The 144,179-nt window shown below is 40.1% G+C and overlaps 1 protein-coding gene across 1 annotated transcript; it reads right to left on the reverse strand.

The window, feature by feature from the left end:
* Positions 1-29,504: 29,504 nt before the first annotated feature.
* On the reverse strand, positions 29,505-99,520 carry IPCEF1 (interaction protein for cytohesin exchange factors 1; the record flags this gene model as incomplete). Its single annotated transcript, XM_080700151.1, has 9 exons — positions 99,487-99,520; positions 98,693-98,862; positions 75,399-75,472; positions 73,551-73,622; positions 66,228-66,286; positions 64,660-64,748; positions 53,601-53,973; positions 36,683-36,873; positions 29,505-29,708 (listed from the first exon to the last, which is right to left on the reverse strand). Exons 2-9 carry the CDS (start codon positions 98,849-98,851, stop codon positions 29,505-29,507), a joined length of 1,221 nt encoding a protein of 406 aa, XP_080556277.1. The 5' UTR covers positions 98,852-98,862; positions 99,487-99,520.
* Positions 99,521-144,179: the final 44,659 nt, after the last annotated feature.

Below are 144,179 nucleotides of genomic sequence, written 5' to 3' on the forward strand. Positions count from 1 at the left end.
AACTTCTCACATAATTAAATAATTCTACCTGAAAATGACGTGATTTTGTTTTTATTTTGTTATGTTATATGAAAAAATGAAGTTTTATAAAGAGAAATTGAAAAATCTATCAAATATAGCAAATAAGTATTTTTAAAAGTGTGAGTCTAAACATTAAATGTTCTTTATCACTTATTACTGAATTTTTATAACGTTAATGAGACATTTTCACTATCCAAAGATAATTTTTGCTAAAAAGAAAAGATGTTATCCAATTTTTTAATTACAATTGAAATCTGGATTATTAATAACAGTTTAAAAGATACCCATAATGTTTCAGTGGCAAAAAAAAATCAAAATATTATTAAGAATCTCTTTGGTTATTCTCTCATAATTAAGTTTAAATATTTCAAACAAATTCCTGCCCATAGACTATTTTTTCTCCCCAGCAATAGAAATGGCAGCAGATTGGTTCCTTCTTTAGTCTGTAGCTTTGAGTCAAACCTAACATGACCAAACATCCCTTCTGTCTATTCATCTCTTTCTTGTATTTCCAGGACTGAGAAAGAGCAGAATTGATCCCTTTTCTTAAAATGTCAGTGTAAAACAAAAACTGAAGTCCTGCTGTTCCCAAATAGATTCAATTTCTGTGACAGGGTAACATTTTAATTTACAGTTGTCCAGATATATGAAGAGCACTTGGGAATGCCAACTGGTAGTAATTTTTTTTAAGTCTAGAATAGTTTATATTTGACAGATTTGTATCCAAGTCAATAAAAATATATTCACAACTCTCAAAACACAGTATGAAATCCACTGATTTAACAATGAACAGAAAGTGCTTCCTGCGTTTCTCTTTAACATCTTTCCCCACATCTCCCTCTCCAAAATACTTTCTTGAGAATCTATATTTCACCTATCTACCACTGCCAGAAAAACAGAAACAAGTGCATGGGTTGTTTGTTGTGGCAATGCACAAAAAGAAATATTTAAAAATATACAACAATTTTTGGGTTGATAGTCTGAGATTTTTTTCTTTAATATGTTAGGGTTTTTTAATTTCTTCTGGTCATTGGCCTCATTAAAATGCCTTTTTGTTAGTGAAAGATAAATATCTTGACTTGTGGTAAAATCTCAGCTATCATTTCCCCCTTGGCACACATTCCAGGTAGGGTAAAATGATCAGATGTAGCTTTCAAGAGAACTAATGTCACATAAGCAGATTAAAATGTTATCTTGTGCATCTATCAGTAAGCACACCCCTGAATTATTTTTACCTTATTCCGATGTGACTGTTTTAAGATTGTTGTATGTAAAAATAATATAAATTTCGTATTGTACTCTTGATGTGCCCGAGTCCGTAAACATTTTAAGCTATATTGTGATTTTTCTTGCATGTGATGTATGATTACATATGATTAATAAAGAGAACTGAATAGTGATCCAATCCAACTTCCTTGATTTTCTTGATCTCACATAATAACTAACTTATTTAAAAGGAATCTTTTTCTGGTAAATAAAGCCATGTAGTCAAAGAGCCCCCAAATTTTACTAACACAATTTTAATACTGAATAAGTGCTTCAAAGTGAATGAAAGAGGTAGAAACTTTGTCTTCATGAATTAGTTACAGATTTGGAACCAAAGTATTACTAACCCTTGACAACACTAACTTTTTAAGCTAAAATTTCCAACCAAATCATGAAGAGAGAAAGAAGAAAAAATTCTCTGCTGTGAATTACACAGTTGCAAGTATAGACAGTAAAATTTACTCTTAATCAAATTTTCAAGAAATAAATGTGCTATTGATAGATTCGACACTGAAATTCTTTGCAAGAAACAAGGAGTTCAATGGATAAAAATTATTCTTTAGAGGTTAGGTATAACTTTTTGAATGTGAGAGAGTCTAAACATGAAAACAGTATATGACAGGAAAGAAGCACTTCAGACAGGCGTGGTGGCGCACGCTTATAATCCCAGAGCTTGGGAGGCTGAGACAGGAGGATCGCAGGTTCAAGCCAACCTCAGCAGCTTAGGGAATCCCTCAGCAACTTAGTGAGACCCTGTTTCCAAATGAATATAAAATAGGTCTGAAGGAGGTAGAAGGCCCCTGGGTCCCATCCCCAGTACAAAATAAAAAGAAAAAAGAAAAAAGGAAAAAAAAAGAAGTACTTTAAACACTGGATAACTTCATACTGACTGTTTAAGAGTTACCTGTGTCCCAGTATGTGAAAATTTCTGCAGAGCATTACCAGTTTTTTTGGTTTTGGGTTTTTTTTTTTTTTTGTGTGGGTTTGGGGGTGGAACCCAGAGGCATTTGACCTCCGAGATACACCCCTTGCCCAATTTTTTATTCTTTATTTTGAAACAAGATCTCACTGAGTTGCAGAGGGCCTCACTAAGTAGCTGAGGTTGTCCGCGAACCGCAATCCTCCGGTGTCAGCCTCCCAAATGCTGGGATTACAAGCGTGTGCCACCACGCCTGGCTCTACCAGATGTATTTTAATGCACACTTTTGTTATTCTTCTGCTACTGCTTACGACCTTTGAATGGTGTCCACAACCTAATGATTAAAGTCCAATCCCTTTCCATGATATTTCCAGGCCTCCATACTTTCAGTGAATATACCCCAGTTTATCTATCATTTTATTTTTGATAGACCTTTGGGTTGTTTCCAACCTCAGTCATAAATAATTCCAGTATGTACATATCTTCTGGTGCACATTTATATGCATTTCTCTTGGAAATATACATATATATGTATGCATGTATCTTAGGCCAGAATGGTTCAGTTAAATAATGTCCAGTGGTTTCCCAAAGTGACTACCCGTTTACCTTCTCCCCAACAATGTGTGAAAAAGTGCCATTGTTACCCATCCTGGTCAAAAAAAAAAAAATGACATGGCCATTAATTCCTCAGCTTTCAGGGACAAAGTGGAATCATTCAATTTGTACTTCTGAACCATCACTAAAGGGCAGCTCTCATGCTGGACTCCAGTTACCTAAGTTCTCAAATACCTACTCACAATGTCCAGTTATATTCATACCCCAGTGCGAAGAGCAAATTACTCTTTCCAGAGCCCCAAAACAAAGAAGTTATCTCTGCTCAGGACTGAGCAGAGAGATCTCCCCAGGTGATAAACACAATCAGTGCAATGCTCCTTTTTGATGCAGAGCTCAATCCAAGCGGTGGTTTGTAGAGCCACAAGAATGGGAGTCTCCCTGAGCTGGTGTGTGTCTGCAGGGAATATATACAATTCTTTGAGAATGTCAAGAGGATGACAGAAGAGACACTAGCTCTAGCTCAGAAGCTGCACCTGAATAACCCAGGCATCCCACCCCAGTTCCCCCACTCCCTCAAATCCTCAGGCTACGACAGGAAAGGCACTCAGCTTTGAAAGTGCTGGAGATACAGACATTCAAAAGCCACACTGTTATGACAAAACATATTGCAAACAGCAGCCTATTAAAATATATTTGGCCATAACTCAGGCTCTTCCTCCTTGGGCTTCTGATTCAGATAGCAGAACATCTGGCAAAAGTATAGACAATGCTTATTCAGAAACCAAATAGCTGAGCAGCTTACTTAAAATTCACATGCATTTTTAAGATAGAAAGCAAACACTGCTTTGAGAAGTGCAAATGAAAATAGCTAACAGTCATCAAAAATAGGTGATAGAAACTGCCTATTTAAATTAGAGCTCCTGTTAAGAAAAGACAATCTCACACATCTTCTTTATTTTCTATTCATGGGGCGGGACCTGAGCCCATGCTGATGGCCAACCAAATCTTGAAACTTATCTCTAGTTAAATCTATAACACACATCTTGACAAAGTTTGTTCTCACTGGATTTTTAATTTACTGCATAGAATTAATTAGAGACATCTTTTGCAAAAACAAAACAGGTTAGAATAACAAGATGTACATGGGAATAGATGTCTTCCCTTAATGAAGTCTGTATACCCATGCTCAAGAATACTGCTACACTTAATCTCTGTCTAGACCCACGGACAACCTTGACTCTTTTATTAGTTCCATCACCCTAATGACAGTATCCATGGCCAGTATATAAAAGACTTGAACTACCTACAATGCCCACCTTCTCTAAGTTTACAAACCCATCTCTCAGCCTTGACAGGGAGACATGAGTCTTCAAGAAATGACGACTGTGGCCATAGGCACCATTCAGAAGTCTCGGAGCATAGCCCAGTGCTCACAGCAGTGCCAAAGCTTCTGGCTTCTCATTAAAGCTAAATTTGTGCTTTCTTTTTTTTATTTCAGTGTTTACTACTGTTTTAAATATAATCATGTAAAAACAAACATTTCAAAAGTACAAAATATTAAAAAGTTAATCAATTGCTATTCTTTCCATGCAAACAATCATTTGCTGACATAAGCAATGCTGATGTTGCCGCTACAAATATATACAAAATGATATTATATTAGAGTTTTCTGAAAACAAAATCAAACCCAGTATGCTTAAATTTCAAGATAGGGAAAACAAAGAATTTTATAATAAATATTTTCTAAAGAAGCATCATTGGAAAACATGAAATCTTGCTGGCCTTTTCTTTCTATCGTTGAGAATTTCCACTACTTGGATCCATTATTGTTTCAGTGTTTAAGACTTGTGAAGGTACAAATGCTTGTCATCAACTCCAGCACAGAAGAAATGGAAGATACAATCTATAAACCAAAATGGACAGAAACAAAAAGCACTAATCCAGTTGCTCACAATTTAAATTTCCCGGTGATATTATTTCTTAGCAAGAAAAAATTTACTTAAATCAGACTAAACCCAAAGCAGTTGAGGGAGCAAGCACACAGACTCCAGGGGCATGTTCTCTGCCTTGGAGATAAAACCCACAGGCACTCACATGGGGCCTGGAACATTGATATACAAGTCAGTCTCAGGAGATGAGTCAGTTTTCTTCTCCAAGTAATTAGCAATTACCAGCACTTATTCAGTGAATGGGAGTCAAGCAAAGAGACAGACACTGACAGTCTGTCATTAAGGCACAAAAGATCTACAGCGTTTATCCTCCCATGAGGAAGTCAGACTCTCAGAACTCCACAACTCTCGGGCTCACACGCTTCCCAGACCTATGATTTATTTCATCACCAACCTTAAAAATAATACAAAGTTCAGCCATTTATAGTCAAAGAGCTGCTTGCAGATGTGCCTCCTGAGACTCCTTTGCAGCTCTAGAAGGCACCAGAGAAGACTGGAACACTGAGGTGCAGGTCTACCCTCAGAGGATGCCAGGCTAGAACCCTATGACTCTTTTCTGCTCCTGCAAAAGAGCACCCCTTCTTCAAACTTCCTTTTTTATCACACCCTAACTGCCCCCAGAAGCTTTTTTTCTAGGGTTATATCAATTGAATATTTACTCACCAATTTGTAGCCACAACTAGATGCTTATGGAAGGAATGACCTATGCATGGCCCTAGCTCTTCAGCACTAGGCTTACAGTAATATAGCCAAAGCCAGTCATTAGTTTATTTATTTGAAGATTTTCTGTTTTTCTTATGTGAGCACTCAGTGCTATAAATTTTCCTCTTAATACTGCCTTCAAAGTGTCCCAGAGGTTTTGATATGTTGTATCTTTATTTTCATTTGTTTCTAGAAATTTCTTGATTTCACCTCTTACATCTTCTATGACCCTTTCTTCATTCAGAAGTGTGGTGTTCAGTCTCCACATGTTTATGTTGTTTCTCTGGGTCTTCTTATAGTTGATTTCTAGTTTCATTCCATTATGGTCTGAAATGACACAGGAAAGTATGTCACATTTTTTAAATTTGCTAGTGCTCATTTTGTGTCCCAGGATGTGATCTATTTCGGAGAAGGTTCCGTGAGCAGCTGAGAAAAATGTAAACTCCACTGTAGTTGGGTGAAATATTCTATATGTGTCCAATAGGTCCATTTGGTTAATGGTGTTCTTTAGTTCTGATGCATCTTTACTGACCCTTTGTCTGGAAGATCGGTCTAGTGTTGTGAGAGGTGTGTTGACATCTCCCAGTATTATTGTGTTGGGATTATATGTGACTTCATGTCACAAAGAGTTTGATTTCTGAAAGTAGCTGCACCTATGTTTGAGGCATAGATGTTGATTATTGTTATTTCCTCTTGCTGGATTATTCCTTTTACCAGTAAAATGTGACCTTCTTTGTCTCTTCTAATAAGTTTGGGTTTGAAGTCTAACTTGTCTGATATCATAGTTGCTACTTCTGCTTGTCTTCGAGTTCCATTAGCATGAATTACCCTGCTCCAGCCCTTTACCTTGAGTTTGTTCCTATCTTTACTTGTAAGGTGTGTTTCTTGTAAGCAGCAGATGGATGGATTCTGGTTTTTAATCCATTTTGCCACTTTATGTCTTTTTATTGAGGAATTGAGGCTGTTTACATTCAGTATGATTATAGAGAGATAATTTTAATTCCCAACATGTTAAGATTTTATTTCTGTTTGAGATACTGTTTATTCGTCTTTGCTTAGTTGTCTGCTGGATGGGAAATCTTGTTTCTTTGGTTCCGGCATGTATTAGCTATTTAAAAATGCTCAAAATCACTGGCAATCAGAGAGATGCAAATCAAAACTACCCTGAGATTTCACCTAACTCCAACTAGAATGGCAGTCATTCAAAATACAAACAGCAATAGATGCTGGCGAGGATGTGGAGAAGTGGGAACTCTAAGACATTGTTGGTGGGATTGCAAATTAGTGCAACCACTTTGGAAAACAGTATGGAGAATCCTCAGAAGAATGGGAACAAATCTACCATTTGATCCAGCAATACCACTTCTGGGTATCTACCCAAAAGAAAAGAAACCAAACTACCAAACTAATGCATGTGTATCTATGTTCATAGCTACACAATTCACCATAGCCAAACTATGGAACCAGCCAAGATGTCCATCAACAGATGAATGGATTACAAAACTGTGGAATATGTACACAATGGAATTTTACTCAGCCATAAAAAAACTCATTTACATCATTTTCAGGGAGATGGATGGAACTGGAGGACATTATGCTAAGTGAGATTAGTGAGTCACAAAAAATAAGAAATCAGATGCTTTCCCTAATATGTGAGAGGTAGGGAGAATTGGGTCATAGGAGGAACTCTAGATGAAAAAGAAAATCCTATGGAGGAGCAAACAAGATAACCTAAAGGATGAGAAAGGAGGGGGGAAGAGGAAAATCTCTAAAACACATAATGTACTTAAACATATCAAAGTCAACCACTAAGCCAAGCAGGGGAGGGAGGGAAGGGGAGGGAATGGGGTGGGAATTGGGTAGGGGTTAAATCAGTGATGTGTGCATGTCTGTACACACAAGTCTTTTACCCAATATGATGTATGAATATAATTCACCAATAAAAATTTTAAAAAAAGAAAATCTAAAAAAAAGAGAGACTATATATATTCCTTTGTACACTACATGGGTGGCATGTATTGATATTGTAAGTCATCAGCTTATCTTAGTCTTTACCAACTGGTAAGCATAAATGTGGTGATATTGGAAATTTTCTCCAGTATTAATTTCCAAAATGTAAAAAAGCAGCCAGAGCCTGGGTGCTACACAGGCACTCAAGAAGGAGGGGCGACAATGATTACACTGCAGAGCTCTCCTCTTTCTCTGCACTACAGAGATCGCCTCTTTCTCTGCACTACAGAGCTCTCCTCTTTCTCTGCTCCTTGTTCTAATGATTAACCTATAGTTAGGATATAAAGGAAATTAAGGCCTTTAGCCCTAAAATATAAGACTTTAGCCCTAAAAAATATGTAGAGGCAATCAGTGTCTCTGTTTACCTTCTGTCCTTTGTGACCCTGCCTGGGTAAACTCTTTGAGCTGCTTCAAGGCACCCATAGTTGATGAACAACCAATACAGCCCAATACAATAGAGGCAGAAACAAGGTAGATTATTGACCCTTGCACTTAGTAAGTGCACTGTCCAGAAGCACAGAGACACCACCTCTCTAAGAAATAAGTCACTAGCCCATTGCCTTGATAACACTGGCAAAAACATACCAATACAAAATCTATTTAAAGGCTGAAGATGGAGAAGAAGAGTTCCATTTCAGGCTTTCCAGCATGCCTGAACACTCCTTTTCTCTTATCTCCTTTTTCTATTTTCTACTGATTTTGTAATAAAAACTTTTTAAAGATGCACCAAGCTGTCTATTAGTTTTAATTTCCCAAGCCAACAGTGCCATTACAACTGTAACTAACATAAACATCCTGGGAGTTGCTTACCTCTAAATTTTAATGTTATCTGCCCCAGGACCCTCGAGTCCAAAAGTCCAGTCCTTTCCATTAATTTGCTTCTTTATTATTGCCTCTTGGAGGCCTTGATGGGGGTGAAGATGGCCGGATGCCAGGCACCCCTGTTGTTTGATATTTGCCTGAAGTATAACATAGCTTTCTGAGACCATGAGCCTCAGTTGCTCAGTAAGATTTTTTTAAAAATAAATAAACATATACAAAAACCGGTTGTATTTCTATGTACTTGCAATGGGCATAGAGTTACCAAAGTTAAAAAAGAATACAATGCCATTTGCAGTCACACAGAAAATGAAATGTTTAGATAAGCTAACAAATGTGCATAGGACTTATATGCAAAAAATTACAAAATACTGATGAAAAAATAAAAATATATCTAAATAAATAAGAAGTTATACCTAGTTCATAGGCTAGACAACAATAAAGAATTGACAATAAAGATGTCAATTCTCTCCAAATTAATCTCTAGGTTTTTATACAATTCTTACCAAAATCCCAGCAAGATCTTTTTACAGAGACAAGATGATTCTAAAATTTACATAAAAGGGCAAGGAACTAAAATAGCTAAGACATTTTGTAAAGGAAGAGGAAGCAATCTGCCCTATTTCAATACTTATTTATACAGCTACAGTAATCAGAGACTGTGTGGTACTGACGAAGAGATAGAGAGAGATCAAATGAACAGAGTAGAGAACCAGAAATAGACCCTCATGATATGCCCAACTTATTTCTGACAAAGGTTCAAAAGTGACTGAGTAGAGGGAAGAGAGAATTTTCAGTGAGTGATGCCAGAGAAATTGGACATCCATAGGTAAAGAAACAAAACTGTATTTGTAAGGTTTATAAATATCACATCTTATACCAAAAGTGGAACAGTTTTCTTAGTAAAGTATCATTAGACTACTTTGCTTTCTTAGTAAAGTAGCCTAATATAAATAGTGCAGTAGTAGTACAGACATCTCTGCTAGACACTGCTTTCTTACTGAGATACTTGCTTAAGTTAGATAACTGAGTAAAGAAAGTGAGAGAGAAAAGCTCATATAATCTACTTTGATCAACAAATTGAAATGGCAGGTAAACACTTTGATGCCAACCAAAGTTTTTGAGGCATGTAATGATGCATTTTGTAAATAATGCAAAAAACCTTAGTGTCTATGATTTCTTGTAGAATTGCAAATGAATGATATTGATATTTGATTATAGATTAGATGATACATTAAAGTGCTGGTTTAGGGAAAAGTATTGAGCAAGAAGAAATAAAATATCATCTTCAGTATACTATGCTTCCTGGAGACCTTTGTGCAACATAGAACAAAAAGTATTACCTACATGGAAGAGATAATCAGAGAGGGGAACGATTACATTGAGTTAGGATACACTGAAAGAGAACCAGACACAGAGGCTTTAGTTAGAGTATTGAGGAGGGTTCACAGAAGGTTTGTTGAGAAGTGGGATGGGGTAGAGAAAGAAAGTTAATTATCAAAGCAATCTGGATGAAGTTAACTTTGATATAATCTTCATAGATGCTCTGAAATACATGTGTCACCATGGAGCTGGCCCTATCTTAAGACAAGGGAAACAGAATCTGGCACCTGTGCAAATCAGTTACGTGTCACTGACTGCTGAAGGAGAGATGGAGTAAGGAAACAGAAAGTCAGTCTCTCCAGAGAGACACCTGCTCAGCAGCCACAGGACAAGCTCTAGACAGGGGCAGTGGTGAGCTGTTAGTGCCACTGAGGTCTGGTTGATTTTCCTGGATGATGGAGCTTCTCTTAGCTCATATTCTCTTCCTTTATCATATTGAGTTTCCTTTAGAGTCACAATACCTTGGTAAACTTCCAAGAGGGATGTTAAGGTGATAAACTGGTGTATACCTTTGCTGTGTGATTGGTCCCAAGGCATTGAAAGACACATCATTTTCCTCCTCTTCCACACATTTTGCATCCTTCTTGGCTCTCACTTCTGCTATCTCATGCATCCTTGAGTGATCTCAGCTCCTGGTTATCATACATTTATCAGACTAGTGGCTGAATTTTATTTTTAAATGGGCATGTTATAACCGAATCTGAGAGTACCAAGAGATGCCCAGTTAATCCTCTGGGTACAAATATATTCTTCCCTTTTCCACTAGGTGGCAGTAATCCTATCTCCTTGATAGTATTCAATAATATTAATAATTTCTGCCAGTATGGTAAATCCTTTAGATGCCTGCTTGTCTCCTAGTTTGAGGATCTCAAAGTAACTAAATGGCAGACATAACTTTACGTTTATTGAAATTCTTATGGTATTCACTGGTAGAAACAAGACCTCTGGATTCATAGAGTCTAAAGTCATAGAGATGGAAGCACAGCTCCCTCAAGTGGGTAATATGGAGGAATGGTGGGCTGGGCCAGTTCTATTTGCATCTCTTGGTTCCCTGGCCTTACATACAGAATTACATATTCATCCTGGTGGTGAAAGTTGCCATAAAAAGGCGACTGGTTCACCAAGTACTGTGTGCATGTATGTCCCTACCCTCTGAACTTCATTACAATGTGTGATTACAATGCACCAATAAGTGTGTGTGTGTGTGTATACACACACACACACACACACACACACACACATAATTTTTGGTGGTATTGGGGTTCTTAGAAACCCCTTTATCTTGGTGTGTCTCATGTTTTTGAATACATACAAGTATAGACTATGATCATGGCCGCCTAAAAGGATAAGCATTCCCTGGGAAAGCCCTGAACACCAGATTTTAGTTTAATACTGGATTGGGACAACTTAAGGAGACACTCCCAGTCTCGACTTCCTATCTAGAATACAGGAGAAAGAGTGGATAACGGCAAAATTAAAAGCAAGATGACGAGGCACCAGTCACGCAAGAAAAGCGATTTTTGGAAGATCATTCTAGAAGGGATTAGAGAAAAAACACTACAGCCGTGCATGTTGGGGACTCTTAACATCATACCTTGTAAGAAAAATGACCCGGGCATGGTGGAGGGAGCCAAGCAGTGCCAGATGAGGAGCCAAGCCTAGCACCCCCGGAGACTCAGCGCTCCTGGCCACCGTGCCCCACTCTGCTGCACCAGGGCCACAGTATACCCTGAACAGCAGATCCTGCTCTTTGCGGAGAGGCTGTGGGCCTCTGCTCTTGGAAGGGAGATAAAATTCATTGCTGCTGAGTGTTCAATCACACAACCTCTTCCAAAAAAAAAAAAAATTATATATATTGGAAAGTGGCCAAGATGGAAGTGGCAGCAGCCAGGACTCAGGAGATGTAGACAAACTCTATCCAATTTACCTGGAATGTTTGGAAAAAAAATCCCCCCAAAGAAAGACTGCCCCTGCCGCACATGCTTAAGAACTCTGGACATCGTGTAAGGAAGGAGATCAGCAGAGAGCCAGGAGGAAGGTGGCAGCAAGGTGGCGCAGCAGTGCCAGCAGAGTGGTGGAGCAGTGGCATGGTGGCGCTGGTGGAGCGGCAGCACAGCGGCCCCGGCACTGGTGCCGGCAGCAGAAGTGGAGAATATTATTTTGGAGAGGCAGAGATCTGATTCAACCACTTTGAGCTCCTGGAGAAATTGCTCCAAAGGTAGAATTTGGATGGGTAGACAGATCCATTCCAGTTCACCTTGAGCTTTTGAAGAAATCTCCCCAAAATTAGATTGACTGCTTCTGCCACACAAGCTTGAGAAGTCTGAACAACATGCTAAATGGCAAAAGGTTTTGGGGGGTATCAGACGGAGCCCAGCATAGCCAGGATGGGCCTACACACTGCGTGGTCTGGGAGTCATCAGCCCTCATGGGCACCGCGCTCCTCAGCACAGAGTGGGAGGCCAGGGTGCATGTGGAACAGCAGAGCTTGCTTTCCAAAGTGAAGCTGTGGAACTTTGCCTTTGGAGGGAAGACAAACTTTATTGCCACTAGGTATTTTGGGGTCCCAGCTTTTGCAAAAGACATGTACTGCTTTATCATATTTTTTAAAAATGGAAGAACACCAGGCGTGGTGGTACATGCTTGTAATCCTCATGCTTGGGAGGCAGAGACAGGAGGATCGTGCTGGTTCGAGGCCAGACTCACTAGCTTAATAGGCCCTGTTTCCAAATAAAAGTAGATTTATAAAAGAGAGATAGGCCTACAGGAGTGTAGCCCAGAGGTAGAAGGATTTCCAGGAACCCCAGTAGCACCAAAAAAAAAGAAAAGAAAAAAGAAAGAGAAAAAGAAAAGAAAAAAAGGGAACATCTGTAGATGACCTGCTCATAGTGACAGAGACCAGAGCCTGATGCAGAGCAAGGACTCTGAGCCCAGGATAGGAGCCTGCCGGGCAGCTAGGCCGGTTCCAGGGCCAGCGAGGCCAGGATTGGAGCCCTCTGTGAGGCAAGGCCAGTGATGGGGCCTCCATCTGAGGCTGGGATCAAAGCCTGCTGAGGGGTAAGGCCGATGCCAGGCCCAGTGAGGTGGGGATCAGAGCCGGCCTTGAAACAAGGCCGGTACTTGGGCCTCCGAGGCCAGGATAAGAGCCTACCAAGGGGTTAGGCTAGTGCCGGGACCAGCGAGGTCAGGATTGAACCCTGCCGTGAGGCAAGGCTGGTGCTTGGGCCTTGGAGGCCATGATGGAGCCTGTGGAGGGGTTAGGCCAGTGCCGGGACCAGGGAGGCCAGGATCAGACCCTGCTGTGAGGCAAGGCCGGTGCTGGGGCCTCCAAGGCCAGGATCGGAGCCTGCTAAGGGTTTAGGCCAGTTCTGGAGACAGCAAGGTCAGGAATGGGCCCGCCATGAGGCAAGGCCAGTGCTGGGGCCTCCAAGGCTGGGATCGGAGCCTTCAGAGAGGTTAGCTGGTGCCGGGACCATTGAGGCCAGGATCGGAGCCTGCTGTGAAGCAAGACTGGTGCTGGGGCCACTGAGACTGGGATCAGAGCCTGCCGAGGGGTGAGGCCGGTGCTGGGGCCAGCGAGGCCAGGATTGGAGACTGCCATGAGGCAGGGCTGGTGATGGGGCCTTGGAGGCCGGGATTGGAGCCTGCCGAGAGGTTAGGCCAGTGCCGGGACCAACAAGGCTGGGATCAGAGCCTGCCATGAGGTAAGGCCAGTGCTGGGGCCACTGAGACCAAGATTGGAGCCTGCTGAGGAGTGAGGCCGGTGCCGGGGCCAGCGAGGCCGGGATCTGATCTTGCTGTGAGGCAAGGCCAGTGCTGGAGCCTCTGAGGCCGAGATCGGAGCCTAGCAAGGGGTTAGGCTGGTGCCGGGTCCAGGGAGGCTGGGATCAGAGCCTGCTGTGAGGCAAGGCCAGTGCTGGTGCCTCTGAGGCTGGGATCGGAGTCTGCCGAGGGGTTAGGCTGGTGCCGGGGCCAGGGAGGCCGGGATCAGAGTCTGCTGGGTTGCCAGGCTAGTGCCGGGGCCTTCAAGAGTGGGATCGGAACTTACAATGCTACATATACAGAGAAATATCAGAGAAAATTAAAAAAAAAAAACAGATGTTTCTCTAATATGAAAAACTAGGATAGGAGGAGATCTATTTGAAGAAAGGGCCCTATGGAGGAGCAATTAAGGTGACCAATCAGAGGGGATGGGATGGGGGAAGATGGAATCTCTTTAAAACTCATGATGTATGTAACCAAATATATCAAAGTTAATCACCAAATCAAGCATGGGATCGAGGGAGGGGGAGGGAATGGGATGGGGATTGGATAAGGGCTAATTGGATGATGTGTGCTTGTATATCTCCACTATGACTACAATGCATATATATATATATATATATATATATATATATATATATATAGAGAGAGAGAGAGAGAGAGAGAGAGAGAGAGAGAGAAAGAGAGAGAAAGAGAGAGAGAGACATAAAAAAGTAGACTATGTATTTTGTGTCTGGTAATTTGTATTTCCTTTATAGATATTACATATGTATATTTTGCTTCCTTCTTAAAATTAATAAATGCATTATCACAGTTCCTCCATAATATAAAATACCATTCAAACTTTTGACATCTCTGAACCTATTTGTATGTAAATATGTTGCAGCTAACTGAATAAAAAAGAAAAGGGTTTAACTATGTTAAAAATTAATTAATTAATTAATTAATTTAATGTAGCCAGACATGGTGGCACATGCTTGTAATCCCAAAATTCAGAAGGCCAAGACAGGAGGATCATGGTTCGCAAACAGCCTCAGCTACTTAGTGAAGCCCTTTATAACTCAGTGAGACCCTGTTTCAAATAACAAAGAATAAAAATAGGGCTGGTTATGTATCTCAGAAAATGTCCCTGGGTTCCATTTCCAGTACCAAAAAAATAAAATAAAATGTATGCTGTATTTCTGAAGAATGGTGCTCATCTTCACAAGATGTCTTCGACCACCAGCAGGTGCTTCAGCTACACTTTCAAGAGATTTTTCCAAGGCTCTTTCAGGCCAAAGATGTCAGAATGGTACAGATGTAATAGTGGTATGGTTTGAGAATATGTTATAGTTTGGGGAAAACTGTACCCAAGGACCCCTATTAGGGTTCCAGACACAATTTCCCTCAAAACACAAATAAAACCCCAAAACAGAAAAACCGCAGGTTCTTGTCCTGAGCTAAGGATAAATACACATTAGTCCGGACTCTTGCTGAAAATTTAAAGAAGTTTATTTAAAAGGCAGAAATACCAGAAAGGTGGGGGGGGGGGGGGCTGGAACAAATTCACTAAAAATCCCTGCATGCCAAGTGTTCTTAATCTGACCAAGTCTGCTGCAGGTCCTTTGATATGTAGATATCCTGCCCTATCTCTAACCCAGGTATTCCGTTCTGTCTCCAACCCAGCCAGATCCTCCCCTTCTGGGGCAGGGGGCAGCTGGGTCCCAGGCACAGACCCCCATACCTTTTGTTACACTCCAAAAGGTGTTAAGCTGCTTCTCTGGAATCTGGGCTTTCCTCACATCCTTGAGGAACCTTGCCACTCTTTAGAAATGTAAAAAGGCCCTTTTTTCTGAGGAACTTTGCCTCTCTTTAGAAATGTAAAAAGGCCCTTTTCCTGGAAGCTCCTGGCTTTCTTTACTACCAAAGATATATTTTTTAAATTGGAAATCTTTTCCTAATACTAGTACATTAATACATTTTGAAGCTTCTTCCCAATACTGGTACAATAGGACGACTAGATCCCCTGGCCACATGCCCACTGCCTTATTCCCATGGTCATTCCGTGGGCTGCTTGTCTAGGATAGTATTAATTGGAATCCCACTGACAGACATTCTGTGATCCCACTGAGGCACTGTATAATGGAAAGGCTAACCAACATGTGGAAAGCATGCCGGTTATAATCAGGGCAAAGTATTGCCTTTTCTCAGATGGGAAATAATTAATTTGCTAACAAGTAGCAGGCTGATCTTCCCAAAACATGATACCTTACTGGGACTCTGCACTGATTTTTGTTCCAAGCTGGCAAGACATTCCATAGAAGCAGTAGCTTTCATTATTAGTGAGTGCATGCAAGTTTGGCCATGGCTAGCCTCCACCTCTGCCACTGTGGTTTTCCTATTTATGAACCCACTGCGCAAACCCTGGGGTGATCACTGGTAGAGGTAAAGCATTAACTAGCTGACTCATTCCATCTGCTTGATTACACAGAGCTTCTTTTGAAATGAATGCTCTCTGGTGGGTATTAACACCCAGTGCTAAGATCAGATCTGCACAGATGGCACCCACTCTCACAGGTGCCTCCATGGACTCCCCTCAAACCCCTCTGTCCTTGATGTTCCCTGGGTTTCTCCCCATGCCAAGTGGTGAAAAGATGTAGTACCTGGAGCTCTTCCCCCTGGAAGGTTTTTTCACTCAACACCGGCTTTCAGAGTCACCCACGTCACAAGTGAGTCTATCAAGGAATCCAGGTCTATTTGGGGGTTGGACTCACATTTGAAGCTAACTCATCAATAAATTAAGTTTAAGTATTATCTTCCCCTGTCTATGATGAGGAATTCACCATGAGGTCAAACATGGCAGCTGAGCTGGAGGTGACTGTGCAATGGGGTTGAAACGGGGGTTTCTTGAGAGAAAACCCGACGAGTTCTTGTCTACGGTGAGCGAAGAATGACACCCGCAGACCACAGGAAGGGGAGTAAAAGGTTTATTGGAAGCAGCAGGGAATGAGGCAAGGGTGGCTGAACACCCCCAAAGGGGCTGGAACTCTGGGTCCAGCAGCTGCCTTCAGGACAATACTTGAGAGTAGCCCAAGCCGAATTGCCTTCAGGTGCAGGCTGCTTTCTTCCGGAGTCCATGCGATCTGCCAGAAGGGAATAGAGAAAAGTGGCCGAACACCCCATAGGGGCGATCAGAACTCCAGGGTCCAGTAGCTGCCTTCAGAGTCACTACCCGAGTGTCACCCAAGCCAAGTGCCCATCAGTTGCAAACTACTTTCTCCCAGAGTCCACGCGATCTGCCAGAAAAGAGGTACAGGTCACCTGGCCAGCCATGATGTCCAGCAGAGGCCTTCAGGTCACTACTCGAGAGTCGCCCGAGCCACGTGCCCTCAGATGCACTCTGCCTTCTCTCAGGGCCAACACGACTTGCGAGAGAGAGAACAGCTCCCCAAAAGGGGAGGGGGTCCCGAGCAGGAAAGTCCCCACTTTTGCCATCCGACTGGCCAATGCCTGACTGCTTGCAAGTCCGTTTTTGGTTAGGGTGACTTTTGGGATTCCAAGGAGAATTTGCATAGGGTATTTGCAAGTCCTTCGAAGGGTCTCCTTTCAGGAATGCCAGACTTGCTGGGTGGGTTTGTTGATTAGGAAACTCAGGATGGCTTTGTGAAGCTCTGGCCTTCTTATCTCTGAGCCTTTGGAATTTCAGGCATTTGTCGCCCCTCAGGAAACTCAGGAAATTAACTTTTTTCTACCAAGGCCTTTTCCCTATCTGCCTATTTCCTTTCTATCTCCTCAGGGTAAATGACATAGGTGTCTAGGTTACCTGTTCATGCCATTTTCTTGTGCCTTCTGCAACTGACTAAGCCCATTATTGACCATAGTGTCTCTACTGTATAATGAATTGCTTCTGTGTCACCCTGAACTTATGTCTAAAGTACTCAGTTCTTGATGGTTAGTTCTGACTAGACAGCTGATTTCATCTGATTAGATACTTAGTGTCCACCAGAGCTAAATAGCATCCTTGGAGCTTGTTATAGTCTGGATATAAAATGTCCCTGGGGAAAACTCATGTATTCACAGTTAGAAAGTGTTCAGGGGTGAAATAATTGAATTAGGGCTCTAAGCTCAGAGTGAGAAAATACACTGAAGGATTCATCGTTTGAATGGACTTACTGTGTGGTAAAGTAGGCAGGGAGGGTGTGGTGGGAACTTCCACATGGTCTAGATCCCTCTTTGCTGGATTGGTACACATAGCAAGATAATTAATATAGCCCTGGGGCAAGACTATAAATGTGTATTATCACTCATCTCATATAAATGTGAAATGCCTCTCATCCTCTTTTTTTGGGGGGAGGGGGGGTACTGGGGATGGAACCCAGGGGCATTCAACCTCTAAGCTACACCCCCAGTCCTATTTTAAGTCTTTTTTTTTTTTTTTAACTGGGTCTCACTGAATTGAGAAGGACTTCACTAAGTAGCTGGGGCTACCCATGAACTGCGATCCTCCAGTCTCCACTTCCCTAATGCTGGGATTAAAGCATACACCACCATGCCCAGCCCTCTCATCCTCCTTTATGGTGTTATTGAAAAAGCGCACTCAGCCAAAGCTGTATACTTCAGGCTGGTATTTGCTCTAGTAAAAACGCCACATCCAATACAGCAGGTACAATCAAAGCTATAACTTGGTTGAATTTGCAAGAATTCATGTGCCATGACCCACATGAGGTTTTCAAAGGCCAGACTGGTCAAATGAATTGGTATGGGTAGGTGCCACTACTCCTGCACCCTTAAAGGGTTTGAGAGTGTGAGGGAGACGTTAATTTCTGCTGTTCATCTTAGGCGCAATATTGATTTTATTTACCATTTTTTCTAAAGGTAGTTGCTTCAGGTTTTCTAATTTATTCTCTTTCAGTACAAAAGCTATTACTGGTAAAAGAAGCAATGAGAGAGTCCTTCCAGCTGGTACGTATGGTTATTCCAAGTATACATTTAGACACCAGTGAGGACACAGGCCACTGATCCCTTCACCTCTATATTCTACTCCCCCAACACAGAGCACATGCATGATATTTTCATGTTATTCCCAAAAATCAAGAATAGTTCTGACCCTGAATCCAACTTCCTTTAAAATAATATGTAGTCCATTCCCCATTTTGTGGTTATCCAAGGAAATGGCTATAGGTTCCTTTAGGAAGGATGAGGGGAATTGCCTGTATCTCATCTCATGGTGTTGCCAAAATCCTCCTCATGGAAATGGCCTCCTCTTGTGGCTCAGATATAGAAACTGAACAAGAAATTCACAGTTCCTTTGAGGCAGCTGACATCAGCCTTCTGCATATCCATGCTTGATCCCTTTTGAGTATATAATTGGTGTATATGTATGTACATATTTAAGTTTTGAGTATGTAATTTATATATAAATTCATATATGTATGTATATGTATTTAATATATATCAGTATATGTTGTATATAATTTACATATATAATTTTACATATATGCAATTTATATACATACATAAATTATATATCCATATGTAATATAACATATATACATATATACATATATTTTTGTGTATATATATATATACATATATATGTGTATATATATATATTTGTGTTGTACTGGGGATTTAACCCAGGGTAATCCTAAAAAAGTGGAAGCCATGTGGGGTGCTTAACAGGTGCTTTCTAACAGGGCATCCTACCTCCACGATACACCCCCAAGCCTTATTTTTTATATTATATTTATTTTTGAAATAAGGTCTCACTACCTGCTGAGGCTGTCCTCAAACCTATGGTTCTCCTGTCTCAGCTTCCTGAATACTGGGATTACAAGCCTACACTACCATGCTCAGTTTAAAATACATATTTTAATGCCCTCCTATGCATCTTTTCTCTAGGAATACCATGTTTTATTGGGAGTCTTCCAAGATTCAAATGGTCCATGACCTTGCCCCAGGCTATCATTCTAACCTCGTAGTTACATCGTCTTAATTTCCTTGCTGTGACTGGCAGGTGCCCCATATGGCCTCTATTCTTCTAGGACAGCTTCATCCCCGTTGCTGCCAGAGTGATCTTTTCTTTCACAGCATTCCTGCTGACAGTTCCGATCCCCCAGAAGACAGCCCCATAAGCTTTTCAGTAAAAATAGTAGATTCCTCTCCTGCTTGTTCCTCAGTGTCTTGTAAATAACCTCCTCCTGGTAGCTTTGCCAAGGCACATAATCACCTGATGGGTTTCCTGGTCTTAATTACTTCTCTGAGCCTTCAGTACCTTCCTCTACCATCTGGCCTGGCATTCTGAAATCTCTACTTCACTGAATATGGGCTACCACTTTTTCCAGCTTTCCAAGAAGAGCCATCTCAGCAGTGTATTAGACTTTTCTTCTAGGATTCTTGGCAGGACATCGATTCTGTGACATAGAAGAGGTATGGCATACTGAGCCTATATGGATAACCTCTTCCTTGTCTGGCTTGAAAGTCTACCCTTGATGTGCCTAAAGCAGCCCTTCAGGACCTACTCCCAGGCTGTGTGTTCTGGTTCCTGCCAGTTCATCAGCCAGGTTCTGCAGCTGATGTATAAATGTTTTTCTCCTCTAGCCAACCCAGCCCTTCTCCTGCCTGGATATGCTGAGATTGGCCTTATCAACAGGTTAGGTGGCCAAGAAGGTAAGCTGGGAGAGAGCCTGACAGGGACAGCATTATCTCACAAGATGGCTGCCCCATGGTGGGAAGCCTTTGAGAAGTTTCTAGGCATAGGGGCTTGGAGACCTGTCTTCACCCATGAGGAGGATGTGCAGGCCACTTGCGGGCTCAAATGTTTCAACGAAATGGGCATCTGAGTTTCTTGAGTGTATTTCCTCACACACTCCCCTCCCACGCTGCAACCTCAGTCCTTCCTTGTCAGGATCTGGACTTTGGCATGGGAGACATGCTGAGGCTGAGCATTTCATCACCTCTGAAGTCTGGGCACTCTTCCAATTCAGTCCTGCAACTGATTTCCAGCCCCTTCTTCCTTCTGACTACAGAGAATCTGTGTCTCCTTAAATGTTGTCAAAGAACCTCACTCCACAAATCTCACCCCATATTTTGCTTTAAAGTGAGGATGGGTTTGAGTCTGTTACTGGTGTGTGTGTGTGTGTGTGTGTGTGTGTGTGTGTGTGTGTGTATTACTAGGAATTTAACCCGGGGCATTCTACCTCTGGACAACACTTATAGCCCTATTTTACTTTTTTTTTTTGAAACAGGGTTTTTCTAAGTTGCTGGGTGTGCTGAGCAGATTCAGATGATGGGAAAAACCCAGAACATGGGCTAGGAAGCACACAGGTTATAAGACTATGGCCTATTTCATTGTACACTGTGGAAAATGTTCACAAGATGAGCATGTCACCTGCATCTTTCTGGAAGGAAAGGGCTTAACTATAATGCTCTCTTTCTGCCCTGTCCTACAGTCCAGGTGAACAGCAGGGGATAGCCTGCTTTCCTGGGCACACACTTTCTTGAGCTACGTAACACCTCCTGTTGCTGGGTCTGCACCCAGCTACCAGAAGAGGCAGCTGAAGGCCTCCCATGATGAATCACCCCCACACTGTAGACAACTGGATTACTTTGTCAACTTAGAACCACAGTAGCCCAAAATAGGATGAGTAATGCCATGCCCTGTAATAGAGGATTTGTTGCACTGAAATTTTAATGCCTTCCCCCTTTGTTGGCATATGTTATAAAGATGGGTAAATGAGTGGGGCTGGTTAATAGGGGAATTTGTAGAGCTTGTAAGCACAGCACCTTTTTTGCATATAATAGTGAACCTGTCTGTGACCAAATTGCTGAATGGTTGCCCCAAGGACTATGGTAGCTCTGTATGTTCCAGGGGCCCTATAGATGTAGAGCTACATGTGGAAGCCTTAACCCAATGTTTTGGGGAAATTTTAAATACATCCCAATGGGTTCTTTCTGTCTTTGGGCACAATGTAGTGCTCTCAAGGTCAAGTTTTGCACTGCCAATCTCTAGGTGGTGGAATGTGGGGAGAAGCAGGAAAGGCTGGTGGTGATTTCAGGACCCTGTCTCCACAGACATGCACACCTCCCACACAGTTGTAGATGTATGCACATCTGGTGTATTCACATTGCATGTAATTATATGAAATGGCTAAGTGTGTCATACATGTGCATATCACACTGACATCAACATGTGCCGTTTTGTGTGGAACTCTATAAAAGGGCCGGATGTGCTAAATCAAGTTGCTGTTTGTTCTCCTCCAGATGGTAGTTCTGCATGTTTTCTCTGTCCAGGGAATCTCACCACCTGTAACCACAGCTGACCAGCCCCTAACACTGACAAATGACTTTGAGCTTGCCATTAAAATTTGAAATCCTGCCGGGCGTGGTGGCGCACACTTGTAATCTCCGCGTTTGGGAGGCAGAGACAGGAGGATCACGCAGGTTCGAAGCCAGCCACGCTGGCTTAAGAGACCCTGTTTCCAAAAATAAAATAGGTCTGGGAGTGTAGCCCGGAGGTAGAAGGGCTTCCAGGAACCCCAGTACCACCAAAAAAAAAAAATTTTGAAATCCTGAAATTTTTATGAAATATTGATGGTTCATAGGGTCTAAGAAAAAACACATGGAGACTTGTGGTGAGTAGCATACTATCCAGGTCCTAATCACTGGAAACTGCGTGTGTCTTACAAGGGGAATTCCAGGCAAAAGAGATTTAAGACCGGGAATCAACCAGCCTTAAAGTAGAGAGATTGTGCTGATTATCCAGGTGGCCCCTAGTGATCACTGGGGTCCCCGAAGGGGTCAATCTGAGGAAGATGTGACAAGAGAAGGAACACGCAGAGGAACAGGACTTTGCTGACTTGGAAGATGAAGAAGGGGGCCAAGAGGCGAGCAGTGTGGTGGCCTTTAGGAGCTAGACGGAGTAAGGGAATGGATTCTGCCCTAGACTCTCCACAAAAGATGCAATGCTGTCAAGACATTAAGGTAACAAGTGTGTGTGTGTGTGTGTGTGTGTGTGTGTGTGTGTGTGTGTGTGTGTTATTGGGGGTTGAACCCAGGGATATTTTACCTCTGAGTTATACCCCCAGCCTTTTTTTGGACATAGAGTATCACTAAGTTGCTAAGGGCCTGGATTTATTGCTGAAGCTGGCCTCAAATCTGTGATCCTCCTGCCTCCGCCTCCTGTACTGGGATTACAGGAGCAGACCACCATGCCCAATTGGTAACAAACTTTTAACTACTGATTTGTGATCATTTGTTAGAGCATAAATAGGAAACTAATACAAGGTTGTTCTAGAAATCAGAAGCATCCTGTATCTAAGGCCTTTTTCTTATCACCTTGTCCTAAAAACATTTTTACTGCTTCTATGTAAGACTCTACAAGTCTTTGGTGGTGATAGAATGGATAAAAAGGGGTGTGGGGCTCAGTGTGGAAGGTGAAGAATAGGAGAGAAGGTATAAAATAGGAAAAGTCGCTGTTGGTGTAGACAGCCAGTAGATAGGTGTGAATTGAGTCCTAACCCAGGCTCTGGTCAGCAGGTCTAAGGAAAAACAAAATGTTTTGATATTTCAATAATTTTGTTCCCTTTTCACACAAATATAACGTGTATTATAAAGAACTTTGATACCACCCCAGTACTAACTTCTAAAATCTGCAGTTTTAAAAAATTCTCAGGAACAAAATGTGAGTGCCCAGTAATGATATAATATAATATAATGAGCAAGTCAAATCTTGTGGACTAATATGTATTTTTTAAAAAATCTAAACATCAATAAATATGAAGTAAATCTGAAAAACGAGAAACATCAGAGAAGCCTGCAACAGTTATTGTTGAAATAGATTCCCCAACAGAATTAGATCTTTGTAGTCAAAGAGAAAATCACGGGGAATCTATTATTCTCCGTGACTGCCACCAGAGGGCACTATAACCTTACAGAGGCTCAAAGTGCGGCCACACACACTTGCCTGAGAAAGGGTTTGGGTTTGTGTTTTAATTTTTGTCCTTTGAGAAAGCAACAGAGCAGAGCAGAAAAATAAACACAAGCAGTATATTTTGGTTTCTTCCATATAATTTTACTAGATATATTTTCTTTTGTTTTTTTATTTTTATCTTACAAGTCATCCTGAAAAACATAAAATGGGAAATGATCCATGCCTCCTCTTCCAGTTTAGCCCAAAGGGGTTGATGACAAGGAATAAAAGCACGATGAAATTTAAGATATCTCCACATTCACATCTTGTTCTAAACACCATGCAATGCTAAAAGTCATATCCCCGTCATGCAAAGATATTAACATATGTGGTGATTTAAGATCCCGGTTTTTATTACAGGGTGTTAAATGGGACATGCTTCCCTTTGAACTAAAGGCAAAGAAATATAAAGACAGAGCAATTAAGTTTCCTTACAGGAAGAGAATTGTAAAAACTTATTTTTAAAATATAGAATGCATTTTTCCCACGTGTTTCTGTGGTTAAAAGAATAAAGATGTCCATAAGAGGCAAGGAAATTACTTTGTGTCTCACAACACAGAAAAGCATGTGTCTGCTCACATCTCATTCGCTGGGATGGGAGGCTTTCTGGGGAGAGTGGAATTATCCCCCACCTCCTGCCTATTTTAGATGGTTTGCAAAAATCTAATTGAAGGGTCTTCACTTGTAATTGGGTGTGACAAAACTTTAGGCACAGATCGCCTCCTGTTTCTAAGATCCAATTCCTTTTGTGAAATACGTATATGAAAACATCGGAAGGTTAATACACTGGAAATCCTCCACCACCTATCAATTTCTACTAGACTGAAAAAGAGAAACATCCCAAAACTTGATTTGGAAATGGCAGCTTTTCAATATAAAGTGACACTGGAAGTTATTCTCTGTACCTAAATTGCTCACTAAATCATCTGTGTGACTTTATCAAAATATTGTCTTTCCTTCTTACAAAGAGGTATGTGTCCATGAACTTAGATATGGCTTGAACTGAGATAGCACCTCTCCTCAAAAGACTTAAAAAAAACTTTTGCTCTTTTAATCTGTCTCAACTTTGTGACATTGCTCATCATTTGAAGTCACACTGAGGAAAATCTTATAATTGCTGGAGAAGAAATAGAGAGAGGAAGGTCAGAAAACTAACCACTAATCACTAAACTGGGTCTCTGACTTCTGACATGACACATCCTAAAAAACTAAAACAAACACTCCGCTTCTCTGAATATCCCTCTTTCATCTAAGGGACCCGCAGCACTAATGAATACTATCATTTACAGGAAGAAAGAAAGAAAGAAAGAAAGAAAGAAAGAAAGAAAGAAAGAAAGAAAGAAAGAAAGAAAGAAGCAAGCACAGAGTGTTTAAGTCAAGCCTGCTTCTCAGAGAGCTCAGCGGCAAATGGCACAGGACCTTTGCAAAGAGACTATGCCAAAGGCCAGAGGCCCTCGGGGCTCCGGTGGATGGTTTAGCAAAGGACTACCGTGGCAGGGGCTGTGTGCCCAGCCCAGATCAACAGAGCAGAGATCCAAGTTAGACTTCTACACTGGCTCTCCCCCAATAGCAATTTTGCAAGACAGCAAGCAAACCCAGGCTTCTTATCCAGAGTCCCCAGACTCAAGCTGGAGTTCTGGCTCCCACAGTCTGGGTTGGGGCCAGGCACTTCACTGTGCCAATAACCCACAATCGTCCCACTCAGAGCAAGGGGACAGTACGAGGGAGGGGAGGACCGAGGTGGGGATGGAGGGCCAGGAACACACCCATTGGCCAACTACAAAGTGCTTGTAAATCTAAGGCATGAGTGTGCACTGACATTTGACTCCTTAAGCCTCCTGGAGCTTGTAAAAACTGTATACTTTAGGAATATTTCTACGACTTGGATTCTGTCCTGAGCTTTGAGCTATTAGACCAAAACTAAGAGTTCTTAAAAGCAACAGATATCCTTCAAATGTCAGAAGGATGTGGGCTGCATTGTGTACTTGTAATGTATGAACCAGTGAGAGCCTCATATCAGGCTCCAGTCTGGGACTAAAGGTCAAGAAGACAGAGGCCAAACCCTCCTCTACCCACAGCCCCAAAGCAAATCCTCCCCCAACCCCCATCCTAATCCTTAACAAGGGCCACCATTTTGGAAGGACTTCTACACAGACATCTTTTACTTCCTTCCTGACCAGCCATCCACAGTTCTGAGTTCTTCCAGAGCCAAAAATCCCATGGCTGTAGGAGTGGGTAAAGGAGCCTCATGTTGGACCCCACTAACTACTGCAAATCCATCTAAGAGCTGAATATTCTCCAGGAGTGGGAGAAAGAAACTGGGAGTAAACCAGTTTTCCCAATATCTTTTGGACCAGAAAAATGACCTTAGGTCAAGGCAGAACTTACCAGGCGTCCTCTGTACTAAATGTCATGAGAAGTGTCACCAACTCTTGTCACTCTCTTCTGACCTGCCCCCACCTGTCTTGTAGTGGCCATTGCTGCTATGAAGAACTCATAGAAGCAGCTCCCTACTTCTTTACTTCCAATTCAAAGTAGTATAAAGCACAGGCATTTTTTTTTCTTTTTACAAAGGAGGGAACAGTAATAAGCTGGGGCGGGGGAGGGGATGGCGGTCTGGAAAACCATGTGATTCTATCTAACTTTCATTTGGAGATGTTCTGCAAAGTGAGTTTTGAGTACTAAAGTGGAAACTCCAAGACCCACTTTCTTCAAGTGACTTTCAAAAATAACTCTAAGGCTTGGACAAGTAACCACATGGACTGATTTTTACCCTTAAATTTGAATAGTACTGTTAGCTCTTGGTTGAGGTTCTTGATAGTTTCCTCTGCTGCACAGAAGCTCTTCAGTTTAATGCAATCCCACATATGGGAGAAGATTTTTGCCATCTACTCCTCTGATAGAGGACTAATATCTAGAATATACAGAAAACTCATGAAACTCAGTACTAAGAAAACAAATAACCCAATGAAAAAATGGGCAAGGGAACTACATAGACACTTCATGAAAGAAGAAATCCAAATGGCCAATAAGTACATGAAAAAATGCTCAACATCATTAGCAATCAGAGAGATGCAAATCAAAACTACCCTGAGATTTCACCTAACTCCAACTACAATGGCAATCATTCAAAACACAAACAACAACAAATGTTGGCGCGGATGTGGAGAAGTGGGAACTCTAATACATTGTTGGTGGGATTGCAAATTAGTGAGATCACTTTGGAAAAACGGAGGCTTCTCAGAAGAATAGGAACACACTTACCATATGATCCAGCAATACTACTTCTGGGTATCTGCCCAAAAGAATGGAAACAAAACTAAACTTATGCTTCTGTATCTATATTCATAGCTGCACATTTCACCATTGCCAAACTATGGAACCAGCCAAAATGTCCATCAACAGATCAATGGATTACAAAACTATAAGATATGTACACAATGAAATTTTACTCAGCCATCAGGAAAAACACAATTACATCATTTACAGGGAAATGGTTGGAACTGGAGAATACTATGCTAAGTGAGATTAGCCAGTTACAAAAAATAAGAAATTGGATGTTCTTCCTAATATGAGAAAGCTAAGGATAAAATGGGTCATAGGAGGAACTCTAGACAAAGAAGGGGATAGTGTAGATGAGTAAATAAGGCAACCTGAGGGGATAGTAGCGGGGAAGAGGGAAATTCTCTAATGTTCATTAGAGATGTACATTAACAAACATATGAAAGTCAATCACTAAGACAAACATGAGAAGGAGAGAGAGGGAGGGAATGGGGCATGAATTGGGTAAGGGCCAGTTGGGTGATGTGTGCATGTATGCCTCCACCATCTTTTACTCCATTAAGATGTATGACTACAATGCACCAATAAAAAGTTAAAAAATACTTAAATTTGAATGATACTAAAGGAGTTAACATTAAAAACTCAGTTCAATGGGTATTAATAAAAGGTCAAAATATAACATTTAAATGTATCCACCAGCCCCTATCAAAACTGTTTGGAGCTATTTGATTTAGAAAAAAAAACTGTTTGGAAGTCTATAGGTTTTTGTTGCAAAACAAATAAAAAGAGGTAGAAAGATATTGCATGCCCTACTATTATTTTCTCCATTAGTATTTTTCCTTCCTGCAGCACTCCTTTTACATTGTATATCCCAAACCATCAACCTTCTAATAACTGCTAACCACAGAACCAATGAAAACTTCTAAAGATGCCGAAGCACTGGGCTCTAGAACCAGAGTATCATCCTACCTGATGACTCGTGTGCTTACTTAGGATCATCTTTATGCTTCATTTAGTATTGGAGTACAGAAATATTTGCTAGGCCAAACTGATATACATGATTTCTGATATTAAATAAGCTTTTAGCACTGTAACTTGATTCCTGCTTTTTGCTTCTGTTCTCTTAATTCTAGGGGTTTTGCTTATCTACAGTATGAAGTCTTCTTAGTAAAACCTGGGGAAATATTCAACAACGATTTCCATTTAGTTTGCAAACACAATTCGAGTGGTTTTTTTCCATTGAAATGTCAAGCCATAATCTGATGCTATAAAATGAAATGTGTCATGTCAACAACTTGCTAGCAGCAGGTAGGACCCAAATGGGTTCTTAGTGGGTTGTGGTTATTATCATGGTGAGAAATCTTCATTGCACTTAGTGAAAAATTCGTATTGTTTCTCTGTTGAGTTCTCTTTACAACAAACCTCACATTTCTATTACTCTTTAGTCTAATGTTGTCATGAGTTAGGTCTCATTTGGCCTAGGGTTGATGGGCATAAATGGCATAAAGATTAAAGTTTATTAACTAGAAGGCATAACCCAAGATGAAAGTTAAGAGAATGACCTACAACAAATACAGGAATTTAAGAGCTATAGAAAGATAGAAGAGAGAGTACAGAAAATGAAAAAAATATATATATTAGTACATGCCACCATATTTGTCAAACAAGATTTCCTGAGCATTCCTCATACATTATAGTGCAACATGACTCCAATAAATCAATAGTATTCATATTTTTCTCAAGCAAAAACTATATACTTTCAGAATATATACTGAACAAAACATATAATAGTATATCATCTTTTAAAACACTAGTAATTTGAACTTCTATAAATATATTTAAATAAGAAACATATTATAGCTATTCACAGAGCACACAATATGACACATAAACATACAAAAATAAAACAATCATGTCTAATTCTTTTGTTGCTCTTGATTTTTTTTCTGAGTAAAGATACTGAAACAATTCCAATACCATAGTCATCTTATCCATACTGATGCCAGGAAAACTGGATAGAAATTCACACTGTGCATGGTGCCAGGACCAAAGAAAAAGCATCAGAGCTTTCCCTACTGGGCTTATTAGTATCTCCTACAGTGGACTGGGAAAGCTAAGGTTATGGTTAGCAGTCTCCAACTGTAACAAGGAAAGTTTTCCTTTCTGTTGTAAGGAAAAGGAATATTAACCAGATTCTCCAACCCGAGTACAGTGTGAAAATATCAAGCTGTCCTTGGAAGGAGTGGGCGGTAGAGCTCACCTCTTGGGCTCTCCACATGTCACTCTTATTTCTCTCCAGGTGGAAAAGCACCGCCATTCTGTACCAGAGGCAAGAAATATTTGTACTGCAATACAAGATCTGTTGTATTCCAGTTACTGCTATAGAAAACTTTCTTTCACTCAAAAACAAAATTAAAAAGGCTTTGAAGAATTCTGCTACTCGTGATGGTGGAATATGTGCACACTTCTTTTGGATAAAACAACGTTTCTGTGAATAACTGTCCCTAGTAAAAATGGTCCTTTTGTGCACGGCATGTTGAACTTCTCTTAAGTGATAGAAGATATGCTTCTTACATCTTATCACCTGCCTACCATCACCACAAGCTCCCAGTAGGTACACACACACACCACACACACACACACACACACACACACACACACACACACACACACATCTGCTCTGTTGGATTTCATCCTTCCAATCCTGATGACTGTGATGCTTTGAAACAAGGAGCCCAGCTGCACCTGGTAACTGTCTTCACCCCAGCTGCATTTTTATGGGGAAGTAGGGAACTTCAGTTTTCCTTTTAAGGACAAACTTAAGCTCTTGCGACATCCATAGAGTTGTTTGCAGTAAATTATAAGAGGAGAGAATCCTGGCCTTATCTCAAATAGAATTTTCAAGACAAGCAGGAGAAGGGGGTTTCTTGAGTTCCTGGGGGCTGCCTTCAGGGGCAGGCGGGGCCTGCTGCTGCTGATAGATGTCCTGGATCAGGAGGGTGTTCATGACCTTCCACTCCCTGTATTTCCTGGCTGTCAGCTTCGGATCGTCCAACAACTGGTTAATCATGGCCAAATCATGTTCTTTGCACTACCAGAGGGGAAAAGAGGGAGACATGTCATAAGTATCTTCATTTTACTAAACCATCTTCCTCCGCCCTTTTACAGATATATGTGTATATTCATGATAAAATCGTCAAAGTGTTTTTACACATTAACATTCTAATACCTACAGAAATCTGGTAGAATGTTTGGTTACACATGCTAGCCACATAGAAGCTTAGCATACCACCAAGAGCTGGTGGGGGGACCAGATAGAAGGTCAAAGTCCCCTACCATGTTTGATTTGTCCATTACTCCACATCCCAGAGATGATTCTGGTTTTGGTGTATTAATTTGTACCCCCTGAAGCTTCCAGTTATGTTCAGACGCATCTCAGTGGCCATCCAAAATTCCCCAAGTAAAACTGGGACATAGCACTTTACCTAAGGCACAAGGTAACACAAATTATATCTTTATGAATATTTTAGTTACTAAACTATCTTAATTGACTATTAATAAATAATATTTAATTAATTTACATAGAATAAATACACAGGCTACTTTTCATTCACAGAAGAGACTCCTAACCTCCCATCAAAATAGTATATATTCCAATAATACTAATACAGTAAAAATTCTACTGGTATCATTTCACCCTGTCCAACCAGTGATTCACTTTTTTTTTTAATGCCTGGCTTGGATAAGTGTTTTCTGTAGTCATAGAATGAAATAAAAATAAGAAGTATCATCCTCTACACTAAAATAAATTACTCAGCTCTGACGATCTTGTCTTACTTTTTTTCCCTCCGCCTTCACGACCATAGCTCCAATTTTAGATGTGGAGTCAACTGTATCCCAATTTCCCTGCCACCATCACCTCTAAAGTGCGGTCCTGGCCACCAATCTCCACCTTTAGTCCAGACTCCATGAGACAGGGCAGGGACTGCACCGACATGCTGAGTCCTCTTAGTGGACTCCAGGTCACTCAGTCCTCCACCTCCTTCTTCCTCCCTAGTCTGAGAGTACTGATGGTGCATTTTCTCATCCACACAGGCTAGTTCACGACTAGGAAGAACCCTAATTTCCAGAGTTGCTTTTGCTTGGAACACATCCTAGTCCTCCTTTACCCAAATATTCTGTAACTCACAAATCAATACTCACTTCAGGCCTCACATTCCTTAAGACACTTTTTTTTTTGCTTTTTGCTTTTTGCTTTTTGCTTTTCTTTCTTTCTTTCTTTCTTCCTTTCTTTTTTTTTTTTTTTTTTTTTTGCAGTACTGGGATAGAACCCAGGGGCATTGTACCTCTGAGCTACTATCCCAGCCCTATTTTTTTCCTTGTCTTTTTATTTTTGAAACAGGGTCTCAGTGATTTGCGAAGGGCCTTGCTAAATAGCTGAGGCTGTCCGCGAACTGCAATCCTCCCATCTCAGCCTCCAGTGCACCACCACGTCTGCCTCTAGGACACTTTATTGCCCCTCAAAAAAAAAAAAGACATGGATTGTGAAGCATCCCACTCTGTTTGCCCTCCTGCCCTTCAATGCTTAGTGTGCTCTTTGACCCCACCATGGAATATTTAGATGCTTATGGACCTGGCAGACCGTCTGGTCTAAAGCTTAAAGAAGGTGAAAGGAAAGATATTTCCTTCATCCCTGTACTCCTGGCACCTAACACAACACTAGGTGCAATGTAGATGCTCAGGGCCTGCCCACGACTGAACCAACCTCCCTGCCAACCTCCCAGGCAGAGTACGTGCAGCTGACACTTCCTGATCACGTTTGCTGCCCCCCTTCAAATTCAAGAGCACTGCCAGGAAGTGGACTGTCACCACTACGAAGTAACCACACTCCCACTGCCCTGTCCCTCCCCCTCTTCAAAGTGACTAGTTCAAAACTTCCATCTCATCTCAAATTTCCTCTGCCTCCTCACGGCTAATGAATTTGCCCTCCATTGCTTGAGGAAATTGGGAACAATCTAAGGAGTCCCCCAAGTTCCGATCACCAGCCACCTAAATCCGCACAAATAAAGGCTGCCTCACCTCCTGTTCATACAGAATATCTGTGCTTCTAGTACAGACCAGTCCCTACTCTTGGGGACGACTGCCCTGCCCTCCTGCTCGAGAAACCCCAGTCATTTTCCCCATGTCTGTGATGCAAGTTTCCCATCTCCACGTGGCCATTCTCACTGGCCGACACACACACTGAGTTCTCTCATCTCAAAAGTCCTCTGGGACCCCAATCTCTCCCCAGCCCCTGTTTCTCCTCTCCTCCTTATCTCCAGGCCCCTGTGCCCATGCTTTCAAAGTCTTTCTCCCACCAGAATTTTGGCTGCATCATGAACCAGTGACCTCCATACTGTGAAGTCCCAAACACTACACCAAGAAAGTAACTGGCGGGGCATGGTGGCGCACACTTGTAATCCCAGAATTCAGGAGGCTGAGACTGGAGGATCGCGGTTTGCCGACAGCCTCAGCTACTTAGTGAGGCCCTTTGCAACTCAGTGAGACCCTGTTTCAAAATAAAAAATAAAAAATAGGGCAGGGGGTGTAGCTTAGTGGTCGAATGCCCCTGGGTTCCATCCCCAGACCCGCAAAAAAAAAAAAAAGTAACCGAAGAAAGATAATAAGGAAGTGCCCCGGGACCCCTGAAGAGGAGAGGAGGGGTAAGCAGGCAACTAGAGAAGTGTTTGCAGGAAGGCAGGAGTGAGGCATGGTGGTGCATGCTTGTAATCCCAGGACTTGGAAAGCTAAGACAGGAATCGCAGGTTCAAAGCCAGCCTCAGCAATTTAGAGAGGGGTTCTGCAACATAATAAGATCCAGTGTTTCAAAATAAAAAACAAAATAGGGCTGTGGGTGTAGCTCAGAAAAAGAATGCCTCTGAGTTCACTCCTCAGTACCACAAGAAATAATGAAGGGAAGAAAGAAAGGAAGGAAGGAAGAAGAATGGAAGAAAAAAGGCAGAAAGACAGGCAGGACTAAACGAGTTCTATTTCTTCTCTCTTGAGTCTTCAATATCTGTACTTAAAAAATTCTTTTCAAAATATATGTCAGTAAGTAAGCAAGCATTCATCCTCTGATATCCCTACCATGCTATTAATATAAAGTTATTTATGGAATTCCATTTGGGTCTAAAAAATTTTTAGACATCAGTGTTAGAGGGAGATCTTAATATTTTATTGAAAATCTAGGTAGGATCCTTGATGATGAACAAAACTTTGGAAAACTCATCTTAAAAGGCAAAATATTAGATAACCACCACTAAATTTGATCAAAGTTTTAGGAAAACATATATTTTTTTAATTTTTGCAATAAGGCTAAGACTTTTCATATGGTTTCTGGTTCTAAACAATTCAAGTTTCTGATCATTTGGGTTAAATCTATGTTAGAGCTTTTCTACATCAAAGACTATAGACAAGAGTATAAAAAAAGGAAATTAAGAAAAAAAGAAAAAAAAACCTCCCAAGCTTTTGAGACCAGGCATGCTGGGGATTGGCCCTACTTCTTCTGGCTGGCGTGGGAGGCTAGCAAAGGCTTTGAACCACTTTGACAGCATCAGTCTTCCTTTCTAGCAGGCAGACATGGTTTGAAGAGTCTCCAAAAATACAGAGAAAGTAAATATGTTGCATTTTCCATTTTTACCTAAATATTCATGAAATAAGTAAAATAGAAATATTCACTGAGCACATGGTTTGACTCATGCCTTAGACACTGGAAATGTGTCACACCAAAGCAGTTATAGAAAAGATGGGGTTCGTTTCTCTTTAATATAGGCCAGAGCAACTTTGAGAAAGTTTCAGACCTATTAATTATTCCTTTGATAATTCATTTTAAATTAAAGACAGCCTTAGCCAATGAACTTCGAGGTGTCAATAAGTCCAAAAGCTCTACATTTCATGTATTCCATGAATATCATAACTTCCTCAGCTTTCAAGAATTTCCTCAAAAAACCCATTCATTTCAACACAATTCCAGCATGTGGGTTTTTCTTTGTTTATGGATTGCGCCTATCACTAACACTGTCTGTTATTGTTCATCAGTTCCCTTGTTTCAGCAGGAAACTCCACTGTCTTTGCTTCTTCATACGCCAGCTTTGAATTTTTTTAGATAAGTAATGTTATTGCAATGTAACATGTAGAAGAAAGTACATCCCTAGAAAGGTTTGTTCTTTGGAACTGTCACAACAGCAGCACATCTGTGTAGCCAACAGCAAGATCATAAAGGATCCTCCCCAGCACCTCAGAGCCTCTCCATTGGCGACCCTTGCTTTTCTCGGTGGCAAACACTACACTGACTGCCTTGAAACAGCAAAAGAGAATTGTGACTGCTTTGCAACATCAACAAACATATGTGCACCAAGTTATCTCTCTCTATTGCATATGTTGATGTGATTTGTTTGTGTTTGTTGCTCTTTTTCAACAAAGCCAATGTCCACAACCTGGCTCCCACCTCCTGAGGTTGACAGAACCACGTGGCATGGGTTACATTTCATCAGCCCCCAGCACTAACATGATGACACTTTTGTAAGACCTAAGAGATCTGTGGAAAAGACCAGACTGCCCTCCGCGATGTACAGAAAGCAGTTCAGCTAGGTGCAGGAGAGAAGCCTTCCCTTCTCTGATTTCTGGGGTTCACTTCTTTGTGTAATCATTCTCTCCCAGAGTATGGGAAACCTGATTCCCGGCTTCTGTAACCGGAACACCTGAGAGGTGATGTGATGTCACCCTGCCCTTGGGTTGTAACTCAACTTGCTCCTACACGCTGGCTGCCTTGCTCACTCTGCGAGAAGTCAGCTTTGCAGCTATGAGGCCTTTGAAGAGGCCCAAATTGCGGGGAACTGAGGCCCCAGCCTCAGTAAAAGAGCAACTGAGACCCACAAGAGCTGAGACCCGCAAGAAACTGACTCCTTCCAGTGATCACTGTGAGGACTTACAGTCAGATTCTTCCTAGGGGAGAGACAACCCCACCCCAGCACCCAGCGGGTCACAGGCTCATGGCCAGGCTTATTCACAGCTGCAGAAGCAAATAGATAAGCCCTGCCTGGATCCTGAATACACCAAAATTCTGAAATAATAAATGTTTACTGTTGAAGTTGCTAAATTTGGAGGTGAGAGATACCTGGCAATATAGTGGGAGAAAAGAAACAGTTGCCAAATTCATTCATTACGTGGCCACCGTGGAGGGCAAGCAAGAGGTCATGGAGAACCACGCGGGCCAGTAAAACCTTTGATTCTCTGGTCAGAGCATGTTCCTGTGAAGGCCTAATCGCTTCAGCCTGTTGCTCTCTGAAGAGTCTGAGGCCACAGTCTTTCTCCCGCGAATGGCCAGGCTCTCCTTAGCCTCCATTTCCTACTTCTCCCAACATGGGCAGTTGCATGTCTTCCCACGGTAGACATTCAACTTCTAGAAAGGTTCTTCCTCTCTAATTCAACAACGAATTGTCAGCACCTCTGTGATGTCAGCCCTAAAGATCTAGGCAGCCAGGCACTATCCTCCTCTGAACGACCGAAGCCACCTAAGCTTGCACCCAGCACAATAGGTAGCACATCACATTTTAACTACATGTCTTCCTTTCCTCTCGGTTTCCAGTCTCAGGGTTTTCCTCTCAATGGTCACAGTGACCTAGAATAGATAGTGTCTGGTACACAGCAAAATTCGGAAAATAGCCATTCAATTAAAAAATGTATTCCCTTCTATCCAGCTCTGACAGACAAATAAGACAATAAAATCCCAACATATGGCAGCATATTATATTGAGTCACCCAAAGTATCGATCAATTTTGTACACACTGCCAAATGAGCAATAAACATTAGAGAATTTCTCTCCATCTGGAGTTTCTTTGTATAATGAAAATACACATTTCTTTTTCTTTTCCAGACTCAGTTGTGCAGCCATTCAGGGCTGCTGGAGGTTTCTACTGACTAACTGGGGCGTCTGACTAATAGAAGCCACTTAGCCATCTCTTTAGAGGCTTGTCTTTTTGATTTCTGACATTTCTTCTTAGAAAAAGATTCAAATTCTTAATGCAAAAGGATATATACAAAACGGAGCTAAATTGGAGGAACTATCAAGGTCTTTCCAAATCTATAAATCTTCTGCTAATTTAAGACTCTTTTACAAAGTGCCCTGGCGCCCTCCTGTTCATATTATAATCTAACTGTAAAGGCAGAGGCTTTAATAATAAAGAGCCATTTCAGTGATTGGAGGCCTTGAAAATAGCTTCAGTCCTCTCTGCACCCTGTCCCTCGCTCCCATCGTGAAAACATCTGCGGTCTATTACCACAGACTGTGCACTGCCTCCGCCAGCTCTCACGGTGCTACTCCCAGGCTGCATTGCATACAACTGATGGTCTTTACCTGAAATTTAGATTTTTTTTTCTCCTGGAGTTAATAAAGAATGGAACCCTAGAACAAATCAGGAAGAAACCTGAGATCATTTTTTTCTTTTTTGTGGGTCTGGGGATGGAACCCAGGGGCATTCCTCCAAGCTACAGCCTCTGCCCTATTTTTTATTCTTTGTTTTGAAACAGGGTCTCACTGAGTTGCAGAAGGCCTCACTAAGTAGCTGAGGCTGTCCGCGAACCGGAATCCTCAGGTTTCAGCCTCCCGAAGGCTGGGATTACAAGGGTGCGCCACCACGCCGGGCTTGAAACCTGAGATCTTAATGATATTCCTGTTTATTTTCTCCAACTGATGATCTCTGTTTCTAATCAACATCATAGGCACTATGCTAGGCACAAGGGTTACAAAAAATAATTATATATGATGCTTTCTATGTAGGCGCTTAAATTTTAATTTTTATATTGGAGTGAATGTAAAATCAAAGCCTATTGTGAAAAAATTGTCATGGTGTTACTGTGTGGAATGTCCTAATGATGTACGATGTCAAGAGTCATCTTATCCTATAAAGATTATATTTATTTTTATTGCCCTTCCCTCCACCCACACACACTGTTACTAGTGTGACTGCAGAATCTCCATCTTTGCCTCCGCTCCAGAGTTCAACTGCAGTCTGAAGTCCTCTTACCTTTAATGTGCTATTCAAAGTTCGAATCTTGTGAAGTTTCTCATTAATGGATGGATTTTTGCACCGCTTCACAAATGACTTTCTCAACTCCTTTTTGGTGGAAGGTCTTCGGTCTCCAAGAGGAGATAGACTAGCTTGCTCTAATGATTTGTAGAGCTTCTCCATTTCATCATCTTCAGGAGCTTTTGTTTCTTCCAATAAAAAAAAAAGCAATAACAACAAATCCAGTTAAAACCACAGGGAAAATACTAAAGACTGTATCCCTGAAGCCCCGCCTTGCCGATGTCTTCATCCCAGACTTCTCACCTCCAGAACTGTGAGGTAATGACATTGCTTGTTGTCTAAACCCAATTTGTGATCCTTTGTTCCTGGAAGGCCATGCTGTCTTTGAAGTACTGAGGAAGAAACTTCTAGGCCTCCCCTTGGCTTGTGGCCACCAATTCAAATTCATACGGAATTTTCCCTACATGCACAACTCTGTGTCCAAACTTCCCTCTTAATTAGGATAGCTGCCATATTGGATGAGGAGGCCACATTAGTGCGATAATTTTATAACAGTATGACCCCTCAAAATTCACATCGTTCTCACATGCAAAGTATACGTATTCCACTCCAACATCAATTCTAAGATACAAATATCACCTAAATATCATGAAAGTCAGGTATTGTGAGACTCAGGGGATGATTCGTCCTGAAGAATGACAGCTAATGTATAGAGGGCTCTTTCTGTGGTGCTGAAAATTGTTCTCAAATGAAGTTGCGGTGATAGTTGCACAACTCTGTAACTATGCCAAAAAACACTGAACTTTACACTCTTATGTGTGAATTTTGTGGTATGTGTAATATATCTCAATATAGCTGTAAAAAAAAGTAGGAATTTATGAGATTGTCATGATACTTGATGATACACTCACAGCAGAAATTCTAAGCATAGCAATGGTCCTGGGTAATCTGGAGACAAATGAACGCATTACGAGAATTAAAGGAAGGACATCTTACATGTAGAGGAGATATTAGGATTGAGAGTTTGGAGTTTGGAGACACACAAGGACACAGTATCACATGTCCTTTTATGCTGATAGATAGCCAGGTAGGACTCTACTTTGAACAAAGCCTAATTATGCAGATTTTAATACCATAGCATTTTAATATACATACATAAAATTCTAGTAGCAAGCCAAATGAGTACATTCTGAAGATAAATAATTTTTAAACTTCTGTGTTTACCAAGCAACTCATTCATGATACTAAAGATGGTGATAGAAAAATATATATATTTACTAAAACATCTAGATGTAATTATGGCAAGGTAATAATCATTGCAGTAAGATCATTTGTTTGATTAACAGATAGTAAGTCAGGAAAGAGGAAAATAATTTTAGAATCTTGGAATGACATGATAGAAGGTATATTTTTGTGATTTTATTTAATATATTTTAATATATTTGCATGAAAACATATCATCTTTATGATTAGAATAACAGATGCTATATTTCTCCTCCTTCCCACTTTCTTTCCCCAACTTAAATTTTGGGTCATTTACCATTAGTAAAACTTAGTATTACTTAGTAATAATTAGTGTGTTGTGTGTGTTACCTGGTCCTCCAAGAAATAATTGAATTTTTACATTAACAAAGGTAAAGTGAATCTGTTTGTATCACTGAAAGTTAACACAGAATTCACCAAAAATTCATATGTAATGTTGAAAAGACAAATACTTTTTATTTTAATTTATCCGGAAACAAGATAATACTAAGAAACAAGTATGTTCAGATAAGCTTAAAACTGTCAGGGAAATGAGAAGGAAAATGACAGGCAAATTTACATTTCAGTTCTTGTCCACACAGGAAAACTGAAGCTTAAAGACTATATGCCTGACCTCCAGTAACCTGATTCCAGAATTCCCCACAAACATGAGAAAAATAGGATAACCCACGATGATGTTAAGAGTCAAGGAAATATCCTGATTGATTCTGTGTGTGTCATAGTCTGAGAGATACACAACCTTATTACTGAAACTCAGGAGAGAGACCTGTGATCCAACCAAGTCCATGACCATGGGCTTTCAATTGTTTTTACTATTGCTAATTCTAGTGATTAGGTCTTTAGAGGACCATAAAATGAACATCTAATAACAGTTGAAGCAGGTGATAAAATAGAATCATAGGGTAAAAAAAGGACCCAAAATGTTCAAGTGCCCATGTATAGCAAACAGCTGGCACCTGACCCCAAAGCAAAGTTGAGATCCCTTCCCATTGCTACACTAGGACTAGCCTGACCAGCTAACTTCTCTGGCTTCCTTTGTGCCAGGAGAAGATTTCTCTGTAAAATAGCATTTCTTCAACTCTCTGTTCCATTTTTAGGTAAGACATTTTTATATGTTGTAATTTCATACTAGAAAGCACTAGATTATTTTTCTTAACCACAAAGAGCAAGAAAAAAATGATTGGCAGAAAAGACTACTTGTAAGTCTCCCTTTGGAAAAAGGAGCCAAGTTAATTATTTCCACCTCCCTTATCTCCTGAAGCAAATGAAATGAATTTTGTCCGACAGTCAATTGTATCCAATGCAATATTTATCCTTCCTCTCAAGTGCATATTTTAGTCTCCCCACATAAAATAACAGGGCCTGGATTTCCACTGCCACCTAATGCACTTCAGGGTCTAGCTCATCTCTCCTCACAAGTGCTTGGTTAGTCAAAGAAGATAAGAACTACTATTATTTTATGGACGAGAAAAGTGAAGGCTCTTGAAAAACATTATTTTTCCCAGATGCAAAAAGAAGACAGAGTTGAGAACAACAGCTCCGTTCTCCACTGTGCAGTCTCATGTGCTGCTAGACAAATGTCTTTCCAAACTTTCAGACAACCTCCTGGTGAACCTGTTCAAACGCAGACTGTGCTTCAGTCCATGTGCATGCGATGTCACTGAGAGTCTAGATTTTTCACAGGTTCCTAGGTAATATTAGAACTTCTGGGCCAATATACTATACTTTCAGTAACATGGTTAGACGATTAATAATTTTTTATGCAACATCAGCATATCTCATTGGAAAAGAACAGGACTAAAGTTACAACTAGCAAGTTGAAATGTATCCACAAAGCAGCATGTACTTTCTTTGTGCCATATCCTAATTATAGCATATAATTTTAACATCCAATATATATAATATATATGTATATATGTATATATATTGCTCAAAGAGACAAAATACCTGCTTGAGAACCTCAGCACCTCATAGGTTGAGTAGGTAGGAATCTGAGATAAATGTTGGTGACCCTTTGCATCTGTTAGGCAAGCACTCAGAATGTCTCAAGAGGTCAGACTAGTAAACTTTATCCAGACTTGGCAGTTATCTATATACCTACTTGAGGTTTTTTTAAAACAAGATCCTTTTTGATGATATTAACAAATAAGACAAAACAACATTTTTAACTAATGGTTAGAAATTCATTACTTTCCAAGATTATGTCAAGCCAACGCGCCCTTCTCATCCGCCTACGTCCGCCTATTGTCTGCTTCTGACAGGACAGAGCTGCTCCTGCAGGCCCAGAATTTGGCTGTCGAAAACACTGTATGTAGATTATCTCTTGAAATGCTGTATTTTTTACTTTGCCTCCCCCACTGTCTTATTTTTGGTCTTTTTTGTGCTTTCTAGAATGTGGCTGTTTATTTTCTATTTAGAACATAAAAACTGGTTTCAGAAGACAGGAGAGGAATCCACTGCCAGATTTCAGATCAGGATTTGAAAGGAAACTTTGAAGGGGTTGGAGAGTCTAAATGATGTCCTCAAACAAGAAACGTTTGCAAAACAGTTCCAGGTAGGAAAAAAGTGGTCCCTGCTTCATGAGGAATGTTTAAAGTATTTAGAACCAAACATCCGTGGAAGGCACTTGTTCTCCAACAGGATATTAGTGTGGAGTCATGTGGACATTCTGTTTACCCTGTGAGACTTTAAAATGTTATTTAGTATAGCACCTGATGCCAACCAATCGGAGGAATTTCACAGTCTTTCTCTACGTAGAGATTTGAACAACTGCAACATGGCAAGACATAAAATCATAGTGACAGTCACATTACACAACTGAGAACAAATCCAGATCACTCACTTTATCAATAAAGGTGTTACCATATACAACATGAGTACAGTATACTTTTGAGGGAGGAATCTCCTGCTATTTGCTATAGCAGGTGGAGATAGTTTTTACTTTGTGATAGGCACTGTGTTGATTGTTATATCATTATTGCAACAACCCTAAATAAAGTATCACCAACACTGATAGAAAGGAGAGGGTACCATCTTTGACCAAAGTCACACAGAGACACACTCAGGTTTGATCTCAAACCTAGTTCTGTCCTATATATGCTATAGTAAAGACATCTGATGCAGTTTTTTTTGCTTAAATAAAACTCAATGAGGACTATATATTTTAAGCCAAGCAATCTGTAGTCACCAAGAAGAGAGCTAGCTGAGCTGAACAGACCATCACTCCGATTCCTACTCGCACTACTCTGCCTCCAAAGGAACTATGCCCCCTCATAGCCTCTGCTAATGAGGTGAACAGATTTTGTGCCTAAACTCTGTTCCATCAAGGCTACGGGTACTGGACCCCAGAACTGGACCTTCATAAGCTAGCTAGTGACCCAGGGCATGGACCACACCATCAGATCTGAACTGGACAGCTGAAAGAATGAACTAGTTAAAAGCAAAAGAGTCATGAGTACATCCAGAGCCCGCAGTGGTGCCAAGCATGCAATAAGGGCATGAACACCTAGAAAGCAGAATGGCAAGGGGGTGGGGGCGCTAGTTGGGAACAAGGAGATTAAAGGAGCTGGCAGGTGAGCAGATTCTCCAGGAGAAAAGTCAGACCAATGATAAGAAATCAGAGAGAGTGCCCCAGCAGAAATTTTATATTTCCACTTCTGCTCTTGTGAATCTTAGAAAAGAGCAGTTTCACTTTGATACCATTCATATTTCTCTGTTTGCTTTTCCTTCTCTGCAAAGTCACGAGCCCACCTCCTCTTGTGTGTTTAACCTTTCCTTTAATAAAGATAACTCAGTACCTATCTACCGTATTATTGCTTCCATTGGAAACCTAACCCAGTGGGTGATCTTTGATGTTCTGTTTAGTTATTATCACACCCCGTGGCAGTAATTTTCTAAAATAATCTTAGGTGGAATCCACTGTGCAACGATCTGACAGGTAACTTCCTTCTTAAAGCAAATATCCCATTTGTGCTTAAAATTTAATGCTTCCAAGTCTATGAGCTCCCAGGAAAAAGTAAAATATTGAAAGGAGACATTAGTTTCTATATTAACTGACATATCAAGAAAACAAAAAACACTAACATAAACACAAAAACAACAGTTGATTGGGTTTTTAAAAATATATATTTATGAAGTAGAAGTTGAATGAGAAAGAAACAGGGGAAAAAGGCTTTCAAACATGGCCTAAATTGAAAGATACAATCCGGGGCACCACAGATAAACATGTCAACTGTGGCCCCATGTGGACCAATGATAAGGACAAATGAGCACAAAAAACAGAAAGGAAGATTCTGAAGGAGAAAGGGGTTGGCAGTGTGGAGAGCCTCTGCCAAGAGCAGCAGGAAGAGAGGGAGGAAGAGCTTCCCTGGCCAAATTTACAGGCAGAAAATGAAGGTTTGGAGCAGATCGATGGATGCCCTTATCTGTTTAAGATGGAACTGTCTTTCCCTTATCTCTATGATTATAATCTAGTATGGCCCACAGTTACCTGTATAACATGATCCAAAGAGGCAGATATGCCATGCCTCTGGGTAGAATGACACACTTTAAAGATAGTACTTATCACCAAATTAATCTACACGTCCAAGAAAAACTACTTTGACCAAAATCTAAATGTGAAACTAAATAAAGGTCAAAAATCAATTCAAAGATTACCTGGAAGACAGTGCCAAGTAGTACTGTGTGGAATATCAAAAACGCTATGAAGATAGAATCTAAAGTAATACATAAATTTCAAAAGAACAAATGCATGAAGACAAAGGCTATAGAATAAAAAACCCGTATGCCTGTAGGAGTTTTAATACTTGAAAGATGGTAATATAGATGAATAAGAAAAGGATCTGTGAAATGTTATTGAGTGCCTCAATATGCACTTATAATTATATAATATTACTTATGATCATAAGTAAAAAAGCTATCTCTGTTTAATCCTAAAATGTAATAGTAGAGAATATGCAGAAATAGTATCATGAATTGAGATGCAAATCTCCTTCCCAAAGAATACACAAAACTCAAAAGCCAGAAAAAAATGGCAAAGCCAGAAAAATGACAAAGTCCAACAACATGAAGTTTTTAAATTTCTGCATGGAGACACTATAAATAAAAATTTATGAACAAGTAACATATGAGGGTAAATATTTGTAATATCCATAATATGATTTCATGAAAACAACTCCTAAAAGTCAATAAGAAGCCAATTAAAATGCACAAATGAATTAACAGTAAACTTACAGAAATATAAGCAAGCAGTCAAAACAATGGAAAAGGGGTTCAGTTTCACTGGTAATCAAGGTACTGCAAATTAAAACAAATATATGCATTTATAATGTGTATATGTACATTGCGTATTGCATGTGTATGTGTCATGTGTACACATACACACATCACACATATCTAGAAATGTACAGTTTGTTTTCTCATTTTGTCAGTTGGGCTGGGGAAAGTTGAAAAGACTGACCTATTAAGTGTGTACACTGATGTGCAAATAGGAGTACGCCTACTCTTCAAGAAAGAGTATATCGACCAGGGTGTAGTGGCACACGCTTGTAATCCCAGCATCAGGGATTATAGACCAGAGGATGGCGATTTGTGGCCAGCCTCAGCTACTTAGGCCCTTTGCAACTCAGTGAGACCCTACTTCAAAATAAAGAATAAAAAACAGGACTGGGGGTGAGCTTGGAGGTAGAATGCCCCTGGGTTCCATCCCCAGTACGGGAGAGAGAGAGAGAGAGAGAGAGAGAGAGAGAGAGAGAGAGAGAGAGAGAGAGAGAGAGAGAGAGAGAGAGAGAGGGAGAGAGAGAAAGAGAGAATATTAATATGGCTTCTTTTCTAATTTTATTGATACCATTAACAAGATTATATAATTTTAAAAAGCACAGCATGATTATTTGCCATTTATATACTCTATAAAATGATCACCACAATCAAGTTAGTTAACACATCCATGGCCTAGGGGCTTTAAAATTTTTTGTTTGTTTTGTGGTGAGAACGTGTAAGCAAATTTCAGGTATTTTCAGTATTGTTGTGGTCACCATGCTGTGTATTAGATCTCTGAACCTACTCAAATTGTAACTTGAAAGCTGATGCATGCAGCTTTTTTTATTTTTTAAGAAAAGCTTTTCAGTATATATCAATATTTTAAGTGTACTCATCTCCGGACTAAAAAATTCTACTTCATAACTAACTTCAAAAAATTAATATTGATGCATAAAGTAATAAAGGCTTTAATCTTCATGAGAGTGACATTAGAAATCATGTGAATTCTCATCAGCTAGAAAATAAGTGCTAAGACTATATTGGTTGTGTTATTATATTCATGTGATAAGAAATTATGCAGTTATAAAGAAGGAGAGATAGAGCTACATGTACTAACAAGGTAGGTTTATATAAGAGAAAAGTAAGCTCTAAGTAAATATGTATAAGATAATTCTATTTTTAAAATACTGATGGTATGTGTTTATGCATTTATATATATAGGTCTCCATTGGTACATAGAAAAAGTATACTCCAAGGTGTTAACAACCAGAGTGCCAGCAGAAGACAAAAAATATATCCACAATGTCTAAAACAGTAACTACCACACAATAAAATCACAATAAATGTTCCTAAAAAGAATGAATAGTGGTTTTAGTGATGAAGGGATAAGAGGATTGAGACGGTACTGCTAAGGCAAATCCTCACCTTTTTTTCTTGGCATCTTTCTAAGTTGTTTAAAAATGTATCAAAATATATTATGATACTTATTGTCATTAAAATAAATAAAACTTAAAAACAGATAAAAATGGACTCTTGTCTACCTCTTCAAAAAGAACAGGATAATGTTATGGTGTGTCACAAGAAACAAACATAATTCTTGGCAGACAACAAAGTTATCTGCAAAGTATTACTAGTGCTAGCCAATCTGCATATAGCCCTCTTTCATAAGAAAATTTAGAAAAATACTCCTAAATCCTAGATATTCCCAAATGTTACTACATAGCATGACTTCAAGTTTAAAAAAAAAGATATATTCAAGGGTGATAAAAGGAGATGATTAAATGTCAGGGGCCCTGAGCCTCTCCTGATAGAGGAGGCACATTTGAAACATTTTGAGGTAACACTTCTTTACCTTTGCGAATCCTAGCAAAGCAGAGCTCTTCTGTCTTTCTGGGGAAGCACCACAGGCCAGCAAGTGTTCAAATTTCCAATTAATTCCCAACAGAAAGATATGCACAATGCGCATGTCAAATATTTATAAAAAATATTTCTAACATGTATTTCTCATTTTCATGATAAAAAAGTTAATCAAGGTTTAGATTGTGACTGATCAAAGACACCACGACCCACCCCTGAACTTTAAAAATTTGTTCAATGCTATTTCAAATGGTTCAAAGCCTAGTTTGTATAGCTAAAATAATATCTTAATAAATATGGTCCCCAAATTTCTATGGTTCAACTTTGATTTTACACAAAATGTGCCATAAGCGTATCATAGATGTTTGGCATCAAGTTTCATTTTGTGATGACCTCGGTTCCGTAGTGGTCAAGCAGTGGTCAAGTTCCCACCCCCTTGGCCGGCCTCTTGGCAGCACTTGACACATTAGTACTTTCCTTCCTTAGACTCCAGCATATGACCACTCTTGGGTTCTACCCCTTTGCGGACACTTCTGAGTGTCCTTTGCCATCTGAGCACTGTGGGGGCCCCAGCGCTCAGCACCCTGGCCTCCTTCCCTCCCATCTCCCCTCCAGGTGACACCAATTAGCTCACCCTTCCAACAACCTACTGACAAAGCTTACCCATTCTGAACGTGCAGGTTCTTCTCTCAACTCCAGACTCACATGGCCAACCTCACCTGGCTTCTTCGCCTGGATTTCCAGGAGGCATGTCAAACACAGCCTGCCTGAAGCCAAACTCTTGATGGGCACCCCCAACCATAGGTCTCTCCCATCTTCAGAAATGGCAATTCTGTTCTAGCCATTTTGGCCACAATTCCTGAAGTCATCTTTAATTCCTTTTTTCTTTATTTCTCTCTCCCTTCTTTCCTTCCTTTCTTTCTTTCTGCTTGCCTGCTTTCTTGCCTTCTGTTTTTCTGCCTTCCTGCCTTCTTTTTTCTCTCTCTCTTTTTTTGTACTTGGTCAAGGGCCATTCTACCTCCAAACTATACTCCCCAGCACTTTTTAATTCTTTCTTATTTATTTTATTTACTTTTATTATTATTAGTGTGTGTGTGTGTGTGTGTGTGTGTGTGTGTGTGTTACTGGGGTTCCTGGAAACCCTTCTACCTCCGGACGATGCTCCCAGACCTATTTTATATTTTTATTTGGAAACAGAGTCTCTTAAGCCAGCGAAGCTAGTTATGAACCTGTGCGATCCTCCTGTCTCCGCCTCCCAAGCCAGGGTATTACAGGTGTGCGCCACCACGCCCAGCTATTTCTTTTTTATTTTGAAACAGATCTTGTTAAGTTTCCAAAACTGGCCTCGAACCTGCAAACCTCCTGTCTCAGCCCCCCAAATACTGGTGTTACTGGTGTGTTTTGTCCTGCATGGCTCCTCTTTCTCTTTCTAATATCATATCAGCAAATCCCATCATCTCTCATTGAAATAACATGCTGCTTGTGACCACCATCCACCTCACCCCTGGCACCCAGGGCAAGGCACCGTCTCTCACCTGCACCTGCGCAGTAGCCTTCTGGCTGGCCAGTGATCCTGAGGTCTCTTCACCAGGGAGCCAAAGCGATTCTTTCAAAATACCACTCTGAGAGTATCACTGCTCTCCTCAAACCCCCTAGCATCCTCCCCTCTCACTCAGAGCAAATCTCCCTGTGCACACCAAGGCTCCAGGCGGCCTTTCACCCTGTGTCTCTTGTACCTGCTCTCATGGCCCCATTCTAGACACTCCAACTTGCTGCTGCTGTATCCTGAGCATCTCTGCCCCTTGCAGCCAGGCAAGATGGGGGCTCTTGAACTTGTGCATGTTGTGCCTAAAAAGACTCTCTTGCAGAAGTCAGTTTAGCCCATCCTCTTTCCCCTACAAAGTTGTTTGCTCAAATGTCAACAGAGAGTCTTTCTGTGGGTAGTTGTGTAAAATAACACACCCTACCTCCATGCCCCACCTCTGCCAGTCTCTCTTTAGACCCCTCCCTCACTCCTGTCAAAAAGGCATGGCACTTAGAACCACCGGACACATGATATATAATGTACTTACATGCTATCACCTACTATTTTCCTACCAATCCCTCCTCTCAGCACAAGCTTGATGAGGGTGTTTATTTTGCCTTTTGTTTGCTTGTTTTCCCAGCACATGGTACAGTGTTGGGCGTATAAGAGATACTTGATAAAAACTGTTGAATGAATAAAGTTCCCACGCTCTGAAATGCCATAATAGCACTCAGAGGCTTCTATTTCTGTCATTAGTTGACCTGTACTCCTTTTCCAGTAGTTATTGAAAAACACGGAACAGAATGACTAAGGAGGGAGATCATTCTGGTTATGTGCGACTGGATTCATATTACATTTAACCGAACTCTGTGTCTGGCTGATTACTTAGTTGGAAGATGCATAGGTATTTGGGGGTGATTAAAATCTCAGACAAGGGTCAAGAAAACTTCACTTCCAAAGCAACTTTGGCCCTTAAATACCTGCACAGCCATTTTAAGCAAAAATGCTTGGCTACTTTAAACCCCAATTTCTTTATTCACAAAATAGAGGTATAAATAAAATACCTACTTCTTAGCTAGAAACATTGGGGAAATACTGAAAACTTTCCCTTTGAGACCAAGCACACCACATAAATGTCCACAGCCACCATTTATATCAGCATCATGCTACAGAGCCTAGCCGGAGCAAGAAAAGTAAAACACAGAATGTTTTAAAGACCAAAACCATCATCATTTGCTAAGATATAACTGTGTGTTAAAAGAAATAAAGTTAAAGGTAAAATATTAGAATTAAAATGAGAAATTAATAAATTTTCTTCATAAAAGTGCCCTTTAAAAATTAGGGCTGGGTAAGCCGGGCGTGGTGGCGCACGCTTGTAATCCCCACGCTTGGGAGGCTGAGACAGGAGGATCACACAGTTTCGAAGCCAGCCTCAGCTACTTAGTGAGGCTCTCAGAAACTTAAGTGAGACCGTGTTTCCAAATAAAATATAAAATGGGTCTGGGAGTATAGCCTGGAGGTAGAAAGCCTCTGGGTTCCACCTCCAGTACCACCAAAAAAAAAAAAAAAAAATTAGGGCTGGGTAGCTGGGCATGGTGGCACATGCTTGTAATCCCAGCATTTGGAAGGCTGAGACTGGAGGATCGCGACTCGTGGACAGCCTCAGCTACATAGTGAGGACCTCTGAAACTCAATGAGACCCTGTTTCCAAATAAAGAATAAAAAATAGGGCAGGGGGTGTAGCTCGGAGATAGAATGCCCCTGGGTTCCATCCCCAGACCCACACACAAAAAAATGGGGGCTGGGTATATAGCTTAGTAATAAAGTACATGCCCAGCATGCATGAGGCCCTGGGTCTGATTCCCATGTACTACATAAATAAATAAATATGAATTTGATTTATATATACAGCAACAAACTGTTGTAAAATAAAAAAGATCAAAATCTATTTTAAAAATAGCATTTAAAATACAAAATATAGAGAAACAAGGCTAACAAAATATGTTTAAGACTTCTATACAGAAAATTATATAGGAGAGAAGTACGTGGACATTGTGCTCAGTTTTTTCTATAAATCTAACTTTGCTCTAAAAACTAATTATATTAATTAAAGAAGAATGTACATACCAGCACTGTACATGAAAGCCCAAAGCTGGAAGGAGGAGTGTACAGTGAGAGTACATACAATACCTATGGTATTTTTTAAATTAAGTTGTATAAATCAATGAAAATACAATACTAACTCCTGTTTCTTGACCTGCATGGTGGCCGTGTGTGTGTGTGTGTGTGTGTGTGTGTGTGCGCGCGCGTGCGTGCGTGTGTGTGTGTGTGTGTGTGACTCTCCTCTGTGCATATGATACTTTTCATTATAATACAAAATGCCCACTGAAACTGAAGAAATGATGGTGCATATCTGAAGAGAATCATGAAAAGAACTAGAAAGCTAGGCATTTAACAAAGACGGAGATCAGGCTTCATCCTGGTTGGGCAGAGAATCCCTTCCCTCTCCTTGGCTTCCTATGTCCACCCCGCCTCAACCATTTACAGAAGCTTCCTAAGTCCTCTCATTCCTGCCTTCCCTTTCTCTACTCTATCCTACACCTTACCAAAAACAACTTTTCAAAATCAATTACGTGATTTTTTTAAGGAGAAATAGGTACCGATTATGGAAATTAGGCAATGCCTGGCAGAGCATTCAACACCACCCAGATTTCCCCTCTAGCTCCTTGTCCTCTGGCTCCCTCCCTATGCACAGACCCGCCTCCCACATAGATAGAATCTTTATCTTCTGTATCTGCTCTTTCAGATTCCCTGGGTACTCTGTATCTCCCTGGACACCCATTTTATTCTGCCTTCTTTTGTTCCTCCTCTTCTTCTTCCCACTTACTCCATTAGATGTTCAGACTTTTTAGAATGGAAACTGTATCTTGCTCATCTTCTGTACATGAGTAAATGCTAGGTACAAAATAACAATAATAACACTAAATTGAGTCGAGATTTGTACTGGGCTTATTTTTTATCTGCCTTTTTCCTGATGAGACATAGCACATGAGTGCTACAGCAATACTCCAAAGTAGCTAGCTAAAATTCTGTATCAAACGTGCTGCTGGCACGGGGATTCTCCGTGAGTTTTGCTAATATCTGTTAGGTCCTGAGGTCTGGCTCATTTGTGTCCCCTTGCTGAGATGTTCTGCATGCACTGTAATGTTTGTCTCTTCATTAACCATGCTTTTTATTCAGTCTGTAATCTACATGACTCCAGCTTGATGCTGAGAGTACTTGCATTTGACAATATATGTGTATAAATTGGGCATTAGCCCTGTTAGTTCAGCATCTGGGGTATGATTCTTTCATTCATTCAGTAAGTAAAAGTGGCACTGCCTCCCCATTGTTAGCAGGTAGTGTGTGCTGTACATATACATGTAGAGATATACCGTGTGATTCATCATCACATACATACGTTGTTGGCCAAAGGTGAGTCACAAAAGAAAGGATGAGCACAGAATAAAATAGAGAAGAGATGAACATTCCAGTAACCCCCTTGCCTCCTCTCTTCCTGCTATGCTTTGTGGAAAGACTTGGTGAGGAATCCCTGGAGCTCTAGAGTCCAAAGCTCCCAGTGCAGAAAGGCACTAGGATGCAATTAACACCCTCCTTTTTAATAGCTTACACTACAGGGAGAAATGCCTAAAAGGATATTTAGATTCAGTATAAAATTCTAGCAAACACAATTTTAATTGCATGCCCCCTACAAAATATTTCTTTCATTGTCTCAACAAAAGAAAAGCTATAATACACACTGTCTGCTTGTGTCTTGACTCAGTTATTAACCTTTAAGAATCTTTTCTAGGATAAAAGCCTCTTTTATCTAGCAAAAGCATCTTAAGACTGGGACATAATCTTATCTTCTAAATTTTTAACTCCTGTCTAGAACCATATTGAAACTTCAATTCTTCATGTAAAAACACTCTGAGCATTATTTTAGATATGGAAATGTCAGGGCTTTCCTTTCCTACTGACAATTCAAAAAAATCATTTTAGGAGCTACAAGAATGCAAAGCCACCTTTTTCTCCAACACACAAATACATACATTACAAAAAAAATACACAATGCTCCATTTGATTACTCAACAGCCAGTCATCACAAACTCAAGCAAGGATCAGGCTGCCGTTTCCATAGAGATGGCTTAATGTGGTTCAAGTTCTTCTGGGAATTTGACCAAATCCCCAGCAGCAAGAGAAAATCATCAGCAAAAATCTGAAACATATGGCAACTGCCAACGAGTCTGTGAGGGAAAAATACTTCCATTTTCTCTTCCTCTCCACCGAGAGAAATACCTTCACAGGAAACTGGAGAAGCACCCAGATTTTCTTGTACACCTTGCATGAGATTTAAAAGTAAATAATGCCAGGTTCATTCTTTGCTTAAAAGAGCTCTAGGCACAGGCTCTGTAGCACATGCATTCCCAGAATGGCATTTCGACATGGCCAAGAATTGCATTCCTCTTCCCAGGAGTCCCAGGCTATGGATCCAAAAGGAAAACTTTCAATCTGCAGGATTATCTCTTGGGGAAGAATGTAAATGGAATTTTAGTATTTGTGATGCGTTTGCAGTGATGCTATTCATGAAGATGGGGGGGGATATGTTGGTGGAAAGGGGTGTATGGATTTTTTTTTAGTTCTATTCATAATCCCATGATTAAGAGTTTTACACCAGAAAATAATAGATTTAGTACTTTTGATTGTTTTCGTTAGCTCCACCAGTCCTGTACCAGGAAAGATCCCTGAAGCATCCAGTTAGAGGTCATCTCAATCAAGATACCTATATTCTTTCTTCGGTACATCTCCACGAGAACAAAGACTGTGAGCAGTAGGAATATACAGGCACCCGTCAGGAGAAAGGGTTACCTTAGAATCAGCCAAGGAGTTGGAAGAGCTTAGAAGCTCTTCCAACCATGGAGACACACGACTCCCATGGAGCCCATTCCATTTTGAGAAGCTCACAGCATCAAACAGAAGCTACCCAGGCTGAACTTAAATCTACCTCCTCTTACTTGTACCACTGTCCTCAGTTTTCTACTTCCAAGAAGACACGATTGAGCGCAGTGCTGTCCAGACAACAGCAACTCACAAATCTGAGGCCAACTTGCTTCTACCGTTTCATTCCTCACAGTCCAAACCTTGCTCCCTGTACTCCTCCGTGAAACTGTTTCCTTTCTTTTATCCACAACCCTGCCATCCATCTCTAGAAAGTAAATTTACAAATGTCTACCTCCACTGAAGCTTTTCTAGTGTACGATAGATAGATGGTTATATTGGGGCAACTGGCAAAAATGTCCTCATCAACCAACTGGGAGATTCATCTGAGTAAAACATCTTCAGGTGACATTTCGTGGAGTTCTGACAACTGGGGGGACTTGGAGAAAGAGGTACCTGCCTGGGGGGCCATATTCACACATTTTAAAATACTGCAGACTATGACTGGTGGCACACACTTGTAATCCCAGCTCTTGAGAGGCTGAGACAGGAGGATCCCAGGTTTATGGCCAGCCTTAACAACTTAGCAAGACCCTCCATACTTTAGTGAAAACTTGTCTCAAAATTAAAAATTAAAATTAAAAATAAAAATAAAAATGGGATGGGGTGTAGCTCAGAGATAGAACACCCCTGGGTTCAATCCTCAGTGCCAAACACACACACAAAATACTCACTCACACACTCTCCTCCTCCTCCTCCTCCTCCTCCTCCTCCTCCTCCTTCTTCTTCTTCTTCTTCTTCTCTCTCTCTCTCTCTCTCTCTCTCTCTCTCTCTCTCCCTCAAAACTTATTCTACAGTTGTGATACTTGGCCTAAATTATTTGTACCAAAAACTAAATAAACAGGCTATATCTGAAATTTTGAGACCTTAAAGACACCTTCCCTGATTAAGGAGTAGGGGAGAGTAGTTGTTTATGTCTTTAAGCAACTCTAGCTAGTCAATTTTATCACAATGGCAAACTCTAAACTGCACCTCCGACTCCCCATCCTCTCCCTGCTCAGTATCTGACATCAGGAGCCTTGTTTTACTCAGAATGAATGAGCCATAGACATCCAGAGAAGTCAAGACATGGTTGAATAGTAACATAAAGAAAAGTTAGTCCTGAATAAAAGGTGTAAGGGCTTGGATTTAAAATTTCCCCTGTACATCATGGATCAGACCAGGAATCCATATTTAAAGGCTTGGCAAGACTAGAGAAAATGAGTCACTGGGGATGTAGCTGAGTACTGTATATGTGACCCAGCCCACCTTGCGTGAGCATCTGTTCTCTGATCTTCTCCCCTCCCCTTCCTGTTCATGCCCTTAAGACCTACAGCCATGGCTCCAGCACAAAAGCCAACTAACATGAACTGAAAGCTCCAGAACTGTGAGCCCTCAAATAAAAACCCTTTTTCCTCTAAGCTTTGAGTGTCAGATATTTGGGTCACAGCCATAAAAATTGGTGACTAGAACACACGGGTAGGACCAATTATCACAAAGTACAAAAAACTTATGAATTTTAACACACTATTAACTCTTCCCTTTAGTTAGGACTCAAAATGGCTTTCAAAAGCCTAAGCTGTGCTCACCTTTATACTTAAAGGTGCAGGTGCTGGCCTCCAAAGAGCACACAGATTGTTTACTAATTACTTGGGCACATTTGGGTGCCAATATGTGGAATGGCACAGAGACAGAGGCTGATCTAGGCTCATCTAGATCCTTCAAAGTAATATTAGAAAAGCAGACTGCAAAGCCCTGGTTTAACCATCACATGTCTCACAGTTCTAAAGCATCTGGATAGTGACATTTAAAGCTTCTAACTGGTGATCTGGACTCTGAAGTTCTACAAACTCTACCCAAGATTGGCCCCACACAACTGTCTAAATATTGACTCGCCATTCATGAGTTTAAGAATCCTGGTGACAAATTCACATTAGGTTTCCATATTTATCATCAATATTAATTCTCTAAAGGAGAGTAAATAATTCCTTAGTTTACCTGGATCCATCATCCTTGACTCAGTAGGCTTGTCTGGGACAGTCAGATGATCTTGATTGCTACTCAAAGAAGAAGTATCGTCACTGGATAAAGAGTTCAAAAACCCACTTTCTGGTGCAAGGAAGCTGTTTTCTGAGGTCTTGCAACTACCAGTCTCTGAAGGTGCAGGTGCATGAACCTGCACAGCGAATGTGAGGGCGTGTCCCACATCTTCAGCAGCGGGTGAGCTATTAACTATGTCAAGCCAGGACTGCCTTTCTTTAGATCCCAAGGAAGACAGGCTGCTGGGTGTCTTTGTCGTATTTTCCAGGGAAGAGGAAGAACATGATGCTTCTCTCAGCTTGGGTGAGGATGAAGATCCCTGCCGTGCAGCCTATTTTCCATAAATAAATAAAAAAGAATAAAAGATTGTGATTAAACCATCACTCTCTACTTTCCATTTTTAATAAAGGCACCCTGGTGTTGTTTCAGAAAGTGACCAAAAATAAAAAAGTCAAAGGCTAAATGTATATTTATTTTTGTCTGATGACCATTAGGATCCCATTCTTCCAAAAATGACTTAAATAAACTTTGAATTCACCATTCTAGGATCTGAAAATTTTTTACAGCATGATCTGCCCTGTTCCTCAATGCTCTCCAGAAACTTAAATGCCTTTTGGGGGAATTCTTTAAAATATTTAAGTATGGCCGGGCCTGGTGGCACACGCTTGTAATCCCCGCACTTGGGAGGCGGAGACAAGAGGATCGTGCAGGTTCGAAGTCAGCCGCACTGACTTTAAGAGACCCTGTTTCCAAATAAAAAGTATAAAATAGGCCTGGGAGTGTAGCCCGGAGGTAGAAGGGCTTCCAGAAACTCCAGTACCACCAAAATAAAAATAAAAATACTACTACTACTACTACTACTAATAATAATAATAATAATAATAATAATAAATAAAATACTTAAGTATGCTTTGAGAGAGAAAGAAAATGATAATCTGTCACTGAATTCACACTGATGAAGCTAAATCTCTTGACACAGGTAATTAGGAGAAAGACAGGAGGGGAAGGGCTTGTAGCTCAGTGGTCTAACACTTGCCTAGCATACACAATGCCTCGGATTCCATCCACAGCTCTGATAGAAGGGCAGGGGCAGGGGGCGAAGGGAGAGCACCTGCACCCTGGAGTCAGACAGCCAAACAGGAAGCAAAATTGTGTTGAGTGAATATCTGTGCTGTGTGCACAGCACAGATTTTTTTTTTAAGATTTAAAAAAGTTTATTAAAAAGATAGAACTACAGAAAATAGAAATACAGAAAATAGTTACAGCCCCATGCCAAGATGGCATGAGGGGGGAGGGTGGCCCGGGCCAACTCACCAATCCCCCAGCACAGATATTTAAACCCCAGAATATTATCCACATATTCCTTAGCACATGGCCGGTATCCACTCATAAGTATACAGTTTAGTTGAAATCATGTTAACTCGTTTGCTCTCCAAAACACTTAAAAGCTTTAGAGTCTTAGCTAAGGTGAATAGAGTACATTTGGGGCATCTTAGTTCATTCAAGAAAAGCCAAAAGCTGCACCACTGACATTGAGAGCGGGTTGATAATGAGGGATATTCTCAGTCTTCTGTCTTTCATGAGTTTTCTTCTTTCTTTCTTTCTTTCTCCCTTTCTTTCTTCCCTTCTTTCTTCCTTCCTTAATGTTTTTTCATATCAAAATAAAGATTTTGTAACTCTATGTTGTTCCTCTATTTTTAATTTATTGGTCAATGAAATCCAAAAATCTAGGTTCCAGAGTTCTCTAGATTAACCCATATTTCCAGTAGCATAAGACAGGCATTTTGTGGCTCTGTTTTATTATACCAAGCTTTATATCATGCAATGAAATACTACTAATTTCAAACATTCAAAACTCTAAGAAGTGGCAATAAGAAGATTGTTAAAATGAAAAAAAAAAAAACTAGGATCATCTTCAAAGTCTCAGAATGATTGTAAGTAATGGAGTATGGTTAGTCAGTATGGCCCTATGATTTTACAAATTCTAAACTCTGTTTTAATGGGAAAAGCCAGCATTTGCTCAAGGTGTGCTCCTGTGACTGCATAGTAACAAAGGTTATCAAATAACCAATACATCTACCTTTAAGTAGATTTATTGCAGTATACCTTTAAGTAGTGTGACATTAAAATATGTACTTAAGATACAAAATGATCGCCTACATTTTCCCAATAGTACTGTACTGCCATAGACATGAAAAGGTTCTATTCAGGAATGTGTTGAGAATCTTTGACACTGGATACTTTAAATCTCTCAGACCATTTAATAATAGCTAAAAGATCAAAGATCTATACTCCACATATAATCATATACTCCATTAAATAATGTCTTATATATCTAGAGGAGGGAAATATATAACCCCTAAACTGTCCACATGAATGCCAGGAATAGGTTATACATTACCAAGATCTACAAAATAAATATTAAAAGCAGTGCCCATGATGGGCTGGTCCTAACACACCCTCTATTTTGAGCTACTTTGGTAATACTCAGCTTCTCTGTGATCAGCTTCCTTTCCCAAAAAAGAAACCAAGCACGAGCTTTGCCTGGTGCTCCTGCTGATACTACTCTAATTCTATTAGAGCAAAATGGGCTATTTGAGAAAAGGGCCGTGTACCAGTTGCTGCCACGTTTTCCCTAAGTTTTTTTTTTTTTTAACCTCAATAAACTGCTTAAGAGACTAAGGAAAGTTGTGTTAAATGCGAATCAGAAAAATTTGTGGAGTGTATCCCTGCTGAGTACTACTCAAACACAATGTAAATGCTCACGGTTCATTTCCTCTAGGAATCATCCAAAACTTATGAACTTGATTTTAAAATGAAGAGAAGAGTCAGGGAAAGAAGAAAGGCAAGAAGGAAGGGAGGAAAAGACCGAAGGCAGAGATGGAGGGAGGGAAGGAAGGAAGAACAGAAAGAAGAAAGGAAGGAAGGAAGTAGAGTAAGGAAAAGAAAATGAGAAAATGACTAAGTGTATTAGATACGCATGGATTTTTACTAAAAAAGAAATTGACAAAAGACAAATTAAGATGGATCTGGATTTCCATTTCCAAGCATCCAATACGGGAACGTGTTTTATAGACGATGCGGTGACAAAACACAGTTCATTATTTCTAAGATCCTGTAGCTTCCAATGGCAAGGACCAAGAACAAAACTCTCCGCTCAGTGCCTACTATGAACCATCCATATAATATAATCATAAAACTCCCAGTGCAAATGAAAGTAGGAAGTCCTGGCAGTCTCTTCTCTTCATCCTGCTTCTGCTGGACTAAACATGAGCCCCCTTTACTGTCACTTCAAATGCCAGGAAGCCTTCCCTGATGGCTTCAGGTCCAGGTGCGTGTCCATGCTTGGTGTTCCTGGGCTTGCTTCCTTTAGAGCCAGAGGAATACCATTTTATTTGTTACCTTACTCTGTAATTGTTGACTGACTGCTAACTTTTTTGGTGAACTTCTTGAGAACAGACTGTTTTTAGTCATTTTTGCACCTCCATTTTTTGCATCTGTGCCTGACTTATAGTTAGTAACAAATTAATGCCAACGAAGAATGGATCAGTGAGCCAGTTATGTGAAGCAAAGTTCCCCAGAGTAGTTCAGCATCTTACTGAGGAGTTCTCTCACACTTGCGATAGAGTTGCTAAAGGTGATTCATCAAGGAGTTATTGGTACCAATCCCAATGCAAATAGTCCCAGAAAATGTTCTTATCCTGAAAAAATTATTTTACTTAATTAGAGATTAATAATTCCATGTGTTTTCATTATTTCATAACATGTGGGTTTGAAATCTTTTATTTTATGAGAAAAATAAAGATATTTTAAGGATCTCAGTTTGAATTAAAGGCTATGACATGATTATATTAAAGAAATAAAATTTAGTTTTCCCATTTTCTGTATAGGATATTTTTATTTATTAGAGAAGCCAAATTGAAACATTAGTCCCTACATCATTTTTTGAGTTGTTTTCAAAACACAAGTTTGACATGGAGAAAACTAACTTAAAATAGCCACCAAAGCCTGTAATTAGGAAGAAATGATTCAGCACGTAAATCTCAAGCAAGATTGGAAACATGGAGGGGGGGACTATATAGGCATAAGATAAGTCCAAATACAATTAAACCAAGTGAGAAAAAGGAGGAGGAGAAGGAGGAGGAGGAGGAAGTTGAAGAGGAGGAGGAAGAGGAAGAGGAGGAGGAAAGTGCATGGTACACAAATTATCTTTCTTTTAATTGGTCATATTAATAAAAGCAAACCAGCAAATTATGTTAAACCCTAAGAGGACTGTGTTTGCATTTCTTCTATATTTCAGTACTCCCAAACCAGAAGAGTGTGTATACAACACTACCTCCTCTGTCACAGACCTCTGCATGACCTTGGACAAGGAGCAAAGATCCACTCGTCACTCCAATCACTGGAATCCAAGTGACTTTAAAGATGTCATGCAGCCCCCAAGTCTTATTCACTGGCTTCCTGCCACCTCTGTTGCCCCACTCCCTGCCCCAACTGCCCCCCTAACAAGTGGTGATATTTATAGAAAACATTCCCCTCCTGAAAATCCTTCAGTAACTGACCATCACAAGTTTTTAAAAAGTACTATTGTCTTCATTATAAATAAGAAGGCGCCCATGAGCCCCTCTTATTCCACCAGCCATGTCTCCTTCAACCACCTTCTGCGTTCATCTATCCTTTCCAACCACACTGGCCTTCCTTCCTGTGCCTTAGGCACTGCTACAGCATCTCATGCAGATCTTGAGAAAGCTCGATCAGGGGACCCGCAAAGGCGTAGATCCCCCAGGAAGTATGTCTAGCATTCCTTTCTTCAAAAAAATTATTTTAGGATTATTTGGATCAATATATATTATTGGAATTTAATCTATAAGCATTATAACTAAAATTGATGGGCAGCAGCTTGTGAGAGACTCAGGCAGCAAAGTTTTTTTTTTCCCAAGGATAAAGTTTGGGCCAAAGATTAAGTTCAAACTGACCTTAGTTAGGGCCAATGTATAAGATTAAGTTCAAGTTGGCCTTGCAAAGTGAGACAAAGCACACTTTCTATCATTATTTAAATGTCTGACACCCTGCCCCTGAAGTCTGTAAAAAAATTTTTCCTGTCCTTGAAGGTCCTGCTTTCACGGCTATGCCTTGCTTTTTCGGCCAAAAAAGAAAGTATAAAAATTGTAACAAATCCTATCCAGGCATGGTGGCCCACACTTGTAATCCCCACACTTGGGAGGCTGAGACAAGAGGATCGCACAGGTTCGAAGCCAGCCTCAGCTACTTAGTGAGGCTCTCGGCAACTTAGTGAGACCCTGTTTCCAAATAAAATATAAAATAGGTCTGGGAGTATAGCCCGGAGGTAGAAAGCCTCTGGATTCCACCCCCAGTACCACAAAAAAAAAAAAAAAATTTAACAAATCCTGAATAAAATTGGAGAAGCTTGTAGCTGGTCTCGTGTGACAGCGTCTTCTCTCATGCGACCTTGACTCTCCTCTCACCAACACACGAACCTCGACTCTTGCTAGGGCTGGACCCCAGCAAGGTACATCTCTGGTTCCTTCCTTCACTGCTTTGCTATCTCCTTTCCATCACTTTCACTTCAACTCAAACATCACCCCTGCAGGGTCTCCCCACAGGGTAAACAAGGCAATTTCCCCTTCACCCCCAGCATTCCCTAGCACATTGCCCTATTTTATCTTTACCCCACTTAGTGCTTGAAATAATTTGTTTAAATTACCAATTTATTAACCCTTGCCCCTTTGTCAATTTAAAACTTGAAGATGCTCCAGGGAAGGGGGATCATCCAGCTCAGTTCAACATTCCCAGTCCCCAAGAGTCCCTGGCACCTAGCTGGTGCATAGGTGCATAAAAACGTATCAGCTGCCGGATTGACAGATTTATCAAAAAGAAACAAACAATATACTATAAAAAATTCTTAATTTCAAACTATTATGTACTTGGTTACTTTTATTTCTTTAGAACCTGGCCTTTACATATGTAAAACTATTACAGGAATTTTGTGAGAACCAAATGAAATCATCTTCCTCAAGACTGTGTGGAAGCCCTGGACAAGTATCAAGTATTATTTTCTAATCCACATTGGGAAATACTTAAAGCAAGGGATTTGTGGTCACGATAATCTCCTACTCATCCACCTATATATCCATTAGATATTTATTTAGTTTCAAATATGAGCTTGGCACAGTCATAAATGTGTAGGTAAGCAAAAATGATATTGGACACCACCTCTGACTTTGAGAATGAACAAATTAGATAATTAAGTCAGATACAAAAAATCTAAAATATAGGGCAGATTATGATAAAAAAAACATGGAAAAAAAGCATTAAAAAGTGCTACAGAAATATAGCACAAGCTCAGAAGAAGGAAGGGTTATCCTGACACAGAGACTGAGGAAGTCTAAGAGAATTTGTACTTGGGGAGGACTTGAAAAATATGTAGAAGGTGGACCTGGAGGAGGATTAGAGGCGAGTGTTTCCTGCAAGTTGAGAAACTTTCCTCATTATCAGTGCCCAAGCAGGAAAGTGTGGGAAGCTCTTAGGAAATAAATAGGCAGTTTCTTGGACCAATGACAGAGGAGGAATAGGCAACAGGACTATGATGGCAGTTGGAAGAAATTCCAGGGTCCTTTGAGAAGCAATGAGGAGTCACTGGAAGGTTTTGTGCAATAAATCAATATTATGAGACATGTGTTTTAAGAAGACCAGTTTGGAGGGGGCTTTGAAGAGGAGAAAGAGACTAGATGCAGAGAAAAAAAATGAGCCTCCTACTTCAATAACCCAAGCAAGGGCCAATGCAGACCGGGCCTGGACCTGGGCAATGGGACAGACGGTAGGAAGCGTCAGTGGGACGGCCACCATGCTTTGTGAGCAGGCTGCCACGATGAATTTCAAGAGCAAGGGACAAACACATACAAGCAAGTTTTTAAAAAGTCTTAAAATCAGTTAAGTACATGGTGAATTTTTCTATCTTTTTTCTGATAATTTGTACACTATTACACACGTATGAGCCTTCCTGATCTTTGTATAAAATAGATATTAAATAATCAAGCAACTGTTGGCAAACAACTGTTCAAGACCCACTCTGTCAAAATTAAATCTGAATTTCTAAAATTAATCTTACCCCCTTCTGTGTTTAATCTTCAACTTCTTCCTTTGTCACTGGCCAACAAACCAGTTTTCAGGATTTATTTTTACTTATTGCTTCTTGGGCTTGCTTTAGCTGATTTATTTTTTTCCCCTCATTTGTGAAAGGTTTAAAAGTGTGAAGACTGTTATATTAAAATAAACTGCATGAGCTACTGGAAGCTGGGATTGCAAGTATTTGTCTCTCCTGCTTCTCTAATATTTGATCCACCTACTGGGGGTTTATCTTCCAAATATTATCAAAATCCAACCATTCCATTTTTCAATGACCCCACCGCTATCCCTTGATAGAATCACCATCTCCCATGGTAGTTTACTAACTACCCTCCCTGAGTCTTCTTCGCCTCTCTGCCTACTCTCTCTACTCCCTACAGGTCAGGGTCACTTCCACACACCAGCTTTAGCGATCCTTTTCACGTGGAGATTAGTTATATCACTCCTCTGCTCAGATCTTCCAAGGGCTCCCCAAACAACTCAGAGCAGATCATCAAAGTCCTTGCCTGGTCCTCAGGTTTCATATGGTGTGGCTATCCCTGCCCCTGGAATCCATCTCCTACCATGCTCATATCAGAGCACCCTGCTCAGCCACATTGGACCAAGAAGACCCGGGCTATGCTCCCTTTGCCTGGGAGACTCTTTCCCACTGGATGGGTCTCACAGTGCCTTTCAAGATTTCTGCTCAGATGCAAGCTCTCCATGGGACACATCTGGACATCTGGCGACTCTATTCACTGGTACAAAACAAGCTTTACCCTGGTACTCCTGATCTCTCCCTACTCTACTTCCAATGACATTTTCATTAAGATATTGAATGTTTATTATCTGTCTCCCTCAACTAGAAGATTGGCTCTGTGCACATGGGAATCACTTTGAGTTTTATTCATTGGTATGCCCTGAGTTCTGAGAAAAGGGAATCCAAATACTTTTTAAGTGAATAAAAAGTATATAAGCACAGATCAGGGTATTAGAAAATATTTCTTAAAAATTATACTTGGGCCAGGCGTGGTGGCACACACTTGTAATCCCTGAGCTTGGGAGGCTGAGACAAGAGAATCGCACAGGTTCGAAGCCAGCCTCAGCTACTTAGTGAGGCTCTCAGCAACTTAGTGAGACCCTGTTTACAAATAAAATATAAAAAATAGATCTGGGAGTATAACTTGGAGGTAGAAAGCCCCTGGGTTCCACCCCCATTACCACCAAAAAAAAAAAATTAAACTTAGAAGAATATTGATGAAGGAGATTTTCAGTAATGTTTATAGGTCTTAGATTACTTTGTAACTTGAAAATTGTCAGGTTGAAATAATCAATGAAGTTGGTTCCTTTTGGCTCTTTTGTGACTATCAATAAATTTTGAATAATGGTTCTACAAATCATCTTTCAAAGTGAAACTTAACTCCATCTATTTTGAGCCTTCTAATAAAGTCTGTCAAAAAATCTTTATTTCTAATTCCTTTAAGAATAAATAAATGTTCTTCTCACTTTTAATACCAAGTACCCTTCTTACAGTGAAAAATCATGAACCCAAACCTGTTCTTCACTAAGGGAGGATCCTAAAGCATCTCTTATTCTCTTGTGGAATGTGGTTTAGCCCATTAGGAGCAGAAATCCTAACTGGTGTTGAAGTTTTACTGTTTATCTTTATGGCAACTAGAATAAATGAATATTAAAATTTTTCAAGACAAAATTTTTGAGATAATTTTTCTTGCAAAATGAAAATTCATTGCCCCATATTTTAAAGAAACAACTTAAAAATCACTATTTCTGTCTTAGTCTTGCATATCTAATTCATGGCTAGTTTATATTATATTGAGCCAAACTATAAAAATTTGTACACTGAAAAAAATTACTAATATTTTTTAAAATTTTATTAAATAAAATGCCTAAATGTCATTTAACTAAGTGCCTTGCAAATCTTCTCTTCAAAAACAAGAGAAAATACAAACAAAATTTGCCTGGAAAATATGTGAGCAGGAAGAACATATTCTGTTGCTAAGGGGAATTTAAAGTCTATTCAACATTTGTCTGTTTTCCAATAGATTTTCTTAGAAAATTATAACTTTCAAGGACTGTAAAAATTATTAACTTATAACTTAAGAAATAGTATTAGATTGATGATTCAGAAAACCCTAAGGAATCTTCTGAGTGTAGTGACCTAACTTGATGGTCTCATAAACATCCCTTTTCTAATTTGTTTCCTAACAAGCATCTCCTGAGTGTTGGGCTCATAAATGGACAAGTGTCATAGGGCAATAGAAAGAACATATCCCAGAAAGTCAGACCAACTGGGATCTCCACCATGGCACCATATTTTCTGGTAGTCTGAATGTGCCAGTCCATATCTCAAATCCTGTTTCCTCAACCATAAAATTAAGGCAGTAATACTACTTCCTCAGGACCTCAGCATAGGAAACAAGTTTTTTTTGTTAAAATCATAAATAAAAGATATTAACCACAATGGATAAATTGTGATATATTAAAATGATTAAGTGATGGACAAATCTGACACCTTAAACTCAAGAACATCTATTTACTAAGAGAAACCATGAGTTTTAAAAATTGAAAGTTACATTTGCTCTCTTTTACCTGATATATATTTTTATCTGTTGCGTTAAATGTGATCAATATATATTGTTTGAATACAGACAATAATAAATTAAAAAATCCTATAAATCAAAAAGAAAAAAAGAGAAGTAGAAAAAAGCGACAGCTTAAAATGAACAAAAGCTTAGACGCACTTCACAGAAGAGAAAATTCAAATGGCAAATAGATCATGAAAAGCTGTTTGGCATCAATAGTAATCAGTGAAATGCAAATTAAATAATATTGCTTCTCAAGTCTGTTTGAAGACTGACTGATCATATATGTAGAGCATTTACATACGTCCTGGTACTATGTAATAGTCATGATATTCATAAATCTAGCTGACGGTGTAGCTCAATAATAGAGCAGGTGTTGAGTGTGCATGAACACCTGGGTTCAATCTCCCCACCAAAAATGTAAATCAATCAAATAAATAAATAAATAAAAGTCTAACTCAACTTCCCCATTGATCCTTGCCTGAAACTTTCTAGGCGCCATCCATCCAAATATAAAGCAATTCTCTGAAGCTTAGTAGCAATAAATAATAATGGATTCATCTCATACTTCAAATCAAATTTGGATTCCTCCCTAGGCAAACATAAATAATTCCACATAAGTGTGTGTGTGTGTGTGTGTGTGTGTGTGTGTGTGTGTGTGTGTGTATTTCCGCAGATTGGACCCAGGGGCATTCTTTCACTGAGATACACTCCCATTCTCTTTTTATTTTTCATTTTGAGACAAGGTCACACTAAGTTATCATGCTTTGGCCTTGAACCTGTGATCCTCCCGTCTCAGCCCTCCAAGTACTAGGATTATAGGCATGTACCACTGCACCTGGCTTCTACATGTACTTTTAATGCACTAACCTATCTTTCTAATGCTACTTTCCTTTTTACACTATTTTAGACACCCTTTAAATTCATTTTTGCATTGTTTTGGTACAGGCACCTAGACAAAAAAATGTTCAATTCCTGCTGAGAACAAGTAAAGTCCAGAAACATGTGAAGCGAGTTTGTGCGAGCACTGGCCCATCACTTAGAAGCCTTTGCATTTGAATGCATCCTCTGAGCAGGATGCATCTTTGGGTCACAGGTAAGTGTCCTGTTTGTCATAGCAGCGGAGAAGGCTCCAGATCTGCACTCTCAGAACCGCTCTTGCCCTTTGGCAGGTACCCTAATTTAGCCAAGTCTAATATCTTTATCCGTCAAGATAGTGTCAACCTAACTGGAAGAAGTGATGTCACACATGTGATCGTGACCAAGACACTGCTCACGTCTGTACGTACCAACGGAGAGGAAGTGGCGGGAGAGTAAGGGGGCGGTGGTGTCTCTGCAGCTCCTTCGGGATCTTCCTGTTCACTTTCGCTGTAACATTCTAAAACACAAACGAGAATGCTTAGTGCTTCCGCGCTGGCACCGCTTCCTCCATAATGCATGAGCCGAGGTTCTTCTCCATCTGGCTACTGAAGTTCCAGTCCAATTCGGAAAGCACGAATTGAGTGAGCTACCTAACACAAAGGGATGACTTAAGAGGAAGACACAGTGGCCCTCAGAGCTTCTGCCCCCAAAGGGCATCTGAGATGCAGAAAGGGGATGGACCAGAGCTCCGGGGAAAACAAAAGAATTCATCTGAGAGGGTGTAAGTCATATACTAAGGGAGCAAAATATCAGTAGTAGTGATGACATTTCATAACAGGAATCATAATGATCTCAGTGAGCTGAAACTGGCCAGAAACTAAACCATCAACAAGAGCACAGAGAAGGAAGGGAGCAGCAGCAGGAGCAAGCTGGCCGAGCCATGGGTGTGGAGACCTCGAAAGATACAGGGGAATGCAAAGCTTTTAAAGATTCCAAGGGTCTTATCATGGAAGGACTTAAATACCAGGATGAGAAGAGGCTTCTTACATAGCTCTGCCCTCCCCAGCCTAGGGGCTTACTGTATGGGAACAAGGACACCAATTTCACAACATTCTACTGGACTCCTTCATTGTTTCCGTCACATGGCCACTTTTCAGTTTCTAAATTAATTTTTTTTTTTTTTTGCTGTACTGAGGCTAAAACCCAGTTGTACCTCCAAGCTCACCCCCAGCCCCATTTTTTATTCTTTATTTGGAAACGGGGTCTCGCTGAGTTGCAAAGGGCCTCACTAAGTAGCTGAGGCTGCCGGTGAACCGAGATCCTCCTGTCTCAAGCCTCCCGAATGCTGGGATTACAAACGTGCGCCACCACGCCCGGCTTAATATGTTATGATCATATCTTATATAAAAAGTAAGAAACTTCCTACTTCCAAATTCCCAAGTCTCATGTGGTCAAGTCTGAGCATTTCATGAATAGTATCAGCGCTGTGGCTCTGGCATCTAAATTCTCCACTCAAAGGAGTAATTGTATCATCAAGAAGAATTAAACTCCTGTGGCTTTATAGCCTGTGTTCCAATCTGACTTTCAGGTTCCTAGGACAATCTCAGATAACTAGTCTTAGCGCGCATCTGGTGGAAATATTAAACCATCAGAGGAAATGGTGAGATGGAAATTACCTGGTTGGATCAAGACAAGCTTGAGTGCATGAGTAAGAATTCAGTAAGTGGAGCAGGGAACCATTTTCCTTGGCAATTGTCTGAGCTATCAGTGCAGCCGAGGCGGCTGGCGAGTGGGCAGGTGTGAAATCATCCTAGCCGGCCTGGGAAGCTCTATTCCACTTCGGCGAGTCTGTGAATCTGTCTTGTCTCCGATCACTCCTAATGCCAAACTAGGTTTCATCAAAAATCAGACTAAACATAGAACTTGACATTGTTTTTTCTCATCCTATCCCATCCTACTCTCCTGTTCTGGCTCAGAAATTTGAAATAGCACCCACCTTCATCCTTGGTAGTGGATTCCCGATGGACTACAGCGATCCCGAGCTTATTTAACCACCTAAGAGGCAAAGGAAAGGAAATGTTAGACCAAAGATCTTGGAATCCTTCCCATTCGCCTCCCCCCAGACCCCGAAGCAGGGTTTCGTCCCAGATTCATAATGAAATTAAGTCCTAATTCAACCGTTAGTCTGAATATTGCCAGAAAGAGCATAAATTTGTGAAACGGAAACATAAGATCTCTGATTTTACAATATTTTCCTTACTCGGGATATGCACCGTGAGATAAGTAAGGTAGGCTGTTATCCATTTGGCTAAGGTGGACAGCTAGGTTAAAAGTTCTAAATAGATGAACAAATATAACTTCTCCTGGAATCTTGCATTTGCAATTTTTAGCAACCCTCAAAACATTTGCCAAGGAACTTAGCCCTTTGCCCATTAACGCCATTTTTCTATCACTCCTAATAATGTCAGAAAAAAATAGACTATTCAATTGTTTTTTTTTTTTTTTTTTTTTTTTTGGTGGTGGTGGTACTGGGGTTCCTGGAAGCCCTTCTACCTCTGGGCTACACTCCCAGACCTATTTTATATTTTTGAAATAGGGTCTCTGACGCTAGCATGGCTGGCTTCGAACCTGCATGATCCTCCTGTCTCTGCCTCACAAGCGCGGGGATTACAAGCGTGCGCCACCACGCCCGGCTTTTTTTTTTTTTTTTTTGGTGGTACTAGGGGTGGAACCCAGAGGCTTTCTACCTCTGGATTATACTCCCAGACCCATTTTATATTTTATTTGGATACAGGGTCTCACTAAGTTGCTGAGAGCCTCACTAAGCAGCTGAGGCTGGCTTCGAACCTGCACAATCCTCCTGTCTCAGCCTCCCAAGTGCGGGGATTACAAGCGTGTGCCACCACACCCAGAAAGACTATCCATTTTTAAACCAGGAACATCTCTGTGTCTATCAGTAAAAGGTCAGAATAGAACTTGACAGATATTTCTAAACTGGGGAAATTTTCAACTCCTTAAAAAATTGTACGTAAGGTAAAAATTGACAATGTACACTCTTCTACTGATTTCTCCTAGACAAATGTTAAGTAACTCAACTCTGGCTTACAACCTCAGGCCACTGTAGTTCTACCTCAAGATTTTAGTCAGGAACACATTCTAAGACACAATTTTATTTTGTGTCCTGTTATGTGATACTATGTATGAAATCCAGGAGCATTCTGAATCTGAACTACACCTCCAACCTTTTTATTTTTAATTTTTAAATGAGGAATTACTAAGTTACTACACGTTGGACACAAAACTGCTATCCTCTTAAGTACTGAGATTACAGGTGGGTGCCACCGAATTCGGCTCAAAACACAAATTTGTAAAAGATAAAAAACAAAATGGGCCTGTTTCATGTATTCTTACTTTTATAATTTTATACTTAAAGGGAAAATGTTGTTTTGAGACAGCTGATACTTCAGTGATTTGCTCCTTATTTATTTTGAGTTTTCTGTCATTTTAAATAGTCATATCATGTATTCATTTTTTAGAAACCAGAGTATCCAACACTGACCTAAGTCTATCAATATCAGCAAAATAACAACAATGCTTTGCGTTTATGGGTCCATTTACAGTTTTCAATTCTTCTCGTCTTCCAACGCCTCACGAATTACTCAGTACGCTACACTCACACCGTGGCATCAATACTGCACATTCCCGACCTCCAGTCACCCATTACCCAGAACTCCTCACCCAGTCTTCAACCAGCCATGATCTGGCTCCATGCATTATTTTTAACAAAAGTATACTAAGGTTGGTTTTTTAAAATAAACCCAGATATACCACTTCTCTGAGGTCAGAATATTATAGTAATACATGTAAGTCTCTGTTTGTAGCAGCACACTTCACAATAGCCAAATTATGGAATGGGCCTAGGTGTCCGTCAACCGAGGAATGGATAGTGAATCTGTGGTACATACGCACAACGGAAGTTTACTCGGCTATACAGGACAAGATCATGCCACTTGCAGGAAAATGGGGAGCACTGGAGGATTCATACTAAGTAATATTAGCCAGTCTCGGTAAGTGAAGGGTTGTTTGCTTTCTCTCATAGGTGGAAGTTAGAGAGAAATTAAAAAACAAAAGAGACTAGATCAATTAAGAGAAATTCTAGTACAATGGTGGAAGGAGATTACATGAGGGAGGTGGGGGAGGGGAGGTAGATTTGATGAAAGACCCAGTTCAAGTCATGCTGTGTGCATATATGAAATTATCAACTCTAATCTCAGAAACAGGTACAGGGAGGAAGAGGGAGCAAAGTGGGATGCAGAGGAGCACACACCGGGTGCTGTGTACGATTTTATCACTCATAATCTCATTATGATGTATAATTATAATGCACCAATAAATTTTATGTATTTATGTATTTATGTATTTATGTATGTATGTATGTATTTATTTATTTATTTATTTATTTATTTAGTGTACTGAGGATTGGACCCAGGGAAAATCAACCTCCAAGCACCATCCCCATACCTGTTTTGTTTGTTTTTGTTGTTTGGTTTTTTGTTTTTTTTTTTAAACAGTGTCTAAGTTGAAGTTGCTGCAGGTGACTGTGGAACCTGTGATTCTCCTGTCTCAGCCTCCCAAGTACTGGGATTACAAGCGGCCATCATCATACCTGGCTAAAAGTATATTTTTAAAAGTGAAATAAAAATAGGAGAAAGAAAGGAAGAAAGAGAGAGAGAGAGAGAGAGAGAGAGAGAGAGAGAGAGAGAGAGAAAGAGAGAGAGAGAGAAAGAGAGAGAGAGAGAAAGAAGGAAAGAGAGGAAGGAAGATTGATTTTCCACAAGAAGGAAGATGAACCCAGTCTCTTTTAAGCCCCCTCCTTCAAGCACCATGAAAAACCCAAGCTCTCTACTGGCCGATGAAGACTGGACCGTGCAGGACCCAGGCCACAGGAGCCCAAACACTTTATCAAGTTCCCATGAAATAATAGCAAAACAAAGAAATAGAAAACCACAAAAAATATAATAGCTAACACATGTATAGAAAATAATTCTCAGCCTTGATAACATTTTGGGAAATGCATATCTAAACACAGGGAAAAAATTACTTCTAATTAGCAAAAATTTTTTAAATACGGTTGGTCTTTAGTACTTGGGTTAAAATGGAAAATGAACATTCTCAACCAATGTTAAGTTAAACATGAAAATTCACATAGCTGATTTTGAGCAGGCAATCTGAGAGTATTCAAGACTTAAATATATAGTCCCTTTGTCCAGTAATTATAATTATAAATATCTATTTTATAAAATCACAACTTCATGCACACAAATGTGAAAAATGTTAACTGCCCAGAAGGTTATAAGAGAAAAAAAGAAAATAATTAAAACAACACATCCTACCCACTAATAAAAAAGGGAGAAATAAATTATGATTGATTCTACTGATAAACGTTATCACGAAGCTAACAAAAGACTGAAGAAGGAAGGGCTTATCATGACCTGGAAAAATCCCAACATATTATTGAAATGAAACAGGTGTAGAACAATATGTCTAACCTGTTCTAATATACTTTAAAAACATATATGTGAGTATGTTCATGAATTGTCATGCACTGAAAAGTGAAAAGAAGGATATACATCATACTAGCAAAACTGAGGAGCCTGCAGAAGAGAGATTGAGTCGGAAGGTTTCGCTGGAGTGTGGAAACTCTTTTTTTCTATTCATGCATTATTTACTTTTTTACAATAATGTTTTGTGTATTACTTAACTAAAAGAAAAATTTTAAATTACACTATAAAGCATTGATCAGATAAAAGCACAATAAATTGCATGATTTTTTTTTTGTACTGGAGATTGAAAAAAATGGCATTCTACCTCTGAGCTACAGCCCCAGCCCTTTTTATTTTTTGTTTCTGAAAGGAGGTTTTGCTAGCTTGCTGAGAATCTCAGTACATTGCTGAGTCTGTCCTTGAATCTGCGATCCTCCAATCTCAGCCCCCTGTATACTGAGATTACAAGCCACAATTCAATTCAGTTTTAAAAACACCTTAATAAGCTCTTAAATTATACCTGGTTTCATAAATATATATAAGCTGGCCTTCCTTCTCAAAAAAATAAATCATGTAAAAGTGAAATAGCAAAACTAAAAGGAAACAAAATAAAAAAATAATTTTTAAATGAGAGTTCCTGCGTCAAGAAAAGGCATTTCTGAGCCCCTTTCCAGAGCATGGAAATAGAGCAAAATGGAAGAATATTGACAATAAAGAAAAGATTCCTTTTAGCCCTTACCCAAAGCAGGTCCTTTTTCCTGGCATCATGAGTCACCTGTGTGACATACTGACGATTAATTGTCCAGAACCCTGTTTGACCACGCCCTTTCTAGAACCCACCAGTGTACAGAACCTCCCTTGCTAAGAACTTTTCTTTAAACCTCATGAAGGTACAAAACCTTCTATTTAGATGAATGCACAAGAGGACTTATATTTACATTTGAAAAAGGTAACAGATGTTTTCGGGGAGTTTGTTGTATATTAACTTGATGCGAATGTGTGTGTGTTGAATCCACTCAAGCGTTAGGAAATCAGCGTGCACAACAGGCGCGTTCTTCCCCACCAACAATCGGAGAAAGCAGCAACCTCCTGCCTTTGCTTAGAAACCAGCTCTTCCTTTGGCCTTAATTGCACATCCTTGTGTACTTATAAATTGAGGGTCTCAGCAGAAAAGGAGAAGGTTCTATTAAATTCAATTACCTTTCCTTTCATTGTTCTATGAGGAGTGTCACCACCCAGGAGTGCAATTCCCCAAGGAGATGAAAGTCTAAAACAGCCCATCGCCCCAGGGCCTCCCCTCCCTGCTCCCCTCTCTGCATCTCCCTTGCAGCAGAGAGAAGTTCACTCGGTGGCCCAGAGAGATTATGTAATATTGGCTTTAGAAAAATCATTTCTATCCCCCAAAATTCAATAGCAGTATGATAAATATTAAAAATCGTGATCTATTGGGTATAGACAGAATGGGCCCAGGTGAGCAATTTTCAAGCATGCATGGCACTAGAGAAGTTTAAAACTGAGGGTCAGAATAGCTTTGGTTCAGATTTCATGTCTATCTTGCTTGTAAGTTTTAAAGAGGAATGCTAACAGAATTTCAAATAAAATTAATAGCTCTGTATAGCATAAGCATTCAAGATCTCGGCCTTGGCTTTAATATAATACCAGCCCATTAGAGTCCATGGATCCTATCTGTAGCCAATACTCATCAAACATGGCTAGCCATTCAGGAGGCTCTTACAAATGGAGAACAAAAAAAAAATTGAAAAAAAAGGACTGAAAATGTGAACAGAAACAGGGTGGGTGGTAAGGTGACCAGGTGGGGAACTAAATAATTCTGGTATGTGATGTAAAGAGTAAATCTGAGCTGAATGTGGTGGCGCGCGCGTGTAATCTCAGCATTTGGAAGGCTAAGACAGGAGGATCACAGGTTTGAGGCCAACCTCAGCTACTTAGGCCCTCCAAAACACAGTGAGACCCTGTTTCAAAATAAAGAATAAACAGTAGGTCTGTGGGTGTAGCTCAGAGGTAGAATGCCCCTGGGTTCAATTCCCAGTACTGCAAAAACATAAAAATAAAATAAACAGTAAATCTGCCTGAATATAATGGATTCAGATAAGCAGGTAAGGATATTGCCTTTTATTGGTTAAAATAAACTGAGGAAAACTTTCGTAGGTTATGAGATATTTAGGACTAATCATTTATCTCAGAAGCTCAGTTTCATTGATCCTTAGATGGGGAGAAGAGAACTGCTTTGAAAAGAATCAGCCCCAGGAGGAGTGAGAAAAGCACGCAGGGTACTGTAGAGAGGAGATGCTGGGGACGGCAGGGGGATGCTGGGGACAAGGAGTCATCTGCACAGTTTCTCTGCCACCAAAGATCAGAAAGGAGCATTTGGACTTCGCATTTGGACTTCGCTGGAGGCTCAGTGAATCTGGCACTCACCATCACAGGCCCCTGGGACCTCTGGCCAAGACCTCCTGCCTTCCAGAGAGAGGGCTTGCAACCAAGGGCCAGCCACCCATGCAAGCAAACACACAAAGTGCTTTCACAGCAAAGTTAAAAAGCCTCTCCTTTTGTGTATCTGCTCTTAAATTTTTCTTTTCCAGATGCTTGAGAAGACCAAGAGAAAAAAGCTAAAAGGAGAAAGAGTAGAAACCACTTCTCTCTCTATCTACATGCATCCAAGACTTGTTTGGAAGAACTCAGTTGTCAAATCCTTGCCTTACGATGTCTAAAACCGGGTTTTCCAATTTTCTGTGAGCCATTCTGCCCTCATCTGAAGGGATGTGGTGGGGAGGTAAATACAGGGAAGAAATAAGATTGTTCCTGGCTAGATGGGCTGCTATGGCAGCACCTTGTAAGGAGGTGTGTGTGTGTGTGTGTGTGTGTGTGTGTGTGTGTGTGTGTGTGTGTAATGAAAGGCAGCTATATTTTTCTTAAGTTTCTAAAGCAAGAAAGCAAATAAAAATTACATAGGTCAGATGAGTTAAGAAATTATCATGCATCAATAAAATACATTTTCAGTTCTATGAAGAGTCAAAGTGTGTGTATTTATCACTAACACCCAGCATTTGCTGCAATGCAGCGCATAGTAGGTGTCTCAGATGTATTTTTGTTATGTGAAGGTGGTAAGAGACACTGAGCTTTACGAGAATCTAAACGGAATGCTCTCTCATGCTTCAGACACAGCTTCGACTAACAGCCATTGCCTCGCGCCAGGGGGGCGGAGTGGGCAGACAGTGACATTATTTAAACAGAACAAACAAAACGTAAAGCTCAGGATGTAAAAGTTTTAGTGAGATATACTGGGAGCAAGGACATTTCACCACATGTTCAGGGTGACACATGGGACGGAGCTGAATCCATGAGTTATCATACTAATCACACGGCACATATCAAAGGCCGTAGGGATGGATTTTTGTTTGTGGAAAGTTGCAAGTTCGGCTACAAAATGCTTTCAAGCTTTTCTCCTTGCAATGCTGATTCTCGTTTGAACATTTTCTTATAATGACTGCTGTCTACTCTTCTCAGCTAAGTGGTTCCCTCCGAAGAATTTTCCACTTCTTCCTAAAATAGCCATCGTGATATGTGTAGTTCTCCATAATGCTTCCGAAAACCAGAGATGAGAGCAGGATGATATGATAACTGCTAAGTAAGTTAGTCCTTAAAGGAACAGAAATAAAATAATAATAGACAGGTACCCAGGCCGAAGTCCTCCGCGCTTGACTAAGGTAAGCTCGCCCCCATCAGCACTAGGCTGACCCATTTCTTCTACTTACACATTCATTTCCTGCAAATTCTCAGCTGCAAAATAAAAGGTCTTGATCTGTGGATGGTTGATCTTGAAGGCACTGGAAGGGGAGAAAAGAAAAAGCATACAGAAACTAGTGGTAGGAGTCATCCATAGGTCTGCCTAGTTCCTCAGTCAACTAGAAACTCCGGAATCATCTATTTTCTTTATAAACTTTAAAAAAAAATCTGTTTTCAATAAGCATTTTAAGCCAGGCATGGTGGTGCATGCTTGTAATCCCAGCATTCGGGAGGCTGAGACAGGAGGATCCCGGTTCGCAGCCAGCCTCAGCTACTTGGCGAGGCCTTTTGCTACTCAGTGAGACCCTGTTTCAAAAAATTTTAAAAAAGACTAAAAAATAGGGCTGGGGGTGTAGCTCAGAAGTACAATGCCCCTGGGTCCCATCCCCAGTACTGCAATAAATAAGTAAATAAATAAATAAATATTTTAATAAGCATAATAAACATAATAAAATAAGTACTTAATAATATGCATCATCTAGCCCCTATTTCATATATGATATTGATGATCAATTTATCATGCCAAGGCTGAGTCTTAGCCAGTTAATAATTTCAACTGAAAACATAAAAGCAAATCCTTCTCTTTTCACTTGCTAACTGCTTTACTTTAAAGATCAAATAAATTAGAACTTAGAGTCACAGAGGTGTCACTTCAAAATACTCATATCAACTCCTTCAAATGAAGTATTGATTCAAATTCAATACACAGCATAATTTTCTTTTTAGGAAAATAATGAGATATGGAACTTCCACCCTGTGATAATTCAATCCGAAACCTTACTTGAGGCATCTTTTATTAGTAAAGGGGGCATGTAAGGTGGATTTTAGTTTAAAGAAAAAATATAAAACACTGACTATAACAAATAATAAAGCGCCTCCACTTTACCATTTAGACCGGAAGTCCTGCAAAGCAGGACAGAGTTTATTTTTAAATAAGCAACCCCAAACCACAAAAATCAACACACCCAACGTATCATGGAACACATGCTGCTCGACCAGAGTGGCAAAGAATTCGATTTTCTTCCAAGAAAACCACTAATTGCTCAACTAGTAGCACAGGTCAGTGGGGAAATGGCCTTTTCTGATAAGGCTGCAAAAGATCATTAAAGGTACAAAAAAAAAAAAGATAAAAGAGAGCATAATAAAGAGAACAAAATAAAGAGGCCTTAAAATGTAGGATGCTATCATGGGAAGAGCACTTGACAGAGAGTCTGGAGACCAGAATGCAGAGCCAGTTCTCCCCTGAGCCCTGACCTGGTCACAGACATGTAGGGCTGTTTCCTTCTCGGCAGAACAAGGTCTGCGATCTGGGGACTGCTTTATTTCTGCCAGTTCTCAAACCTTTTGGAATTAAATTATACCAGGGTGCAATCCCCAGCTCAGACGTCTCAGAGAATTCACTTCCAACAGTGCTGTTGACGGTACCATGAACTGAGAGAGACTGGCCTCGTTGTCGTGTTCACCGCTGTCTGGTAAGCCCTGCCTGTCTACTTGTCCATCTCTTTACAAGCTCAAAACCTTGACACTGGACCCTCCTGCTAGCCCTGGGTGGGAGCTGGTTTTCACTCCATCCCAAACTCAGCCATCAAGGACAGCCCATGCTGTAAAAAGCCCATGGGGGTGTAAAAAGCCTTCTACCCCACACAATGAAATGAGAGGGCAAATATTACTGTTAGTAGTGAAGGTACCAGCCCCAAATGTCAACATTCTCAGGCTTCTAGCACTGGCTTGTCTCACTCCCAAGTCACACCCCTCAGTGGACACCACAAGGGAAACCTCCCTGGCTCTTGGTCCTGAGGAGGGTACCAGTGACTTACTGCTTTTTCTTGCATTCCGATGCTCTTTCCACAGTGAAGTCAGGCAGGTTGACGAAACCATCTGCTTTCTCTGCCTGAAACAGACACACATCACAAACAGGAGTAAGTGCACCCATCCCAGGGATAAATTCACAGGGAACAGTGGAGGTGTAAATGAAGTGAGGAGAATCAAAAGATGCATCCTTGAGTGGGCATGAAGTGACTGTGGACTAAGTCCATATACAGAGTAATTGAGAGAAGTGAATGTCCTCCTGATAAGTCACCCAGGATCTTTTTATGAGAAGTGCTATGACTTAGAAATGGTCAGCATGGGGCAGGTACAGACCCCCCCCCCTTTGCCCCTTCCCTGTCTTTGTGGAATCTTGATGACAGCCCACCAGAATCCTGGTTCCTGCTGAGCCCATGGGCATCCTCAACACCATCATCCCCCTGCTCCGGTGAGACAAAGCCCCACTAGCATCCAAGATATTGGACAAAGACCCAACTTCAGAGTTAGAGCTACTTTGCTAGCATGGATCTACCTCCTGCTGGTTGTCAGGGCCTGCATGAGCCCAGATAAATAAAACACTTAGCAGACAAGAGGCATTATTTCCTCTCCCAATTCAGGAGGCAGTGTTCAGGAATTAGAGCACAGAGCCACATCTTGTAGAATCTTAGTTCTCTAATCGATGCCTGGAAAGGAAAGACTTCAGGAGAAAACTGATGCTTTTGGACACAGCGCAAATGCAGTACTAAATCAGCACAAATTTCATGGGAAAATGCAAGCCTCATCCTACCTCTCTGTGAATTGCTCATCTGGATTTTATGAAGAGTGCTTAGCTGAGCCACAGAGACGCCAGGTTGTCAGCAGTGGGACCCAAATCTCCTCTCATCTACTCTGTATCTCCAAGTGGAGAAATACATCCCATAAGGTTAAACACACATAAGTCAGTGCCTACTGGAATATGAGTACAAACGAATTTTGACTGTGCTATTTTGACGATGCGATTTTAATTTTAAAATCTATGAACCCAGGGCCGCAAGTACTCTTAGATCACTAGGTCATTCTGTCTCTTTCTCTTATTTCCAACTAGAAAGCAGCTTATGCTCCAGAAATAAACACCATGAGACATGCCACCCTATTGCCATCTTCTGGCTCTTGCAGGACTCAGTTTATCCAGTTCTTCACCTGCAATGCCTTCTAATAAGAATCAAGACCCACTTCTAAGGGGGGATTTCTCTTTTAAAAGAGACATTCATAGGTGTTTATAGTGAGCTCATCTTCACTCATATACCGGCATTATATATGCATACACCACTTAGCTCTCAATAGGCCACTTAATTACCACATGATGGTTTCACCAGTCCTATCACAAATGGAATACGAAGTATCCAAAACATGGAATGTCTAAGTCAACTTTTCATGCAATGTGCAATGATTCCTGTGGATTCTCAATTAGCTGTATATCTGGGTGTTGTTGGGAAAAACTATTAGGTTCTATCACTTAGATATACCCCAAAGAGTCAAAAGCAGGTACTCAGATAAATACATGTACAGAAACACTATCCATAACAGCCAAAAGGTGGAAGCAACCTAAATGCCTGCCGATAAACAATGGACGAATAAATTGTGGTATATCCATATAACGCAATCGTTTTCAGCCACAACAAAGAATGGAGTAGTGATACATATTATACATATAACATAGGTGAACTCTGACAAAGCTACGAAACCAGAGTCGAGTGCAGAGCAATTCCATTAATTCCAGAGGCTGAGGCAGGAGGACTTAAATTTAAGTTCAGCCTGGGCAACTTAGCCAGACCCTGTCTCAAAATAAGAATAAAAGGGGGCTGGGGTGTAGATCAGCGGCAAAGCGCCTGCTTTGCAGGTGTGGCGCTCTGGGTTCAATCCCTGGTCCCAAAAAGACAAAAAAAAAAAAAAAAAAAAAAAAAACCTGAAAAAAATAAGAAAAAAAAGCTGGAAGTGTATCTCAGAAGTAAAGCACCCCTGGGTTCAATATCTAGTACAAAGAAGGAAGGGAAGGAGGGAGGGAGAGAGGGAGGGAGAGAGGGAGGGAGACAGGCAAACCTATGAGGTCACATGTCATAGGATTCCATTTGTGTAAAGTATCCAGGACAGAAATCCATACAAACAGAACCCTGATTGCCGTTCTCAGGCCCTGGGAGGGTGAGAACTCCTTAGAAGATATGGGTTTTCCTTTGAGTGTGATGAAGATAATTTGGAACTAGATAGAGGATGTGGTTGCACAACATTGTGAATGTACTAAATTGACAGTGAATTGTTTACTCTGTGTGTGTGTGTGTGTGTGTGTGTGTGTGTGGCAGTGGGGATGGAACTAAGGGGCCTTCTACCTCCAGGCCACGCCCTAGACTTATTTCATATTTTATTTGGAAACAGAGTCTCACTAAATTGCTGAGAGCCTCAATAAGCTGCAGAGACTGGCTTTGAACCTGCGCGATCCTCCTGTCTCTGCCTTTCAAGTACTGGGATTACAAGCATGAGCCACTACACCAGAGCACTGTTTACTTTAAAAATGGCTAATACGAATGGGCATGGTGCTGTATGCCTGTAATCCCAGAACTTGGGAGACAAAGACAGGAGGAACACAGGTTTGTTTGTTTGTTTGTTTGTTTGTTTGTTGGGGGGTGTTTGTGTGCTACTGAGGATGGAATTCAGGGGCATTCTACCTCCATGCTACATCTCCAGCCCTATATTTTGTTTTTATTTTGAAACAGGGTCTTACTAGATTGATGAGAGTCTCACACTTGCTGAGACTGTCCTTGAACCTGTGATATTCCTGTCTTAGCCTCCCAAGTACTGGGATTACAGACATGTGCCACCACAGGTTTGAAGTCAGACTCAATGGCTTAGTGAGGTCCTGTTTCAAAATAAAAAAATAAAATTGGGCTGGGGTATAGCTCAGGGACAGAATGTTCCTCTGTTCAATCTTTAGTACACAAAACAAAACAAAATGGTTAATATGATTTCCTTCTCATTGAAAAAAAAATCAGTGCTGTGTGAAGTTATGTTTATATAAATTCTCAAGTACTTATTTGGGAAGAAAAAATAATTTATACTCATTATTTTTCTACTTCCTTCTCCCTTTAATGTCTATGCTCACTGCTCAAAAAAAAAAAAAACCCTAGAGATATTATGAACCGCAATGACTTCCCAGTTGCTAAATCTCATCTGCCATGTTAGCTTTCAACTTAATTCAGCGCTACTAGCTAATAGTATAGCCCGCTCCTTCTCTCTGGGAATTTTCCCCATCTTGCTTTTCTGACAGCACATCATTGTTCTTCCTCTTGGCCTCTTACTACTACTTCGTTTCTTTCACAAGGATGTCTCCTCCATCATGTTTCTAAATGTTAGGGTTTCTCAGAGTCCTGTCCCCAGACCTACCCTCTTCTCATTCGAGTACACCCCACCAGTGATCATACACCTTCCCACTCTTTCCTTTATATATTACCCAGCCTCTGGTATTTTGTTATAGAAAAAGGACTAAGACATGCCCCTTCTCAGATTCATGCATGCAAACACAAAGTTGTATTATTATTCCATTTTAGATTTTTAATTCGCCCACTACCTACCACCTCTTCCAGTTCACCATTAACTTTTTTTTTTAATTACTGCACAAGTCTCATAAACTCTTCTCTTTTTTCCTAATTCTCTCCTTCCACGGTGGTGAACTAAATGTGATTAGGGTCCAAATCACAGTCAGAACAAATATTTACACCATAAACATCCTTCATGTCACTTCTCTAATTAAAACCCTGCAACGGTTCCCAATTGCCCTTTGGTGAAGTGCCTGAGCTTCAGAAGCCCTTTATGATAAGCCCTAATTAATTCTACAATTTCATCTTCTCCTATGTCCCTGCTCCCTACTCAACCAAAAACAAACAAAAATTAAAACCAAAGAAGAAACAATACTTCCATGGAGATGAATTAGAATGAAAACCTAATTTATGGCATGATTAGTCTCTAGATGACGTATTTTCAGAACAAGAAGCCCGTGTCAAATGACAATACAAAAATAAATAAAAATTAATACATATATAAGCATACACATATCTATGTTTTAGCAATATTTTTGTTTCAAAGTAAATCAACGTAAAAGGTAAATTAAAAGGTAACAAGAACAAAAGTTTCTCGTTTGGATGGGTCCTCTTCCACATAACTGAAATGGCTGAGATTTCTCCAGTGGGACTCCAAATAAATGTGAGGGGCACTGCCTTGGTGTTGTTCCAGCAAATCTTCCCTTTTGTAAAAACAGATATTGTAAGTTTCATTGTTCTGAAGACTTTAGAGCTTATTCAAAGTCACAGACGACTGTGTCAAAAATGGTCCTGGCTTATTTGACTTGCAAAAAAAAAAAAAAAAAAAAAAAAAAACCAGCCTCAGAAATGACAATCACTGGGCAAATCCTGAGGGAATGACAGTTTTTTTCTCTTCCTCCCCCGGTAGCTCCTCCTACCCCTTTCAAATCCCTTGTTGCCTGTTACATTAACTAAAATAGCTTGCTTGAATGCTATCCTGCTCCTTTACTGATTCCTAACTTTCTAAAAAAGTTACTTGAAAATTATGTATTGGCATCTTCAAACTTTCTTTTGAATCTTAATGTAAGTTTTTTCAAAAGAACTCCTTCCAGCAGTATAAAACTATCCTTTGGCCATCGCACAAACTTTTCCTACAGATTTCACTTTATCCCATGATGCTCTGTGAGGTCTTCCTTCTCACCACCCAGCCCATTCGTTTCCAGCATCTCTGGGCTGTTCCCCTCACTGTGTGTCAGGTGCAGTGGCCACATTAGGTAGCACTCATTCACACTTTTTTCAAAACTGTTAGTGTTAAGATGCAAGAAAGATGAGCAGGTGGGGGATCATCTCGCTCATGTCACGAATCCCGTGTCTCCCCAACACTCCCGCAAACGGTCAGCTCTTGTTCACAAACAGGGCTTCACACATTCCTGTGTTCAATGAATATTCATAGAGTACCTCTCCCATCAGGCACTGTGCCAGATATGTGGGACATATCAATGAAAAAAACAGAGATCTCTGCTCTTAAGGGGAAAAGAAATGATAACGTCAAGCGAGTGTGGTGGTGCACACCTGTGATCCCAGCACTTGGGAGGCTGAGGCAGAAGGATTTCTGGGGGCTGAGGGTGTAGCTCGGAGGTAGAACGTCCCTGGGTTAATCTCCAGTAACGAGAGAGAGGAGAGGGAGGAGAGGGAGAGGGAGAGGGAGAGGGAGAGGGAGAGGGAGAGGGAGAGAGAGAGAGAGAGAGAGAGAGAGAGAGACAGAATAAGCCTCATATGTAAATACACAGATTACATAGCATGCTGTAGACAATAGTTGCTATGGAAAAAAGTAAAGCTAAGAATTTCAGAAGAGGGCAGACTGTCTGTGGCCCTCCGGGCAATATTGCCCCCTCCTAACTTGTTTCTGTAGATGAGTTTTCAGGATCTGACTTAGCGTGGACCTTCTCCAAAAAATTCTCTTCACTCCCACAGCTTGGAATAGGTGCCCTCCTGCTTGCCCCCAGCACAGAGATGGGCCTTCCCTGCAGTACTTCTCTCACTGAATTTACTCATCTGGTTATTAGACTGTGAGTACCGTGAAGGAAATAATTGTGTCATTTATACATAATATATATATGTATATATATATGGTGAGTGTTTAATATGTGTACAATAAATGAGTTTTATGAATGACTGAGTGGTAAGAACATTATCTTTTTTCCCCTGACAATAAAGTATTAAAATGAGATGCAGAAGCTACTTTAGAAAACAGTTCAGTAGTTTTTAAAAAAATATATAAACATATAATTACAATATGACCTAGCAATTCCACTCCTAGGCATCAACACAAAAGAAATGAAAGCATATGCCCACGCAAAAATCTGCCTACAAATATTTATAGCAGCATCATTCCTCATAGCCCAATGCTGAAGAAAACCTAAATGTCCATCACCAGTTAATAAACAGTGTGATAACAGGTGACTATTTAGCAATAGAAAAGAACAAATAATCGACACATGCTAAGACATGGAAGGACCTTAATATGCTACGAAGATACAGCGACCACACATTCCTCTCCGACTCCATTTGTATAAAACCTAAGAGGACAGAAATTAGAACAGTGGGCATCTAGAGTTGGCAATTAGATTAAATGTAAATGAGTATGAGGGATTTGCTGATACGACAAGAATGAGCTAAAGTCGATTTGTTATAATGATAACATTGTTCAAAATATGTACAAAAAAAATCAATAGCCAAATTATGAAACCAACCTAGATGCCCATCAACAGATGAATGAATATAGAAAATGTAGTATATGAGCACAATGGAATTTTACTCAACCATAAAGAAGAAAAAAAAATATGTCATTTGCAGAACGGATGGAACTAGAGAATATGATGATACGTGACACCAGCCAGTCCTGAAATGTCGGGGCCCGCTCAGCCAGTCCTGAAATGTCGGGGCCCGCTCGGCTAGACCGGGATGGGGCAGTGGCTCAAGATGGCGCCTAGGCATGTTGCCAAGTCACGAGGCTCACGAGGCTGGCGGTGCCCTGAGCCTGCGCAGTGAGCCCTATCAGGCACCCTACGGATGATCAGTGATGCAGAGCCTCGTGCTACCACCAGCCCGCCTATGAGAGGGTTAGAAATGTGCATGCCCTAGCTGTGGGAAGCTTGGGGTTGGTGGAGTGATGAGGGAGGGGTTATGAGACTGATATATATTTGCCTGCTGTGCACATTGAGGGGAAGCATTAAAGAGGAAGCATCATCAACAGACTCAGCGTTTGTGTGTTCTTTCCCGGGGCTCTGCAGTACGGAGACTTAGGGACGGGACACTGAAAGTCAAGGGCCATGTGTTTTCTCTAATATGTGGAGGCTGGGGAGAAATTTGGAAACAGAATAGACTGCACATAAAGGAGGAGAGAGAAGTTGAAGAGTACGAGGGGAAGGGGGAGGCACATGAGGAGGGGAAAAACGAATCGATGAAGTCAGTGATTCAGGTAATGCTGCAGCCATCTATGAAGGTGTCACCAGTGTGTATAAGAGATGGGATGGGGAAAGGAATGAAACCCAGAGAGGCTCACACCACCAAGTGCTGTGAGCATGTGTTTTTGCATCACTTTGAACCTCAGTGTGATATGTAATGCCAAAACATCAATAAAAGTATTAAAAAATTACCTGGTAAATTTGAGTAGGGTAAATTTTATGATACAAAAGAGGCACCTCAAGGAAGCTGCTTTGAAAAAAACCATGAGATTCAGTAAAAGTTTGTGCAATAAAAATCCGTGAATAAAATTCTTCTTTTTTGGCCAGCAGTGAGACTTGGAAGAAGGTGAAATACAAGGTCTTTGACAATCCCAGGTATGACTGAATATAATCAGCTCAAACTCTCACACAAACTTAGGTTAGCATTCCTAGTCTCAAATGGATTGTGTTTACTGTTTTGAGTTTGGACTACAAGAATTTGAGATGTAAATATTCTATACTAAATTTGCCACACTTCGGACATTTTTTAACTAACCAAAACAGGAGATGGAATTTTAATACTTAAATAGCAGAGAACAAAGGCTTTTTATAGTAATGAAATCTTTCATTATTGTTAGAGTGGTGAATACACTTCCTCAGACGTTTTGTCCAAACCCAGAGAATGAACAATGCCAGGAGTCCTGTCGCAATTATGGGCTCAGCGTGACAAAGAGGTGTCACTGTAGTCCCTCAGTTGTAACAAAGGTCCCACTTTAGTGTGAATTGAGGGGAGGCTGTGCATGGGTAGGGGCTGGGGGCAGATGGGGCAGGGGATAAGTGGAGAATCTCTGTATCTTCCATTCAGTTTTGCTAGGAACCTATACCTGCTCTAAGAACTGAAATTAACTATAGCAGGACATGAAATTCTACTAGTTAAATGCAAACCTAAGCGTCCACAGCTATGATCAACTGTAGCCTCTTCATAGCACAAGTATCTCGCAAAACAGATGAAATTTTTCAAGTGTCTTCATGTGTCAGAAACATAAAATTGCAGATATGAGTGTAGCACATCATAAAGGCTGTGTCAGTCACAGAAGACCGAGCCAGAAAAAACAAGCCGTAATCTAAGGCATTGGTCTATATTTTGTGATTAAAAAAATAGAAAATGTTATCTATTTTCAGTAGAACTATATTTTCTTATTTATAAAAAAAACTAATTTTTTTATGCCTTGATAAATTCTGAAGTCAAAAGGTGCCTTAGAGCTGGACATGGTGGCATATACCTGGAACCCTGTAATAGGAGGCTCTTGTAATCGGAGGCTGATATAAGAGGATCACAGGTTAGAGGTCAGTCTCCGCAACTTAGTGAGACCCTTGGCAATAAAAATAACATGAAATGAAATAAATAAAAAATAAAATACAAAATCACATGAAATGAAAAGGGGCGAGGTGTAGATCAGAGGAAGAATATCCTTGGGTTCAATCCCCTAAGCCAAACCAAACCGAATAAAACAAAACAAACAAACAAAAAAGATGTGTTAGAATCTATTTTCATTGCAGTCTTTTCTTCCTGAAATATGTTGTTAAATAAATTGAAGGTCTTAAATAGTATCTTAAATATAAAAAATAGCTAAAGAAAATAAAAATTTATGTGTAATATACTTTTGAGTTTATAAGTGAATATGAATTTAAAACTCTTGAAATTGTTTAAGCAAATTTAACTAAGATTACCCAATGAACACCAGCATCAGGAGAAGCTAAAAAACTCTATTTCTTTAAATAAGTGTGTTCTTTTCTCAGTCCTACCCTGAGATCCCCGAACACAGCAGTCAAGGTCCACACTCCCAGCAGAACTGCCCCTCTAACCTCTGCGCCGACAGTCACCACTAAGTTCTCGTGGCACACACACACTCCAGGCCAGGAAAGAACTCTATCTTCTAAAACAACAGCTTAAGGAAACTTAGATGGAAGAAGAGATAAGATAAAATCAACTGTTAAGTTCTGGTTCTGCAGCGATTATTCTCATGCAATGCCAGGGGCAATTTAAAAAGAAATCATGCCGGGTGTGGTGGGCACGCTTGTAATCCCTGCGCTTGGGAGGCTGAGACAGGAGGATCGCGCAGGTTCGAAGCCAGCCTCAGCTACTGAGTGAGGCTCTCATCAACCTAGTGAAACCCTGTTTCTAAATAAAATATTAAAAAAAAAGGTCCGGGAGTATACCCCAGAGGTAGAAAGCCTCTGGGTTCCACCCCCAATAAATAAATAAATAAATGAAAAAGAAATCGTGGTAGAAGGAAGCTGAGGACAAGTGCACTCACCCTTTGATCAGAAGCCCCACTTCCGAGACCAGTGCTAAATACCTCTTTGAGAATATGTGTAATATTATGTGCATTGCAACAGTATTTGTATTTACAAGATTGTAAAGAAGCTGGTGATCCTAGAATTTGGGAGGCTGAGACAGGAGGATCACAGGATCACAGGCTTAAGAACGTGTTGAGACCCTCAGCAATTCAGCAAGACCCTGGTTCAAAATACAAAGGGTCGGGAGTGTAGCTAGGAGGTGGATGCCCCTGGACTCAGTTCCCAGTACCAGAAAAAGATTGTAAAGAATGCAAAAATATCAAGAGACAGTTGAATAAACTATAAAATCCACACACAAAGGATAACTAAAAAATACACTAAAGAGATATGTGTAGATGATAGAAAAATGGAGAGATAGATGAAATCGAGTAAGAGAAAAGATAAGGTAGAACATGACTTACAGATTGTTCTAATTTTGTATAAGAACAAAAGAACAGAATGCAATTCAGTATCCATACTTGCCTGTATTAGTAAAAAGAAACAAATAGAAATAAATCCAAAACAAAGAAAGGAGAAAGAAGAAAAGAAAGAAAGTAGAGGAACAAGAATATATGCGAGAATTATCTGTAACTTGTTACATAGTTTTGACTTTGGAATTGGGTGAATGATTGATATTTTTTAAATATCAAAAAGAAAAAAAGCAATTCCCCCAATTAAAAGCAAACAGAAGTGAATAGTCAAATTGAAGTGAGCATGAGACAGGACACCAGAGACGTCGCTATCAAAGGAGAGAGCCCTGAGACCCGAGAGCACAGGGGGTGGGCTGTTCGCCGTCAGTGTCCTGAGTCTAAGGACGTCGAGCAGGGACATGGTCAGCGTCAGTGCTGGGTTGTTTGGGTAGCTTTATCCTGCTCCCCCCAAAAGCACAGAGCATCACAAGCATCCTGCTTCTCTCCCCATGATAAAGCCCATCACACTGTTTGAAAGGCGTCTCATCCCCCTGTTTCTTTCAAAAAAGGAAATGTCCAGATCCACACAGCAAGGCGGCTCAGCTCTGCTACCCCAGGATCCCCGGCCGAGGCAGAGGACTGAGCTCGTCCACGTTGGACAAACACTGCACAGAAAGCATGAAGAAAACATATTGTTGTTGTTTTCCAGATAATAGAAGTAGTCCTTCCTGGCAGTGAAAAATGCTTGAAATCCTTTTAAGAAATTGATTTTGGTTTTTTTATTTTTTTATTTTGAAACAGGGTCTGGCTGAGTTAAGAAGAGCTGGCTTCCGGTCTACGACCCTCCTGTCTCAGCCTCTGAAGTACTGGGATTACAAGTGTCACCACTATGCCCGACTAAGAAATATAACGATTTTGAGTCATTTCAAGTAAGAGTTAACATTTATCAAGCTCTCAGCATAAACCAGTGAGGTACACTTCACAGTCTTCAGAGAGAAAAAATAATCCAATTGTAAGTGGACACCATAGAACCCAAGCTAATTATAAAATAGAAAAACTGTGTGGTATTAATGTAATGACAGAACTCGGACCAGAACCCAGAAATTAGTTTATTGATTCTAAACATGACACAGAAGAACTTCTTCAGACTCAACCAGGAGCTGAAATTGGAGAACAAGAGAACCTTCAGTGGACACTTGGCTGGGCACAAAGGACCTGGATGTGGAATCAGCATATTTCCCTACAAGCCAATTGCTGTGTGGGTTTAGGCAGAATACTTAACCCCTCGGAGTCAGTGTCCCCACAGTGAAAAAGCAGATATAACCCGCTTCTTGGGTCTAAATAAAGTCACTATAGTCATATATAATACTGTAAAATTGTCAAAGCCATTAAAAAAAACTCGAGTTTACTGTCATTAATCCTTAGAGAATAAGGAAGAGATAAAAGAAAAAAAAGAAAGAAAATAACTCTGAAAGAAAAAGAAAAGGTTAAATAAACTCTGACTCAGTCCATTGCCACTACACAGCTCCTTCTCTGAATAGCTATTTCTCTGAATAGCTATTTCTTGGTCTCGGCTCTCCTTTGTCATCTTTGCATGAGATTAATGTTTTTGAAAAAAAACCATTTCAAATCTTTGGAGGATAATAAGACTTGCAAGCTGACTTTTTATTTTTCATGCATTGCTTGGGGTATATTTTATTACAATATTGCTGCATTCAGGTTTATTCAAAAATGCCCTATGAATATAATTAGATTTTGATCCTGAGAGACTTTCTTTTCACAAATGCCTAGAAATAGTCTACCAAGGAAGCATATGGCATGTTTTTAGTTAATCAGCAGAAAGGCCCAGTTTCCTATAAATCCCAAGGTGCTTGGCATTAATTTATAAAATGGACAGAAAGTGCTACTGATGATAATCATGGCAGGTCTGAGGATGTGGAGGCGCCAAGACAGGAAGCTTCGAAAAACAGATCCCTTGCGACAGATGCTGGTGACCCAGCCACATCTCCTGGTCCTCACATCCAGAACACCCTGGCCAGACTTTCCTCTGCTGGCACCTGCACTTCCTTGTGGGAAGGCTTCTCTGGAAACCCAGTTCCACTCTTCCACCCATGCAAAGGAACACTACCCCCAGATCAAGCTCCCAGCTAATGAGTGATTGGACTTGGTATATAAACGCCCGAGCTCCTAGGGATGAAACCTCTGGGTTGTGCATTTTCTGCAAGCTGGCAGAGAGCCCCAGCACAAACGCATAAGCTTCAGTTACCCGCAGTTATAATGGGCTTGCTAAAGAGAGCTCGCTGGCTCCCTGCCCACCCTCTCCCACCTCTCCTTTCTCCCTCCAAGTGCAGACAGCCTTCCGGATCCGTGGGTTCCAAATGCATGGATTAACCAACCACAAATCACATATACTCAAAAGAAAAATGGTGCCATTTTTTCTTATCATTATTCTCTAAACAATATAATATAAAAACTATTTACGTAGCACTTGCATGATATGAGGTATTATTAGTAATTTAGAAATGGTTTAAAGAATACAGGAGCATGGATGTATTATATGCAAATACTACACTATTTTATACAAAAAAAATCTTGAACATTCAAGGATTTTTGCATCCAAGAGGCATCCAGGAAGCAGTGTTACACATATTCCACAGGTTGACCGCATTTCCTGCATCGCCTCCTAAATAAGCCACTGTACTTAATCCTCTCCTCACAGTCTGCTTCTGAGAAACCTAAACCGAGACGCCATCCCCTCGCAGAAAATATCCTCTCTCATGCTAACCATAGATAACAGTGTCTCACCGCTGGAATCCCTCTCTAAGGTGGCCCTCACCCACGCCAGGTCCTCTGGGGGGTGAGCAGGAGCTGGGCGCCGTGCTCTTCGGGGATGCTAGGCCAGCTCTCCTGCCCGGCCACTCCACGCTTAGATTCTTCCACGCTGAGGTCGGGAAGGCCGAGATGGTCTTTACTTTCAGAAATGTCATTTTCGAAAACAATTGCGAGGGAAGCCTCGTGGTTTAAAAGAATTGTGTGCAGCCACTGTCTGTAGCGTAAAATCCTTCGCGCCTCGCACCTGGTCGTGAGCTGCCCCTGCTCATCCTCATCGAACACCTGCTCCCTTGGAAGTCTGAAGCCGTCATTTCCACCTACGCATTGGTCTCCTCCAGACCAGAGCCAGGAAATCAGAAGAGGAAGAAAGCAGTATACAGGAAGGAAAAGTTTTTAGTGAATGAAAAGAAATTTGATTAAAGCTCTCTATTATAGAATAAATGATATCTTTTGCCATCTAAGAAGGAAATTAATCAAGTTATGTCCGTGCATGTACAAGTAAGTAACAATGAATCCCAATACGATGTATCTCATAATGTGCCACTTAAAGAGAAAATAAATAAATAATGAATAAAAATAAAAATTGCAAAGCAGAGTCCATTTAAGAAAATGGAAAATCTGCTATATTCTCTTTCAATATTAGAAGTGAAAAATAAGAAATAAGGCTAATTTTTGTTTATTTATTTGTTTTGGGTGATACGGGGTACTGAACCTAGGGGCATTCTACTTTCAAGCTATACCCCCGGCCCTTTTTATTTTTATTTTGAAATGGAGTCTCACCATATTGCCGAGGGTCTCACTAAGTTGCTGAGGCTGGCTTCAAACCTACAATCCTATCTCAGTCTCCCAAGGACTGGGATGACAGCTGTGCACCACCATGGCCCGCTAAGGCTATGCTTTTTAAAATTACAGTTAGTATAACACATAATCATGCCTGCACACAATGTATATTAACCTTCAAATTCTTCAGGAACTTTCCGATCTCTTCAAGCTGCTTTCGTGCATTTCATGAATATTGTTGAGATACCACACATGAACAAACTGCAGAGACAAATCCGATTCAGAGATGGGGGTGATATTTCTCCACAGAGTATATGCAAATAAGCAATTATCGCATGGGAAAGATGCTCATGGTCATGAGTCAGTAGGAAAATGCAAATCAAAACTGCATCTCAAACTCCTTAGGATAGCTACTATCAAAAATAAATAACCAAATTAACAAGTTCTGGTAGGCACATGGAGAAGTTAGAACCCTTGTACATTCTCAGTAAGAATGTAAAACAGAGTAGCTATTATTAAAAAAAATAGTAAAGGGGGTTCCTTTAAAAATTAAAATAGAATTAGCACGTGATCCTGCAATTTCACTTCTGAGTATATACTCCAGAGAACTGAGAGCAGGGTCTCCAAGAGCTGTTTCTCTGCCCACATGCCTGGAAGCATTACTGACAGTAGCAAACAGGTGGAAGAAAGCAGCACTAGTGTCCATGGACAGATATTAATAAATATTAATAACATGTGTAGATGGATACAAGGGAACAGCATTGAGCTTTAAAAAGGAAGGAGACTCTGACACATGCCACAACATGGATGGATCTTGGAATTATGGAAAGTCAGTCTCAGGAGGAAATACTCTCTGATTATGCTTATATGAGGGACTTTGGTAGTCAGATTCATAGACACAGAAAACAGAACAGTGGGTACCAAGGAGTGGAGAGGTACTTGCTCCAAGGGTTCAGAGTCTCAGTTGTGTAAGATGAAGGGTTCTGGAGAGGGGAGGGGTGGGTGTGCAATAAAGGGGATGCATTCAGTGTCACTCAATGGTACCCTAAGAAATGGTTAAGAGAGCTGGGTATGGGTGCATGCCAGTAACCCCAGGACTTGGGAGACTGACAGAGGAGGATTGCAGGTTCAAGATCAGCCTCAGAACTTAATGAGACCCTATTTCTAAATTAAGAAAAAAATAAAAAGGGTTGGAGGTGTACCTCATAGGTAGAATGGGTCTGGGTTCAATCCCCAGTACAAGGAGGAGGAGGACGAGGACAAGGAGGAGGAAGCATACAAGGAGGAAGAGGAAGAAGTGGTTAAAATAATAAACTTTAAGCAGGGTGTGGTGGTGCACGTTTGTAACCCCAGCATTCGGGAGGCCAAGACTGGAGAATTGCAGTTTGGGGACAGCCTCAGCTACTTAGTGAGGCTCTCTGCAACTTAGTGAGACCCTGTTTCAGAATAAAGAATAAAAAATAGGGCGGTGGCCATAGCTCGGTGGTCGAATGCCCCTGGGTTCCATCCCCAGACCCGCAAAAAAAAAAAAAAAAAAAAAGCTAAACTTTATGTGCATTTCATGATGAAGAATGGGCTACTTCTCATTCTCCTATGTGGGCAATCTCCACATACTCTCTCCTATGAAAGATGAAACACAGCAACACAGTAATGGGTGAATTTATCAGTTAGTTTGTCTGTAGAAGCAGCAAGTCCTGGACCTTAAAGAGCTTGCTCCAAAGGATGATAAATCATCAGTAAAGACTTCTCAGGAAGTTCAGCTTATTCTATGGCTACTTCTCACTCTCCTGTGTGGGAAATGTCCACATACTCTCTCCACTAACCCCTATATTATGTCACCTCTTCTACAGCAGAGGCCAACTGTATTGAAGAAGGCCCGATACCTTCCATTCCACTCTTAAAACCATCCATTACACAGTTTCAGTAGGCATACTTCTAAAATATCCACCACAGATGTGGCCATAGTCACCAAAGGAAACCATTTCTGGTATCTGAAAATATATTTTCTCTAAAGCAAAAATAAAATTGTTTTTCTTCATATGTATTACTTTGATGTTTTTATATTACTTTTGTCTGTATTTTTTTCTTCTCAAAGTAGCTCTAATTATGTCAAGATCATGTTCTTGGTCAAAGTTGTTGTTGTTTTAATGGAGAGATACACCACTTCATGAGAGAAAGTGAAGGTCTATAATCTAAAGGCCTTTTGTCCATTAAAACATGCTGGCAAAATCTACCTTTCTGCCTCTTACTTAAAAGAGCAGCTAATCCGGGTATGGTGGCGCACACTTGTAATCCCAGCATTTGGGAGGCTGAGACAGTAGGATACAGGTTCTCAGCCAGCCTTAGCTACTTAGTGAGGCCCTTTGCAACTCAGTGAGACCCTGTTTCAAAATAAAGAATAAAAAATAGGGCTGTGGGTATAGCTCAGAGGTAGAATGTCCCTGGGTTCCATCCCCAGTACCACAAAAAAAATTTTTTTTAAATAAAAGAGCAGCTAAATTATACATATGTGTACAAGCCTATATCTACACACACACCTGTCAGCATATCTTATAATATATTAATATTATAGACAAATGCTATATTTACATGTATATACATATATATGTTATATATGTATTATATATGTATATACTTATATGTGTGTATATATATGTATTATATATATGTATATATATATGTATATATATCACTCAGTATTCAAGTTAGTGTGTGTTTGTGTATTAGAAGAGGAGGCTCTCTGAATGTAGGGTCAGCAAATAAACACAGTCTGGATCCCTTAGGCATTATCTTGAGCTCCACTGGTCAGTTACAGTCACTGACACATCGTACCGTCAACAGTTCACCTTCTCATTCTCCTTTCTAACACAAATTGTAGGCAAACAAAAAGTTTACCACTTTCCAGTAGTTGGTTTGAACTGTCTTCATTAAAGAAACATTAGAATTTTATTTAGGATGCAGTCAGCAGTGGCTGGTTGGCTAAGGAAATGGATAGAGAGTTCATTCAAATCAATTAGAAGCTGTTATGGTGACATATAGACTGGCCCCTGAAGAGCTCATGTATTAATGCTCAGAACTGATGTCATCAAGTCATGAGGGTTGTAAGCTCATTAGTGGATACAGCCATTTTAATGGATTTACTGGGTGGTAACCTAGACAGGTGGGCGTGGCTGGAGAAGCTGGGTGCCTGGGAGGGACCTCATGGCTGTGCTTTTGTCTTTGAATTCCCATGCTTGGTCTTTTGCTTCCCGCCTCCATGATGTGAAACAAGAGTCTTTCACTCTCCCTCTGTTTCCTGCCACCATGCCCTGAGTTATACAGAACCCTGTCTCCCATGGGCTGAACCCCAAATCTCCAAAATCTGTGAGCGCATAAATCTTACTTCCTCTAAGTTGTGAAGCCAGACATTTTGGATTTTGACAGCAAGAATGTTCACAAAAACAGAAAATCATCATTCTCATTTCAATGGAAATTCATCAGAGGATGTCAACTACTTGATAGTGCTTTGATTTGATGATTTATATAATTTATTGATAATTAAGTAACATAATGAGAAATTCTTGCAAAAATACTGATGTTAAGAGTGTACCTCTTACTTCAGGACCTAGAAGCACAATGAAATCAGACAGGTAAAGAAAATGTCTTCATCTGCTTGCACTGTAGTCAAAAAGGGGAGGAAAATATATGTCCAATCTATGGCAAACTCACTCAGACATTTCTCCAAAATGTACACTGATAACCGATAAAAGGTACAGAAGGCTTAATGCCTCTTTACCAGGGAGAATTAATTCATTCTTTATTTTTTTTAGGTGAAAGAAAGCCACTCTGTGTTAATTAAAACTTTCAGGACAATTATCTGATGAATAGAGAAATTCTGACTTTCAAGTAATATTTTCTATAAGGGAACTCTGCCCAATTTAATACCTCATGAGATCTTTGCTATAAAAAGTCTCATAAAATTTGTTCTAGGAAAAAACACCCTCCAAATTGAAGATCCTCTGAAAATCACACGACGGGCATGTGCACCTAGCGGTGAAAGACAGAAGGATGCGGACACAGGTGCTCCCATCTGCAGACATGAGAAGCCATTCAGACAATGGAGAGAAACACCATCCCATCTCCACAGCAGCCTGGATTCTGGAAGACCTGAGAAGTCCACGTGATACATATCAAACCAGCTCCTAACCTACAGACCCCAGCAGCTCCCCTGAAGTTTTCATGAAAAAAGAATCGAGTGCTTCACCCAGGGCCCCAAAATCACTGATGCAGCAGCTTAAACAGCATCAATAACTGGTTACTTTACCCCAAAAATGCCCAAGTATCTAGCAATCTTTGACAAAGTAATAGTGGGCAGAATGAAAATACTCCATAAAAGAAAGCAACAATGACTCAAAATGAAATTCTCCATATGAGCCACAAACTCTTCCTCCCTCAGCTTTCAGAGCGTTTTCACAGTCTCCCCGGGCTCCGAAACTTGCACTCATTCTCATGTTGGCCTCAAATTTTTTTGTCCTACATCCAAGCAGTCTCCATATGTTGCCCTTTATTATTAGTGTAGTGTGTCCCAAATTTTTACTGTTAGCGACTCTAGTCCGGAAGCCCATGCCAAATGCCTGGATATTCATACTATCTTCTAACTGGCTTTCTGAACATTTCCTTATTCCTAATTTATTGCTGCTGCATTAATATTTTTTCCATGATAATTTCACCTCCAGCTCAAGAACATGCAATGGCTCCCTGCTGTTTGTTTACTGGATCACATCCACATTCTTGCAGTGTATCTGGGTCCCGTTTGCTGGTCCTGGGTCACCTTATGAAGCCAGGCAGTCTAGGAAAAGAGACCCCTTTGGTGCTGGAGGATCTTGACTTTAACCTCAGCTCTTCCACTTACTTCTTATAAGATTTAGAGAAAGTTCTTTAAATTCCTGAGCTCCAGTAAACTCACTTGAAAAATGAAAATAATAAAATCTATCCTGCTCAATTATGAGGACTCAATATAATGCTTAACCCAGTGGGTTGGCACAGCTCATTTACATTTTGTCTCCTCTGTTCACGTTCATTCCCAGACTGGAATGCCCATCCTCCTACCCTTTACTCCTCAAAACTTCTAATGAGGTGTTAGCAAAACCAGAACTGCTGTGTGGGACCTATTGGAGAACATGGGCCTTTCTAGCTAATCCCAGATTGTACCTTTTCCTGTATCTGCTTTTAAAAATAGAAGTGGGATTCTCATCCTGGAAAATTATTTTCTCTCAAAAATAGACGTTGTGTGAGATCGCATTTCTCAAAGTTCCAATGGGTGATATGTATCCAATGATTCCTAGTCCTCACGTATTTATGAAATCAGCAAAGTGTAATCAAGAGCCCATTAAATGGCAAATACTGAGTAAGGTACTCAAGATATACCCATGGTTGCCCTACGTAGATTATTATCAATTATGGATAAAGAGCAAGCCTCAGAAACATGTACAAAGCAGAGGACAAGTAGGGTAATAAAAATAATGTGAGATGCTAAGGAAGTAAAGAGAGGCAGCCAAAATTTAGGTCAGAGGATAAGACCTGGCGGAAGGGAGGATATTTATCTGAAGTCCCTTTTTTTTCCCTAATTTCTTTCTCAGATTATATATATATATATATATATATATATATATATAACCCTTCACTTTCTGAGATTGGCTGATGTCACCTAGCAGAATATTTTCCAGTTCCATCCATTTTCCTGCAAATTACATAATTTTGTTCTTCTTTATAGCTGAGTAAAATTCCATTGTGTGTATATAACACAGTTGCAAAATCCACTACTCATCTGATGGATACCTAGGCTGGTTTTATAATTTGGCTATTGTAAATTGATATGTATATATCACAGCAACACAATTTACATATTATATACATATTATATATATCACTATATATCATATGGAGAGATTTTAGGAGGGGGGAGACTTGATGAAAGAAACAGTTCAAACACTGCTCCTTACTTATACACAATTATCAATGCCAAAGATATTATCAATTGCCAAAGTCAATAACATGTATGGGAAAGCAGGGCAATGAAGTGGGATCCAGGGAGAAACACATCAAGTATTAAGCACATCGATGTTCCTATAACTCTACACCTCATCATGCTATATAATTATAATGCACCAATAAAAGAATATGCAAAAAATAACAAGGGCTAATTAAACTAAAATTTTTCTTACAAGAAGGAATAAGCTTGATAGATTTGGGATGGGAAAAAGACTCCAAGGTATTAGACAATGAGTTTTCTGAGCAGAGAAAGAGCAGATAAAAATCCTATGAGGGGGTGACACATGCAAGAGCAAGCATCAGAAGTTCTACAGTAGCAGGGCGTGGTGGCACACGCTTGTAATCCCTGCACTTGGGAGGCTGAGACAGGAGGATCACACAGGTTCGAAGCCAGCCTCCGCTACTTAGTGAGGCTCTCGGCAACTTAGTAAGAGTCTGTTTCCAAATAAAATATATAAAGAGAAACAGGTCTGGGAGTATAACCCGGCGATCAGGAAGAAAGGTACTAGTTAAGGACCCTCCCTTGAGCCAGGAAGTGGAGTTGTACTTTATGTTATAGGCAAAAGGAGACAAAGGTATGAGTTTTAATTCCAGAATGTTAACCAGCTAGGATGTTTATGGCTGTAAAACTTACATATGGTTTTGCAAGACTTGACATGTGGTCTTGTGTGCCACGTTGCGTAGTAAGCGCATGAAATGTGATGTGGAAAATGGCAGGTGACCTTTCTCAGAAACCTCCCCGTAGCACGATTTGAAGCAATGAGGTATGGTGAAAGAAAGAGGTACACACTGTGTTGACTACTAAGTAAGAATAACAACGAAAGCCCTGGAGAAGGAAGAAGGTGGTGTGGTCTCCTCAGACCGTGTTGGGACCAGTAGGGACGGGGAAAGGTGTGCAGGCGGATCGCTTGTCATTTCACAGGAGAATCACCCTAGATTCTATTTCTGGAGCTCTTTTCTCAGAACCCTAATGGGGACAGAAACGAGGTGGTCCTCATGGAATCACTTAGCATGGTCCCTACACGGAGTCAACTGGCACATGGCCACAATCATGGACTTAGGAAAAACGGGGAGTAACATGAAACTATTCTCTTCCATTTACTACATGTATGAGTTGAGGCAATCTTCACAACCTCCCTGAGTTTCAGTCTTCCCATCTTTTAAAATACGGTGAGAGTTTCCACCTCTGCGTGTGTTTCTGAGCAGGAATAAAGAGCACTGATGAGTGCTGCCTAGAACACCCATCGACACAGAGCGCACCTTCCATAAGAAGTGGCTCTGGCTGCGATTCCAAGAAGTTACACAGCGCAAGGTTCACCCTCCAGCAACAAGGCAGAGCAAGAAGTCTGATTTCAAGCATAGGTGTCTCAGGAACAACTCTGTTGAACCTGAATTGAGTGGCAGGAAGCAAATAAATATCTTAGTTTGGTTCTTATTTCACAGTTGATATTCACAAGGATAGCTGGAATATGACTGATAATTATGTATTCATTGAGGTCTCTTTTTTCCCTACAACAAACATATAATTATGATGTCAGGGTATGCGTGTGTGTGTGTGTGTGTGTGTGTGTGTGTGTGTGTGAGAGAGAGAGAGAGAGAGAGAGAGAGAGAGAGAGAGAGAGAGAGAGAGAGAGAGAAGGCAGAGAGATATGGTGGAGTGGGATTCCTCTATGAACCGAACAGTCCCTTCTCTGGCCATGTCTCAGAAAGCTTATTTTCAACATGATGTTGATAATCAAAGTATATTTGAAAACACTGTATCAAGAACATGATCAACAACCTTAATATTGCTTTCTAAATTTGCCTGAATACAAGAAAGAATAGGATGCTTGTATGTGTCTGAGGCTCTTCTCCTTCTTATCCAGTCTCATCCAGTCCTGCTGCTCCCTGCAGAAGACCGAGAGTCACTCATGATGCCTAAAATAGTAAAGGCCCGCTGCCTAGAGGTGTCTCTGTACTCCTCTACGGCAAGTACAAGCCAGATGAGCCGATAGAGCCAAGCACACCACATCTACAGACGTGGGGCCAGAAGGACTTCCTTTGACTTTTGTGAAGATGGGGACAGTGCTCAGAATATATCTGCCAAACGTTTTGGTTAAGAAGATGAATTTGCTGCTTAGACAGAGCTTCATTACTCTCCACAGCTGGGCCATGCTCTAGCAGCATCCCAGGTACCCAACAGCTTCAAGAAATTGCCCTTTGCTATAAATTACAAAGTCATCTCATCTTAGGAGAAGTACAGATGGTGATCACTTGACACAGCCATCCAAGAGCAAGAGCCTAAAACAACAGGACATAGGAAAGAGAAATTTATATCAATCATAGTCCCCCTTAAGAAGGAAGCTATATTTGCTTAGGAAATCTCCTTTAAATTAAGAGGGAGACCTCAGTCCCAGATTGCCTTAATTTTGAGTAAAACTATTCCAGGCTGGACAATATTGAAGTTATATTCTGGAAAGGAGGAGAAGGAAAGAGAGAGAAAGGAGACAGTGGAAGATGGTGTGTTCTACCAGGTAGATCTTTCTGGTAAACCCCTAAATCCTTGATAAAGATGTTCAAGTTCACCAAATGCTTGAAGAAATGCCTTTTGGTGAAACTCTATGAGGAGCCTGCTACCCTGACTTGCATGGGGTGAATTCCAAGCAATATGCTTCGGAAGCAGGATGCAGACAGGACCCCAGGGAAATGTGCTTACTCCAGGGTACATTATTCCAGAACTGAACTGGGGTGCAGTTGAACCACATCTTTAAAGATCCCTAGGGTCACCTGCATAATGCAAGTCATGTAGGTGTTTTTGGGGGGAAGAGGGGTTGTTTGTTTCTTTGGTAATACAAATTGCTTTTCACTAGTGGCCAGTGAAGGTCAGTTTATCAACTAAAAGGTTGGGCCAACAGTTCTTTCCCATTTATTAAGTGACATACTCTATAATACTGTAGCTTTGAGAATGTGCACCAAAAGAATGGCATCACATAAAATTTTTGTGGCTTATATCACATAAGATTTTTGTGACTTATAGCAATTCCTAAGTACCTTTCCCTTAACTGATTCAATGACATTCATTGCTTGTCATCACTACAGTGCAAAGAGACTAAGCTCTCCCCACAGATCAGCAATGCACTCTATTGGAGTCAGTGGAGAGAAGTTCTGCCTGAAAAAGCTATACTGACTCAATATTCAACAACATCATTATCCCAAAATATTACCAGCCATGAGAAAGATCATCACACCATCTAACAATAACTTTATTTCCAGCTCTTTTAACAGAAAACTAGACTGTGAAGCAGATCCCAATGTTGTCTGCCTACTAAAGGATAAATTAAGCAACTATCTTATCATGCATCCGCCACACATCAGTGGTTCGATGCCATTTCGGAATGAGAGACACTAGTCACCAACACAAAGCCGACACACAGGGTGGTGATTCCAAAACAACCCACCCAATAAAGAAGGTCAAAGGAGAAAAGGTAGGAGATGAAAAGAAATGGAAATAGCTTTTCTTAATATCTACCCTTAAGAAATGGACTGCTGAGTCCCTTTTTAGTAGAGCTTAGCAGTGCAAAGGTCCCATATTAAGTGATGCCCATGAAAATCCTGAAACTATTATACTCTCTTATGGAAAAGTAACACTAATAGAACCCAAAATCCTTTTTTGGGCACAGATATGAATTTGGACACCCCCCTCTTCCATCCTCCCCAACCAAAGAGGAGTCAAGCAGGACAGTTTTTTTCCTCTATAAAATGCAACACAATAACCTACTTTTCTACCGGCCCAGAAAAGGATTCTGAAATTTGTTTGTTTGCTGTGTTCCAAGTCCCAGAAATCAAAATTAACTTTCCCACAGGAATTGCCTGATCCATGATCTCTAATCCACCTTCTAGTAAAGAGGATGTGACAGGAGGAGGAAGAGGGAGGACTCACCATCTGACTGTTGTACCAGTACAATGAGGCCCCCTTCAGCACCACCCAGAACTTTTTCCATTTGTTGCTTAAAAAAGTTCCTTTTTCCTTTTTCTTATACAGCCACCCTTGGCAGTCAGCGTGTCCCAAATCTTTGCATGATATCCTCCTCCGACTCATCGTGAAGAAACCTGTAACAAAGAAAGGAACAGGTAAGTCTCACCCTGACTCATTTGACCCCGTAAGAGACAACTTCTAATTATTTACCTCCCGAGGGTTAGACGCTTCACCAAAATTTATGCAAAGTGAATGCAAAAAAAAAAAAAATCATGTGTCTGCTTTATTTTTAAGCATGTATTCGATGCCTCGAAGGTATAAGACAGGGGGGGTGGCAAAGGAATGGCGAGACTAAATGTAAGAACATTGGGCTAAGAATAATGTTCACCAAGAACAAGTTGAAAAATTAAAATCCTGAGGCTGCCAGGCACACAGCTCCTTTCAACAATAACAGCAGTAGTTATGCAATCGGTGTTGAAGGGTTAAACCTCACCTAAAAACGCAGCCACTTCCCGACTGAGTGGCAGTTGCTCTAAGCTCTGTTGACATACCGCTAGGGATTAATCCAAGTGAAAAGCGTGTCGATGTTTCTCAGGACCGATCCAAACATAACCAAAAATTAATCTGCCATCCACCTCCTGATATTAACATTCAGACAGATAAAAAAAAAAAAATCGGATCCCCAAGAAGGCATCCAGGAGAAACCCCCCCATGCTCATGCCCACAAGGGGATACAGAGACAAAAGAGATCTAATTACCTTGAGTTTTCTTCCTCGGCTTCTGACGCAAGGGAACCTGCTGGAAATGCAGGAAAGAAAGAAAAGAGGAAATTTCTGATTGTGTTGTAACATTTGTAAAGAGAGAAGGAGGGAGGAGGTGGCAGTGTTTATGAGAGCAGGGTGGATTCTAAAAAAAAACTCTCCAAGCCCTAGCTAGGGGAGCCACTAGCTGAGGCACAAAATGTGCTAATTAGAATCAATATACATTGAGCTGAACCTGAAAAAAAAAATGTAACAGGCACTTATCACTAACATTTCCTGTTTCCACCCACAGGCAGCCCTCTCACTACTACTTTAGTGATGATAGCACGGTGTTCACTGAAGTTTTAAAAAATCATAAATTTATTTCCCCTTTCACATTTTTTTTTTTTTTTGAGAGAAGGGGAAATATAGCCTGCTTCTTTTCTGGTAAATTTGAAATGGTGATGAAGGTTTAAAATGCCTGGAAGACAGCAGAGTGTGTTGGTGGACACCTGTCCCAGCAACTGAGGAACTTAGTTAGACCTCCACTCAGAATAAAAAATATAAAGGGCTGAGGGTGCAGGTAATGGTTGAGTGCCTGTGGGTTCAATCTCGAGTATCAAAAAAACCCACAAAGAACAAAAGAAAAAATAGAAACCTCTGGAAGATGACTGTTATAATCCAAAATATTGTAGGTTTTACAGTTATATCTAAACCACATAAATACCTCAGGAAAAGGAATCCCTTATCTCTTATGGGGCAGATCTTTGACTCTCAACCCCTTATCAAGCCTTTCTCATCTTCAGTCAAGATTAAATTTCTTATTTTGTCTTTATCTCTGAATTTTTCTCACATGTTTTAGGAGGATAAATTAGTTACCAACTACTAGTCTGTGTGAGCTCTTTAAATATTCAAATCAGATATGATAATGTATTGGAAATACATAAATTCTCTCGTGAGACATTTTTAAGAATTTATGTAATATCAGATTATCAGCAAAAATAGGAACCCCCCCCCCAAAAAAAAGCATGTTTCCAAATGGCTGTCTGTATGCATATGCACTCATAGATAGAATTTCACCTTAAAGAAGTTTTATTTTTCCTCTCCAATAAAGCTGAATTTACTCAGGTTTAAATAACATACCTTTATGTCAACAAGTAGAGAATTCAAAAAATATTTAAAAGCCTACAATATGTAAGTAGTTCTAAAAGTTGATATGTATTCGGATTCTACATGAATCTCATTAGTATTCTAAGTATCCAAATTGATCTAATCAGTGTTATATATAATTCGACTGTCTGTTTGAAGAGGGAGTATGATATTTAGTGGGAACAGGTTAATATTTTTAAATCCAAAGGTCCAGATTACATTTGTAGCCATCATAATAAATTGTATGTTACCCCAAAACGGCACGTCCTTATTTGTAATATTTACAAGAATTCTATCCTATAAGCCTCATGCAGATTTGATAAGATTTATTTGTGAGCATGCTCTGACAACTAAGAAACATAACTTTGTATAACCTCATGTAATAAAAATTATGCCTCTGGTTTATAATTACTTTACATCTAAATGAACCAAAACTCAATTATTTTTAGGATAAGTATGACTTGTGTTTCCTTCAACAATAATGATGAAGTTAAATTTATATTTCTTGTGGAATACGTATCCTGGGAAATCCTGTATTGGTTCTTTATTTTATGAATGTCCTTTTTTAATACAGAAGACTGATTTATTTCTTAGGGATACATTCTAAATAAATACAGAAACATGACAACCCTGGCTCAGTACTAAACTCTAAGCAGGTTATCATGGAAAGGACCTAGTCTCCGCTCCACTTCACAAGCATCTCCAATGCTGCTTGCATCTTGGTCTAAAATTCCCTGCAAATAGCATCCTGGCGCCTTTTTAAATATGGCAGTTAACTGAGATCAGCTTACTCCAGTTAGTACCTACTGACAAAATACGTTTGCCTAAATATATATGACATTTGGGTTTCTAAAAATTTGCTGTGATCTAGTACTCACGACAGAGCATGTGAACTTAGATATCTAGTAACATTTGGAAAATCAGAGCCCCATGGGCAAAATGGCTAAGAACCAGAAGAATAGGGAGAGAAGGGAGTTATCCACAGTGATTTCTAGAGAGTCTGGATCCCAGATAAAGAAGATAATATTACATTATCTTAAACAACAACAACAAAGGCAGCTTTAAAAAGAACAAGCTGCTGGGTGTGGTGGGGCACATTGTAATCCCAGAATTGGGGAGGCTAAGACAGAAGGATCACGGTTCACGGACAACCTCAGCTACTTAGTGAGGCCCTTTGCAACTCAGAGAGACACTGTTTCAAAATAAAGAATTAAAAATAGGGCTGGGGGTGTAACTCAGAGGTAGAATGCCCCTGGGTTCCATCCCCAGTACTGCCAAAAAAAAAAAAAAGAACAAGTGAGAGGAAATTCCTAGAGGACAGCTATGGAGTTGCAAAGGTGTCAGAGTGTGACATCCATTTAATGGCTTCTAAAGTCTCTTCCCCTCACCCCTCCTGGGCTCCACCAACAAACCTAGAGGCACCTCCCAGAAAAGCACTAAATCGAAGTGCTTAGCTCTCCATCTAAGGCACAGTTCTTGTACCTAGGCCAGGAGAAGTGGGAGCCCAAACAAAGACAATATAGTGCCTCAAAGACAGTGAACACTCAGTCCATTCAACTGCCTTACTCTATCTTTTCTTAAGAAGAGACAGCAGCCAAGACAATGAGTCGATCCTGCTGACAGTACTTCACTTAAAGGAAATTATTAACTGTTCAAACTACTTCCCTGGGCCAGAAGCAGACTGCATATTACAGAAACAATACAGTACAGAGAATTTCAGTTTCACTTGATATGCATGAATTTGAAACCTAAATTGGTTTGTATGAGAGAATGAAAACAACGTTTGAGAGCTTCAGCCAGCCTAAGATACATTTTCCTTCTCACAACAGGAAGTGGGGGACACGAACTAGTCAGTTTCAAGATCTTAATGTGGTTTTTTCACTAGGTAGGTGAAAAAAAAAGTAACCAACCAGTTGTGCATTTTGAGATCGTTTTTCAAGAGGGAAATTATAATTTGTTATCATCACAAATGTGCACAGCCTAGTAGGATGTTTTTTCATACTGATTTCTTCCCATTTTCTGGGTACAACTAATTCTAAAACTCTAAACTTGTCCTAACCTGGATCTCAAATTTAAGGGAAACTTCCATTGAAAATATATATTCCCTTTTTACTGAAGAAATACACTTTTATCTTCTTAAGAGATGGTTCAAAACCCTAAGTTGGCCACTAGTCACTCAAAAACACATAGAAATAGCCAGGCGTGGTGGCGCACGCTTGTAATCCCTGCACTTGGGAGGCTGAGACAGGAGGATCACACAGGTTCAAAGCCAGCCTCAGCTACTTAGTGAGGCTCTCAGCAATTTAGTGAGACCCTGTTTCCAAGTAAAAATATAAAATAGGTCTGGGAGTATAACCCGGAGGTAGAAAGCCTCTGGGTTCCACCCCAGTACCACCAAAAAAAAAAACAAAACAAAACACACACACACACACACACACACACACACACACACACACACACATAGAAATATATAAAGGAATCAATATACAATATACGAAAACAACTCCTTAGATGTTGAGTGATGATGTTCATACCCAGAATAGAGATGATAGTGACTTCTAATCCTTAGACTAATTGTTAAATCTTGCAAAGATTATTTATCCCATGATGTATTAAAATTCAGAATAAGATTGGTTGTCATTGCATCAAACTTCATATTTATCCTGGTCTTTTGCAAAAGCAAGTAGTGACATGCTGCTATATGGGTTCTCTGGTTACAGCAGATGTGTAGCATTTGCCAGTTTCTCTGGTGTAGTTCCTCACATCATTGACAATTTGAGCTATAAGTACTTTAACAGACACACCTACAAATTTCCTGGATTTTTAGGGGTGTTTTTGCATAAATATCTGACATTTCCACAAATATTTTTCTCCTTTAAAAACTAAACTCAATGTTTAAAAATAAATTATAAAGCTTTATTTATTTATTTATTTATTTATTTATTTATTTATTTTGCAGGTCTGGGGATGGAACCCAGGCGCATTTGACCTCTGAGCTACACCCCCTGCCCTATTTGTTATTCTTTATTTTGAAACCGGGTCTCACTAAGTAGCTGAGGCTGTCCGCGAACCACGATCCTCCAGTCTCAGTTTCCCAAATGCTGGGATTACAAGTGTGCGCCACCACGCCCGGCAAATTATAAAGCTTTTGATTAGCAAATTTTTACTCGTGAAAATTTTACTTTTAAAATTTGCTGAAATTTTTCAGAAGACTTAACACCTTGAAAATTCCTTAATACATTACTATGAAATGAAAACTTCTAAGAGTGAATAATGGAGACTGATAGTAAAGGTCCTGATTTGGATACAGCTTCTGAGGAATGTAGTCAATGACAAAGGCTTGAAGTCAGAATCTGAAGGAAGACAGACTTTGCTAGGAAAACAATCAAGAGAAGCCAATGGGAAGGCAGAGCAGGAACAGCCAAAGACAAAATCAGGAGAGTAGGTGTCACAGAGGATGGGAGAGATGCAGGAGAAAGGTGGGCCCAAGCCATCCAGTTCTGCTGATATAAAAGAAAAAGGTTCATTAACAATATTAAGAAAATCGTTTCATGGTTGTGTGGGGCTATAAGACAAGCTCCACTGAGTTCAGAAATGAACGAAAATTGAGGAAATAAACATCATTACAGACTACTCCTTCAAGGATCTTTACTGAAAAGAGAAAATATGATTGTACTAGGAGGCATAGTGTCAAAGGTTGGAGAATACCACGTGCTTCCTACAAAACCAAGCTTTGACGCTTAAAATAATTATTGCAATAAGATACAGATACACTTGGAAAACAACTTAACAAATATGATATTAAAAGCCCCAACTATGTTCATATTCTGACTTATTAAATATACATTTGTTTGTTGTTCTTTCTCTTATTTTTTGGCATTTTTAAGGGAATAAAATATAAATACAATTGTGTCTCTGTGCAATCCTTCCTCTTTTTCTCTTTCCCTTTCATTCTCCCCAGGTTACACTAACCTCAATGTGATAATCATCATCCCCATACATTTTGTGTGTGTGTGTGTGTGTGTGTGTGTGTGTGTGTGTGTGTGTGTGGTACTGGGGTTCCTGGAAACCCTTCTATCTCCAGGCTACACTCCCAGACCTATTTTATATTTTTATTTGAAAACAGGGTCTCTTAAGCCAGAGAGGCTGGCTTCGAACCTGCGCGATCCTCCTGTCTCCGCCTCCCAAGGGCAGCGATTACAAGTGTGCGCCACCACGCCCGGCCTCCCATACATTTTTAGTATCTATAAAAATTATAAAAAAGCATTAATATAGACAATTAATTTTTCTATATTTTGTTTTGGCATTTTTCCCATGTTGATGTTGGAGTTTACTTACAATGTTGCACTGAATAAAAATTCCACAGTTTATCTATTGGCCTATTGATGTACATTTAAGTTCTTTACAGTTTATGTTATCACTACAATGTCACAATTAGCAAGTCTGTATAATTCCCACTTTGCATATATGCAAGTGTTTCTCTGGACTGGATGTTTATCTGGAAGTTGAACTTTATGGTAATAGGATGAGTGTGTACATTTTCCACATTTTAGATATTTCCAAATTGCTTTCAAAGTATACTGCTTATAGTTTTTCCAGAAATATTTTTAAAATGTAGTTGGCTATAACTGGGAATGTGCTTGGAGCTCAGAAGTCTTTCTCTATATCTTCTTTATGTTTATTTTTCTCTTCTGTTAATTTCTTCTCTAAATGAATTATCCATATATCCTCAAATTTGTGTTTCTTCTTTTTCTAATTTGTAGAGGTATTGCCTCATTTATTTTTCTTTGCTTTTAATAAGCAGATAAAAAGTGTTTTATTTGTTTATTTTTGCTGGTTTTTATAGGCAGCATAAATCTAGATTTTTAATATTTTAAAAGTATAATATTGCCGGGCATGGTGGCACACACTTGTAATCCCCGCGCTTGGGAGGTGGAGACAGGAAGATCACGCAGGTTCAAAGCCAGACTCGCTGGCTTAAGATACCCTGTTTTCAAATAAAAAATATATATATAAAATAGGTCTGGGAGTATATCCCGGAGGTAGAAGGGTTTCCAGGAACCCCAGTACCACCACCAAAAAAAAAGCATAATATTATGGGTACCTTTTTATAGATGAGTTTAATCTATTTACATTTACTGTAAATTTTACCATATATTTTCAGTTTACATCCACTTACCTTTATTTATACCTTTCTTCCCTTTTGTCATGTTATTTCTTCAATTAGTATTTCTAAATTCATCCTGAACATAACTTAGCTCAGAACATTTTATCTACTGCTTCAATGCCTATTCTCTTGTTATTACAATTTTAACTTTTATTTTCCATTAAAATGTAAATATTATTATTAAACAGTCACAAATTAATAAATTATTTTATATAGCATAAATTTAGTGCTATTTTATCAGTGTGTGTGTGTGTGTGTGTGTGTGTGTGTGTGTGTGTGCGTTTTGCTGGTGATTGAACCCAGGGGCATTCTACCACTGAGCTACACTCCCAGCCCTTTTTATTTTAATTTTGCAATAGGGTCTCACTAAATTACTTCATGCTGGCCTTCAACCTGCAATTCTGCTGTCTCGGTCTCCCAAATACTTGGGTTAGAAGAGTGTACAATGCACTGGCTTGTTTTTATCAATCTCTCTGATTGCCTTTGTTTCATTTATTATTTTCCTACAGGAGTCACTTTATTTTTTTTTTTTTACTAGAGATTTCACTGAGCAATACCTCCAGCCCTAGAGTACTTCTTTTAATAGTCCTTTTAATGAATCTCAGCAAGTAGTAAATTCTCTATTTCTGTGTTTATTATAATGTCTTTATTTTGCTCTCAAAATTAACTGATAATTGAGATGAGTATAAAATGATTTCCACCTGGTTCTTTGATGGTTTTGATTTTTTTTTTAGTTTCCATGTTATTAATGAGATATCTGCTGTCACTGTCTACTATTGTCTGAGGGTTATCCTATCACTCCTGTAAGACATTCTCACTCAGCTGGGGGGAGGGAGGCACACTCTTATAATCCTAAAACAAAAGGATCCCAGGTTTGCAGTCAGCCTCTTAACAAGGGCCAACAACTTAGGAGGCCATCCGCAACTTAGTGAGGCCTTGTTTAATAATAAGAATTAAAATAAAATAGGGCTGGTGGTGTAGCTCAGAGGCAAAATGCTCCTGGTTCAAATTCCAGTACCACAAAAAAAAAAAGAAAAAGATATTTTCACTGTCCTTGAAATTCATGTAGATTTGGTATACTGTGTCCTTATATGTTTATTTTTATTTATACTACTCAATCCTCAGGGTAAAGCTTTAGTTGAATAATTCATATTTTTTCAAATTATTGGGATCTTTAAATAGTACTTTCTGGCCATTTTCCTCAATCTCTTTTTTAGGACCTACTATTAGATATGTATTGGAGATGACTGATTCCTCATCCATGTGTTCAATATTTTTAATTTTTAATTTTTGATTTCTCTGTGTCATTTGTGTCTTTTAAAAACTGCTTCCATTTCATTGATATTCTTTTTTTTTTTTTTTTGGTGCACTGGGGTTCCTGGAAGCCCTTCTACTTCCGGGCTACACTCCCAGACCTATTTTTACATTTTTATTTGGAAACAGGGTCTCCTAAGCCAGTGCGCGCGGGTGATCCTCCTGTCTCTGCCTCCCAAGTGTGGGGATTACAAGCGTGTGCCACCACGCCCGGCCTCATTGATATTCTTTTTTAATGTCCAATGTTGAGTTTGTGCTGTCTGTTGAAATTTCTGTTTCAAAGAATATATCTTTTTATATTTCTAGATTTTTTTTTTCATAAAACTTTGCCAGGTGTGGTGGTGCACACTTGTAATCCCTGCGCTTGGGAGGTGGAGACAGGAGGATCGCGCAGGTTCAAAGCCAGCCTTGCTGGCTTGAGAAACCCTGTTTCCAAATACAAATATAAAAAAATTAGGTCTGGGAGTGTAGCCCAGATGTAGAAGGGATTCCAGGAACCCCAGTACCACCAAAAACAAACCAAAAAAAATTATACTATTTCATTTGGTGCAAATTTTTTAAAATAGTTCAAGTCAGATGAGGTGACACATATCTGTAATCCCAGTACTTGGGAGGCTGAGACAGGAGGCTTGCAAGTTCAAAGGCAGCATTAGCAACTTAGCAAGACCTTGTTTCAAAATGAGAAATAAATAGGGATGAGGTTATAGCTCGGAAACAGAATTCCCCTTTGTTCCACCTGCAGTACCACAATAGAAGACAAAAAAAAAAAGAGTCCAAAAACTTAAAAGAATCTCTAAATTTCATCCTTCATTTGTTGGTAAAGCTTTATCATTTTTATTTAATTTAAAATAAAATGCAACTTTTACTTTATTTCCTATCTGTATTAGCATTGCTTTTAGTGCATATTAGAATTTGTCTTAGTGTGGGTTGCTATTACAGAAAACTATAGATTTGGCTTAAATAATAAAAAAGAACATAATTCTTTCAGTTCTGGAGGCTGGAAAATCTAAGATCCAGGAGCGGGCAGACCCAGTGACTGCTGAGGAACCTCTTTGTAGTTCGCAGACAGCTATTTTCTTATATCCTCACATGGCAAGGAAGAAAATCATCTCTGTAGTCTCTTTTCAAAAAGAACAAATCCCATCACATGGGCTCCACCCTCATGACCTGATTACCTCCCCACGGCTCCATCTCCTAATATGAACACCTCAGCCATGAGATTAGGGCATAGACATCTGAGTTTGGTAGAGGAAAACACAAACATTCAGCCCGCAGCAGAGTTTATGTTTGCAGATTCTCTTCCCCACTCCTTTAGTGATTGGGAGATTGTCTCTCCTTAATGCAGAACTAGTCCTATAATCATATCCTGAGGTCATCAGAGAGAGTCTTATCTATTCCAGTGGGCAAATGCATTTAGTTCCTGATTTTGAGCTCCTATCTCTACCTCCTTCCTCCCCAGGCACACAGTTGGCTAAATGCATAACATCAAGCAGTGGCTTGGCCACTGTGTTCTCTTTATCTTAGCCCTCCTCCTAAGTGGGGGAGCCCCGCTTACCACTGTCATCAAGGAGTGAACTCAGCTCTCCCCACACTGAGTGGAGCACTGTGTTCATCCTCTGCACCCTCAGCAGGAAGCAAACTACTTTCAGCTTCCAGTCCAGAAGTTCAGAAGGATGGTGACTTCAGCCAGGCTTGCTGCCTTTCATTCTGGTCTTCAGAGATGGTTACCATGTTTCTGAACCTATCTCTACCTTTTTGGTGTCTTATGTTTCTCTTTGTTTACCATTGCTATGTGTTTGAAGAAGGATGGAGTGTCACAGTGCGAACCCACAGGACCATCCTTGGATGGAAGCCTGTTATTTTTTTGTTGTAAGAATCCATGTTAGCCAGGTGTGGTGGTGCATGCTTGTAATTCTAGTACTTGGGAGGTTGAGACAGGAGGATCACAGGTTTGCATCCAGCCTCAGTAACTTAGCGAGGCCTTCAACAACTTAGTGAGATCCTGTTTGAAAATAAAAAATAAGATACGTCTGGAGGTCTGTCTCAGAGATAGAATGTCCCTGGGTTTGATCTCCAGTCAGTCTCCCTCTCTCTCTCTCTCTCTCTCTCTCTCTCTCTCTCTCTCTCTCTCTCTCTCACACACACACACACACACACACACACACACACAGAATCCATTTTAAGATTAAAGCAGAATTGTCAAGATGATCCCTTCCCATACTGGCTTCAAAATATCACCAAACACCAATGTTCTCTCCTGCTACCTTAAACATTTCTCTATCTGCTTTTATTGGTGCATTATAGTCTCACATCATAATATAAATCATGTTGACAATGACATAAATGCCCAAGGTGCTTGATGCACCCCCCATTTCCCTCCCTCCCAATACAGAGTGCCCAGATTGAGGTTGGTGCATATTCGCATATGTACACAAGTCAATGGTAGTATTTCCATTAATGAACCTCAGTCTTCCTCCTCCCCTACCCTAATATCTCCTCCCAGGCTCCACTAAGATTTTTCCTCCATTATCTGGAGTTTCTCCTGTATCCCAATTACTTAGCAGGTGTTTTTAACAACATCATGTTTTGCTTTCAAATCCTGAATCCTCCCATGTCCAGTGCCACTTCTCCCGTGGAGCTCTCTCTGACTTCAGAAGACGGTTTTTATAAAAATCTTATGTTCACTCAGTGTTATTTATTCGTAGGCACTATAATGGTTGCTTTATATTATCTCCCAAGAATCTCCATGGGAGGCACTATTTTTACCCTCCCTTTCACAGATGAGGAACTTCTGCTCAGGGTGGGTAACTCACAGATCACGCATAACTAGCAGCAAAGCCAAGACTAGGAACTAAGCCAGTCAGACTCTAATCCTTTCATTTAATATATGTGATTCTGCTTCTTCTGTCTTCTATGTCCCTACCGTGCTTTGCTGATGTCTCTGAGATGAATATTATAATTTATCTGTTTATTCGTCCATGTGACACAGGTGATTCACACATTATAATAACACAATTCCCCCAATGGTCCAGCCCAGAAGCTGTGAGCATTTCAGGCCATCCCTCTCCCTCTCCCACACATTGACGCTACCACCACCACCACCACCGCAGCCCAGGTTGTCTCCTGCTGTTTATCACATCTCTCCTCCTTCTGCATCTCCACGAGGTTCGCCCTAGTCAGAACCTTGTCACGTCCCTCCTAAACAATAACCATCGCATTCCTGATCTCTCCAGACCTTCAGCAATCCACGCAGCACCACTGAACCACTACAGCTCCATTCAAAACACCTCAGTGACTGGCCAAGACTTCAAGGTAGAACTGAAGCTCTCAAATATATCATATCCTCAAAATTCAAGTTCTAATGCATATGTATATATATATGTGTATGTGTGTATATATGTATATATATATAATACAGTGATATGTTTATAAATATACTGTGATATATTTATATATTTATTTCTTCATTTATCCTTGGTCCTGGGGATTAAACCCAGAGGTGTCCTACCTCCAACCTATACCCCCAGTACCGCCTTTTTTATTTTCTCATTTTTTTGGTGGTGGTACTGGGGTTCCTGGAAGCCCATCTACCTCTGGGCTATACTCCCAGACCTATTTTATATTTTTGAAACAGGGTCTCTTATGCCAATGCAGCTGGCTTCGAACCTGCGTGATCCTCCTGTCTCCGCCTCCCAAGCACGGGGATTACAAGCGTGCGCCACCACGCCCGGCTTATTTTCTCATTTTAAACAGGCTCTTGTTAAGATGCGGAGGGTCTCACTAAGTTGTTGAAGCTGCCCTTGAACCTACAATCCTCCCATCTCAGCCTCCCAAGTACTGAGATTACAGGTGTGCACCACCATGCCCAGGTAACACTATGCTTTCCATCCGTCTTTATTCCCCATGATGTGAGTATGATGTGAGAGTCGTAAGGGAAGAGGATGCTGGGTAGCTGTGTGAGGGGGATCGCTGGCTATAATGCCTTTCTATAATGCCTGGAACAGAATGGAGATTTGACAAATATCTAAGAACTCACCTACAGCTAAGTTACTCAAAGCTGCAAAATAACCAATCACTTCCACTAACCAATCACTTCAGCCAAGTTAAGCAACATAAAAGATTTCCTCCAAATCATTTCTCACTCCAAAATTGGCACATCCAATCAGAAAATCCTATGGGACTGATTGACATTAAACTTGAACCCACACGGAGAGCTGACTCCCGTATCTCCTTAAAGGCAAAAATGGACTTTTGCTGAATAAATCTCTAGCTCTACTTAAAATATTGTTTCCTTTAAAGCCACAATACCTTTCCCCAGCCTCCTGTCTCAACTACATCCCACAAAAACTGAGTGAGAATCTGGAACCCAAGGAAAACAGAATGTTTGAGATGGGGGTGCCATGGGAGCCAAAGGTTTCCAGTTACAGACAAAGATCCCCCCACCCCACGCCTACCCAGCAATCTCTTCCCTTAGAACTCTCAGGACCTTTGCACTTGAAATCCTTGGGAAAACAAATATGTTAGACATTCTGCCTTGGACTTGTGCTGAGCGGCTTTGGCAGGATTATTTCCACAGAGGTTTATGCTGATACAGCCCCCCCCCCAAAAAAAAAAACCACTGACACATTTAGCTCTTTTCTGTTGATCAAACATATGAAAAAAATAACCTCATTTCACCCCTGAACATCCTACATCTCCCTGAGGCTCATCGGACAAGCACAGAAATGGAGTGAGGGGAAGGGTGGACTTCAGGTGGGCAGAAATCATGTCCACTAAGCAACCGATGTTTTGTGAGTAAGGGATGTAAAGCTTCCTTGTGAGGCGAACACAGGAAGTAGCAGGTGAAGTGAGTGCCCTCATCCCACAGATGAGCGTCCAGACAACCACAGTAACCTGGCCGTGGTGCCAGATGTGTTCATTCACCAGCCCTCCCTCAGCAACATGGGAACAGAACAAAGTGGTGACTCGTATGCATAAAAGGCTTTTGTTTCAGGAAAAACTTTTTACTAGACACCTTATCTTCTGGCCATATTTGATGAAGAAATTGTACTAAAAGAATTCTTCAGGAAACACCACAATATGGTGGTTCCAATATGGTGATTCCAGTCTTCTAAGGAACCTCCACACTGATTTCCATAGTGGCTGTACTAATTTGCAATTCAACCAATGGTGTATATGGGTTCCTATTTCCTCACATACTCATTAGAATATTATAGGATGCATGCATATCCATGTTTATAGCAGAACAATTCACAAGAGTCAAACTATGGAACCAGCCTAGGTATCTATCAACAGATGAATGGGTTAAACACACAATGTAATTTTATTCAGTCACAAAGCTTTGATCTGAAATAATTCTAACCTTTCTTCTCTGAAAGTAGTGTGATTAGAAACTTTGGGTAAAAAAAAAAAAAAGACTATGAGTAACAGTAAAAGAAATGTTCTCCATCCACTCTGATCCTTGACATCCTTAAGTTCAGGCCATTTCTTAGTTAAAACATTGTTCCAAAAAGCTATCTAAATTCAGAGCGCTTTCTAATCAATCCATGATTACTCATATACGCTCAATGAACTGATTGGTTAACTCATTCATGCATTCATTTTAATGATAAATTAATCATAACATCAAACTAAGCAAAGTGACTTAGTTTGTAATAATTTGTTATTACCACAGTATGATGCATGTAATGAATGTCTTAGTATTAAGGACTAACATAAAATGGATTCCTAGAAATGTTCAGAAACTGTAAACACTAATTATGTTGAAGATTTCCTAGAAATGTTCAAGAATTTTACCAAATATCATAATAATGTTGAATACTTTCCAAGAAACTATGACCCAAATCCTAAAGTTAGTTCATGAATTCGTTCTTTCAGGACACAACCTGAAAATTGTGGCTTTTGTTGATTCAACAGTCACTTATTGAACAATTACTGGGTACCAAGGATCAGAGATTCAATGGTAAGCAAGCTCTCACAGCTTCTAGTTAAACGCCGAAGATAATTAAACAAGAACTATACAATCTGCAGAGAGGTGTTAAAATGGGGTACAGTAAGGCACAAAGGAGTAAGGCAGGTTACCCAGGGGTGGGGAGTCAGGAAAGCTCAAATACTTGAAAGATACAACAGGACCTGATCCAGCCTCACAGGTGCGATTGGGTGTGCATCAACTCGGAGTGGAGGGGGAACCACTATGAGAGTGGCAGAGCTGTGCCACACAGGGACTTGTGAGTGATGATGCAAACTGTGACCCTATAGGGAGGCCAACGGGTGCCGTGGAGCCGATGTAAGCGGGTAAGTGGTGCATCAGTGATGTTTAGGAAAGCTCTTCCCGGTGACTGTGTGGTAGGTAGACCAGAAGACAGTCAATGCAAAACGAAAAGCCCTGAGAGAAGGGGGAAGGGGTAGGTATGGCTATGAAGATGGGGAAATAGTTAAGAGACAGAAACAAGAACTTCATGAGTTAGTACTTTAATTCTATGTGCATCTGTAGCTTGAAAAATTTCACCATTTCCTTAAGAGAGAGATGAGGACGAATATTTAGAATGGACAAAGAGCACAAAAATCTTCACACTAAAAAACCAAATAACCCAGTCAAAAACTAGGCAACTGAACTAGACAGACACTTCTCAAAGGAAGAAATACAAATGGTCAGCAAATATATGAAAAGAGGTTCATCATTGTTAAGGAAATGCAAATCCAAACTACACTGAAGCCAGACATGGTGGTGCATGCCTGTAATTCCAGCACTTGAGAGGCTGAGAAAGGAAGCTCACAGCACAGCCTCAGCGAGTGGTAAGACTCCCATCAACCTAGTGAGACCCTGTTTCAAAATAAAAATAAAATAAGATTTGGACTGTAGCTTAGAGGTGGAATAGCCCTGGGTTCAATCATCGGTAACACACACACCCAAAAAAACTACACTGAGAAACCATCCAACTTCAGTTAGAAGGGCAATCATCAAGAACACAATAACAAATGCTGGTGAGGATGTGGGGAAACAGGAATCCTTATACACTGTGGTGGGACTGCAAGTTAGTACAACTGCTATGCAAATCAGGTTTCTCAGAAGACTAGGAATGGAACTTCCATGTGGTCCAGCTATATCATTCCTGGGTATCTTTCCAGAGGAATTGAAGTCAGAATATTATCATGATCCATGTTTATCCATGTTTATAGCAACAATTCATAATAACAAAACTATAGAAACAGCCTAGGTGTCTAGTAACAAATAAATAGACTATGAAACTATGGTATATAGAGGGAGATATAGATATACAGATAGATAGATAGATAGATAGATAGATAGATAGATAGAGATAGATAGATGAAATGCAATTCTACTTAGCCATAAAGAAGAACAAAATGATGTCATTTGAAGAAAAATGGATGGACCTGGAAAGCATATGTTAAACAAGATTAGCCAGTCTCAGAGAGTGAAGGGTCATATGTTTTCTCTTATATGTGGAAGCTAGAGAGAAACTGGGAAACAAAATAGATTTCAAATAAATAAGGAGAAAGACCAGTAGAAGAGCAGAAGGGAATTGGGAGAGGTGAAGGAAGTGGAGAAGGAGGAGATTCCATGAAGCAAACAGCTCAAACAACCCCATGCCCATTCATGAATCTATAGCTGCCAATTTCAATATTATGGACAAGGAGGGGAAAGGAGCGGGATGGGATCTGGAGGGAAAGGCAGCAGCTACTTAGTGCACGTATGTTTCTAAACTTCAATATGATGCATGGTTACAATGCACCAATAAAAGTATAGAAAGAGCCAGGTATGGTGGTGCACGCTTATAATCCCAGTACTTGAGCGGCTGAGACAAGAGGACTGCAGGTCGGGGCAAGTCTCAGCAACTCAGTGAGACCCTGTTTCAAAACAAAAGAATGAAATAGGGCTAGGGGTATGGCTCAGAGGTAGAATGTCCCTGGCTTCCCTTCTCAGTACAACAACAGCAGCAGCAGCAGCCACGTGTGGTGGGCACGCTTGTAATCCTGCCTTCGGGAGGCTGAGACAGGAGGATCGAGGTTCTCGGATAGCCTCAGCTACTTAGTGAGGCCCTTTGCAACTCAGAGAGACCTTGTTTTAAGATAAGAATAAAAAATAGTTCTGGGGGTATAGCTTGGAGGTAGAATGCCTCTGGGTTCCATCCCTACTACCACACAAAAGTATATTTAAAAAAGGAGAAAAAATATTATCAGGTAACAAACAACTCAGCTTAACAAAAAGGACTATGCTTGCTACACATAATGAAACTTTAAATACCTAGAATTTAATTTTAGGTTCTGGGCATCATCTACCATACCAACCTGAATGATGAACTACTAGGCTCGGAGCAACAAAGATACCTTAGAGGTGTCTTCCTCCTGCTTCGGACGGCAAGCTGCTCGCGTTCATACCCCAGGTCCGAGGGGAGCGCTCGGCAACCTTGCTCAGTCAGTGTTTGCGTAGTGGAAATGAAGTGTAATTCGGGATGTGATTAGGTCAAATGTGTCAAACCTACCAAAGCTACCTAGCATAAAAACAGGTCTCCCGTGCTACGTTTTATTAAGGGAACAAATGACAGTAGAAAATTGAACTAATTTTCAGAATGGAAAGATAGAGCAGGGTAACCACAGAAGGCAGCTGGAAGAAATGCTTAAGAGACATGCTCAGCAGCACCGCCAGGCACTGGTATCTGTGAGAGAGAAATAACAGGAAAAGAGACAGACGCAAGGGGAGCTGGGCTGACTGGGGCTAGAGCAGAGGATGCCTCGCGAAATGAGAAAGGTCCATAAGTAGCCAGTTTCTGCTGAAAAACAGAATTCGTTTGTGCCCAGGACCAACGAAGCAGGGTACTTGTTAAATGGCTCTTGAAGAACCAGACAAATTATATGTTAGTGCTTCGGTAATCACATTTGGGAGCTTTATTCTAATACTTATATCTCCAAGTATTAGAATATATATATATAAAAACATATTTTTTTGGTACTAGGAATGGAACCCAGGGGCATTCTACCTCAGAGCTACACCCCACCCCTATTTTTTACTCTTTATCTTGAAACAGGGTCTCACTGAGTTGCAAAGGGCCTAAGTAGCTGAAGCTGTCCATGAATCATCATCCTCTTGTCTCAGCCTCCCAAATGCTGGGATTTACAAGCATGCACCACCATGCCTGGCACTTGGTTATGTATTTTTTTTTAAATACATATCCTAGCCAGGTGTGGTGGCGCATGCTTGTAATCCCCGCGCTTGGGAGGCTGAGACAGGAGGATCACGCAGGTTCGAAGCCAGCCACGGGTACTGGCTTAGGAGACCCTGTTTCCAAAATAAAAATGCAAAATTAGGTCTGGGAGTGTAGCCCGGAGGTAGAAGGGCTTCCAGGAACCCCAGTACCGCCAAAAAAATAAAAATAAAACAAAATAAAATAAAATACATATCCTTTTTTTCCTTAAGAGATTTTAACTTGTCTAAAGTTAAATCTCCAGTTTACTTGTGGGACAGTCCGTGATGCAGGACAGAGTTGAGTGGATATTAAATGAATAAATGGATTTGCTAAAGTACTTAAATGCTTCCTTTTCCCCTTAGTTTCCATTTCTTCTTAAACCCACGAGGAGGGGGCACTTTTGGTGGAAAAGTTAAAGCACTGTAAGAATTAGACATTGTGTAACCTCTCCCAGGGACCCGACTCGACTCGTGTTTTCTTGCATCCCTATGTTCCATCTAACACATATAAACAAGCTTATAAACACATGCATTTTAAGCCGGGCGTGGTGGCGCAGGCTTGTAATCCCTGCACTTGAGAGGCTGAGACAGGAGGATCACACAGGTTCAAAGCCAGCCTCAGCTGCTTAGTGAGGCTCTCAGCAACTTAGTGAGACCCAGTGTCCAAATAAAGTATAAAATAGGTCTGGGATTAGAGCCTGGAGGTAGTAAAGCCCCTGGTTCCAACCCCAGTACCACCAAACAATAAAAATAAACATATGCATTTTTTTCCTTTTCAATTTTTTCATGAAAAAAAATTTTTGCTCTCAACTTTAACCTTCTGATTCGACTTTTACATATCTGCAATATTCAATTGCTTTTATCCTCGACCACAGGCCCTTCTAATATTAAAATGCCTTCTACCTACTTCCAGCAAAGTCTCTGTTGCAGGCTCCTTCGTTTTCTTAGTTGTTCCTCTTATTTATCTTTGCTGTGATGATTCCATTTCTATTACGGAAACACACCCACCTACTCATGTCCACGGGACACACCTTCCTTTTCTCCACATTTTAGATGGCAAATCTCCTACAGTACAGAACTGACTATAATCTGTGCTTTCGTTTTCGTTTCTTGCAGTCCTGTCTCCCGAAATTTCTACTGTTTTCCATCACTTAACGAGCTTTTCCTCCTTATTTAGAATTAGCACCAGCTTTAAAGTGTGTCCGTCGCCTTCTCTGTTGCTGGCATATGAAACTGTCAGGGAGCCAAGCAGAGAATTTATCCACTGCCCTGCTTTTTAGGAAGAGGTCCCTTCCAGGAGCGGTCCGCTTGGCTCACTTTCTCCACCATCACCACTACAACCGCCTCCAACTTGCATCAGAAAACCAGTGTCCACTTAGCCATGTCAGAAGGGCTTTGGACGCATTGCTTTTTTTTTTTGTCCTTTAAATAAACAATTTTAAATAAATATTTTTAAGTTTTAATGAGTACAGTAATTGTATATACTTATAAGGCATTGTGTGATAGTTCAGTACATAAATTTAATGATCAAATCAGGGTGACTGCCAAATGCATCACCTCAGACGTTATCATCCTTTGCTTACACAGTACTTCTGATTCTGCTGTTGGCTCCACGCTGAAAACTCTGCCCTCCACATCCTTCACAAGGCCATTACATTTGCCAACAGGTGTGCATCATTCAATCCCACGCCGATCTGCAACCCCTTCTATTAAAAATGTCACATTACTAATATAGGTGTTTGGTTGGGGTTTGGGGGGAGGGCGTGTGGGTGTGTTGTTGTTGTTGTTGTTGTTGTTCTGTATTTTTTAGGAGAGAAGGTAGGTACTGAAAATTGAACTCAGGTACACTCTACCTCTGAGCTATATCTGTAGCCATATTTTATTTTTTATTTTAAAACAGAGTCACATTAAATTGTTGAGGTTCTCACTAAGATGCTGATGCTGGCCTCAAACCTGTGATCCTCCTCTCTCAGTCTCCCAAGTATTGGGATTGCAGACAAGTGTCACCACAAAATGAATATAAACTTACTAATTTTTATATGCATAGGTTTTCTTCTATAATACAAATAATACACTTGCTCAATTTACTTACCCATCTTAGACAAACTTTTGGCCATAAAATTGTTTTAAAAGGAACTTATGATTTTATTGTTATTATCGACAGAATTTTTCCTGCAGAGGCTGCACTAACACCATAGTAGCATCTTCTTAGAACAACAAGATTATTTTTGTTCAGTGCATGCTTATGTTTCTCAATATTTAAATGATCAACAGTTTTAAATACTTAGCAACCATAAACCCTTGAAACCTAGCAATATAATCACTTGATCCACTGTCACTAATGTAATAGAGGACAATAAATAGGAATTTAGACATTAAAAAGTCAACTTGTCTGTCATCTTGCTTCTCACCAAACTGACCATATCAAAAGCGGGGTGTTCCACCAGTACTTACGAGAGCATTGCCATCAGTAGCCATGTATGGTATCAGACTGGTACAAATAGACACTAGAAAAGAAAACAAACATTTTCAGTTATGTGTGGGTCTAAAGTTCATAAAAGCAAATATCTAAGGAGAGGAAGACGTTTCTATATTGGATGGATGGGTTTCACAATCAGGGCAATTCAATGACTTCCTATGAATAACTAAAAATCCAACTATTTAAATGTGTGTTCATACTCGGGTATGTGAGTACACTCTAGGAATCCCAGTATTTGGGAGACTGAGACAGGAGGAGCAAAGGTTAGAGGCCAGCCTCAGCAACTTGGTGAGAGGGTTTTTATGGCAGCAATGTAACAAGACCCTCTTAAAAAAAAAAAAAAGTTGGAGTTATAGCTCAGAGGTAGAATGCCCTGAGTTCATTTCCCAGTACTATATGTAAATAAAGCTCATAAAATAAGCCAAGTTTCATCTCCATTATTTGTTAGTGCTCTTTCAAGTCCACAAACAAGAGATGTGTGTGATTTATGCACTTAATGTTGCATTTTTTAACATGTAAAAATATTTTTCTCTTCACGGTGAACAGGATGGGGAAATGTTTGGCCATTGCTATTATTCAGCTTCAAAACGTGCCAGCCCTAGCCTCAGAAGTCTCAGCTTTAATAACAAGGTGAGATTTTTTTTTTTATGTGCTGCACTTTGTAGTGGATTACCTGAAAAACAAGACACTCTGTGGTTTCACGAAAAGCAACTGAAAACGCAAAGAGAGCACCCTGAAATTTTCAGACTTTGAAAAGCAAGGAACAGGTCAAAGATCCACAAGCCACCGAAACCATCCCAAAACAGAGAACTTTTTTATTTCTTCCCAGTTACAAATATAGATCCATGCCTGATTTGGTTTGATTTCTTATACTAAGAGTCTCCAATTTTGATGACTGGATTTTGTTTTTAGTGTCACTAGTGCCATACTTATATTATGTAGTTATGAATAAGACATTTATTTGCAAAGTGGAAAAGACTGACAATTTAATTACTTAATTTTCAACCACATATACATATATATTTGTTTGTTTGTCTATGTATTTAAAAACATTAATACCTAAATTCTAAAATTCAAATCTCAAGCTAGAGTACATATCTGTAATATCCATTTGATATCGAAAAAGTACAGTATAGAAAGAGTTCTTCCATGTCAGTAAAAAATGCATAAACAAATGTATAGAATGATAAAGAAAAATTCAGAAGATAAAAATACTATTACATTACAAACAAAAAATAAATTACATTAAAAATAAACACATTAGTAGTAAAATAAATACAATATAATATAATTTTATTTTCAATCTTCAAGATGGCCAAAAAAGAAGAAATTAAGTGATAGAAACCAAGTGGGGTAGAAATGGAGGCGTGTTGAAAAGAGATTTTTTACATGTTGTTGAGATGTCTAATTGTTATAGCTTTGCTGGTACAATGCCAAGCTGACAACAATGAAAAGGACCATTGTACCTAGTGCCCACTGAGCTCTTGCCGTATGCCGTGTACTGTGCAGGATCATATCAAACATGACAAGAGTTGGCATTATATGGTTAATAACAAAATAGGTTAAAATATGCACAGAGTAATCTCATCAACTTTGTGTCAGGAAAAATACAGCTCTAACACCTGTCCATATTCTTACATCCACGTGTGGAGGAATTAAAAAGTCTGAACATATTTTCAGAAAAATGTTTACAGTGATTATCTGTGAGAATATCAGAATTACCAGTAAATTATCTTTATTCCCTTATGTATTTTTTTCTGCAGTAAGCTTTTATTTGTTAAAGAAAGATGTTCAGAAAGAATGCTATAAATATTATATTGACTCTTTATAGTCATGTATTTTTAGTATCCATTTATTGAGAGACGATATTATCAGCAAAAGCTAAACTGAATTCAGCAACACTTTTAGGTAGCTAACTTGAATTCAGCTGCACTTTCAGTTAACGAAGGAAATATAGTGCAGAAGTTAAAGATAAAATGCTTTGGGTTGGACTAGACTGGACTTAAATCTCAGTTTGGCAGTGTACTAATTGTATGAAACCTTGGGAAAGGGACTGATAATTGGGGGCCTGAGGCCACTCCTTTGGAAATGATGATAATAATTAATATTAATTTCTTAGGGTTGGATGAAGATTAAACGAAGAAACATTTTAGGATGGTCATAGCACAGCCCAACACAATAACATTTCAATAAATTATTTCATTATTACAAACCATATTCACTTTTTAATTATTTATTAAAGGTCAGCAATGTATACCTTTTAAATCGCCTACAAGGCACCCCTGGGAAACCAGCCCTCACTCTACCTAGACTACTGAGACGGTTGGACCTGGAATATCCCCTAAGCAGGCTTCCTTCAACCAAAGGATAACTGGGTAGAAATAATAGGCAATCCTGGACGTATTGGAGTTGTGGTTGGGGGATAGTGAGGAATGAACATGTCTTCGTAGCGGCTACCTATAGGCATTCAGTTAATGATTTTGGAGTTTAGTACTTTACTCCTTAAAGTAGTTAAATATATAGAAAATCTAAAATATCAACAAAATGATTTGAAGATCATTTAGAGCAGAACCATCAAAATAACTCTCGCTACTCTTCTTCCATACAGAGCATATAGTATATCTATGTATATAGATATATCTACATAGGATATATCTACATAGATATGTGTGTATATATATATGTATATAGATATATCTACACAGGATATATCTACATAGATATGTGTGTATATATATGTATATAGATATATCTACATAGGATATATCTACATAGATATGTATGTATATATATGTATATGTATATGTGTATATATATATATATATATATATATATCTACATAGATATATCTACATAGTATATCTACATAGGAAGGGCTGGTGTGAAGTGGCGGCCTTGAGGACTCATGCAAATGCATCTGATCAGTGGGGCATGCTGGTGGACACACACCTGCAACCTCGTATTGAAGAGGCCGAGACAGGAGGATTGCCAGTTCAAAACCAGCCTCGGCAGGTTAGCAAAACTCTCAGAAACCTGATGAGAATCTGTTTCAAAAATTAAAAAATAAAGATATCTGGGAGTATAGCTTGGACATAGAATGTATCTGGAATCAAGTTCCAGTACCAAAACAAAATCAAAAGAATGCATTTGATTACCATTTTGGACGATGCAAACTGGCTCAGCTAAGCAAGTTATACAGCACATGGTGCCCATATGTTGACAAGTTAGCTGTGTAGCTCCAAGGTTTTGATGAAAGTAGATATAAAACACACAGTGAAAGCAGCTTATGGAAAAAGTAACAAGGCTTGCAAAAGTGGGGGGGGGGGGTTGGGGTTTTTGTGTGTGTGTGTGTGTGGTACTGGGGGTGGAACCCAGAGGCTTTCTACCTCCGGGCTATACTCCCAGACATTTTTTATATTTTATTTGGAAACAGGGTCTCACTAAGTTGCTGAGAGCCTCACTAAGTAGCTGAGGCTGGCTTCGAACCTGTGTGATCCTCCTGTCTCAGCCTCCCAAGCGTGGGGATTACAAGCATGCGCCACCACGGCCAGCGATTAGATTTACTTCTGGCTTCTATGATATGAATTTTTTTGTTTGATGTGAAAACGACTTCCAGCTGTCATGATGTGGGAGCAACTTCTGTTCTCCTGATGTGAGAGCAGGTCTGGTCCTCCATGATCTTAGAGCAACTTCAGTCCTCCATGAAGTGGGAGACGCTTCCAACCTCCATGATAATGGAAGCGACTTCCATCCTCCATGATTTGAGAACAGCTTCTGGCTGCCATGATGGGAATGAGACTCCCAGCCTCCATGATGTGGAAGCAACTTTTGTTCTCCATGATCTTAGAGCAACTTCTGTCCCCATGGCTTCCCTCCACACTCCCTGCCACTGTGACTGCTGACATTTATATTTTGTAGCTGGACTGAAATCTCTGAAACTGTAAGTCCTAATAAATCATTCCTCCTCTAAAACAAAACAAAACAAAATACATAATAAAAAATGGCTGGGGGTCTAGCTTGAAGGGGAATGTTCCTGATTTCAACTTCCAGTACCAATAAATAAATAAATAAATAAATAAATAAATAAATAATCTAATTTCAATTTAAATATGTATTGTTTTGGCATAGATGTTTTTTAAAAATTATAAACAGAAAATGTTCAAATGTAAAAATATTATGTAACAGGATTAAAATCCAAGGTATAGCCCGGCGTGGTGGTGCATGCCTGTAATCCCAGTACTTTGGAGGTTAAAACAGGTAGATCACAGGTTTGAAGCCAGCCTCAACAACTTAATGGCATTGTCAGCAATTTAGCAAGACCCTGCTTGAAGAAAAAGTAAAATAAAATAGCACCAGGGTTATAGCTCAGAGGTAAAATGTCCTCTGAGCTTAATTTCCAGCACTACACACAAAAAACTTTCAAGATATAATTAAACAAAAATTTGCATTCCAGCCAGACTTGGTAGCACATGCCTGTAATCATAGTACTTAGGAGGCTGAGACAGGAGGATTACAGTTTCCAGGACAGCCTCAATAACTTACTGAGATTCTCAACAACCTAATGAGACCCTCTTTAAAAAATAATAATTTTAAAAAGAGACTGGGGCAAAACTCAGATATAAAGTATGTCCCTGGTTTCAATCACCAGTATAAAAAATGAGTTTCATGAGAAAAAACAATGTACAGCTTAGAGGCAATAAAATCATTCTTTTTAAAAGATGATGGAATTTATCAAATCTTGGTGATATTTATATTGCTTAGGTACCCATCAATGTCTACAATATGCCATGCCAGACACCACCTTTTTTAACAGTATGATAAAAACTCTAGGTAACAATTTAAGTTATAAGAGGGTACATAGGGCTTCCAGGTTAGTTTATATAAACCAAATATTATATTTTATAAGTACGTTTCTAAAACATGTAGATTAGTGACAGAGTTAAGTTTGAATGCCAACTTTGCCACTTGTCAAATGCAAAAACATATGGAAATTACTTGGTTTCTCTAACTAGCAGATGCTGGATCTGTTAAACAGAAATAACAGTAGCCACAGGGTTTTTGTGAAAGTGCGTGAGGTTTCGTGAAATAACATATGGAAGTTGCTCAGGGCACAGTACATGTTCCAGAACTGGTAGCAGTTACCTAGAATGAAAGCAGTTGTCTAGAAGCAGCTTGCTTATACAAAACGATTTGTGCTAATGGAATTAGTGCACAACTAAGGGCTTGAACATGCATGATAACAGGTTTCATCAAATAAAATAGCTTTCCACTTCAAGGCTGATTCAACCCCCGTAGCTGGCTCTGCCTGCAGTGATTCTGGTACCTTGTTTCAGAGTTTAAGAGAGTAATTTTCTCAGTCATCTTTATGACAGTTAATTTCTTTAAAGAACAATTCCTTAATACACAGCAACATGAGACCAAGCAGACTAATGAAGTCATTCATTCATATACTTTAAGTTTTTGAAACAAAATGCAACGCATTTTTATCATGTTTGCAACTTAAAAGTAGAAATCAAATCGTATTTCATCACCAAATAAATGATAAAATTAACTTCAAAAAGGACACTTTCCTTAATATATTCTAATGAAAAATATTTCAGTTTTGTTTTGTGTGTGTTTGTGTGTGTGTGTGTGTGTGTGTGGTACTGGGGTTTCTAGGAGCCCTTCTACCTCCAGGCTACACTCCTAGACCTATTTTTTATACTTTTTTAAATTTGGAAACAGGGTCTCTTAAGCCAGCGTGGCTGGCTCCGAACCAACGCGATCATCCTGTCTCCGCCTCACAAGCACGGAGATTACAAGTGTGCGCCACCACGCCCAGCTTGAGAACTTTTAAAAATTTTTTCATTAAAGAAATGTATAGGTTTAATTGATCCAACAGTAGCTGTCTTGGTTATCCATGTAATAGACATTATCATCTTTAGAATGATACTACAAAATAAGAACCGTGCCTATTATTTTAACATTTTTTAAATAGGAGATTTTAGTGATTTAAAGAGGATTTTTCTATTGAAGTAAAATATGAGCTGGGTTTATTCTTTTTCTCCCCAAACTTTAAGTGAAAACATCACTGAACTGAAATTTTAAAGCCCCACAGATTAATTCATAAGTTGCTTATCCTCTAAAATTACAATGTTAGCCTTTGACAAGACATTATCAGAGTAATAAATGGGTTTGTAGAATGTCCTTAGAAGTAGAAAAACAATGTGCATTATTGTTGATCCAGAAATCAGAGGTAAAGAGGAAATAGTAAACATCAGTTATGCTGGGAGCAGAAGTCTCAGTCATCAAAAAACATGTGATATTTGTAGAAGCTGCATGCACATATAACTGGCAACAAGAGCTGCTGCTAAGAAGAAAGCATGTAATCCATGTAGAAGCAGCATGCACATTTGGCTGGCAACAGGAGATGCTCCCCAGCAGAAAGCTGTTGCTAAATGACAATCTGTCGTAGTAGTGCATGGAGAACAGAAGAGAAAATTCATCTTGGCTAAAAGCAAGGGACATGAAATAATGCATTCGTTTCACCAATTAGCGGGCAATTTCTCTTGTCAAGGCAAAGCAGAAGAGAAGGAAAGATGCCTTCTCCATTAGCCTGTGGGCACTGATGTGCAGGGGAGGGGCTGGTTTGGGGTTGTGACTTTCTCCAGGGAACTTACGAAGGGGAAGGCAGTCTTATCCAAATTATTCCAAGTTTGTTCTACTTAATATAAGCTCTATCATTCTGATTTAAATCATTCTTCCACTTCAGAAAGCTCCCTTTTTTATTATTTTCCCACTCACTTTGCTGCATTTTTTCTGCTCTCCCCACTTTGACAACGAATTGACAGATGGTTTTAAGAACCACAGCTTTTTTTTTTTTATACAGAGAAACTGTGATGCTTAAAATTACTTTATTTTCAACACCATTAAAATCCTGGAATACATCATCTGAGAGGATTGGCAGGCATCTTCTTTCCTTCTCCTCCATGCAATCCCACAGAAGCTGTCAGTCCTGACAATCAAGGCTCAGAGACACAAAATCCATGAATCTAAGGGAGCTGCAAACCGTCTTCCCATTAGTATCAATCTTTGCTCCTTGCCAACCATCTTACCATGGTAAGAACCAAGGGGCTAAATGCAAGAGATGTCTGACAAGCTGCCTCTTTGTCTCCTGGAAGACTCTATCAGCTGCACATGACTATTGTCCCTGACCCTCTGTTTTCAGGAATGGCTCAGTGACAAGGATCTCCTCTCCTGCCCTTCAGGCTTCTAGAACCCCAAACTTCTAATATATGGTCTACATCTACAACTAGCCCTTAGGCTAGAACAAGTCAAGGCCTGCCACAGGCTGCACCCCAGCAGACCCTTCTCTAGGCACACCCCATCTCCAGCGCCTGGGGTCGACCAGATGCTCCAAAGAGCACTGAGGTTTCCTTCATGGGGTTGTCTTTGTCCTATGGTGGTCTTGATTTCCATGCCATCAGCACAGTGAGTGATAATTTTGCTGGCCCTCCAGAATAGGGCTGGAAGGATGATTTTCAGTGGCTCCAATTGTTGATATAGGCTAAGGGCCCCACAAAGCATATTGGCACTCTCACCCCTAAAGCGAAACACATACACACATATGCCCACATCTACCCTAGGAGCAGCCTTTGTTCACCAGTGTAAACAAAATTTGTAGGCACCTACCATGCCAGATTCAGATCTAAAGAACTTCTAGAAGTCAGTTATTCTAAGATCCAAACTGTATGGATTTGTGATAGAAACTCAGGCAGTGTTCTCAAATGTTTATACTGGCCCCACGCTCTACATTATAGAAAGAAAGGGATGCCAGGACCATGAGGAAGCCGCAGAATGCATTCATAGCCCCTAAGCAAAGTACTAGTTATCAGGCCCATTATAACCTGCCCTATGAACACACCCCAGCTCCCACCAGGTCTCTACCAGGGCGCCTTGACGTAACAACATCTGATTCCTAAGCTTACTACAGCCTGTAGGGGAAAGACCAGACACAGTGCTCCAAGCTGGGCCAAAGAAGCATTGCAAAAGATGGCCCTCACGGCAAAAGATGGCCCTCACCTTCCTGCTATTTATATCCCTCAGTTTCTCATATAAATAAAAATCATGTTTTCCCTCTATGGAAAAAGTATGTGTTTTCTTGGTAAAATCCAGCCAGTGAGTACACTGCTCTAAGGTAGCCAATCACTTTAATTCGAACTTGCCAAACAACGTTTGACTCTACGCTCTTTCCACCAATGTGAATGGCTATCCCCACATAGCAGGGATCTCTGCAGCAGGACATCACTGGCTGAATGAGGCCAAAAAGAGAGAAAAACGAATATGAAAGATGTCAGAAGTCTGCACTCTTGGCTCTGAAGCTGCAGCCAAACTTCCTCTTTTCTCTGGCTAGCTCTTTGATTAGGAAATATCACTTAAACCGGCTTTCTGGTTTTACAAAGGTAGTTATCCAGTTTCTGTCTCTCGGGAAAGGTAGAGGCCATACGGGACTCTGCATAGTCTTGGGAAAAGCTGCCTTTATATAAAATAGGTGACTATTCCTAGAGGTATTTGGCAGAGGTGCTGCCCAATGTTTTTACTTTTTGCAGCAACTCTTACAGTAATATGACCGATGGCTTTTACACTTGAAGAAACTGGCATACTGAGCTGGTAGAGCTGCAAAGCCAGAATTTGAATTCAGATCTTCACTCCAAGCCTCAGACTCGGACTCTTTGGTCATCAGCAGTGCTGTCTCTTATAAATGTTCTTTATATCTTTATCTTTTCTTTCTCTCCATGTCAGTATGCTTAATTGTTTTGCCCACAGTAAGTCTTAATATCACTTTACATGCCAGGCATGGTGGCATACACCTGTAATCCCAGCAATTGAGAGGCTGAGACCGGAGGATCATGGGCTCAGCAACTTATTGAGACCCTCAGCAACTTAATGAGATCTTGTTTCAAAATAAAATAAAATAAAATAAAATAAAATAGAGCTGGGCGTGGTGGCGCATGCTTGTAATCCCCGCGCTTGGGAGGCTGAGACAGGAGGATAGCGCAGGTTCAAAGCCAGCCGCACTGGCTTAAGAGACCCTGTTTCCAAATTAAAGAAGTATAAAAATAGGTCTGGGAGTATAGCCCAGAGGTAGAAGGGTTTCCAGGAACCCCAGTACCACCAAAAAAAACAAAATAAAATAAAAAATAGATACAACTCCCCTGAGTTCAATCCCCAGTACATATTTACAGAAATAATGAATACAATAATTCTTCTAGATAGCCTGTGCCGCACAGAGTAGGCACCTAATCAAAATCTTATGATGGGTTAGAGTGGGTAGGATACTTTCCAAATGTAGACAATTGATAAGGTGCCTAATGCGACCCACAATTACAATGTGGATGCCCAAAGGGCATATGTCAAATCATGAATCAGCTACAATTAGGTGCTCTGAAGTGTCTGACCACAGGATAGATGGTTCCTAGAAAAAGGCCCTGGAAAGCTATGCACAGTTTGTTTTGGAATGATGCATCCTTGCTAAAGCTCCATTCAGAAATGATGTGGGGTTAATTCCCTATTTTGGGATGCTAACTAGACTCACTATTGAATCTAAGGCTTCATCACTATCACCCTGCTAACAATGTGGGCAGAGGTACCTCAGCTGTGCCTCTGCTGACAATGGTGGGTCATGTCTCCTAGATTTCCAAAGCAAGAGTAAGAGATGTCACCAAGGAACATCTTTTTACTCTTTGGGAAGAACCTTTCTGTTAAAGTCATTCTGAATTACTTCTAAAATTGAGATTTTTTTTCTTCTTTTTAATAAGCTAATCTTTCATGGAGAGAATGGTTTTCTCTGGAATCATAACATGTATGCAAAGAGACACCTAGTGGAAAAACATGGAAGTACAATATTTAGTTGGAGAATAAAGGCTACAAATTTTTATTCTGTATTTCACCATTAGAGATCAATATAGCATTTTTCAACTATTAGAATCAACACAGAAATATAAATTTTACAAAAGAACACTTTGCACTTGTTTCTCACGATAGTGTTTGCTCTTTTGTTCCTCTAACTAGACTATCTTATTGAATAAAACCCTGAGAAGTAATACAAAAATTATATAGATGGCAGATTATAATTGGGCAAGTACTTTAGTTCACCTTTTCCTGAACACATGGGCTTATTTTTGTTTTGTTTCCATCTCTTTGAAGGCTTCAGTGTGTAAGGTTTTCCATCTGTCAATGGGTTGTTTTATTCTTGCTTTTAATTCGGCAAAGCCCAAGACTCTTTTTTTCCAGCCAGCTTCCTGTGGTCCACCCACTGTGGTCGCACACTCACTTTCCCTCTTGCACGCCACCTACACACAGCACCCTCCTCACCTTCCACTGACACACACATTCTGCTCCCTGCCCCAAAGCACCCTCCCTGCACCTCAGAGGTAAAAGTCTGCTGCCACAAAACACAAACAGTTGTCTTCCCCCATTCGCCTTATACCTCATAGTGTTAAAATCTGGTGATGCCAAAAGTTTAAATTAGAAATTACTTTTTAATTAAATGGAAATGTATAATTGCAAGTTATATGACTTCATTGGATCAAGCACATAGGATTTTATTTATTTATTTATTTATTTATTTATTTATTTATTTATTTGGAAAGGGGTCTTAACTAGTTACCCAGTTGGCCCCAAATTCCTAGGCTCAAGAGATCCTCCTGAGTAGCTGGGATTACAGGCATGTGCCACCATGCCCAGCTTGGCTCAAAGGATTTTAGATCTGAAAGAACATGTGCTCTAACAGAAGCCTGATTGACATGTGCAAGGTCCAAATGCCCTGAGATGCTCTGCTGTGAAGAGTCTCACCTCCGATATAGGCTGAGGAGAGCGAGCCACCATGTGGACAAAGAGAAGCACAGGGACACCAAGGCCCCAGACCAGTGCACGAAAAGCTACTTGGAGCCCAGAGTGATGGCGCACACCTGTAATCCCAGTACTTGGGAGGCTGAGACAGGAGGTTCACAAGTCCAGTGCCAGCCTGAGCAACTTAGCAAAGCCCTCAGCAATGTAGTGAGACGCTGTTTCAAAATAAGAAATAAAATAGATCTGAAGGTGTCACTCAGAGGTAGAATGCCCTGGGTTCAATCCCCAGTACCACAAATAATGAGAGAGAGAGAGAGAGAGATAGAGAGAGAGAGAGAGAGAGATGGAAAATCGGCAGATGGGGGTTAGATTTTCCAGTTCACATTACCCCCAGCTAAAGCCAAAGATGGACTGCCAAGCCAAGCCCTCCCCAAATTTCTGCAGTGGACAGAACAAAGACCTTATTTTGCCATGTTCAGTAGCAAGGAGGTCCCTGCATCCTCTGTCACACACATGATGCTCAAATGTTGAAACTTTTTCGCTTGACACTAGGAATAAACCGAAGTTACCCATTATCATCAAACAAACTGAATCAATAGTAGTGGTTTAAAAAGTAAGAGTTATGATGATTAAAATGAAAGAAATTAAGACACACTGGTAATCCCAGTACTTGGAAGGCTACAACAGGAGGATCGCAAATTTGAGGAAAGCCTCAGCAAGTAGTGAGACTCTCATCAATCTGGTGAGATCCTGTTTCCAAATAAAAAATAAATAAAATCTATTTGGTAGTATAGCTCTGAGGTAGAATGGCCCTGGGTTCAATCCTCAGTGCCAGAAAAAAAAAAAAGAAAGAAATTAAGATTGTTAGTCTTGCCGGGCATGGTGGCGCACGCTTGTAATCTCTGCGCTTGGGAGGCGGAGACAGGAGGATCGCGCAGGTTCGAAGCCAGCCGCTCTGGCTTAAAAGACCCTGTTTTCAAATTTAAAAAATGTATAAAATAGGTCTGGGAGTGTAGCCTGGAGGTATAAGGGTTTCCAGGAACTCTGGTACCACCAAATATATATATGCATAATTTTTTTCCAGGAACCCCATACCACGAAATAATATATATATATATATATATATATATATATATATATATATATTCTATATATAAATATATATTGCAATCATATCTTCTTTGCTGTTAATTTTATTATCCTCTGTTTATAAGGATAGTATTCTACCTTTTCTTCCAAAACTTTTCTTGCTTAATATTTTGTATTCGATCTACAATTAATTTGTAATGGCTTTTTATTAAGGTTTTAAATAATTGTCATTGCCGGGCGTGATGGCGCACACTTGTAATCCCAGCATTTGGGAGGCTGAGACCAGAGGATCGCAGTTCGCAGACAGCCTCAGCTACTTAGTGAGGTCCTCTGTAACTCAGTGAGACCCGTTTTCAAAATAAAGAATAAAAAATAGGGCAGGGAGTGTAGCTCGGAGGTCAAATGCCCCTGGGTTCCATCCCCAGACCTGCAATAAATAAATAAATAAATAAATAAATAAATAAATAATTGTCATTTTATTTTGAAATTATTAACCAATTTTCTGAATATCATTTATTAAAAATATTGGTATTTTCCCTGTAGCCTTCCCCATTCAGAAAAAGTCTTGATAAACTTTTGAATACATCACAATCAAGAATTTCCATTAACCAAAGGGCAGTATAAGAGATTGTGAAAGCAAATGAATGGGAAAAGATATATACACTACATTTAACCTACACACAGCTATATGTCCAGACTATATAAAGAACTCTTAAAATCAATAAGAAAGAGCCAAAATAAAAATACAAGAGAAAAATAAGGGGAAAAACCTCATATATTTTCAAAGAGGATAATAATTAGCCAATACACACATACAAAGGCGCTTAACTTCACTAACAAGCAGAGAGACACAAGGCAAAACTGCACTCAGACACCATTAAACACCCATTAAATAGTGAAATTTCAAAGATGGACAATACCAAGCGCGAAGGTCGTAAAGCCAGTCAACACTCTCACACAGCAGCGAGGGTAGCCATTGGAAAATGGTGAATATCTGCTGACGCTGATCACGTAACATAGTCTCTGGCGTCTAAACTGTACTCATACACACTGAAAACATGTATAAGAATGTTTCTCTACTTTATTAATAAAAGCCAGAATCAGCCCAAATGTCCATCAACAGGAAAATGAATAATTTGCAGTTTAATCTTACAATGAACAGCTTAGCAATAAAAAGAAAAAAATGATTTGTATTCACAGTGACATAACATTGAGATAAAGAAGCCAGGTGTAAAAGATTATAAACTGTATGATTTCATTTATGTAAAATAATAAGACAAGCAAAACTAGGGCGCACTGTTAGGGAAGCAAGTGTACTTGGGTGGTAAATCAGAAAGAAACACAAGAACCGCAAGATGGCAAGTGGCAGGAGCGAGAGCGGCGAGCTCTGCGGAGACCTCAAGTAGTGGTTGAAAGAGTTTGTGCAAAACCACAAGCTGCTCAAATTTGTTTTGTGCATTTCTCAGTACACATGTTATATTTCATAATAAAAGTTATTTTAAAAAACAAGAACTGAGCCGGGCGTGGTGGCGCACGCTTGTAATCCCCGCGCTTGGGAGGCGGAGACAGGAGGATCGCGCAGGTTCGAAGCCAGCCGCGCTAGCTTAAGAGACCCTGTTTCCAAATAAAAAAGTATAAAAATAGGTCTGGGAGGGAGTGTAGCCCAGAGGTAGAAGGGCTTCCAGGAACCCCGGTACCACCAAAAAAAAAAAAAAAAAAAAAAGAACTGAGCTGGGTATGGGGCTGCAGACTTTTACTCCCAGTACTTGGGAGGCTGAGACAGAAGGTTTAAGGTTGGAGGCCAGCCTCAGCAACTCAGTAAGACTCTCAGCTTCCTAGCAAAAGCCTGTTTTAAGACAAAAATAAAAAGGGCTGGGGTGTAGGGAAGAAGAAGGAGAAGGAGAAAGAGAAGAAGGAGAAAACAACCAAGGACTGTTGGGAGACTGAGAAAGAAGTATCACAGCTTCAAGGCCAATCTCAGCAATTTGGGGAGGTCCTCACAACTTAATGAAGCCTTGTTTCAAAATAAAAAATAAAATTGGTCTGAAAGTGTAGCTCAGAGGAAGAAGATCTCTGACTTCATTCCCCAGTCCAAATAAAAAAGAAGAGAGGGCAAGCAAGACTGACAATATTATCTAAAAGAGGAAACACAGAAAACCAAAAGATGTGGAAAGTTAAAATGAAAACAGATGCCCAGGCAAACTTATTCCAAAAGAAAGGCATGGTGATATCACACACACACACACACACACACACACACACACATTCATTTTCTCTCTCTCTCTCTCTCACTAGAAAAAGGAGATGTCATATATTGTTTTAAAAAAATATATCTAGGTTTCACATTTAATAAGTATGTTGCCTTAAAAGGTTACCATGACTCATACAACTGGAGAGAAATTTAAAGAATTCAACAATTCCAGTATTCCTTTTTCAGAAATCAATAGCTTAAGCTTAGAGTAAATAAATAGAGATGCAGATGGACCCATGTGATACAAAAATTAGTAAATTCAGACTATTGGATACACAGAATTCCACACTTTAAAAATAGAATGCACACTCATTTTCAGCACACATGGTTACATTTGTGTGTGCTATATTACAAAGAAAACCTTGAAAAATTCCACAGACTTAATTTAACAGACATTATGTTCACTGTTTCCTATGCATGAATTACAGAAATTAATAATGAGAGCTTAGCGTTAAAAAAAAAAAAGTCTGCATGTCTGGAAACTAAATTGCATACCACTAAAAATATCTGGATTAAAAAAGTAGATGTAGTGGGAAATATTTAGAATTTATCATCACTGAAAATACATTTTGAAATATCTCGAAGCATGACTGAAGCATTTTTAAAGGAAAGTTTACACGTCAAATACACTTTACCAAAAAAGATTAAAAACAAGAAGGTGCAATATACAATATTAGAACAATAACAAAATAGCAAATCAAAAAAGTAACAAAAATAAAAGTAGAAATCAATGAAGAAATCTATGGAAATTAATGAAACCAAAAGCCAGGTTTTTGGATAAAAAAAAAAACTTCAAAATAAACAAATAAAAAAATTATTGAGACTTCCGGTAAGATGGCGACGGAGGAAGGCGGCACTTACAAGTCCCGCTAACAATCGAACTCTATTACCACAAAACCAGCGCCTTTTGGAGCCAGAAAACACCACCAGCAAAGAAATAAAAACAGTAAATACAAGGGACAGAGAAAAAGGGCTGGAAAAACAAGACACCAGAAAAAAACCAGCCCAAAGTGCCGCGCCTCCCGGCGCGGAGCGGCCGGAGCAGACGGAGCGGCCAGAGCCGCAGCGTGGAGAAGTCAGAGCCACGGCGTGAAGCGGGGCGGCCGGAGCAGTCCGAGCGGAGCGGCCAGAGCAGCCGGAGCAGCCAGAGCCGCGTCGTGGAACGGCCGGAGTGGCCAGAGTGGCCAGACCCGCGGTGTGGAGCAGCTGAATCTGCAGTGCAGAGCGGCCGGAGCGGCACCGCCTACATCTCCCCTAGCAGCACCAGGCTCCAGAGAGGAGGGAGACTCAAAACAGAGCTCAAATCCAGAGAGGAGGTACTTTGGCCTCGCGGCCTAGGATGCAGAAGCAGCGTCTTACTGCTGGCAGCAGCGGCGAATTCACTGGACGGCCCTAGACCAACCCACAAAACCAGGCACCAGGCGCCTGAGAGGAGGGGTGGACAGCGAACCGAGCCACTGCTGAACAGCCGGGCAGCAGTCAGTAGTTTCTCCGGTGAAAGGAGTGTCTAAAGCTCCCAAAGGCCGGGCACAGCACACCTGGCAGGGACTCAGCGGAGTTCAAAACCAGAGAAGAAATACGCCGCATCACGGCAAAGGGCGTGGCAGTGGTGCCATATTGCCAGTGGCGGCAGCAGCGAATCCACCGAGTTCACTACAGCTCCATCAGCGCACTCAACAAACGTGAGTCAAATTGCGGCCCCAAGGGGAGAAATCCCAGTACTGCACTCCCAGGGACTTGCGCAGATAGTCTCCCTGGGTCGGAGATTTTAGCAGTGCAGCCCAGTGGGGGAGTGGCAGTGGCAGAGATATCATACCATAGTTACAACTCCCCGCTAGAGAACACCCAACTTGGCACCCCCCACGGTCTAAGCAGCCTCAATTGACTCCCTGGGTCTGAGACTTTGTGATACAACTCAGTAAAGGAGTAGTGGTGACTGAGATACCACAGACTCGAGATCCAGAACATCTTAAGTGAACTCGTAGTGACTCAGGGAAGAACCCAGAGAAGGCACAAACTTCCAAAATCATGGGAAAGAGAAATAACAATGGAGCAGTGAATGCCCACAACCCCACAACATCAGAATCTGATAACACAGAAATCCAAAGATCTCTAGAAGATCAAATTAGGAAAATAACTTTAGAAATAATAGAGGACTTTAGAAAAGAATTTAGAGAGAGTCAAAAAGAGATAAAGGATGCAATTAATGAAGTGAAGTCCTCAATTCAAAGTATAAACAACAGATTAGACCACATGGAGAATAGAATCTCGCTTCTTGAAGATGATCATTCCAAAAATGAACGCATAGTTTCTAATTTAGAAAAAAAACCCGACAGAAGGAATCTGACATTGAAGAAATATGGGCCCATTTCAAGAGAGCCAACCTAAGAATAATTGGAATATAGGAGGGAAAAGAAGGTGAAACCAAAGGGATCAACAATCTCTTCAAGGAAGTAATAGCAGAAAATTTTCCAAACATAGAGCAAGAGGTCGATACACAGGTCCAGGAAACTTATAGAACTCCCTTTAGACAGGATCGGAGAAGAGGATCCCCACACCACATAATTGTCAAAATGACCAATGTGGAAGCCAAGCAGAGAATCTTAAAGGCAACAAAAACAAAGGGCCAACTGACATTCAGAGGCAAACCAATTAGAATCACTCCAGACTTCCCAAACCAAGTTATGAAAGCCAGAAGGGCATGGAGTAACATATTCCAAACTCTGAAAGAAAACAACTTCCAGCCAAAAATTTCCTACCCAGCAAAACTATCCATCAAATTAGATGGGGAAATAAGAAGCTTCCATGACAAACAGCAACTGAAGGAATTTATGTCTTCAAAACCAGCACTAGAGAAAGTACTCAAGGAGATTAACTGCAAAGAGGAAATGGGTAATACGCGCCAGAAACAAAGAAACAAGAATTCCCATCCAGCAGACAACTAAGCAAAGAAGAATAAACAGTATCTCAAACAGAAATAAAATCTTAACATGTTGGGAATTAAAAATTATGTCTCTATAATCACACTGAATGTAAATGGCCTCAACTCCCCAATAAAAAGACATAAAGTGGCAAAATGGATTAAAAACCAGAATCCATCCATCTGCTGCTTACAAGAAACACACCTTACAAGTAAAGATAGGAACAAACTCAAGGTAAAGGGCTGGAGCAAGGTTATCCATGCTAATGGTACTCGAAGACAAGCAGGAGTAGCAACTATGATATCAGACAAGTTAGACTTCAAACCCAAACTTATTAGAAGAGACAAAGAAGGTCACATTTTACTGGTAAAAGGAATAGTCCAGCAAGAGGAAATAACAATAATCAACATCTATGCCCCAAACATAGGGGCAGCTACTTTCAGAAATCAAACTCTTTGTGACATGAAGTCACACATAAATCCCAACACAATAATACTGGGAGACTTCAACACACCTCTCACAATACTAGACCGATCTTCCAGACAAAGGGTCAGTAAAGATGTCTCAGAACTAAAGAACACCATTAACCAAATGGACCTGTGGGACACATATAGAATATTTCACCAAACTACAGCAGAGTTTACATTTTTCTCAGCTGCTCACGGAACCTTCTCCAAAATAGATCACATCTAGCAAATTTTAAAAATGTTACATACTTCCCTGTGTCATTTCAGACCATAATGGAATAAAACTAGAAATCAACTATAAGAAGACCCAGAGAAACAACATAAACATGTGGAGACTGAACACCACACTTCTGAATGAAGAATGGGTCATAGAAGATATAAGAGGTGAAATCAAGAAATTTCTAGAAACAAATGAAAATAAAGAAGCAACATATCAAAACCTCTAGGACACTTTGAAGGCAGTATTAAGAGGAAAATTTATAGCACTGAGTGCTCACATAAGAAAAACAGAAAATCTTCAAATAAATAGCCTTATGACACACCTCAAAGCCCTTGAAAAGCAGGAACAATTGAACCCCAAAGCCAGCAGAAGATGGGAAATTATTAAAATTAGAGCAGAAATTAATGAAATAGAGAATAAAAAAACAATACAGAAAATCAACAAAACCAAAAGCTGGTTTCTAGAAAAGATTAACAAGATTGATAAACCACTGGCCAACCTAACTAAAAAAAAAGAGAGAATCAACCAAAATTATGAGGATAAGGGATGAAAAAGGAGACATTACTACTGACAGCGTAGAAATCCAGAGGATTATCAGAAACTACTTTGAAAAACTATACTCCAACAAAATGGAAAATCTGGAGGAAATCGACAACTTCCTAGATAAATACAACCTTCCTAAACTGAGTCAAGAAGATATAGAACACTTAAACCAACCAATAACAATCAAAGAGATTGAAATACCAATAAAGAGCTTACCATCAAAGAAAAGCCCAGGACCAGATGGTTTCCCAAGTGAATTCTATAAAACCTTTATAGGAGAACTAATCCCAATACTACTCAAACTATTTCGGGAAATAGAAAAAACCGGGACTCTCCCAAATACATTCTATGAAGCCAACATCACACTAATACCCAAACCGAATAAAGACAGTTCAAGGAAGGAAAACTACAGGCCTATATCTCTGATGAACTTGGATGCAAAACTATTAAACAAAATACTAGCTACATGCATTCAAAACCACATCAAGAAAATCATTCATCATGACCAGGTAGGGTTCATCCCAGGGATGCAAGGCTGGTTCAATATACGAAAATCAATCCATGTAATTCATCATATAAACAGAATCAAAGACAAAAACCACATGATCATCTCAATAGATGCTGAAAAAGCATTTGATAAAATTCAACATCCATTTATGATAAAAACACTGCAGAGAATTGGAATAGAAGGAACATATCTCAACATTATTAAGGCAATCTACAATAAGCCCACTGCCAGCATCATATTAAATGGGGAAAAACTTCAAGAATTTCCCCTAAAAACTGGAACGAGACAAGGATGTCCACTATCACCACTTCTCTTCAATATAGTACTAGAGACTCTAGCCAGAGCAATAAGGCAAGAAAAGGAAATCAAAGGAGTACAAATAGGAAAAGAAGAACTTAAGCTTTCACTATTTGCAGATGACATGATACTATATTTAGAAAACCCAACAAACTCAACCAAAAGGCTTATAGAACTGATCAACAAATTCAGCAAGGTATCTGGATACAAAATCAATCTTAAAAAATCAGAAGCTTTCCTGTACACCAACCATAAATCCACTGAAAAAGAAATTGAGAAAACACTTCCACTCAGGATCTCCCACAAAAAAATAAAATACCTAGGAATAAACTTGACCAAGGAGGTAAAAGATCTCTACAAAGAAAATTATAAAACACTGAAAAAAGAAATTGAAGATCTTAGAAGATGGAAAGACCTTCCATGTTCATGGATTGGCAGAAGAAATATCATTAAAATGGCCATCCTTCCAAAAGTGATCTACAGATTTAATGCAATGCCCATTAAACTACCAAGATCATTCCTCACAGACATAGAAAAATCAGTCCTTAAACTTATCTGGAATAACAAAAAGCCCAGAATAGCCAAGGTAGTTCTCAGCAACAAAAACCACGCAGGAGGAATCACAATACCTGACTTTAAACTATACTACAAAGCCATTGTAATAAAAACAGCATGGTACTGGCAAAAGAACAGATATATAGACCAATGGAGCAGAATAGAAGACCCAGAAACACGTCCACACACTTTGAGCCAATTGATTTTTGACAAAGGGGCCAAAAACATACACTGGAAAAAAGATAGCCTCTTCAACAAATGGTGTTGGCAAAACTGGTTAACCATATGCAGAAAATTGGATGTTAATCCCACTTTTTCACCATGTACAAAAGTCAACACACGATGGATCAAAGACTTGGAAATTAAACCAGAGACTTTGAAGCTCCTTGAAGAGGGCATAGGTCCAACACTACAACACATAGGCACAGACAAACATTTCCTCAACAAGACCCCAAAGGCACAACAAATTAAAAGGAGAATCAATACATGGGATTGCATGAAACTGAAGAGCTTCTGTTCAGCAAAGGAAACTATCAAGAACCTCAATCGAGAGCCAACAGAATGGGAGAAGATTTTTGCCACCTACCCCTCCAATAGAGGACTAATATCTAGAATATACAGAGAACTCAAGAAACTCAACACTAAGAAAACAAAGCATCCAATAACAAAATGGGCAAACGAACTAAATAGACACTTCACAAAAGAAGAAATTCAAATGGCCAATAAATGCATGAAAAAATGCTCAACATCACTGGCAATCAGAGAGATGCAAATCAAAACTACCCTGAGATTTCACCTAACTCCAACTAGAATGGCCATCATTCAAAACACAAACAACAACAGATGCTGGCGAGGATGTGGAGAAGTGGGAACTCTAAGACATTGTTGGTGGGATTGCAAATTAGTGCAACCACTTTGGAAAACAGTATGGAGAATCCTCAGAAGAATGGGAACAAATCTACCATTTGATCCAGCAATACCACTGTTGGGTATATACCCAAAAGAAAAGAAACCAAACTACCAAACTAATGCATGTGTATCTATGTTCATAGCTGCACAATTCACCATAGCCAAACTATGGAACCAGCCAAGATGTCCATCAACAGATGAATGGATTACAAAACTGTGGGATATGTACACAATGGAATTTTACTCAGCCATCAAAAAAAACTCAATTACATCATTTTCAGGGAAATGGATGGAACTGGAGGACATTATGCTAAGTGAGATTAGTCAGGCACAAAAAATAAGAAATCAGATGCTTTCCTTAATATGTGAGAGTTAGGGAGAAAAGAGGAGCAAACAAGACAACCTAAAGAGGAGAAATGAGGGGGGAAGATGAAAATCTCTAAAGCTCACAATGTACTTAAACATATCGAAGTCAATCACTAAGCCAAGCAAGGGAGGGAAGGACGGGGAGGGAATGGGGTGGGATTTGGGTAGGGGTTAAATCAGCGATGAGTACATGTTTGTACACACAAGTTTTTTACCCCAATAAGTTGTATGAATATAATGCACCAATAAAAAAATAATAAATAAAAAAGTAAAAAAAAATAAAAAATAAAAAAATAAAAAATAAAAAATAAATAAATAAATAAAAGAGAAACCAGATGAGTTTTGGGGAAATTTTTCTAAGTTTTTTTGTAGTTGAGATTTGAAATGTACATTCTAGAACTCTACTCTAAATATTAACTAATTTGGAAATTCAATATTATATTTGATTAGCATGCTAGAATGTTATGGGCATAATGAATCCATTCTCGTTCTTCTGGTATGTTCTCTCAGTATTACCAAAACTGGAGAATTAAAAATTACATTTTTTTAGATTTAGAAAAAAAAAAATTATTGTCAAGTTTCAGAGTCTGCTTTTTTCTTCTGCCTGCTAATCCCACACACTTCAATAGCAAACCTCCCTTTCTCGGTGTTCACCAGAATGATCTTTTGTTTGGACATTTATTCAGTTTTGTCCTACCACCTCCTTTTCTTTCAAGAACCCCTTCTTCCCTCTCTGGGAGAACTGTCAATCATAAGCCCCACCCACCCAACACAAGAGAAAGCACAGGGATTAGACTGGCCAATCATTCATTCACCCATTAGATCTGTATGGCTGACCGTGTGGCAGACCCCGTTTTCAGGCATGCCGATTCGAACACTGAACACATAGGCAATAGCTTTGCTGTTATGGAGCTTCCATTCCTTGGGGCAGATAAACAGCTAAGTAGATAAATGGGTAAAGCCAATGGTAAATTAGATGGCTATAAGTGGAGAAAAGTAAGGTAGGGGAAGTATCTTAGAGGGTTGTCATTTTTAAAATGTGAATAGAATGGTATCATTAAATAGTGCCACCTGCAGAGGGCCCCTTTTTCACACCCATGCCAAGTCCCTTGAGATGCTGGTCATACAAGGTACAACGCAAGCTAAGCTGATGACGGCTTTGCCACCTTAACCTGACCTATGAAATCCCCAACCCACAGTAAAATGGTGCAGAACACAGAACAGCAGAGAGGGGCTATTTGTCTAGCCAGACACCACTGGACAACATCTGGTGAGGATTGGGGATGTTGTTTTCTGTCAAAGCAGCAGAGACACTCAGTAAAACAGGGGTGCACCTGTACAGCCTGGCACCACTAGACCTTTGTCAAAGCGCCCTCCCAGCACATCACTACTGGGTTGTCCCCATCCCATTGTTCAGTAAACCTTATATCTCACATTCCATCTCTGGGTATCTTCTTTGGTCTCTTGGCAACCTATCCCAATGCCCTAGTACACTGGGCTGTGGCCGGCACGGTCTGGCATGTGTGAGCACAGCACATTGGCCGGCATGACTAAAGTGACTGAGGCTTAAATGAAACAGGTGAGGAGACTGGTAGGCAAAGAGGTCGGGGGTCCTGAGAGGCTGGCTCCTACAGTTAATGGGTGGTCTTCCAAGCTATTGGAGACTTCCACTTTCTCCGAAACAAAACAGGCATGCTTTGCAAGACTCCAGCACTGCTCTGACTCCAGCACTGAGAACACACTGCCGTGCAGAAATCACATAAAGAAAAAATTAAGAGGTTACTATGATAATCCAGGCAAGAAAGGGACCAAGTGGTAGTGGGAGAAATGGATCAAAGTATTTCATCTCCCTGGTCATAATGACCAAAAGTATATGAACCAAGTCAAGCTAATCGGTAAATTCTGCCTGAAGTGCTGGGGAAAAGAGACTTAACTTTTTTTTGAGAATTTTAGCCATGAATGCAATTGCAAGCTGGAAATTAGCAGTGGCCATCTTGGTTACCTGTGGAGGAGAATGGTTCAAGAATGAAACCCACACCGCAGAAAGCGGAGCCTAGAGAGAGTGGAGAAAAGGGGAAATGTTCCTATACCACAAAATGCTCAACCAGACATTTTTACTTTTATTTTATTTTTATTATTTATTTTTTGGTGGTACTAGGGGTGGAACCCAGGGGCTTTTCTACTTCCAGGCTATACTTTCAGACCTATCTTATACTTTATTTGGAAACAGGGTGTCACTAAGTTGATGAGAACCTCACTAACTAGTTGGTTTTGAACCTGTGCGATCCTCCTGTCTCAGCCTCCCAAGCGCTGGGATTATAAGCACACGCCACCACGCCCGGCTTCAACCAGACACTTTTAAAAAAGATATATACCTGAATATGTCTTGTGAAATTTCAGAATTTCAGATACACAGAGAATTCTCAAAATGTACAAATGGGATTTAAAACTATCTAAAAAGAAACAAGAATAAGAATGGCATCCGTTTTCTGATGCGTCGTGGAATGCTGAAGGACACTAGCCGACACCTTTCAAGTTCTGAGTAAAAAGAACTCTGAAACTAGAATGCTATAACTAGCCAGACACATGAGCGAGGATGACAGCAAAACAAAGACATTTTTGGACACAGGTACCCAGCCTCATGTGCCTTCTGACAATACTGCTTGATTAAAAAAAAAAAAAAAAAACCTCCAATAAACTGGCAATGAGACTTCAGGAGAAAAGCATAAAATACAAAAGAGAAAAAAAAACATGAGATTAAAATGTAGAGAAAGCTGAGCATGTACTTAAAAAAATAAAAGTGCAAAATAAAAATAATCTACTGAAACTGATCGAGTGTATTATTGTATGGCTAACCTGATCTTCCTTGACTTGATTTTGCAATCAATCCTCAGTCTATGTGGAGTTACGTTTAACTTCAAGTTATCGTATTATTGAAAATAAAAAGCTACTCAGTAAGTTTAAAATGTAAAATTAATTTGAAAATATTTAAATAACTTACCTGCCTAGTAAAACATACAGCACTATACATGGCTTAGGAAGGGAAGTTGTTGTATATGGATGCCAAATGTGAGAATTTCACAGTGCATTTTATCTAAGAGGGTTACTATAGCTCTCCACATCTAAGTCTTCTGTCCTCCCTGGGCCACCGTGCATTTAGTAGAGCCCATGGCACTGGTCCTGGCTGAGGTTCCTGGGCACAGGTGGCATGCCTCCCTTGCAGTCTGGAGAAGGGAATGGTTGTTCCACGCTGTCTTCCCTGTCATGGGGATCCCTAAAGCCACTGTTGACAGGATGGTACTGTGAGACAGAGGAGCGTGCATCAGCCGCGTCCCCGAGTGACTGTGTGGACAGAGGACTCCCCCATCCTCCTCAATCAGCACTGAACACACAGTGTGCTGTGGTGGTGCATGCTTGTGATCCCAGTACTTGGGAAGCTGAGACAGGAGGACTTCGGGTTGAAAGCCAGCCTCAGAAATTTAGCAAGACCTTGTTTTGAAATAAAAATAAAAAGGGCTAGGGGTATAGCTCAGAGATAGAATGCCCCTAGGTTCAATTTTCAATATCAAAACCAACAACAAAAAAAGTGTACTGTGTGAAGCCACAGTGATTTTAGGGCTTATTTCCACAAAATTTCAAGTCTAACAAAAGCTATTTATGTCTCACTAATTATTTCTGTGTGTGTGTCATACTGGGGATGGAACCCAGGGGCATTCTACCTCTGAGCTACACCCCCAGCCCTATTTTTTATTCTTTATTTTTTGAAACAGGGTTTCACTGAGTTGCAAAGGGCCTCACTAAGTAGGAGCTGAGGCTGTCTTCGAACTGCGATCCTCCTGTCTCAGCCTCCCAAATGCTGGGATTACAAGGATGAACCACCACGCCCAGCTTCTCAATAATTATTAATGAAAATCTTTCCTAAATCTCTTTGAGTTCTGTTTCATTTTTTTTCTGTGTAATATGGTATATGCCCAATAGCTAGTCCCTTTCTTAATACTTTAATTAGAGGATGATTTTTATTAGGAGATATATTGATATCCCTACTGAGTATAATGAACCAAATAATAAAGGTCAGGCAAGAAGAACCTTTTGCACCCTGAGAAAATACTTCCTCTTTTCCTCAATGTCTACAAAATAAATGCAGAACACTTCCTGGGGGGAAAAATGCCTTATTTATTTGTAGAAATAACCTCAAAAAAGACTGAGATTTTCAACTAACACTTCATCATTCTTACACTTAGATTCTGCCCCTAAGGAACCTATATCCATATTTTGAACCATAATATGAGAACGTATAAATTTTGTTAACAAGGAAGAATGTTAATTTGTCTTCAAATGTTAATCTGTCCTCTATATAATTTGAAAAGCTAGCAATGTGTCTTCATGGGGAAAAAAAAAAAACATATGTGGTCATCTATTTCTTCACCTCCAGCACACATGA

This window comes from Muscardinus avellanarius (assembly GCF_963383645.1).
Source record: "Muscardinus avellanarius genome assembly, chromosome: 8".
Lineage (NCBI taxonomy): Eukaryota > Metazoa > Chordata > Mammalia > Rodentia > Gliridae > Muscardinus > Muscardinus avellanarius.